The following is a 121768-nucleotide window of genomic DNA, read 5'->3' on the forward strand; positions in this document are numbered from 1 at the left end:
GGCAGGCCCGTGGGGCTCAGAGACTCACTCAACAGATAATCCAGCATCTGCATGGCACCTGATCATTTACAAAGCCTTCTTGCCACCACCATGAGGGCGCCACGTGGGCTCAGCTCTGCCCCTCAGTGAGCCTCAGTTCCTCATCTGTAAAATGGGGGTCCTCGTACCTACCTCATGGGGTTCCTGCAAGGACTAGATGAGGTGTCAGTAATAATAACAATTGTATGCATCACATTCCTATTGTGGGCCCGGCTCTGGGCTAAATGCTCTGAACTTTACCCTGTGTATTTGTCAGGAATGGAGCGAGCCTCTGGCAAGTGGCAACTCTTTTCATCGTGATCACACAACCTTCCACACACACGTGTGCACACACCTGTCATGGGTACCTTTAGGAACAGTCCCAGGTACCTCATGCTTACTCACAGGTCTGCCCCTGGAAACCATCTGTCCCCCTGCATCACTGGGGTGTGCCCACCCAGGTCGGCGTCCCCCAGCTGTGCACAGCTCAGAGATGGGCATAGGGGTGAGCTCACCACTTCCACTGTCTGCCCCCAAGCTCCTAGGCACCTGTGCTCCAGCCCCCACTTCGCCGAGTCATTCAACTGCACCTCCGTCCCCAGCCCACCCAACTCCTCAGCCCCACACCTGACAAGAGCCTCATCATGCACGCCTCGAGGTGCTGCCTCTTGTGCCCAGCCCCCTGCATGCTTCTCTCCATGTACACAGAGACCTGCTCAGGGGGCCGCCATGTACACACTCAGGTTGCCCTCACTTCTACCGGTGCTGCTATGGGACTCCCTCTGGTCTTTAGACCTTCTCCCACCTTCCTAGGCAGGAGGAGGTGCCCAGCAGAATCGGGGAGGGCCCGGGGGGCAAAATTTGAGTCCCAGCTCTGCAACCTCCAAGCTCTGTGACCTTGGGGGGGCCCCTTTTCCTCTCTGACTGTGTTTCCCCATCTGCAAAAGGGGGCAGTGATAAGACCTGCCTTGATTGCTTCTCCCACCGGGCCCTGGTGGAATCAAAGGAAACATGGGACACGTGGAATTCTGCAAATTGCAAGATGCTGAGATGAGGAGTTTTAAATGTAATCATTAACACAACACATACTTTAGGCTATGCCAGGCACTGTTATAAAGTGCTTTACATATATTAACTCTTAATTTTGACGACGCCAGTATTACCTCTATTTTACACGTAAGGGAACTGAGGCCCAGAGGGGCTAAGTGACTTGCCCAAAGTCACACAGCCAGAAAGGGGTAGCTCTGGTATTTGAACCCAGGCTCTGGAGTTAGTGCCTCTGATCACTGCTTTGTTTTTGCCCACTGCTGAGGGGTGGCCAGATGCTCTAGGTCTCCCCAAAAAAGTCATCAGGGCTGGAAGGAGGGAGCAGAGGAGGGAGGTCAGAACTGTTTGTGGCCCACCAAGCCTGCCTGTGGTTTCACGGAGGAGAGGGGACCCTCCAAAAAAACACATTGGGACTGAAAGGGGCCTTAGGGCGCAAGTAGTGTGATGTCCCCTCCCATGGGATTCAAGGGCCCCCTCCTGAGCTACTCTGAGCAGTAGTCATCCTGCTTCAGCTCACACACCTCCACAGAAGGGGAACTCACCCCCCTCCCCCGCCCGGAGGCAGCCTACTCCACTGTTGGAGGCTTTAAATTGCCAGCAAGCCTCTCTTTAGCTCAAGCCAAAATCTCCCTCCCCCTAACACGCACTTCTCCCACCTGTCCATGGGCTGCCTTCTGGGGCCACCAGAATGTGTGTAAACCCAGCTCTTCCTCGCCGGCGCCTGGGGGAGGCCCCTGCTGTCACACTCCCAGCTGGCGTGAGGCGAAGAGAGCCAGAGGGAGGCTGGCGTTCCCATGGCTGGAGGTGTGTGTGTGTGCACGCGCGCGTGTGGTATCAAGGTGGCCCGAGATGGGGGTGGGTGGATGTGGGGAGAAGGCCCCTGGCCAGGGGCTCTGCCGGAGTGGGCATGGACTAGCTCTCCTTCCGGAATTTGCATCTGTTCGCTCAGGTTGCCCCGAGGGTGTGGGGGTGCTGAGCCTTTTGGTCAGGCAGAAGGCCCAGGTCTGGAACGGTGGGTACAGGGGGAAGCATCTAGAATGGAAGGCCAGTGACCTTTGTTTGAGTCTTGCTCTGCCGTGTGGCCCTGGGTCAGTCACTGTCCCTCTCTGGGACTCAGCTTCCACCTCAGAAAAAGCAAGAGGGTTGAACTCCATGAGCTCTGAGTTCTGTGGTTTTCAGTTCCAGGGGCCGACTAAGTCTGGGTTGTCTGTAGAGGGCAGTGACCCCCTGTGATGGCCAGATCAGAGAAAGGTGGGCTCTGAGCTTGACACCTCCCTGTGGCCCGTGGCCTGGGCAAGGTGGCAGGAAGGCCATAGGTGTTGGAGCCAGCAGACCCCTTACCTGCACTCGTGCTTGGGCAAATGGGTTTATCATGCTAAGCTCAGGTTGCTTGTCTGTAAGCCTGGGGTGATGAGTGGGCTCATCAAACTCCTGAAACTGAGAGAGTGTGTGTGGTGGTCCAGCCAGGCGCTGGGTGCGCACTGGGGAGCCCAGAAGTTTCAGTCCATGTGCCGCCGTGGCACTGTCCTGGCCTGGCCGTGGGAGACGAGAAGGCGGCTGTCAGCCTAGGAAGACCTAGAAAGAGTCTGTGGGAGAGGGCTCAGTGGGCGAGAGAGTAGGCCAGATCCTCAGAGTAGACGAGTCACCCCACACCCCCTCCCCATGCGGCTCCCCTCCCCATTGGCTCCAAGTTACAGAGGCCATCTGCGGGTAGGAGGCGCTAGGAGGCTGACTGGGTGCAGAGTCCTGGGGAACATGGGAGAGGTCAGGTCCCCCAGGAACAGTGGTCGGGGGACCAGGAGTGGCTGTCAGTCAGCAGACAGGATATCCCGAGGCTGCTCTGGCCAGTGTCCCTGCACTGACAGTGGGCACTGGAGAAGAAGAGTGGGTCTTGGGAAGCAGTGCCTGGACGGTGGGGGTAGGGGGCTTCCAGTGTACAACTCCAGGGGAACCATTTACTTGATGTAGTTGTGCAAGGCAATGGGCCTGGCCCATGGCAAGGAGATTGAGCCCGGAGAGCTGTGTGCCAGGAGTAGAGGAAGGTTAGTGGGTCCTAGGTTCGCAGGAACCCCCTGCGTCCTGGGAGGAAGGGTGGGCTGGAGGCTGGGTCAGCAGAAGCTTAGTCCTGGGGAGGGGAAGAGCAGCAGGTTTCCCGGGGAACTGTGGGGTGGGGTGGGGTGGGGTGGAAGGGACCCAGGTGTCCACTTAGCACACAGTCTTCTTGAGGCCATCTCTGTCTCACAAGCCTGCAGCTGCCCCAAGGGTCTCTGGGTCCCTGGAGAGAGGACTGGGGGAGGGTTGGGGCTTCCTCCTGGCCAGGCCGGCAGCCCCTGTGCTCGGCACCGAGCCAGGCTGGCCTGGGCTGCGGAGCTGTGGGCTGTGGGGAGAATGAGTAATGAGCCTTGAGGGGCCCTGGTTCCCAGACCCTGCCCTCGCCCCTCCCCCGAGACACCGCACAAGCCCAGTCTCTGCCCCCACAGCTGCCTCCCAGCCTAGTACCCGTTCCCTTCCCACACTCTCCCTCCACAGCTTGGCACACACACCGCCCTGTGGAGTCATCCGCTCCTGGACTCTCACGCACTTTGCCTCCCCCACGCCCACTGGCCTCCAGGTAAATTCCTTCTGGCTCCTAGGACCCAGGCATCTACCTCCCAGCCTCTGGAGGCCTCCTCACCAACCTTCACTTGATCTGTGCTCTGCCAGCCTCCCGAACAAGGGAGACCCAGCCCCGAGGCTTTTTCAGTAAGAAGCCCTCTGCCGGCTCCCTCCAGGGTGGGGGATGTGAGTATGACAGAGGGATTGGGTTCGGGGTGGGGCAGGAGAACTAATCCCCTCCCTCTCCTGAGCTGAGGGGTGAGTGGACAGCAGCACAAAATCCTATTCCCTCTGCTAGTGGAAATCGATAGCTAATTAATTCCCTCCCCAAAATGTGTCCAGAGGTGGGGGTGGGGTTTGGGAGAGAGGCAAAGAGAGGCTGGGCCAGTCGGAGACTGAGACCCCAGTCGGGGAGGGAGGAAGGACGTCACTTTTCTGGTCTTCCGGCCTGTGCCTCCACTGGGGGTCTCCCTGCCCCTTCTGGAGAAGAGGGGGCTTGGCCTTTCCCTCCCCCAAGCCTGAGGGTCCCCCTCCCCTGCCCTGGGCTGGGGTGGGGGTGCATGTGTGTGGGGGTAAGGGCGTCAATCAGCCTGGGAGCAGGTGCTGCATTTAATTTGATTGGCTAATTAGCCCGCGCATGTTAATTATCTCCATTACCCAATGAGGAGAGGCAGTGGTAAAGCTATATATAACCCGGACAGTGTTTGGAGGGAGAGGGGGCTGTCTGCCTGCTCTGTCCCCTGTTCAGGAAGGGGCAGCCCTTGGAGGGGCAGTGAGGCAGGACACTTGAGTCCCCATTGATGCCTGTGGGCCTGGGAGGGGGGGGTTGGGGGGGGGGGGGCAACAGTCAGAAGAAGCCAGATGGAAGGACCTGAGAACTGGGCTTTGAGGGTCTCTTGGAGATGGCTCCCCAAACTCTCCCGCTGTTCTCCTGGGACCTTCTCTGGCCCTTCTTCCTTCGGCACACATGTCACCCTAACCATCCCTGCCTTCCTTCAACTCTTCTCACTCCCCTGCTGTGTTTTTTTTAGGGGGCCCCTAGCTTTCTCTCTCTCCCTTCATACCCCAGCTTTCTCCCACGTAGAAAGGAACTGTACCCCTCCGACCTCTCTCGCCTCTTCTCTCCTTTTGGTTCCCACTGCCCTGAGCTACACCTGTGTCTGCCCTACCCTTTGTATCCTTTGTGGAGAGACTGGAGTCTGACACCTGTGGATCTAAGTCCCAGTTCCCTGCTGATGGGCTGTGTGACCTTGGGCAAGTCCCTAGACTTTCTATGAGGGCTTCCCCAGTGCTTAATGGGAACAGCAGGACTTCTCAGAGTGATTAAGTAAAATGCCATTTGTAAAAATGCCCAGCATCCAGGGCTTTGACAAATGCCGTTTGGATTAATTTTCTCTATCGTCTCTTTCCTCTTCTCCCCGCCAGGCCACCTTTCTCCTCCATTACTCTTCTGTCTCTGTCACTTTTCCTGTGCTCCACCTCCCCCCCCAACAACTTCAATCTTTCCCTGTCTCTTCCTAAACTTTGGCCCCTCCCTGCTTCTCTCCAGGGTTCTCCCCACCTCCTTCCCTTCCTCCCTCCCCAAAATAAAATCAATGCAATATTCAGGAGGGTTGTTGGATATAAATAATTACGACTCGGAGTTTAACGAGATGCAAATTCCCCTCCCCGGTGTGGGGTATAAATTGCTCTCTGACAGCCCGTTACAAGGGTAATCATTTCAGAAAGGCAATTTTATGTAAATAAGCCTGCCTGCCTCCTGGTGGCTCCCCCAGCCCTGGATGGGGAGGGGGTGGAACTGAAGGGTGAAGAGAACCCAGGTATTGGGCCAGGACTGAGGGTGAGGACTGGGAATTGGAGGTTGAGGGTAACAGACATTTAAGTTTAGGAAGGATCTGGCCTTCCAGTGAGCAGTGGGGTTGGGGCCCAGGGAGGGGTGAGTGTTGTTTAGGGGGACTTGGAGATGAGTGTCCTTGCATGGATGGAGAGGGTTTGGGGCCTGAATGCCTGGGTCCTAGCTGGCTTCTCTCCCTTGCCCCCTTCTCAGCCAGGCTGCCCAGTGATCCCATTGACGAATTGGCATTTAATTAATCCCAATGAATTATTTAGCAACTTCATTATCCAGCATCAGGAGCTGATGAGAGAGCGGCGACTAGCTGGCTGGTGGCGGGAGCATCACACACAGGTTGCGTGGCTCAGAGAGGAAGGGGCTGGGTCACCAGCTGGTGGAGAGTCTCCAGGCCTCACCCACAGGAGCTGGCCCTGGTCCTGACGCGGGGGGGGGGGAGGCACGAGGGTGAGGGCGCCCCGGTTGGGCTCCTACCGAACTTTAAGATGCTACTCCCACCCGCCCACATCTCAAATTAATAACTACCCTAATGAGTGCTATCTCTCTGCAAGTGCTGGGCCCCCAGTCCTACCGTCCGTGCTGGTGTCTCTTGCTCTGGGACCCTCTCCGGGTCAGGGCCGGCTCCTCAAGTCCTAAAGGGGAACAACTGGGTGCCTCCTGGTGTGACGGGGGAGTCAGCACCGATGATCCCCTCCTTAACCCTCTCCCCTCCTCCGAATCCCTCATTAACCCTTTCCTCTCTGTTTCCCCGCAGGCATCCCTCCCCCATCTTTCGTCGGAGCCCGCAGCGGGGGAGGGGCGCCTCCGCCGCCGCCGCCGCCCGGGGAAGCCGGTACCTGGGCCTCTGCGCCTCGCCCCACGGCCGGGCCCATGGCACTGTGAGCCGGCGAGGGAGCCCCGCTCGGCGCGGGGGGCGCCCGGCCCCCTCCCCGCCCCATGCGCCCGCGGCTCTGAAGCCTGAGCGGGGCCGGGGGCCGGGCGGGGCCGGGGCCGCCGGAGGCATGGCGGCCGGGAGCCCGTGGCGGCCGCCGTCGCCGTCGCCGCGGTTGCTGCTGCTGCTGCTGCTGGCGCTGGCGGCGGGCGCGGGCAGCCTGGAGTTCGGCGGCGGCCCCGGGCAGTGGGCTCGCTACGCGCGCTGGGCGGGCGCGGCGAGCAGCGGCGAGCTCAGCTTCAGCCTGCGCACCAACGCCACGCGCGCGCTGCTGCTCTACCTGGACGACGGTGGCGACTGCGACTTCCTGGAGCTGCTGCTGGTGGACGGGCGCCTGCGGCTGCGCTTCACGCTCTCGTGCGCCGAGCCGGCCACGCTGCAGCTGGACACGCCGGTGGCCGACGACCGCTGGCACATGGTGCTGCTGACCCGCGATGCGCGCCGCACGGCGCTGGCGGTGGACGGCGAGGCCCGCGCGGCCGAGGTGCGCTCGAAGCGGCGTGAGATGCAAGTGGCCAGCGACCTGTTCGTGGGCGGCATCCCGCCCGACGTGCGACTCTCGGCGCTCACACTCAGCACCGTCAAGTACGAGCCGCCCTTCCGCGGCCTTCTGGCCAACCTGAAGCTGGGCGAGCGGCCCCCGGCGCTCCTGGGCAGCCAGGGCCTGCGCGGCGCCGCCGCCGACCCACTGTGCGCGCCCGCGCGCAACCCCTGTGCCAACGGCGGCCTCTGCACCGTGCTGGCCCCCGGCGAGGTGGGCTGCGACTGCAGCCACACGGGCTTCGGCGGCAAGTTCTGCAGCGAAGGTGAGCCCGGGGTGGCGGGGGTGGGTGGGTGGGGGTGGGGAGCCGCCGCTGGGCGCCTGGGCTCGGGAGTGAGGGGCTGCCTGCGCCGGGTCCCGGGGTCGCGGCCTGAGGGGGAGCCGGTGGCCCGCGGGCTCGGGCGCGAGGCCGTGTGAGAGCGTGCACCAGCACGCGAGGGTCGTGAGGCGTGTCCTTGCGAGGGGCGGGTGAGGACGCCTGTCCCGAGGAGAGGGGGCGCGTGGCTAGCCAGTGACCTGTGTGGACTTGGCCTGTGCGGGGCGACCTGAGGGTAGTACTGTATCGTCTGGTCCGGCGAGGGGCTGGCGGGAGGACGAGGGTCCCGGCGCTTGAGGGCCTGTGGGTCGGGCGTGTGAGGGGGTGTGTGAGGGAGTGTGCGGACTCGATCTGTGCGGGGTCGGCTCATGTGGGCGGGGACTATGCGGGCGCCAAGTCTGGGGCCTGGGAGGAGTCCTGACGGTGTGTGCGGCCTGGAAGGCCAGGCGGTGTGCAGGGCCGGGAGTGGGAGGGGTCTGCCCAGGGGGCGGGGGCTGCGGGTGGGGCCGGGGTGGGCGGGGCCTGCGAGGCGGGCGCGCAGCGGGCGGAGGCGGGCGGAGCAGGTGCTCCCAGCTGCGGGAGGCGATCTGAGAGTTTGTGAGAGGGAAGCGCGGGAAGTATGGCTGGTGAGACCGGGGCACGACGGGAGGAAGGGGCCCTGCCCTGGGCGTGAGGAGAAGGGCACGCAGCGAGGGCAGGGGAAGGAAAGTGGGGATGGCAAGGTTGTGCCTGGAAAGGGAGGTTTCAGGGAGGGAGAGCTTCCACCAGCTCCCCAGCTTCCAGAGGCGGAGCTGAGTGAAACGAGGGGAGAGGTCGCGCGGGTGGCGCCAGACCCCGGTCCCTGCGGGCTGTGGTTCAGGGGGACGGGAAAGGAGGGGCTTGAAGGCACCTTGGTCTGGCGGGGGGCGGGGAGACGTTCCCCGTCAGTTTGGGGGCGAGGGTGGGCATCTCCTTCGACCCTGGTCTGTGGCGGCAGGCGTGCTTTCCTCTGCCCCAGACCCCTAGAAGCTGTGGGCCACCCAGCTGCTGTGTGTGTGCCTGCCCCCTCCCCCGAGAGGTAGAGTCTCTTGGGGAGTGTGTGCGTGTGCATGTGTGTGCCCTCAGACTAGTGCGGCCCTAGGACCGCTTTGGGGATGGGTGTCCTCCCGGCTGCCAGCATGTGGACAGCCATGGGAGGAGCCGAGTCTGCAGTTGTGGCCCTGGGTTTGGGATGCACGGTATTTTGACTGTGTATCTGCAGTTGTGGTAGAGGAATCCTTAAGGAACGTGTTTGGATTGCTTTTGTGGGGTTATTTGTACAAGGTTGTGGGACATATCTTCAGGAACTGGGTGTATTAAGTTAACCTGACACCTTCTCACCTTTTCTCCAAGGAGTTCAGGTGCTCCCTAAACTGTGAAAGTGTGTGTCTGTGTGTGTTTGCCTGCACGCAGAGGCTGTGAGTCTGGCACTGTGTGCATTATGTGTGAATGGTCTGCTTGAATAGAGTCGTGTTTACAGATGGGAGTGCAGTGCTTAAGGGAGTGAATAGTATACAAGTGTAAGGGCGTGTGCTCATATGTAGGTACCCGCGTGCATGTGTCTTAATGTGAGACCTCAGTAAGACACTGGAACTCCATAAGGAATTTTTCTTCCCATGACTTTGAACTTGATTCTCTGATCTCTATGACCTTTCCCCTCCAAGCCTTTCTAAGAAAATAGGATGAACCACCCTTCTAACTTGATGGAAAGGGAATCTGAGCTTCGGAGAGGTTATAGTAGCTGGTCCATGGGCTTACTGGCAGAATTGGGCCTGAGTGTATGAAAAATGCAGCCAGCAGCACATTGGTCAACCAGACCCTTGTGTCCATTCCCTGAAAGGATTTATTGGCCAGAGGCTCCCAGTGAGCCACATAAGGTGTATGCTTCTGAATACGGGTTGTGTGGTTGTGTGTCTGAGATGTGTTGGAGTACCTGTGTGTGGGAGGGACAGTTTGTGTATCATATGCGTGTGTTGGATGTGTGAGGTGAAAGTTTATGTTAGCTCTGTTGGAGCTAGGAGAGACGGTTCCTTATCTGACCCATTGTGCGTGTGTGTGTGTGTGTGTGTGTGTGTGTGTATGATTCATGAAGAAGAGGGAAAGGGGCTATTAGGTGGGTGTCAGACAGTTGTTGGGGCAGGATTGCCTCTGTGTGTATGTGTGTGTTTGTGTTGGTAGCTGTTGAGGGAGAGGTGGTGCTTTGTCTGATAAAAGGGCAGAGATGGGGGCACCTGGGTGGCTCAGTTGTTAAGCGTCTGCCTTCGGCTCAGGTCATGATCTCAGGGTCCTGGGATCGAGTCCCGCATCGGGCTTCCTGCTCGGTGGGAAGCCTGCTTCTCCCTCTCCCACTCCCCCTGCTTGTGTTCCCTCTCTCGCGGTGTCTCTCTGTCAAATAAATAAACAAAATCTTTTAAAAAAAAAAGGGCAGAGATATTCCTTTCTGTATTCCTTGTACCTAATATAGTACCAGGCACTTAGTGGGTGTTTGATAAAATTTGTAGAATGAATTAAGAGATGTTAATAAGTATTTGGGAGAATAGAGGCTTGGGTAAGGCTGTGTGTGTATATGAAAATATGCGTATATTTTCAGATATGTGCTGTGGGTGGGCACGGGGTTGTAAACACTGATCGTATCTGGAGGTGACAGGCACAGTGACAGCCCTACTCATTTGCCTCCCTCTCCCCACCCCATGACCTCATTCCCTCTCCTTATATTTGTTCCTATTTCCTGGGCAGCTTTGGTAGTATCCTATGCTCATTACACTTCTCATACATTCTCTGCAGCCGAGGAGGAGAGGAATGCAGCCCCACCCTTGGGTGTGTGGGTTGAGGAGGAAAACTTTAAGGGGAATAGGCCTGGCTCCTCATCCCTGAGACAGATCTGAGGGCCAGAGTCCGCAGGTTTCCCCCCGAAGTTACTGTCATTTCATTATTATCTGCTTTGAGTGAGCCTCAACTTTTTTTGAGATTGTGGGCATTTAAAAAAGTCAGTAATTCATAGTACCCTTTCCAAATAGGAGTTATTTTTATATCTGTCCGTTGTGAAAAGGGACAACACAAAGCTACTATGAATTCAGGAAAGCTTTTAGATGACTTCGATGTTACCTTTGCCATTGTGGCTAGTCAAATATACATTAGAAAAAAGTTTTTTAGCCTTATAGGCAAGACATATCAATGTGCCTTCAGTATCTGGTGTGCATATGGATTTGTGGATGCTTTGGAATCCCCCCCAGGCCTTCCTGGGTCTGGGCCTACCCATTGACTGAGAACCTCCCTGTTAGGAAATATGCTTCTTTTTCCTCTGGGACGGCGGTGGGCGAGGGTGTGGAGAGTCTGGCCACAGGTAACTGAAGAGAGAGCTAAGTATGAGTAACTGAGTGGGTGTACCCAGTGCTGATTATCTGCCCAAGCGGGGATGGAGTCCACAGTGACTTGCATGGGAACTCATCCTGTCCCTCACGTGTGAGGATAAAGGGCTGAAAAGTGATCAGGGGAGAGGGTGTGCAGGTGTGTGTAGGAGACCTTGAGTGGAATGGGGGCACAGATGTATAGGATGGAGTGGTAGGGGTACACCTAGCTTGGGAGAGGAGTATGAAGCTAGTAGGCAGGGAGTTAGATGCATGTTATTCATACGTATGTTTCTTAGGTTCGTTGGTGATTGAATTCAGTAAGTAGTTTTCAAGGCCTCCTTTGTGCGAGGCCTCGTGTTGAGGGCTGAAGAGGGGTCAGAAATGAATAAGATGCTGCTCTGGGCATTGACTGTTTAATCGGGGAAGCAGATAAAAAAGCAGTCCAGTCCATGGTAAAGAGCACAGATTCTGCAGACGGGCTGCCTGGGCAGTGACCTTGGACTTCAGCTCTCTCCATCCTGGTTTCCTTTTCTGGAAAATGGGGGCAATAATAGTACCTACCTTACGGAGTTGTTATGGGAGCTAAATCAGCTAATTTGTGTCAAATGCTTAGAATAGCGTCTGGCACATAGACAATGCTCAATAAACACCAGCAAAAGAACAAGACACAAAATCGTATGGTACAGGGACACCTGGGTGGCTCAGTCGGTTAAGCATCTGCCTTCAGACCAGTTCATGATCTCAGGGTCCTGGGATTGAACCCCACATTGGGCTCCCTGCTCAGCGGGGAGCCTGCTTCTCCCTCTCCCTCTGCTGCTCCCCCAGCTTGTGCGTGCTCTCTCTCTCTCTCTCGGACAAGTAAATAAATAAAATCTTTTTTAAAAATGGTGTGGTATATACCCAGAGATGTAGCAAGGCAGTGCAGCTTAGTGATCAGACCCCAGACTCCAGAGTCTCAGGTCTGTGTTTCAATCTGACTTCTGCACTCACTAGGCCCGTGCCATCAGGTGGGTGCCTAAGCTTCAGACGAATTTTTCCTTACCTGTAAATGGGGATAAGCATGCTTGTCTCACAGGTCTGTTGTGGGAATTAAATGAATGTCTGGTACATAATAAGTGGTGAGTAGATGGTAGTTACTATTACCAGCAGAGTGCTATTGGTGTTTTGAGGAAGGGATAGTTTTACAAGTTGAGGGGGGATTGATAATAAAAGGCATGCTATTGAAGATTGACCCTGCCCATGGATGAATAAGCATGGTCTGAGGAGGCCACTGCACAGGCACTGGTAAGAGCAAAGGCATGGGAGGGAGGGACATGTATGTCCTGTCCATAGGGGACGCCAAGAATATAAGGCAACTAGTGGAATCTAATGCAGGAGAAGTAGGTTGAAGCCAGCTCTTGGAGTTTTGACTTAAATCATTCAACCAACATTTATTGGATGCTCTGTCCTGAGTATTGGCAAATGTAGCCACAGAGGAATTTTGAGCAGATATATGAATAATAAGAGCTATGTATCAGAAGCCAGGTGTCTGGTGTAGAAGGATTATGGGCAGCAGAGTTATGCAGTGGAGAAACCACTTAGGAGATAGTTCACAAGAGAGATTTTGAGGCCCTGAATCTTGCTGGTCTTTGGGAGTGGCGAGGAAGGGTGGTGTCCTTTGTCACAGCAGGAGAAGCAGCTACTCGGGAGCTGATGCTGGAATGGAAGCCCTAGGACTCTGCCTGTTGCGTAGGGGAGAGGTGGGCAGCGAGGAGGCAGAGGTGATGAGGTTTCAGGTTGGTGTGGAAGGACGGTGGTGGCGGGCCATGGCAGCAGAGGGGTGAAGGGAAATGGAGGGCGGTGGGAGGGGAGCAGTATTGGGCCACAGATCATGCATGTGTTGAAATGTGGTGTCCCTTGGTGTTCTTAGACAGAGGCGCCCAGGCTGTTGGAAATGCAAGACCAGAGCTTTGCACTGAAGGCGAGGCTGGGGATGGAGACCTGGGTGCTCCAGGGGGCGTGTGTGGAGAGAGAATATTTGAAGCTCTGGAATTGGATGAAGTGGCCAAGGAGAAGGTGAAGAGACTTCAGAGGAGCCCACAGTTGGAGAGGAGTGGCCTCAGACATAGCGAAGGAGCAGTGAGAACAAAAAGAGACCAGATCACACAGTCAAGGGCGGAGAGCCTGGGGCCTCCCAGCTAGTGAGCGTTTGCTGTGCCTTGGACGTTTTCTCTCATTTCATCCTCATGCCACCACCTGAGGTGGAAGAGCTGGGATCTGAACCCCGAGCTGACTCCGGGGCCGGTTGTCCCCCACCTTTGTCCATGCTGCCTCCCAAAGCTCAGGCAGTCGGTCAGCTGTGTCCGTGCATTACTTGCATGTGGTTTATTGGGGTGTTTAGGGACAGCGTTTCATCAGAAGCCAGTAGCCAGCCCCAGTTCTTCGGGTCACAACCTCTCCCTTCAGCCAGTGTGCCATGAGGGTGTTCCTTTGTCTGCCAGCCAGCTGTCCCAGCACCGGGAGAGGGCAGTGGAAATTGGTCAGTAAAATCTCTGTCTTCCAGAGCCCTTGGGGAGAAACTCGCCCTGGAAAGTGGAGCGTTATCCCATTAAAATACACAGCTCACCAACACTGAAAGCATTTCAGATGGAAATCTTTCTGAGATATGTTGCACACCTCTCTGCCTCCCTAAGCATAATATTTTGAAAGTGATTTAACCTTTTCTGGATGACTCAGGATGTCGTGATTCCCCTTAGGTATTGGACTGCTGTCACACAGTGGTTCCTTCACTGAGATTTGTCCCTGCCTGAAATGATGCCTGACTGCTGTATTTGGAGTTCTTCTATTAGCTTTTCATGAGTTTTTCCACCTCTGTCCTTAGGACGAGTTGTTAGGTGGCAGCCCACATCTCTCCCCCCGGCCTCTCCTCTCTGTTGGCGAACTTGGAAATCAGCATTCCCAAGCGTGTTGGGTTGTGGGTCGCCACCAGTATGTGGGTTCTGGGTAAGGTCTGAGAGGTTCTCCTATGAGGAGATAACAGTTTTTATTTTATTTTTTTTTAAGATTTTATTTATTTATTTGACAGAGAGAGACACAGCGAGAGAGGGAACACAAGCAGGGGGAGTGGGAGAGGGAGAAGCAGGCTTCCCGCGGAGCAGGGAGCCTGATGTGGGGCCCCGCTGGTGGGGCAGATAAGACCTCTGTGTGTGAAAGTTGAGTAAATGAGGTCATGTATGTGGCACCACTCTGTCAGCTGTAACATCCGATACCTGTGGTCCTGACAAAAATTCTGCTGCGAGAGAGGTGGCTCTGGGCTCAAGAGAGCAGTTCAGGGAGTGGCTGGTGTGAGAACCCAGAGATGAGACAGATACTCACAAGGAAAGCCTCAAACGGCAGCGTGGTTAAGAGCAAGGGCTGCCCGGGGTCCAATCTGAGTTTGTGACTTGCTGTGTGTCAACTTGGGCAATTTACTTAATCATTTTGTTCTTCAATGTCCTACTCTGCAACATGGAGTTTAAAATGTTGTTGCAAGGACTCAATGAGTTATGTGGAAATCCTTTACAATGGGCCAGGCACTATTCTAAATGATCAATAAAGGCGACTATGATCATTAACCCTGGTGGTCAGAGAAGGCTGCAAGGAGGACGTGGGACTTGGCTAGATCTTGAATGAGGGCTAAGTGAGATTTGTGGAAGGAACAGGCGGGGCTTTCCCTCCAGGAAAACAGCCTAAACTCGCTGTCTAGGAGATGTGAGTCGGGTGTGTGTGTGTGTTGCGGGGGGCGGACGGGTGAGGAGACCAACATGGTTGTGCTTTGGGGGAGATAAGATCAGAACTATAGAGTCAGGTCAGCTTCTAAAATTCTTGACTTCTGGCCAAGAATGCAGGCCATGGGACGTTTTAAAGCCAGACAGATTTGGGTTCAGATTTTGACTCTGTCCCTCACCGGCAGTGTGACACAGGACAAGTTTCTCCCACTTTATGAGGCTTAGTTTCCCCATCTCTACAAGAGAGTGATGGCAGCATCCATTGACAAGGTAGTAGTTGCAAGGGATGGAAACAATGCATGGAAAGAGCCAGGCACCCTCGAAGTACTCAGTATGTGAGAAGTGTTTTTGATTATTCATTCAACAAACATAGGCATGCCTTTTTCTGAGCCAGGAACTGTGCAGGCAGCTGGAGGTAGAGATGAATGAGACATTGTCCTTGCTCTTGGATATCACACAGTCCAGCCAGGAAGCAGACATGGAAATGCAATTCGCGTTGGAGATACAATAAAGCGAAATGAGGATACAATGTGCATATTGAGAGCGGGCACAGAGGAGGGGCGGCTAGCCCTGCCTGGGAGGCCAGTTGGGAACACAAACAGAGGTATACTGGCCTGATCTTAAAACAAGAGCTGGCTTTCTTAGGGAGCTGAGGGTGGGAGGAGTGGAAATAGGGAAAGGTGTTTCAAGCCAAGGGAACGGTATTTGCAGAAATGTGGGTCATTAGGGAAATGGACAGCAGTTGGGTGTGGCTGGAGCCTGGATTGTTGCAGGAAAGGAGGTTGGAGGGAGGCATGGCCAAATTTGTGTGAGTGCGTGTGTGTTGATCACAGTAGTATTTTGTCACGTATATCTGGCACCTGTGCCAAGAGAGCTTGGTTGGGGATGGGCAGGGAGAACAACCAGGAGGAGGCTGTTGCAGAAAAACCAGAGGTGAAGGGTGGGGGCGTGGTCAAAGTCTAGTGGTGATTTTGTGCTGCTGGGCAAGTTTCCTTCCCTGCCCACAGGAAGTAGGTAATACCACCAAGCTCATGATGTTGCTGGGAGGGGTCATGCGTGAGACGCCTATTGAGGGTCGGTAGGGTGCTGGCCACTTGGCTAACCAAAGGCATCTCGAGCCTGGCAGAGTGGGGGGTACCTCGTGGGTGCTCAAGAAGTGTGGGTTGAAAGCAGTGCCCTTGCCCAATGCAGGGCAATGGGCCCTTGGTTGCGGGGGTTGAGATTAGCATGGCTTTAGTGGTGGAGTTTGGATGTCAGGGAAGCTGTCCGAGTAATTGCTGAGCAGCCAGATGGGGATACACAACTGGTACCCGGGGAAGGGAAGAGGTTCAGTCTACAAACACAGGTCGGGGAGTCCTTTTTTTTTTTTAAGATTTTATTTATTTATTTGACACAGAGAGACACAGCGAGAGAGGGAACACAAGCAGGGGGAGTGGGAGAGGGAGAAGCAGGCTTCTTGCTGAGCAGGGAGCCCGATGCGGGGCTCGATCCCAGGACCCTGGGATCATGACCTGAGCCCAAGGCAGACGCTCAACGACTGAGCCACCCAGGTGCCCCACGGTCGGGGAGTCCTTAAGCCACGGAAGTGAGCTATCACCAAAGGAGGGCACGGAGAAGGAAGGAGTGTGGAGGGCATAGGACCGAGCCTGGAGGGGTCCGTGATGGCAGGTTTGGGACACAGGTGAATCAGCAGAAAGCAAAGAGCAGCAGAGAAGGAGAGGTCAATGAGTCTCTAGGAGCTGTGTCTCGGAAGCCAGGAGAGGGAAGGCTCATGCAGCCAGCAAATCAAGCTTGCTTGTTGCACCTTCCTGAGTATAGATAGCGTGGCCCGCGTTTGTGGCAGGTGGGAATACTTTTTGAAATACCAGCCATGTTGGATTATTTAGAAATCACCATGCCTGTTTGTTTGTACAGGTGCTGGAGAGATGATTGTGCTGACTGACCAGGGCCTTTGCACACTGGGGCCAAAGAGGTCCTGACGTGAGGCTCCTCGAGAGAGCCCAGGGGTTTTCCTGAGGGCCCCTTTCTAGTCCGCATAGCAACCCCTGCCCTAAATGCAATGCGATTCAGTTTATTTAAGAACATCCTTGTAGACACAGCTTTGGGGGATGCAGCTGATAGGTAAAGGCTTGCGTGAAATGCAGATAGATGGTCGACAGACAGAAAGAAAGGGGGCTATGTTCATCACAGGGCAGGAGTCTTCAGCCACCCGAGGGAGAGTGGGGTGTGGTGGTGGTGTATGCATCTAATATTAGGTATTAGATCACTGTGTGGGTATTGATTCTGCATTCAGCCTGTGTGTGTGTATGAAGGAGGTGGGATAAGGTCTGATAAATGACAGTGTGTGTGTTTCTGGAGTAGAGCTAACCCCCTAAGAGCCCCTGAGTAAATAACACAAAATGATGCTGGAGGTAGAGACAGTGCGTGCATGCGGGCATGAGTGTGTGCCGAACGGCTGTTTGTGTGTATATGTGTGTATCCTGGGGCCTGCAGGCCCATGTGCGTGTGCATGCGTGTGCGTGTTTCCCCATTGGGTCTGTGCGTTTGTAGGTTGCGCTGTTTCTCTGCCCCCCTTGTTTGCTTCCTCTAAAGTCTCCCAGTAGGTGGGCGTGTGAGAAATGTTTGGGGAAGGGGGTGACCCGGTCCTCTCCCAGGGCAGACCAGAGTCTGGCCTGCTTGGGTTGTTGTAGCTTCTTTGAAGGAACTGTCTCCATTCTCTCTTGACCCACTGGGGTCAAGACCCACTGAGGTCAAGACCGAGGCCCAGGCCGAGCCCCGCCTAGGGGAGGGCTGGCTACCGAAAGGCTGTGGCGGGACTTAGGGGTGGCCCCAGTGTGGCCCCTGCAGCTGGGGGGGCGGTGCTCCACCTCCCCCAACTGCTTGTCCTAGAACCACAGAACCAGAGCCACAGGGGCCTGGGAAACATTCGAGTCTGCCTGTCTCATTTTTACAGAGGAGGGACTGGTGGCTCAGAAAGGTCAAGTGACTGGGATGGGATGCGAGTCACATGGCACTTTGAGGCAGAACTGTGCTTTCTGACCTGACCGCATTTGGACGGCTTTTCTCCCCTGGGGCCGGGAGGGGGCGGTGGTTGCGTCTGTGTGTGCAAAAGCTTCGAGTGTGGGTTGCGTGAGAGATGACATGTGTCTCCGGATCGCTGAGTGCCTATGTGTGTCAGTGTGTCACCGAGTGTGAGTGTGTCTCGGGTAAGCCCTGTGTGAGCGTGTCCCCATCTGTCTCCGAGGCACCGTGGAACGCAGGGGAGGAGCGTGCCTGGGAGAGGCAACCCTGCCTGCCTGCCACTCCGGGCTTTGCCTCCCATTCTCCATGTGACCTTGAGGGTCACTTCCCTGCCCCGGGCCTCAGTTTCCTGAAATGTAACATGAGACGGGGCGGGGGGGCTCCTGGACTGTGTGACCCTGTGCGTGTGGCCTTGCCTCAGGTGGCCGCCCGGCCTGGGTGGGCTCAGGGACCTTGAACTCCTCACCCCCCTGGGAACCTGTCCTTGGTACGTGCACTAACCAGCCCTCCTTTCTTCTCTCTCTCTGCCTTGCCCTTTCCTGAACTTGCTGGCCTGCAGAGGAGCACCCCATGGAAGGTGAGTGATGCTTTTTTGTCATTGGGGTGGTAGATCAATCGCCACAGGGTCCTGTGTGAGGGGGTGTCGTTGGCCACCTAAGGGCTCCCTCTCCTGCCCGTGCTTGGGGGCCCCCTAGGGGAAGGATGTCTGGGGGTCCTCTTGGCTCTCTTGGCCTCACCTCTCGCCTGTTCCCTCCTTATTGGTTTGCTGGAGAGAACTGGCGGGCAGAGGGCAGGCCTTTCCACGGGCCAGTCTGCCGCCCAGCACGTCTTCTTCTTTAGGGAGGAGACCGGAGTGAGGGCGAAGGGATGGGGTTGGAGGATCTGAAGTGCCCAGAAGTGCGTGAGGAGACACCCTTTGGCCCAGCCCAGTGGAGGGAGCTTAAGAGGGCCATGCAGCCGGGGGCTGGGGGCTGCTTGGGTGACTCTGCTCTGGGTCTGAAGGATACAGGCAGAGGGTGGGGGGGCCGTGTCCCCGGGTCCTTGGGTGTAGGTGGGTGGCAACTTCTCTGCTCTGACTGACACGTGCGCTGGGAGGTAGGGGCCGTCTGCTTCTTCTTTGGGCCCTGGCCGAGGGCCAGCACTAGGGCAGGAACCTGCCTCTCTTTGGAGTCCCTCTGTCCATTCCTTCCCTGTCTTCTGTTTCGTCTGCCTTTTCTCTCTCTCTCTCGTTTCTGTCTTTACCTTTCTTTTTCTCCAGGGCTCTGTCTCTGGACCTTTTTCTGTCTCTGTCTTTCCCCAGGCTCTCTCTGGGCTCCTGTCATTCTCTGAACCTTCCCCTCTTGCTTTGGTGTGCCCTGCTCCTTTTCCTTCTCTGGGGCTGGACGAGATGGGGGAGATGGGAAAGCTGGGAAGACTCGGTGGGCTGGTCCAGGCATGGAGGCTGGGCTGCAGGGGAGCTCATGCGGCCACCGGGCAGAAGGCAGGCAGCAAGGTGGGTGGGAGGTGGGATACCATCCCCAAACCTGTCCCGTGTTCTTTTCCTGGAGAAGCAAGAAGAGGGTAGGAGTGGGAGGGATGCAGCAAGTCTAGGCTGGCTGCTCCCCGGGCCCGGGCCTGAGAGGGGCAGGGGACAGCACCCAGGGTGGGGGAGTCCTGGATGAGAAAGAAGGGGAGGGCTTTTGGCTGGAATCCAATTTTCCTTGTGGTGTCCATGGTTTGGCTTGTCTCTTACTGATGTCTCTTCTCCTTGGGTGCCTTCAGTGTGTGAGAGAGAGAGAGAGAGAGAGAGTGTGTATCTGTGTGCACACGTGTTCCTCAGGCTCTGCTGCTCGGTTGTGTCCGTGTGCCTTTGTGCACGTCTGTACCTCCAAGCTTGTGGGCTTGTGCCTGAGCGCGTGTGGCGGTGTGTGCACGTCTGTCCTCATGTCTTCTGTGGCGTGGCCCACATCTCGGTGTGCCTCTGTAGGAGCGCCTACATCTGTGTCTGCATCTCTGTATGTCAGTGTTTACCTCTGTGTGCGTGAGAGAGTCTGTGTGTCTGCATGGACGCAGCCTTCTGAGGGCTGGAGATAAGATTTAGTGCTGATGTGACTTTTACTTGCTCTTGATGTCATGTCTCCTCTGGAGCAAAGGGAGAGATGGAGGGAGGGGGAGGGGAGGGGAATGGGCCTGAAGGGAGAGAGGCTTGTGGCGAGGCAGAAGGGAGCAGAGAGATGGGAGGAAGGAGGGGGGTAAGTAGAGGCAGGAAGAAGAAGTGGAGGGAAGGACAGAAAGGAGAGAACTCAGGGAGGGGAAAGAGCCAGGCCACAGAAGAAAGCAGGAGGGCTGTCGGGGAGAGGTGGCTGAGCCAGGAGGGGAGAGGAGAGGGTCCATCAGTGCCTTCCCAAGCAAGCAGGGTAGCCGGGGACAAGAAGGGAAGCCGGGCTTGGGGACACGTGGGGAATGAGCCCCTCTGGACGCCGCTGAGCCATTTCTTGGGGGTGGCGCGGTAGCCTGCTGGTTTGGAGGGGGCAGTGCCTGTGCCTGTATGTTGGTGCGTGTGTGTAACACACCCAGGGGTGTGACGCATCTGTGCGTCTCTCTCTGTGACGTGTCTGCTTGTGTGCCTGTCAATCTTGTCTCCTGTCACCAACTTCCTTCTTTCGGTGCTGGTCCTTTTGGGCTTCTGGTAGAAGGGCAGGGACTGAGACTGGGGGTGGTTTCGGGGCGGGTGGGGCTGGGGCCTCCTCTGTGGCACAATGCTCTGGACTCTGCAGTTGAGGTCTTGGAGTCCTCTGTGCCGCCTTCACCCTCTTTGCCCGACCCTCAACGCTGTGCCTCAGGCCTAGCTTTCTCCCAGGAACCCGGCCATCCTGCTCCCTAGCCCCTGACAACATCTCCTTTTGGGGATTCTGGTTGCACCTCCTCCTTTCTCCCTAGCCTCTTGTAGCAGGGAGAGAAGACCCAGAAGCAGCCAGATAAAGTGCCCGAGGAAAGGACCCTTGGTAATGCCATCCGTCACTGCCAACCTCTTCTCCAGGGGGTGGGAAGGAGGGGCCGATGCCACAGGTGGACGTGCGGAGGGCTTCCCCAGGCTGGTTGGGCACAAGGAAGGAGCAGAGATTTCAGGCCCGGGGGATGGGGGTGGGGCGTGGGGGGGGCGTAGGCTTTAGGGGGTACACCGCAGGCCAGGCTGGCCTGAGCCATGGGTAGACAGGGCAGGGAATGGACCTCCCTGTCACCAAGATGGCTGGTGCTGTCACGCCTGAGGGCGCTGAGCAGCTGGTTGCCGTGGTGACAGAGGGAGAGTGCCGCATGCTAATGAGGCTGCCTGGGAGCTGGGCAGTGGAAGGGTCTGCGAGGGGAGAGATTTGGCTCCGTCCCTACCCCACGCAGCTGCACAGGCCTGTGGGGGACAGAGCGCCAGTCCTAGGGCCGCCAGCTCCTGGGCCTGGATTTCCAAGGCTGGAGACTACAGGCGAGGCTATTTCTGCCTGGAAGAGTTAGGTGAAGGTTTAGGGCTCTAGGTCTGCCTCCTGGATTTAGGGGGTTTGGAAGAAGATGCTGGTAGTAGACCTTGGGGGAAAGTTTGTGGGGGGCATTCAGAGCAAAGAGTAAGATTCAGTCCAAATGCTTGGTCCTCCCCTGTTTTGTGGATAAAACCTTTGTCTTCCCAAGAGCTGTTCGATCCTGATGCAGCTGCCGTCCCCTCCCCCAACCGGCCTGAGACACAGAGGTGGGGGGAGACGCATGCCTTTCCCCCAGGAGAGGAGTAGGGGGCGAGGTGAACCGCTGCCCCACATCTTGCACAGGGTCCAGGCCTTTGGCCCCTGGCCACTCCCTTCCTGACCTCCCGGAGCACAGGCATCCTGGCCTCTGCTTTGTCTCAGAGGCACCTGGAGTCCTTTACCTTGATAATCCCACTCTGGCCTGGTCTTTTGTCCCTAGGGCCACCCTCTCATTGCCACGGCACTGGGATGGTTTCCAGGGGCTGTTCCTTGCCCACCCCTTTGGCTAGAGACCTGGGATGCAGGGTGGCGGGGGAGGGAGGGCCTGGCTGGTCATTGTCAGGGAGCCCTGGGGGCCTCAGCTTTGCTGGGGACCTGGTGCTGCCAGCCTCTCTGGGGGAAGGCTTTCTGTGGCTGGTGTTCTCTGGGAACTAGGGTGCTGGTCCATTGGGCCAGAGTCTTTCCCCCTAAGGTTTAGGAAGGCCCGGCTCAGGGCTGACGAGGCTTTTTCAAGGGGCCGAGGTAACCCTGGAAAAAAAATCTCAGCCCATCATGCCCTGAGTCTTGGAGATAGGACTTCTGTTCTCCATTTTCAAAATTCAGCTTTTGGCTCATCTCAGAGAGGGCCAGACCAGAGAAAGGGGGTCCGTAGAGAACCTCTGACCTCTCAGAGAGCCAGACCTCCTGCCCACGGGCCTTGGCCGTCCTCTTTGGTTCTTGCTCTCCCAGAGTGTGGGCCCTAGTCTCCTCGTCCTCCCTCTGGAAGGATCCAAGCTCAGGATCTCTGCTCCAGCATTTCCCGGCCTCCTTTCTGCTTCTGCTCTAACTTTGTCCTCCCGAGAGCCCCGCTTTCCTCATAGAATCCAGGAGCTCGGCAATCCGAATGGAGGTTGTTGGGGAGGTGGGCAGCTGGAAGGACTGGGGCTGGACAGATGCCTTTCCAAAGCCCACTTTGGTGGGAGATTCCTTCTAGGCCCAGGCCCCGCACACCCCCCTCCACCTTCTCTGCCAGCCTCACAGGGGTGAGGGCGAGGGGTGGGGAGTGGGGTCGGAGGTCCCCCCTGCCACTTACTCCTGCGCTAACAGGACACTCTCTCTCTCTCCAGGTGGCTTTGATTTTTGTGTCGTGTTTTATTTTTCTCCTCCATCCGAACCGTTTTTTCTCGTTGACTGTTTTTTTTTTTCTCTCCGCCTCCCGGAAGAAAAAAAAAAAAAGAAAAAAAGAAAAAGGAAAAAGCAGCCCTCCCAGCCTCATGCTTCTCCTCCTTTTCCTTTTTTTTTTTCCGGCAAGAAGAAAAAAAAAGAAACCAAAATCTCCTCTCCCCCCTTGCAGTGACTCCCCGCCCCCACCCTTCCTCTGGTTCTGCCTGTACCCCTCACCGCCCTGGTCCTCCCTTTCTCACTCTCTCTCTCTCTCTTTCTCTCTGTCCCCCCCTCGCGCCCTCCTCCCTGTTTCTGGCATCGGGGGCCCCTCTCCTCAGCTTCCGGGGCTGGGGGCTTTCCCCTCGATGCCTGTCACAAGTTAAAAAGGGTTTTTAAATTGTGGCAGCAAAAGCTTTTTTCTCCCCTCTCTCTGGCTGATTTTGATGACTCGTGTTTTCTTTGTTTCTTTCCCCTTTTCTTTCTCTTTTCTCCTTTTTTTTTTTTTTTTCCCCTTTCTTTCTTTCTCCCCTTCCCCTTTCCAAGGTCCGGCTCACCTGACGTTAAACAGCGAAGGTATGGTGTGAAGTGCTGGTTTGGACTGGATTGGATTGGATTGCCCCCAACCTGCGACTGGATTTTCTGTTCCTCTCCCTGCCCCCTCTCCCTGCCTCCACCTGTCCCACTGCCTTCCTGCCCTTCCTGCCCTTCCTGCCCGCTGCCTCTGTCGTCTCTCCGTGTTCTGGGACTGGGGTGCTGGGGCGGGGGCGGGGCCGGCCCCCCCATCTGTGCTCTCCCTCCCCCGCCCTCCCTGCCGCGCTCCATCCGCGCTCATGTCACCTTGGTTTCTGACATCAAGAGATGTTGCAACTCCTGCCGCTGTCTCCAAGTCACCCTTTTGCGTTTTCCTGGTAGTGTATCTTCTTTTCCCCTTCTCATGGTGGTGTTTTATTTCCTTCCACTCATTCTGATCATTCTTTCTTTTCTGTGGACCCAAGTACAAAGAGGAAAGCATGGGCTGGAGGAAGAGGCTTCTAGGCAGCCTCGCCACCCTCCCCCTGCTGCTGCGGGGTGTCCCCTCTGTCCACAGCGGCAGCGAAGCAGGGAGAGGCAGGGGATTGGGGTGCAGGATGCCCCCTTTGCACAGCTGTCCCACCGTCCGCCCTCACCAACATCTCTTGACCCTGTTTGACAGATGAGGACATTCAGGCCCAGAGAGATGAGGTGACTCGTTAGTGATTATATGGCCTTTAGTCGGTGGTACCATTGGGGCTGCTTCTCTATTTTTAGCCTCCCTTCAACCAAGTCCCTACCATCTTTAAAAGCCCGGTGTTGAGCAGACCTGACAGCCCAGGGATCCTGACTGTGATCCCACCCCAGCGCTGAGCTCTCCCTGGCCTCCCCATCCCTGACTCTTGAGCTCAGCTATTCTGGACCCTTAGGCACTGCTCCCCAAGCCCAGGGCAGTCCTCTGTCGGGGCTCATTGTCAGTAGAGGGGGGGTCTTTAGCCTGTAGGCAGGAGAGGCCTAGGGGACGAAGACTGGGCTGTGGGGAGAGACGCAGACCTGGAATTTGGGATGGATTTAGGTCTGGGAAGGTAGGGCCCTGGGCTTCTTCCAGGGATGTGAAATCATGGCAAAAACTGGGGGGAAAGGAGGCGTTCTGAGGGGGTGCAGGACAGGGTTGGTTCACTCACCTCCTTCTTGCCTCTCAATGCCTGGTTCTGGGGGTGTTGGTGGTGGCACACCTTTGTCATAGATGAAGACCCAAAGGACCCAGAGCCCCGCTTCCCCCTCCCCTGAAAGGTCCACAGCTCAGGTGTGATTCTAGCTGTACTGGTGGGGATTTGGGATTGAGGTGGAATAAGGGCCCAGGCATGGACGTTTAAACTCCATTCTCAAGCCATCCTGTGGGGTCTAGCAATAGGTGTGGGGGCCCGGGAGCCAGGCGCTGGGTGCACGAGTCACTGTCGGGGGTGGGGGGTGTGGAGAGCTCAAGCCAGCCTGGAAGCCAGTGCGATAACATGTGTCTGTGGGGGCTTTGGAGAGGAGGCCGGAGGGTTGATGAGCTGTGTGTGGGGGGTGGGGTGGGGGGAGGTGGGAAGTGGGAAGTCAGCCCTGAGAAAGGCCTTCCCCACATACATGACGAGCTCCAGTCAGGCAGAACCTCTCTCTTGGTATGCACAGCCCTGCTGAAGGCGCAAAGAACAGACACAAACCATGGCCCTGGCCCTGGGAAGCCCCATGATCTGATCTAACTGGCAAAGCAGGGAACAGAGGTGACAGTAAGAACACTCACTACTGAGTGAACCAGGTGTAGATGGAGAATCAGGTTTGCCTTGGGGACAGGCCAAGAACACAAGAGGAGGCCTTTGGTGTGTGAATCAGGAAGGTCTGGGAGGAGGGGTGCCTGTGTCAGGCTTTTGGAGAAGTTGAAAAGCATGAACTCCCGCCCTGCAGAGAAGGTGCGAGAAGATGCAGAGTGGGGAGGAGAGTGAGCTGAGAATCTGGAAGTAGAAGCTTAGGGGCCTGCAGGTCCCCAGGGCTGGCCTATTTGCATGTTCTTGGGAAGAAGGAGCTCCTGAACCAGCAGGGAGCCCCCTGCTCCTCCCCGCAGTCTCCCCACCCCTGGGCTGAGGGCAGAAGTTGGTGGCTTGAGTCTCACGGGGTCTGTAGGCCTGTTGGGTTTGTCATCTGGCTCCTTCCCCAGAGGCCCCGAAGCAAGTGAGCCCCCGGAAGAGCGCCCCTGTGCCCCACCTGTACCTCCAAGCAGGACCTCTACCCTGGAGAGGGCCTTCCATCACCTCAAGGCTGGGGTGGGACTGGCTGGGTAGCCCCCTGTGCCTGACTCCCCAATTCTGCTTCTCCAGTAGGGTCCTTACTGTTCTCCGAGGGGGGGGCCGGGAGAGGAGGAGCCGGCGATGTGCACCAGCCAACAAAAGGTCAGTGACCCCACAGTCCCCAGAGAGCCCAGCCCTCACCCCTTGCAGGCTAAATGCACTTCCTTGGGGGGGGCAGCTGAGTCAACAGAGGTGTGCCCCTTTGTCCCCCCTCCGAGGTCCATGGAGACTGCCGGGCCTGCATCCCTGGGACCTACCCTGGTGTGAAGGGCCACAAACCTCCATTTCTTTCCCAAATCCCAGTTGTCCTAATGACCTTTTTCTAGAACACAGATGACTTTTGGTGGCAGATGTTCAGGCCTGTCCTTAGAAAGTATCTGGGAAGCAGGGTACCTTCCCCATTTAACCATCAAATTCTGGAAGCCTGCTATGCCGGGTACCAGCAGCCCCGGGGGATTCTGGGTAGGAGATGAGGCCTTTATGATAGGTATGCCTCCCCTAAATGAGTCTTCACCACCCTTTGTGGAAGGCCTCGTTGCCCTGGGTTTACAGATGGGGAAACTGACACTTGCCTGAGCCCCCGCAGCTGGCTTTCGGTCTGTCTCAGGCCTCTGTAGGTTCTCAGTGACTTTTTCTGCACTCAGGCTGCTTCTCTTAAGAGAATCTCTTTCCGGGGCGCCTGGGTGGCTCAGTCGGTTAAGCGTCTGCCTTCGGCTCAGGTCATGATCCCAGGGTCCTGGGATCGAGCCCCGCATCGGGCTGCCTGCTCCGCGGGAAGCCTGCTTCTCCCTCTCCCGTTCCCCCTGCTTGTGTGCCCTCTCTTGATGTCTCCCTCTCTGTCGAATAAATAAATAAAATCTTAAAAAAAAAATAAAAAAACAAAAAACAAAACAAAAAGAGAATCTCTTTCCTAAGGAGTTCAGGGGGGCAGTTTGGCAACCCTCAAGGAGCTCAGTGGGTGCCAAGCTCTGGGGCTACTGCGTCCCGAGTCCCGTCTTTGCTCCCTCGTACGTGCTGGGCTGTTGGCTTGGCCTTCCGCCGTCCCTGCCTTCTTCCCAACTATTCGGTGTCTCTCTCAGCCCACTCTTGAGAAAGCGGCCAGGCCCTCTACCCTGGAAGTCTCCCCTGAACTCTGCAAGCAAACCCATACGCTGCTCACTGTCGCCTTTGTCTACGCGTCGATTTTATCCCTCACCGCCGTTATCCTGCATCGTTACTGTCACTCCCCTGTTTGCCTCCTCCTCCCCCAAGACCGAGCTCCCTGAGGGCAGGGGTGGGGTGTTGTCATTTGTACACCCCCAGTGCTTTACACAGCTCCTGGCACCAATGTGGGCATGTGCTTGGCAACTTTATTTTAAAGATTTTATTTATTTATTTGACAGAGAGAGACACAGCGAGAGAGGGAACACAAGCAGGGGGAGTGGGAGAGGGAGAAGGAGGCTTCCCGCCGAGCAGGGAGCCCGACACGGGGCTCGATCCCAGGACCCTGGGATCATGACCTGAGCCGAAGGCAGACACTTAATGACTGAGCCACCCAGGCGCCCTTGGCAACTTTATTTTATATGGGTGAATGGTCTCTGTTCTCAAGGGGCTCATTGACATTCTAACAAATAACTACAAGAAAGCGTGGTCCGTGCAAAGTGTATGAAAAGTGCAGACTTGGTCCAAGAGGAGTTAATTTATTCATTCATTTAGAGAGAGAGGCCACACGTACACACACACACACACACACACACACACAGTTACACACCAGTGCGAGAGTCATTTATTAGTGGCATGGTTTACAGTTTACAAAGCTCCATCCCATCTGTTCTCCTTCCAGATGGCACAGCAACCTGTGAGGTAGGTCAACGGTCAGCCCCTTTGTCCAGCGGAGAAAGCTGGGGCTTAGAGATTTGCCTCTTGGTCAAGGTCAGGTCTTCTTTCTCACACCACACTTCCTCTCCAGGGAGCAGTACAAGATGTTACTAGGCAGTAAGTGCCAAATGAGCAGAACAGACAGCTGGAGTGCTTGAGAGTAGGGAGGGGCGACGGAGGGCTGGAGACCTTCCCAGTGGAGGGCTTTGAGCTGGGCCCAGAAAGGAGGCCACTGCTCTGTCCCTCACGGCTCTGTGACAACTGGTCTCTAGCCACATTCAGCTTGACTGGGGACACTTGTGGGGCTCCCCACTCCCTGACCACGGGAGGTGAACAAGAATCAGCCCTGACCCCCTTTCCTGTGCGGGGGTGGGGTGGGGGGTGGGCACCAGGAGCTGAGATTGTTGCTCAAGCCCTGCGGGGAGTTGTAGTCCCGGGGGGTCTGTGCGCAATGGTGGGTGGCAGCGCCCCTTGGTGCTTTGGGTCTGGCTCCTCCCAGGTCTGGTTTGCGGCCCCCTGAACACCCTGGGTGGGCATCCTTATGGCCACAGAGGCCCCCATCAATCCCTTGAGGTCCTGCTGCCCTCGTCCCCATTCGGGGTCTGTCTCTGTCCTTCCCACCATCTTTGGGTTGTCTTGTTCACATTTGCTCACCTCCATTCTGTTCCTCTCTTCCAATTCTTTCCCACCCTGTCTGGCTGCTCCAAGCCCCTGTCCATCTCTGGGCCTATCCGGGTCGCTGGTGCAATTGGAGAACGCGTAGACTCCTCCGACTCCATGGCTGGCTTTGCCTCCTCTCCTAGGAGATCCGAGGCAGGGCCTAGAGGAATCGAGGAATGGCCGTGTTTCTTCATTTCACCTTGGCAGCTGTGGTCCAGCCCCTGGCCCTCCTCTCTGGTCTCTTTTGTTCTGGCCCCATCGCTTCTTCACGTGATTGCTTTATTCTTTCTTTCTGTTTGACTGTGCCTTTAATGATAGTTCCTTTGACTGCAGTGAAGGTGAGGGAACGGGAGGGGAGGCCTGGCTTCTGGGAAGGACTAGTACGTGTGGCAAACCCAAGGTCAAACGCGTCCCCTTCCCTGGTCCTTGAGCCCCCTTGGCTCTGCCAGGACTTGGGCAGCAGGCCTAGTTGCTATGGAAACGGCCAGGCCCCGAGAAAGCCTTGGCTTCCATTCCCTAGAGGCCCCTGTCCCCCTTTCCTTGCTGGCCCCGTTCCGTCCCCCCTCTCCTGTCCCCCCTCGGCTCGCTGCTTGTCTTTAACCAGACTGCTTCGCTCTGTCACCTCTTGCTCCATCCGTGCTCTGAGCCGGCTCCATGTCCCTTCTGCCTCTGATGGCCATCTTTCCCCCTCTCTGTGGCCCCCCTCTGCGTGGCCCTTCTTCCTCACGTCCCCTTCCCATCTCAGCCTCTCTCCCCTATGTTTTCTGGCCCTTCTCGCTGGAGCCCGAGGGTAGGCAGAGTAGGGTTCCGACTGCCCCCTTGTTGCTCCTGCCCCCACCAGCCTCACGGCCCCGTGGCCTCAGGAAACCGGGCCTTGCCAGCTGCAGTGGGTGCGGTGCCAGGCTCTGGGGCAGCAGCTGGTGCCTTGGCACCCGGAGGCAGTGAGGATGGAGTCTACGGGCAGCGTGCCCGGAGGGAGAGAAGCAGGGCTGTTGTGTGCCGGGGAGGGGCATCTGCGGGAAGCGCACCTGGGTCGCGGCCGCTCCCACACATGGTGCTTGCTACTGTGGCTGGGCTCACAGGGGCACAGGTGTCTTCAGAGGGCTGTGCGTGTGCCCCGGCATTGCGCCCTGCTCCTTCCTGGGCCTGGTGGCCTAGACCGAGAACCCCTGCGCTCCATGAGGGCCTGAGGCCGGCCATCCCTGCCCTCATCCACCCTGTGAGGTGGGCGGGATGAGCCATTGCAGCGCTGTGTGCTGGGGAGAAGTGAGTCCCTGTCATCGTCCACGTCCTCTGCTGTGCCCTGACTCTGTGTCCCGTTCTCTTCCTCCTGTGTGTGCTCTAGCTTGTGGAGGTGTGGGGCTGGGACCCCAACGTCCCTCCGCACAGCTGTTGTCCTGTCACTTGTCACCCACTTACAGACGCTACAAATCCCTAGGGTCTCCCAGTCTTTTTTTGCTTCTGCTTGAGAAGTGCCCTTGGAGGGAGCCCTGTGCCAGGTGCTTACACACACACACGTATGCACGTGCGCACAAGACCCACAGCCGTCTGCTGGCACTCAGGGGTCCTACCCCTGCCCTCTGGGGCCCTTGAGAGGCTCTCCGCCTAGGGCCCGTCTGCACTCGCCTCTCAGGTTGGAGTAGCAGATGGGGCTGGGGATGGTAGCTGGCCTGCGGTCATCTGTATAAGCCTCACCCGGTGGCCCACAGCTCCCCAGTGCATATCGCTGTCACCTGCATTGTCCTCCCGTGTGTCTTCCCAATGCCTTACCCCACCCCACCGCTCCCCATCCTCCTCTACTGCTCCCTGCCGCCTAACAGGCCTGCTCCCATCCCCCCACAAGAGGCCTGAAACTGCCCCGGGCACTGAGAATGACCATCACCAGAGAAGGGGCAGGGGTGGAAGGCGGGCTGCGCTCAGGAGACCCTCGGTGCCCCAGCCTTAGGGGAGGCACTCCAGGGAGAAGGCAGGTGGAGGCTCTTCCGCATCCCTTTGTTCAGGGGAGTGGCCGATGGAGGGTTGGCCGGGGAGGAGAGAGTGCAAACGTCCTCTTTTCCTGGTCCCGTGGCAGCTAAATTGTCAGTTGTCAGTGTGAGAGCCACTTAACAGCCTCCTGCTTTGGAAATGGACACGGGCGGAGTGGACTTCTGACAGTCAAGACGTCCGGGTCCAGAGAGGAGGGTGGACGGGCGGGGGAATGGAAGAAGGCCTGAAGCTTGCAGAGGGGGCTGTGGGGCTCCCGCCGGTGCCCAGGACCCACGCCCCGGGCCGTTGGAGGGGCCGCGGGAAGTCTGGCGTGCCCAGCCCCACTCAGCCTCTCCTGTTTCCCCACACCGCGGCATCCAGGCAAGGAGGAGTTCGTGGCGACCTTCAAAGGCAACGAGTTCTTCTGCTACGACCTGTCGCACAACCCGATCCAGAGCAGCACGGACGAGATCACGCTGGCTTTCCGCACGCTGCAGCGCAACGGGCTGATGCTGCACACGGGCAAGTCGGCCGACTATGTCAACCTGTCCCTCAAGTCTGGGGCTGTCTGGCTGGTCATCAACCTGGGCTCAGGAGCCTTCGAGGCCCTCGTGGAACCCGTCAACGGCAAGTTCAACGACAACGCCTGGCACGACGTCCGGGTCACCCGAAACCTGCGCCAGGTAGGGGGAGCAAGAAAGAGGTGGGGGGGGGGGGGGGGGGGGGGCAGCTGTACTGGGGTGGATGGGAGCGCTGCGAGGGGGCAGCCTGCGCTGTGGGTGTGAGGACTCAGGGCCTGGCCCATGAGGTGTGGTTCTGGAGAAGTTCCAGGCTTGGGGTGTGAGGGCCCAGGAGCGCGGGGCCGCGGGCAGGCTGCAAGCAACAGGAAGCCCAGTGGAGAGGAGACTGTAGAGCGGCCCGGGGCGGGGGCCTGAGGGAAGGGAAAGGGCCTGGCTCACACTGGTGGCCGCTGCTAGGCTTTCAAGGGCCCCAGGCTAAGAAGTCAGGTGACCTGGCAGGAGGGCAATTTGGGAGACGGGAGGAGGGCGGTAGAGCCTGGGTGGGTGGGCCCTGGGAGCCTGTGGAAAGGCTCTGGCCTGGCATAGTAGCTGTGGGTACCCTGATTCTAGGGCGGAAGGGCGCAGATGTACACGTGGGGACAGAGTGCGGCCTGCCCTCAGGCGGGGCCTTTCCAGAGCAGAAGCAGGGATGGGGTCCGGGCAGGGTCGAGGTCCTGCAGGTGTGAGGGAGAGCAGGACTGCAGGGTGTGCTCGGCCCCGCCTCTCCTCAGGGCGGCACACTTCCTTCTCCTTGCTCTTCCCAGAGGGCCCAGCAGCCCATGGCGATCTTTCCGTGGCCCTTGGGCCCCTTGCAGGAGCCCAGAGGAGGCCCTTGGGCCAGCCCCTGCAGGAAGGACGAGATTCTCTGCAGTGGCTCCTCAGCTCTGGCTCCCAGATGGACCACCTGGAGAGGGTATCAGCTCTACCATCTTCGTGGTGGCCTCCGTGCCACTTATAAGGACCAGGGTGGCTACGGTGGGTGAGGCCATCTCTCTGGCCAGGCTTCTGCTTGACACCACCCCCCCCAACCTCCCGGTTCCGATCCTGCAAGCTCCTGCCTCAAGCAGAGTCCCAGCCAGACCCTTCTTCAAACCAGCGCGGCCACTGTGCATCCAGTGATGCTTGTCTCCACCTCCTGACTCCTTTTTCTGTTCACTCAGGCAGGAGCCAGGGGCCTGGGCTTCTGCTGGTCCTTTTCTCTTGGATGCACTGCTCTCTCTTGCAGCGAGTGGCCGGGAAGCTCATCCAGCTCCATTTCCAGCGGGCTGAGTGCCGCCAGGAACGCGGACCGTCTCTGTCCCAGGAGGCACTTAACCGCTGCTGGGTTAGGCCTCCTCTTGCTAGTTCCCTTCCCTGTACTTCCGAGTTCTAGCTGTGCGGCAGCTAGCCTTCCGCTGCCTCTCCTCCTCATAGTCCTTGCCATGCTCCTTCTCCGCCCCCCCCCCCGGGTCCTCCCTGACGGGCTCCTCCGTGGGAGTGGGGATCCCGGCTGACCTCACACTCTTCCTCCCTGTTCTTCACCACCACTGGGGGATGATCGAATGGGGAATCCACCTCCTTTGGCGCCTTCCCCCTTGCTGGGAGGCCTCCGTGACGAATCCTGCTGCTCTTTCCTGAGCCTGCTACTTGCCGTGGTTGTGGGGCTCCTACCTCTGGGCCTGTTCTCTGTGCTCCCCGTCCTCCACGGGGTACCAAGCCCGGTGCCCTGCCTTGCTTCCCGTCACATCGTTCTCTGACCAGAGGTCGGTTCTGTGTTGTCTCTATTGTCTGAGTGCACCTGAGTGTGTCCCATACATTCGTTCCACTCGTAGGTGCCATGCACACGGTGCCCGCTGGGGGCCGGAGGGCTTGTTTTGGTACTTCTTGCTGGTTTTCCCTCCGCAGGACCGGTGCTGTCACCCGGTACCGACCTCTGGCAACACGCTGCAAGCCCAGGGTCCCCATCCACGTGTTGTTGGTCAACAAACGTATTGTGCATCCACACTGGGTACAGAGGGAAAAAAGGCAGTCCACGCCCTCCCAGCCCTTTGGCCCCCGAGGAGACAGGAGGAGTCTGTTAAAAGTGAGCAGAGCAAAACTACACAAGTGCCAAGGGAGCAGCAGGGACCCTAAAAGTCCTAGGAGCTTGAGAGTCACCAAGAGGAGACTAGGGGAGGCGGATGAGGTCTGGCCTCAGCAGTACTGAGTGTAGACAGTGACCCACGGTGGCCTCTTCCTCAGCTCCCAGAGTCGGGGGTTCAGGCTGGTAACTGCTGAAAATCACTTCCCCCTGGCCTTTTTTTTTTTTTTAAGATTTATTTATTTATTTGAGAGAGAGAGCGCACGCCTGAGTGGGAGGAGTGGGCAGAGGGAGAGGGAGAGAAATCTCAAGCAGACTCCCAGCTGAGCACAGATCCCAACATGGGGCTCGATCTCAGGATCATGACCTGAGCTGAAATCAAGAGTCGGACGCTTAACCGACTGAGCCACCCAGGCGCCCCCTCCCCCCGCCCCGGTCTCTTACGACGGGTCAGAGCAGAGTCCGGTCATGGTGACCCCAACACAGGCCTTCAGGGCCAAAGAGGGTGTCTGCCCAAAGACTTTGATTGAGAGTGCAGTTTAGGAAGGGTTTCTGGAGGGATCCACATCCATACATGCGAGGTGCAGTCCTGTTTTTGTCACTGTGACGATCCCCGAGAAGGTCAGCCTCGGGCTTGTGCTCTGGACTCACTGTCCCCACTCAAGGCCCAGCCTGTGGCTGAGTCCATCCTTACCAGGCCCTTCGAGTCTCTGCCTTTTTTTGGGGGTGCTCCTGTCATCCCTAGAGCTGTGGTTCTCAACCAAGGACAACGTGTCCCCTCAGGCCCCCTGGGGAGACACTGCCGATGAGACAATGCATTCCAGCCCTGTCATCACATTCCTTCTGCGTGGTCGATATTCGTGTTCATTTCTTCTCTTTACCAGGTGGTCCCATTCTTGAGGGCTTAAAACCAGCAGCTAGTGCGCATTTGTAGCTGTTTTTCAAGTGTTTTTTCTGGTTCGTTTAGGTGCTTTCTTGAAGCTGGTTGGTGAGATTTTGGACATGAAGACCCAGCCGATCTGTTTCACCCCAATATCACACTGTCTCTGATGCCCTGGGAACAACTCCTCTTCCCTTACAAACCAGAGGAAAGCAAGCCTCTCCCTCCACCCCTCTGAAGTGTCTCAGGACTGTGTTCTTTCTTTTTACAGCGTTTCTCGGAAGACACTGACAATCTCTTTTCTTTTTGTATCTCACCTAATTTTCATGAACCATCCTGTGCAGTGGGACATACTCCCATTTTATCAATGAGCAAATTGAGACTTCACAGGTTAGAGAGCTTGCCCCCCCAACCCCCCCTCCCCATCCGCTTAGGAAAGGGTAGGACTGGAAGTCAGAAGTCGGTCCGACTTCAAAGCTACGCCCATTTTCCTGCCTCCCAGGGAGAGCCTGGTTGTTGTCGCTGGTGCAAAGTGCAAAGGCTGCTCGAATTCGTAATTTGTCTTGTGGATCTGCCATTCTTGGATGTTCCCGAATCTCGAAACCATCTGAGCGTTCTGAATATCTCTCTGAAAAATGGGTCCCTGTGATCCCTGAGTAGAGTGAGCACCTCTTCTCTGTCCCGAGCTGCTCTTCCTCAAGCTCTGCGAAGGTTGCCTTCATCCAGAGTTCTGTGATTTATGATTTGTGTGTAGAGTCCCCGTCTTGACTTTCTTGAGGGGTTAGAGCTACAGCCAGAGTTCAAGGTAGGGAGGGGGCTAAGTTGCCCCCGGATATAATGGCTGCGCCCCACCCCCACCCCCATGACTTGATGCCTTCTTCCTTCCTCCTCCGCCATCATTCTTGTGCTCTTGGACTCCAGGAGTCCTCTGTTCCTAGAGTGCGGAAGAGCCTTTACCACTCATGTGCTAGTGGGAAGCCTTAGTCTTCCACATCCTGACATTCGGGAAGGCACGGGCTGCTCCGTGGACCCCTTCCTTGTGCTGTGTCACAGGCCACCAGGAATGGCTTCCAGTACCCTCTCCACTCTAGTTAATTTGGCCACAGTCGCCCCGGGTTTTGGGTTCTGGACCTGCCACTGCCTCACCTACTCCAAACTTGCTATTTTTCAGAGGAGGCCGGGATGTCCTGACATAAGTGGCAGGCCCAGGCTTTGAACTCACATCTCTTTCCTCTCAGTCCTGCTTCTGAATTTGCTGTTCTACTTGTTAAAAATTAAAGTTGTCCAAGAAAGTTGAAAACGTTTTTTTTTTTTTTTAATTTTAGTCTCTGCAACCAGTTCTAGTTCAAAATTTTTTTTTTTTTTTTTTTTTTTTTTTTTTTTTTTTTTTTTTTTTTTGCCACGCCTTTTTTTTCTGCATTGCTAAACTAGTCGGGGATATCAGACAACTCTTACCTTTTGGGGTGCAATTGATTTAGCTGCCCTGGAACTAATTGTCCCTTGTCCTGACTGGTTGGCCTCTTCACTTCGCAACAGTCCCACCGGCAGTACTAATTCTCGAATCCTGGGTTAGCGCCTCGCACTGGTCACTGCATCTGACATTCGACTCTTGCCTTCCCGTTATGTAAACTGCTTCTGCATCACTAATAATTGATATTGGTTATCTGGCACTTCTTCTAGCTGCTATATGTAGAATTCTGTTATTTTTCATTATACGAGGCCCTTATTAATTGTCTTTCTGAGTTAGTCCTGTGCCCACCGGTGATAATAATGCTGTAACTAATGGATCTGTCCCTAGAATACTTCTTGAGATCACGCTCTCGGGTGTGCAGTTTAGTGTTTAATGGATATCGAGCAATAGTATCCCACCATTTCTGATACCCTCTGTGAAGCTGCCTCAGTCCCTTTGATTTCTCCTCCACAAGGACAGGGTTATTGGGAAGGTGATTGTGGCCTCTGCCTTTGGCCTTGAGAAGAGAAAATAAACAGGGCCACATGGGGGTGCGGACTCTAGAGACTGGGAAAGAAGCAGCTGGCTTATGGCTTAGGGAGGAGTGAGGGGTTTTAGAGATGGGTGGGCCTCTGCGTTCCTTTTTATGGTGTGGTGGGTGGGGGATATGGATTTCTGGTGCTGGCTGGGGGGAGTGGAGGCTCAGGGGTCTGTGGGTGTGCATGGAAGGAGGCTGGGCTGCTGGGAAAGCCTTACCGATTCCAGGGACTTGCAGGGGTGGTGGTGGGGGCCCTTTATTCCAGGATGGGTGGCTGCCCAGAGGAGCATAAGGGACCGAGGGTGGGGTGTTTGAAGAACCTGGGGAACTTTAGGGGGAAGGGAATGGGCTCTGGAAAGTCAAGTTAGGCAGGAAGGAGGGATCAGTGATGAGTGGGAGAGTGGAAGGAGAGGAATGAGATATGCCGTGAACATGAACCCTCTGCCAGCCCACGGGGGGCAAAGTTTCCCTTTCCCTGTTCTGGTGGCGACTCTCTCTCCTTTTCTCAAGGAAGAGAAACAATAAAAGAGAAGGTGCCCCCTTCCTTCCAATACTCCCTGGATCGATTTGCCCATCCTCCATGCCCAGGAAAAGCAGACCCCTATATCCCTTCCTATGCTCCTTGGGAACCTCTTCCCTTTGCCTCCAAACGAAACTGCCTCTCATTCTAGCCAGTCCTGTGATTCTCTAGGGCCGTTGGGCACCCTTCTCCCGGCCTGACAGCCAGCTGGCCCATCACCAACCAGTTAACCCATTAACTCAATATGGTCACTGGTCAGCCAGTTGGCCAGTTCTCTAGAAGGCCATCTGGTTGACCAGTTAGCCAACAGCCCATTGTCCATTACCCGAGTCAATAGCCCATCCCTTCTCACATCCCTTGTTCCCCCCCTTCCTTCCCCTCAACTCCCTAACATTTCAGCTGAAAGGACTTACTAATACTGCATAACTGGGTCTGCTTCTTAACCCCCTGCCTTCCCTCTCTCACCCTCTGTTGGAAAACCCCGTTGCCGACTCTGTGTGTGTTACTAACACGCTTATAACCCAGGGGACCAAGGGATGGCAGGGACAGGTGGGGTGAGGTATGAGTGAAAAACCGAACTAACCTTTCTGTCTCATTGCGGAATGTCGGCCATCTTTAAGTCTTTGCTTTCCTGGTCCAGTTCTTTTGTTGTTTTCTTCTCTACTAACCAAGGTCTTTAACTGTTCCCCTTCTCTGCAGCCGGCTCTTCCGGGAGGGGGTTGCGGGGGTAGAGGAATCCAGAGGAGGGGTTGGGAGGGGGGATGGGGAGAAGAAGGGATTTAATTTTTTTGTGTGTTTTATTTCTCCCTCCCATTATAATTTAATTTTCTTTAAACAGAATGCTTTAGCTGAGCCTAAGGTGGGAGGGTCCGAACCACCAACCAAATATATATGGATATATATTTTTCCTCCTTCCTTGAGTTTCACAGTTGGTCATTTTATTTTTCTTTTCTTTTCGTTCTGTTCTTTCGTTGTTGTCTTTGTTGTTGTTGTTTTTTTTTTGACCCCCTCCACCCCTCCCCCATATCTCCGGTGAAGCACGCAGGGATTGGACACGCTATGGTAAACAAACTGCATTATCTGGTAGATATCACTCTAATTGTCTTACCGTTTGGTTTGCCGTGGGTTTTTTTAACTGTTCGATTCTCCCTCTTTTGTTGGTTCCTTTCCCCGTTTGGTTTTGGTTGTTTTGCTCTTCCGATTGTTTTTGGCGTCCTGGACAATCTTTAGATTTTGCTTCTCTCTTTTAGTTTTCCTCTTTCCCTTTTCTTTCTTTTTTGGCCCAAACTCAAATCCAAAAGACAAATGGAAATCGAGGAATTTGGCCTGTCCTTGCTCTAACCCTGAGTCCTGAATTCAGATTCCTGGCCAGAGAGACTTGGGGGCAGGCCCCATGTTCATCGGCTCTGGTTAGACCAGCCCCAATGCCAGGCTGCTGATTTCTATTGCTTTATTTTGTTCCTTTTCCCCCACACCCCCCACTCCCTCGTTTTTTCTCTTTGATTTAGTTTCTTTCTTGGTCTCCTGAAAATCCATGGAAAACACCATCCCATGACATGCTACGCTCTGGTCACTGTCAGCTCCTGGACAGGCCCCTCCAGTTGGGAGTCGGGGGCTGGGGCTGAGCCTCCAGTGGCAGCCAGCTGGGCAGGTTCTGTAGGGGGGGGCGGGGATGGCCCTGGGAGATGTGGAGCGGCCCGGGACCAGTTCACACCAGTTTGGGTGCTGTTCTATGCTGGCTGCCAGGGAAGAGGTGACATCCCCTCCCTCCCTCCTCAGCCTTGAGGGTTCGTGGTTCCGTCTCCCCCAACATTTGCATGGCATGAATGGTCTTTTCCCCCCAGGAGGGATAGCGGCCAGTTCCCCCCACCGCTCTGCTGTTCGGACTAACACTGTGTTTCACACTGTCTTCCTTCCCCCCACCCCCCGCCCCATCTCCCCTGACCTCCGTCCCCCTGCCTGTCCCGCATGGCCTCTGACGGGGTGGTTACCTTCCCTCGTGAGGGGACGAGAGGAGGAGGTGCAGGAGGGGTGAAGTGGGGCCCCCTGTTGCCAAACTCCTCTGTTTGGGTTGGGCTCGGTCCCGGTGAGTGTTGGTGTGGGTGTCTGTGTAAACGCAGCTGGTGTGTGTTGGTGTGTGGGTGCGACTGTGGGTAAATGTTGGTGTGACATTTAGGGGGTGTTAGTGGGAGACTGTGCTGTGTGTCTGTGGGCTTCTGCTGGTGACTCCACACGTGTGAACGCTGGTGTGAGCTGCGGGCTGTGGGATGGTGCGGAGGTTTGACCCTGGGCAGGGCTCTGGGGGGAGGCGAGCAGTGGGGGCCGGCCCTCAAGTCTTGGGCTGTGATGGGCAGGAGCAGGGCAGGAGCAGGGCAGGAGCTGGGGCTGGCCCTTTGCTCCTCGCCTCGTCTCAGCGCGTGTGCCTGCTGGCTGTGCTGGTGCCATCCCCTGGGATTCCCTCATGCCTGCCTGTCCCGGCTCTGCAGCGCCAGGCAGTTAGTCATCGCCTATTAATAATGCAGAGTGATTGAGCACCAGGCTGGGGACCCCGCAGATGGACGTGTCTGCTCCCGTGGGGCCCATGCTGCTTGGGGCAGCTGCCTGGCCTTCCCAGCCTCCCTGATCTGTGAGGCTGCCTGGCTGGCCACGAAGGACGCTTGCTGGCTGGAGCTCCCAGGCAGAGCAGCTCCTCGGCCTCCCCAGGGGCTTGACCTGTGAGGCTATGTCTGGCCTGTCCTGATGTTTTCACAGGCTGTGTTTCCCTTTTACCCACAGACCTGTGGTGGCCCTGTCCTCTGCCCGGTCCCCGAGGCAGTGCCCAGAGCCACAGTCATCATCCTAGCCCTTCCCCATCCGAGACCTCTTCTGGTCACTCCAGGCATCCTGGCGTTCCAGTAGAGCCAGGTGGTGGTCCCGGCGCCATGCCACCCGCAGGCTCTGCTCTCCAGCGGCTGCTTCTAGAAGTTAGCTTCGGTCCACCCCTCCAGCCAGGCCAGGAGCTGGGCATTTGGAACTCTTTCTTTGCAGAGCTCCCCCTGGACAGCCAAGCTGTGACTTTGGGGGCAGAAAGGAGGCAAGATAAACCCATGTGGCACACCCCAAACACCAGGGCAAAACCATCTGAGCATAAGGACTCCGTAGACCTTCCTTCTGGTCTTGGCTCAGTTAAAAATTGACCACATGGGCTTGGGCCAAAGCTCAGTTTCCTCATCTACTGCACAGCTGATGATATACATTGGCTGTTTCATGGGGTCAGTGTGAAGATCAAGCAGGGCAATGGAAGGGAAAGCATCTGTACTCTGTAAAGGAAATTATAATTTTATTCATCTTTATAACATATTAACTGATTATCTAGCTCAGTGTTTCCAGGGTGAGGGTGTGTTGTAAAGAAGTGATTCCCTTCCCATAGCAAACCCTGGAGAATACAGCATCTCGGGCCCCACAGGAGATCCTGTTACCATCCCTTCTTAGGAATCAGTCTCAAAATAACTGCATGAAACCCCAGGATGCCTCAGGAATTGGCCTGGGGAGGAGGAGGAAAGATGGAGGAATGTGGTTAAGTTGGTTAAGAGGCAAACAGCCTTGTGCGGTTTCGGCCCTGGCAAGGAACGTTCCTGCTAAATTCTACGTTTTTAAAGTCTACGGTGTGAGCATCACTGCTTGATGATCAGGGCTGATTGCCTCCTGGTGGCCTGAGGAGCCTCATAAACCTGTCCCTGGGATCAGCCTTTTCAGGGCAAGACTAGACTCAGAGCATGGGGCCCCAAAAGAGATGGGGTTCACCCTGTTGTTACTCCCGGGCATTCCTCAGCCCCAGTTCCAGTTGGCTTTGAATTTATTTTTACTAACTCATTTTTATAAGGTCTCTTTTCTTGTTATTGGAGGGCTTCTCGTTGGGGGAGGGGGTGGATACAGACCAAAAAGGCCAGTACGTTGAGAGGTTTGGGTCAGGTGTGGTCAGGATGATGGACGTTTTCTTGTAAAAATAGTAATAGTTTTCTTGTAATGATAATCAAAGACACACACTGGGGTCTCTGATTCTTTTAAATAGCTCTCACATCCTGCATATAATTTAAACTTGACAAATGCCTAGGTTGAGGCATCAGGCAGAGACTGTTGTCAGTTAACCGAAGGGGAAACTGAGGCCCAGAGACATATGCGGGGGACACATAGCAGTTATGGAGGGTCCGGTGCCTTCACTTCTGTTATCTCAGTCGAGCCACATCATCAGCCTGGAGTACGAGTGATGGAGGTAGATACACCCCTTTTACAGTTGAGAGGCAGAGATTGTTCTGGAAAATGGGAAAGGCGAGAGGAACTCAAGGTTTCTGACCTGAAGTCTTTCCCCTCTAGCCCCAAACTTTATCAAATCCAGATGTCAGGAGTTGCTGTAGGGCTATAACTGCTGGCCAAAGCATTTTCCTGGGAGTCTTTTCAACCTGATTCTCCTTTTAGCTTCTCCCTGCCCCAAACAGATCGCTGAACTTGAGCAGGTAGCAGGCCTGCACGACCTCCCTCAGCCATCCTGTCTTCGTGCCCTACTCCACCCACTTAATCTTTTTTTTTTTAAAGATTTTATTTATATATTTGACAGAGAGAGAGACACAGCGAGAGAGGGAACACAAGCAGGGGGAGTGGGAGAGGGAGAAGCAGGCTTCCCGCGGAGCCAGGAGCCCGATGCGGGGCCCGATCCCAGGACCCTGGGATCATGACCTGAGCCGAAGGCAGACGCTTAACGACTGAGCCACCCAGGCGCCCCCACCCCACTTAATCTTAAGGGGAGGCCTGGGCCTTCTTCCTAAACTAGTTGTTCTTAACCACCTTTGGCTGCTGGAACCCTTTGAGGATTTGATGACAGTAATGGACAAATGAGACAATTTTGCATACAAGGTCGATGGCCTTCAAAATCCCAGAAACCCTTCTAGCCCATCCACAAGTCAAAAACATCAGCCCTCCATCTTATTCTCCCCTGAATAGTCCCCCTCCCAAGGAGGTCAGTGACCCTGTGATCCTAGTAGGCAGCTGGGAAAGGCGCTGGATGGTGCCAGAGGGGCTTTCCCTCTTCCTCAGCCTTTCTTCCTGGGTCAGGACAGGCATGGAGTGTGCCTGTGGGGACAGGTATGGCCAGGACCCGGTTTCACATCCCACCAGCCTGCCTACGAGCAGACAGGCAGAGCAGAGCGGAAGAGAGGGGGGCCCAGCAGGGAGGGTTGAGACCCCGCCCAGGTCAGAGGCTGCCTCTTGCAGCCACCTCCAGCCACACTCCATGCTCCTGGGACGTGGAGGGAGGCTGGGCTCCCGTGTCTTCGGTGCGTCACCCCTTCTTCCCCGGCTGCGCATGGCTGTTCCAGGGCAGAGCTATGGCTCATTCCCGTTGGCGTCCTCAGTCCTCACTCAGGGCCCTGGCGGTCCGGGTTGATGTGTTGGTGTGGGTTGGGTGCTGAGTGTCTGCTGTGTCTCGGGTGCTAGCCGTGGTCCTGGTGACCGAAAGGAGGATGCTTGGAAATGAGCCGGTCAGGACTTCCTCCCACTGCCTCCAGCAGGATGTGGTGTGTGAGCAGGTGTGTCTGGGTCAGTGATCAGTAGTGAATGGGTGGTGGGAATGAGCGTCTGAGTCACCCTCTGGTGAGGAAGATCTGAGCCTCGTGTCCCTTCTGTTTCTTTCTCAACCCATAAATGTCTCTGTCCTAGCGGTGGCTCCTCTCTCCTCCTCCGTTGGAAGGAAGCTTCTCCTTCCTGCACCCACAGCTTCCTCGCCTCCATCTCTGCTCTTCCCCATCTCCCCTGACCCTGCATGCCCTCTCACCTGTGGCTGCCTCTCTCTCCTCTCCTGCTGGGCCTGGCTCCCAACCCTGGCCCTCTAACCTGCATGTGTCCCAGCTGCAAAGGCTGTTCAGTCGCACGGCCCCCCTGCCCTCCTCCCCCGCCGGCCCCACCCCTTCCAGAAGCTGCGCGGGGAGAGGGGGTTGGGGGGCAGGGGCATCACGAACCCCTGGGGTGGAGGGGGACGGGGGAATTATGCCCCTGTTTCCTGCTTTTACTAACGAACCTGCCATTTTTGTGTCTGGACTTTGATTTGTCTGAGGGAACAGTCGGGTTTTACTAATCTCTGTCATCTCCCTCCTTGCCTTCCCCAGAGACTGTCCTCCATTCCCCCTACTCTTGGCTTCCTTTCCACCCAGTGCCCGTCTCCCCCTTTCTCCCTCTACTTCCTCCACCCCCAGGCTGACCCCCCCCTTCCTCCGTGCACCTCCGTATGTCACCCTGTCTCCTGCGACCCTCTCCCTCAGCCCCTGGGCCAGGGCTGCTCTAAAAAATAGTTGTGAATTTGGGGGACAGATAGGAGGGTGATTAAGGCGGCCCTTTTCCAAAAGGGGCACCACATGGCAGGGATTTGCATAAAGCCGTAGAGGGCAAGGTCAGATTCACGCCCAGTCTGAAGGGGAATCGAGGAGGGTGCTGCCCACAGGTCAGGTCCTTCTAACTGTAGAATGGCAAAGGCAGGTGAGCTCACTGCATGGACTGGGCCAAAGAGAACCCATAGGGTGAGGAACGTGTCTATAGCTGGTGCCCTGGCTGCTGGGGCCGAGGGGGGAGGACACAGCTGAGTGGCTCAGGGGGGCTGGAAGCCTGAGGAGGCCAGGGAAGCCTCTTCCTGAGGAACTTGGGGGCCAGCGGGGCCCTCCGGCTGCACAGAAGCAAGGGCACCTGATTAGAGCAGTCTCAGAGGATGGAGGCTCTGTCCGCTCAAGGCTCCTGAGGTGCTGGGCTTATAGATGGGACATAGGCAGTGAGAGCCCGGTGTCTCTCCGGGTCGCGAGGTGACTTGATGTTCGCCTTTAATGACCATGATGTGTCCCTGGATTGTGCTGGGATTAATGTGGTTACAGGGACATGTCAGGCCAGATACCTGCCCTTCAGGAGCTCACCGTCTAGGTGGGGTGGCCAGTCACAGGCTCAGGAACTAATTAGTGGCCCATTTCCAGGTCTTGGTGTGGGATCAAGAGTGGAGCTGCAGGGTGGGACGGAACTGAATTTGCCCTAGGGAGACCCCTTCACCTACCACCCCTGCCTGTCTTATCCCACCCCCTCACCCCAGCCCCCTTCTTCCCTTTCCCCAGCCTCTTTCTGCCCACATCCTAATCTCGTATGCATGTTTTTGTGACTAATACTTTGACCCTTCCCTTTTCCACCCCGATCCCTACTTCCCAGCCTCAGGTGGGTTGAGGGAAGAAGAAATAAACAATAATGACCAGCCCTCCCCTCAAAATAAGACTCAAAAGCCTTCAAACTGCCCCCTCCCACATAGACCTTCTGTCCTTGAACCTGATCCCCCCAGCACAAGGTTTGATGGTTCCCAGGAGGGGGCCCCTTCAGCCCTCACTCTGCTCAGCTGTACCCCCACTCACTGTGAGTGAGGAGGACTCGAGGGCCCTGTGGGGGAAGCTCCCCTTGCCTCGTTGTGCCCACGTTCTTTCGGAGTTCCTAACATCCTCCTCCCTCCCCATGACAATGGAGCCCTGGAGACCAGGCTCAGGAAGATGGCTGGTGGCATGTGCGTATGGGCTGGTGTGGGTGGGGACATCACAGGATGTGACTGGAAGGCCCAAATCTCCAGACGGTACCTGAAAAGAGGGTCCTGAAGCATCTTTGGGGACTGGGAAGTGGGGGTGAGCTGTGGTCTGCGGAAGCACAGTGTTGGGTTCACTGCGAGCCAGCTTCCTGATGGCTCCCGTAGGAGCCTGCCTGCTCTTCCCAGGTGACCATCCTAAGCCACAGCTTCCCTACAGTGGGGCGCTCATGGTCCCGAAGCCCTTGGTTCTTCCCCCACAGTCTTGTTGGGTCTCTGGAGCCCTTGCGGGCTGCTCCTATGGCTAAACTTTTCAGGGGCCAAGTGGGCATTTGTCTGGGGAGGGCGTAGACAGAGAGTTCCTTGCATCTGTCACTCCTCCCCAAGGTCACTTCTGCCTTCCCCAGGTCACGGCTGAGCCCCTGTCCTCTCCTTGGAACATCGGGTACTCCCCTGCTCCTTACCCACGTTGCTTTCTTAGCTGACTTTTCAGCCCAGGGTTAAGGTGTTGTGAAATTAACCCACACCCCCTGTCCCCTAACCTGAATAATGATGGCGGTGTTAGTAGGGAAGACAACGAAGAAAAGAAGGCAGGCTGACAAATAAAGGGCTGCCCTCTCCTTGGGAGACAAGAGAACCGCCGGCATACAGGGGGACCTGGGGAACAAAGAGACAGACTCAGGAAGAAGGCAAGGACCAGTGGGAACCCTTGATGTTAGGGTGGTAGTGGTGGGAATCAGCCCCGAGGGCGCTCTGTGTCCCCCAGGAAGTTCCAGTGCTCCCCAGTGGTATCTGAGTTCCTGTTCCGCATGCCCTCGTTATCTCCCATTTCCCTGTTGGTCTGAGACTGTGGGGACTCCTCAGTGCCCTGAGGGGACAGCCTCAGGTGAGGCAAAGCCACCAAGATCCAAGGAGAACTGGTATTCTCTACCTCCTTTATGAAAGACGCTCTGAAATCACATGAGGGTCCAGAAAGCACCTCAAGAGGAGGGAAGTGAGGATGCCATTTCCATCCCCCCATAATGGGGCCTTGTCCTGAGGTCGCTACTCCTGTTTGGAGCCATTTCCAGGAACTGCTTCTTGCTGTTCTTCATGGTGGGCCCTCCAAGTACCCTTCAGGCCTCTGCCTGCTGAGTTGGGGGCTGTGGGGCAGGCCTTAGCCCACCCTGAAACCATCAAATCTTGTGCTACCTCCTTTCCTGCCTTCCCTCTCTCCCCCCACTGTTCCTCTTCCAAGACAAGCAGACATAAAAATGGGGGTCCCCCTCCCCCGCAGCCCCCTGGCCCCTCCCTTGCCCAGCCCATGGCTTTTCCCAGGGAGTTGATGCCGGTTGTCTCCTTGTCTCTCTCCCTCCCTCCCTGGGCTGGGCAGGTGACCATCTCAGTGGACGGGATCCTGACCACCACAGGCTACACGCAGGAGGATTACACCATGCTGGGCTCGGATGACTTCTTCTACATTGGGGGCAGTCCCAACACGGCTGACCTGCCGGGCTCACCCGTCAGCAACAACTTTATGGGCTGCCTCAAGGACGTGAGTAAGGCTAGGAAGGGTCTGGGGTCAGCCAGGAAACCCTTTGGTCCCTGTCTTCAGTGTGATTTAGTCGGAGCTGGCCAACGGCCTGGTTCCTCTGTTCCTTCCAAGGTGCAGGGAGACTTCCCCTCTTCAAAACCTAAGCCCCATTGATTTCATCAAGAAGCTTCTCCTCTCTCATTTCCTTGAGCCCCCAAAGTCCCCCATCCTCTCTAGGACCCTTGAGGACCCTTGAGGGTGGCAGTGGTGCAGAGGAAAGAATGTTGGATGTGAAGACTAAAGACCTGTGTTTGGTCCTGGCTCTTCCACCCACTAGCTCTGTGACCCTAAGGTCAAGTCCGTCGGCCTGTCTAATTCTTAGTTTCCTCAGCTGGAAAATGAGTAGTCAGTACCTACTTCTCAAGGTGGGTGTGAGGGGCAGATGAGAGGGTAAATAAAAATACTTTGTCAGTTGGAAGATGTCCACTAGATGTGAGCAGTGATTCTCTTGTCATTATTTTATCAACCCGATTCAGCAGGTACTGAGGGCCGCCCGGCTAGGCTGGGCCAGAGGACAGAGCACAGACCCTAAGTGGGGCAAGGGAGGTGTTCGCTCACAGCCTCTGTGCATGAAGTTCTAGAACAGAGGTCCAAGCCAGTGATCCAGTGGCACTGAGCAGGCCCCCCCGACCCCCCTTGGCAGGGTCCCATCGTGGCTTCTGCTGCTGCTGAGCAGGAGTGGCCAGGCCCTGAGCTGCTTTTGCTTCTTCATCCCTGACCCCACCCCTTCCTGCAGGTGGTCTATAAGAATAATGACTTCAAGCTGGAACTATCCCGCCTGGCAAAGGAAGGGGACCCCAAGATGAAGCTGCAGGGGGACCTATCATTCCGCTGCGAGGATGTGGCTGCCCTCGACCCCGTGACCTTTGAGAGTCCTGAGGCTTTCGTGGCACTGCCCCGCTGGAGTGCCAAACGCACTGGCTCCATCTCCCTGGACTTCCGCACCACTGAGCCCAACGGGCTCCTGCTCTTCAGCCAGGGCCGGCGGGCTGGGGCCGGGGTCGGCAGCCATAGCTCTGCCCAGCGGGCTGACTACTTTGCCATGGAGCTGTTGGACGGCTACCTCTACCTCCTGCTGGACATGGGCTCTGGGGGCATCAAGCTGCGGGCGTCTAGCCGCAAGGTCAATGACGGAGAGTGGTGCCATGTGGACTTCCAAAGGGACGGGCGCAAAGGTCAGGAGGCCTGGGGGTTGGGGGTCTCCTTCCACCCTCCCCCTGCCTGACTTCCTTTCCAGGCCCCTCCCACTCTCCTCCTGGCCTCTCCCCCATCTGTTCTAGGCCCCTCCCACTCTCCTCCTGGCCCCTCCCCATCCTTTCCAGGCCCCTCCCATGGCTGTCCTTCCCTTCCTCCCATCCGGTCAGCCCCTTCGTTGCCCCTCCTGTCATGGTACATTGACAAGAGGAGTGTAGTGTTTCGAGTCAGCAGAGCTGGCTTCACACCTCAGCTCTCCCACTTACCATGTGTGTGACTTTAGGCCCTTACTCAGCCCCCTGAAGCCCAGTTTCATTATCTATAAAAGGAACCATTGCACTGGGGTCCTTGAGAGGAAAAAATAAGAGAATATCTGTAAAAGCATAGCACAGTGCCTAACACAGAGTACATATCCCATTCTCCTTTAAACAAACAAACAAAAATCTTCCCAATCCTGCCTTCCTTCTAGCTAGGTCCACGCAACTTTCTTTTATTAACTCACTTAACAAGTACTTACGGAGTACCTACCGTGTGCCAGGTGCTGTCCAAGGTGCTGGGTTAGGGTTGGTGGTGGACGAAACAGTCTTCGCTGTATGGAGCTCGTGCTCTGGTTGGGGGGGGCGGGACACAGGAGCACCCGACACTCTCACCGGGTGAGGTTTCTAGCACAATAAAACAGCAGGGCAGAGAGTGCTCGGGCCAGGCAGGTGCTATTTCTTGAAACTTCTGTTGCTTCCAACCACCCTTTCCTCTACTCTTCCTTTTTGGTCTTCTTTTCTGCCCAGTTCTCTCTTTGCTCTTCTCCATTTGTTGACCACAAGAGAATGGATTGATGTAAAGGAGAACTGACACAATGTCCAACGTAAGCACTTACCAACATCAGCTAAATTGTTGTGCCCCCCCCCTGCCCGCAGTTGTCACTGCACCAGGCCTTTGAGACTGGGTGGAGGGGCTGTTTCCCCCCACACACAGGGAGCAAGGAGGCGCTGTGGCTCCCGGAAACATCCGCCTCTCGTGGCTGGCTGTTTCTTCCCTTCTCTTCCCCAGAGAAGTGTCGCCTTCCCCAGGCTTTATAGTACATGGGTTCATCCCTCGGTTTTGTCTCATGGTGGCACCTGGGGGTCTTCACAGAGCACTCGCTGCCTCCCAGGGTTTCCCCGTAGGTGACTAGTGACTCTCTAGGTTGGAAGTCTGCTCAGGCCTTGCAGAGAACCCCAGGGCCTTCTCTTCTCTCCCTTCATGCAGTGGTCTCATTAGCCTCCCACAGATCTGCAGAGCCCACACACCAGGTCTGGCTGGTCCTTGGGTCACTGTTTGACCAGCTCTGGCCATTTCTGATGTCCCAAGTTCATTTGTGCACTTAATCCCACACTTGGGGCAGTCATCCCAACAAAGCTCTCCTTGACCTTTTCCGTGTTTTTTTTTTTTTTAGTTGTGTTAAATTACACATAACATTACCATTTTAACCATTTTTAAAGTGCACAGTTCGGTGGCATTAAGGATCTTCACACTGTTGTACAACTGTTACCACCATCCACCTCCAGAACTTTTCTTCTTCCCAAGCTGAAACTCTGTCCCCATGAAACACTAACTCCCTGTTCCCCTCCCTCAGCCTCTGGCAGCCACCATCCTACTTTCTGTTTCTAGGGATTGACTACCCTAGGGACCGCCTGTAAATGGAATCATATAGTAATTGTCCTTTTGTGTCTGGCTGACTTCACTGAATGTGTTTTCAGGTTCATCCCCAATGTTGTAGCGGGTGTCAGCCTTTCCTTCCTTTTCATGGCCGAATAATATTCCATTGTATGTAAATACCACCACCTTTTGTTTGTCCATTTATCTGTCATTGGACACTTGGTTTGTTCCATTTCCATGTTTTGGGGCAAGGATCTGGAGCAAGGCCTGTACTCACTTTAATTTCCTTTTGTTGACTCTCCATTATACATTCTTTCCCCACCTCTTCCTTCTCCCCCATTTGGTTCATTTACTGAGAGTCCAGCTGGGCAGCGTCCATGTGCAGGAGGCCCCACAGCAGGTGGGTAGAGCAGGCATCTGGGGACTCTGCTACCAACAGGGATATGGGTGATCAGAGGGCCATATATGGGGGCCTGGTCGGGGAGTGGGTTTTAGCAGCGAGACCCTGGAGCATCTGACACCTTGTCAGGAGAGACAAGCTAGGGCCATGTTATTAAAATGGGACACAGGGGAGTGACTTCTCTGGCTTAGGAGAGGCTTTGAGCAGAGGAGAACGTGCTCCAGATTAGGAGTCCCATCCATAGAAGAGGCCCTAATTCTGCTTCTTGAATTTGACACCCTGTACTCAGGCTTTGATCTCCTACTGCACCCCCTCCCCTATCCAAGATCTCTGCCCAGTCAGGCCTAATGTAGACCAGACCCTCCTTACCTCTCTTTAACCCCGTGGAGATAGGCAGACTTTTTAAAAAAATTTTATTTATTGGGGCGCCTGGGTGGCTCAGTCGTTAAGCGTCTGCCTTCGGCTCAGGTCATGATCCCAGGGTTCCTGGGATTGAGCCCCGCATTGGGCTCCCTGCTCAGCGGGAAGCCTGCTTCTTCCTCTACCACTGCCCCCTGCCTGTGTTCCCTCTCTTGGTGTCTCTGTCTCTGTCAAAAAATAAATAAAATCTTTAAAAAAATTTATTTATTTATGAGAGAGAGAGAGAGAGAAAGCAAGTGCACTAGTGGATGGGTTGGGGGGGTGGGAGGGAGGGGCAGAGGCAGAGGGAGAAGCAGACTCCTCGCTGAGCAGGGAGCCTGATGCAGGGCTTGATCCCAGGATGCTGGGATCATGACCTGAGCTGAAGGCAGACACTTAACTGACTGAGCCACCCAGGTGCCCAAAGACTTTTTTTTTCCTTAAGAATTCTTGAGAAAGGACAGAAGAAGGAAAAAGTATAGAAAAAACTGTAAACAGAATAGTTTCTAATTTATAGGCTTCTGCTTCTTAAAGATCTCAGTAAAGGTTTTGAAGCTCCCACTTGATCCCAAATCTTTTTTCTAAGGTAACCAGCCTTTCCTTCCAAAGAAGTCTTACGACTCAGGAGCTCTGTGCCTGGCCATCCCTCTCCTGACTGTCATCCTGTGTCGGGCTCTGGGAGCGGATCTGCCTGCCCATTTTGTCCACCAGGCAGAGGGTTGGACCAGCAGGCTCTGGATGGCACTCTGCCTCTGCTCCTTACCCTCTGGGGTGCTTTGGGCAGGTTCCCCAATCTCCCTAAGCCTCACCTGCCGCTTCAGAATGGGATCATAAAGGGCTATTTTCATAGGGTTACCTCGAGACTCTGACATAAGAGAAGTGCCGAGTGCCTGACATAAAAGTTCAATAAATGTTAGTAGGAAGAAAACACTTTGGATTCAAACTTTTCAGCCTCCTTAGGGTTCTCTGCCTCTGGTTTCTGGTCTAAGGCACTGGCCGGGGGGATGACCCATGAGTGATCCAGCCCTTTGGGGCATGTCCAACTGCTGTGCATGCCCCGAGGACTCACTCGGGTGCAGAGGGAGGCGTGTGGACAGAGGCCCACCGCACACCACAGCTGGGCTGGGGCTGGCTCACCTGAGCTCCTGAACTTGAAATCTTTGTCAAGTAGTATCTGCAGCTGCAAATTAAGACTGAGTTTCCGGCCCAGGGCTGCTGTAGGGTACGGGGTGGGAGGCCAGGGGTCCCTTTCTGGCCCGTGTTGACTCTCAGGCCTGCCTTCGTCCCTGAGGCCCACTCTCCCTTGATTCTTAGGCTCCATCTCAGTGAACAGCCGCAGCACACCGTTCTTGGCCACCGGGGAGAGTGAGGTTCTGGACCTGGAGAGTGAGCTGTACCTGGGTGGTCTCCCTGAGGGAGGACGGGTGGACCTGCCTCTGCCCCCGGAGGTGTGGACGGCGGCGCTCCGGGCTGGCTACGTGGGCTGTGTGCGAGACCTCTTCATCGACGGGCGCAGCCGAGACCTTCGGGGCCTGGCCGAGGCTCAGGGGGCGGTGGGCATCGCCCCCTTCTGCTCCCGGGAGACACTGAAGCAGTGTACCTCTGCCCCCTGTCGCAACGGGGGCATCTGTCGAGAGGGCTGGAACCGCTTCGTCTGTGACTGCATCGGGACCGGCTTTCTGGGGCGGGTCTGTGAGAGAGGTGAGGCTGGTTTTCATTCCCGGTGTCCCCGCTGCCCACCCCTGGGCCCCTGCCTCCTCAGGGTGCCCCTCCCAGCCCAGCCCTGGGCCTGTCATCCTTGTAACGATCCTCTTGGTCTCTCTCCCTCCGCTGGCCTTCACCTGTACCTCGATTCCCTCTCCCCCCACTTCTGGGGCAGAGGCCACGGTCCTGAGCTATGATGGCTCCATGTACATGAAGATCATGCTGCCGAATGCCATGCACACGGAGGCGGAGGATGTGTCTCTGCGCTTCATGTCCCAGCGGGCCTACGGGCTAATGATGGCTACCACCTCCAGGGAGTCCGCCGACACCCTGCGCCTCGAGCTGGATGGGGGCCAGATGAAGCTCACGGTCAACCTCGGTAACCACCCCACCCTGTGTTCTGGTCCCTTCCCTGTCCTTGCCTCTGACCACACCCCCTCTGTCTGGAGAAGCTGGTGGTGGCGCCACCGAGAGTGGGAAACGGGGAGGTGCCAACCCTGGGTCAGTGCCTCTGAGAGCTCCGTCTCTAGCAAGGATGCACAGGGTAGGGGATGCTCCATGTTTGGCAGCACCGGGTATGGGGTACCCCCAGCATGGCTGTGCCATCCATCCAAGTGTGTCTCGGTGTCGCAGCTGCTCTCCCGGGACACTCATTTGGGTTTGGTGGCTTCTGTCCTGTATCCACACCTAACAACATAGCTCCTTCTTGGTTGTCGGCTCATCCACTTACTCTTTCACTGGTTCATTCATTTCGGAAGGACTCACGGATGCCTATAGTGGTGCTAAGCCTGAGCTCAGCGCAGCTCATCTGGAGATGAGGAGGACCTGGCCATGTACATAGCCACTCTCACCTGCTCTGAGTTTAAAAAGCCATGTCTGTCTGTGTCATAGGTGCGCAGGTGACGCTGGACAACTCGGGACATGTCTTCCCTTGTCTGCTTTCACGTTTGAGTCCCTTGGCTGCCCTGTGAAGCCACAAGATCACCTGCTGGGCTTTGCTTTGCCTGCTTTATAGATTGTGAAATTCACATACTGACTCATCCAACATCACAAAGCCAGCAGTGGTTGGGGAAGGAGCCCAGACTCAAACCCAGGTCATTTGCCCTAAAGTACAGTGTTTTCCCATTGCCTCTAACAGACTGGGGAGTGGAGGGCATCAGGGACCCTCACCATCAGATGGCTTGCCATCTCGGCTCCTGCCCAGAACATACCTCACCGGGCCATCCCCAGGGTGTCTGTTTGGATGGGACCATCAGTCCTGTTGGGGCAGGAAGAAAGCAGCAGGTGCACTCATTTAGCTCATATTTATGGGACACTTTGTAAGCGCCAGTGTCTTCTGCCCCTGGCCTACAACAGTAGGGAAGACGCGGATCCCGCCTTGGTGGGGCTTTCAGTCAGGGGAACACTGGAAGTTGGAGGTCCTCAGCCATCCAGGCTGGGCTCATGACTGTCCATTTCATACTAGACTCGCTAAGCACATAGAAGTATAGCACCCAAGGGCCTGCCATATAGGAAGATTCAGGCCACGAGGCTCACTTGTTGTGTCCTGGGCAGGAAGAGAGGTAGGATTCTTCTGAGCAGATTAGGAGTCTCAACTGGAAAGAACACAGAGCTTTGAGCTTTTAAATCTTGATCTGGAGTTTCACCCTAACTTTGGTCTCTAGGCCACTTGTGGGACAGACTGTGGCCTTTTGGGGATCCATTGCCTCATTAATAAATTTATACGATGTCTTTCCCTTTCCCCTTTTGGCCACTTGGTCTTCGTCCTCCTAGGACAAGGATTTGCCGAGCAGGGCAGGGGCTGGAGGCAGGGAGATGTGTAGGCGGCTGGGGCCACAGAGTTGGGGAACATGAGGGCTCTGTGAAGCTCTGCTTTGGGCCATCATCACAGCCCACAGAGTGGGTGCTGGGTGTCAGTGCTGCAGGGGGGAAAGTGGGAAGGGAGGCTCCCTTTGGCCAATGTCTCATGGTCTGTACAACATCCCTGGCCCCTCTGAAATGGTCACGGGAGGAAGGCACCAGCCCAGGACCCCATGGGTGGCCCCGTGCTTCCTCAGACATTCCTGGTCTGTGTACCCAGACCCAGTGTGACAGACGCCTTCGCCCTGGGAGGCGTGTGTTCTCTGCACAGTAGCACATGGTTCTGTGTGCTGGGGAGTGAGACGGTAGGGAACATCTCTGGCCTTCTGTTTGCAGGGAAGGCAGATGCTGTTTCCTCGCCTGGGCTGTCTTAGGTGCCTGGGGAAGAAGCTTGGGTTCCTTTTAGATTAGACAGGAGGCAGTGTCCTCAGCCAGGAAAATGCTCTCTGGTGGGTCCTCAGGACCTTTCACCCTTAGGATCGACCCTCTCCTTCCCGTCGGTATGCTTTTCTGTCTGTGCCTCATAAGTACTTAGAAGGCAGAGAAGAAGGTGGCCCTCAGGATGCCAGCCAGCAAGACAGTCCTCCTACCTCTCACCTGTCCCTGCCTCTCACCCCTGCCTGTGCCGGGCCCCATGTCCCTGCCTCTCACCCCTGCCTGTGCCGGGCCCCATGCAGAGGTGCCATCTCTGATATGGCTCAGGACAAGCCGTGACCAAATGCTTGGTGCAGATGCATCTGTCCACAATACCAAGGGACATGTGTACAGGGAGGCGTGTGGTTGCTGTGTGATCTGCACCCAGCCATGCAGCCTCAGGCTCTGATGGGAAGAGCACTGGGCCTAGGGCCAGGAGATCTGGGTTTCAGACCCGGTCTCTTTGACTGCTGGGTAGGTCATTCCCCTCTGCTGGGCCTCTGTTTTATCTGTAAAATGAAGTTAAGGATCCTCGCTCTGTTTACCTTCTATGGTGGTTTTGAGGCTCAGATGGAATAACGGGAATGAAGGCATTACACAGATGCAGGACACATATGTAGGGACTCACCCAGGCTTCTCAAAGGAAAATCTTACTGGGGTAGGGACGTAAGCTTCGAGCCAGGCCTGGAGGCTTGCTTCCACACTACATGACCCAGTCTGACTCCTGCTTCCCCAATCTGCTTGCTACCCAGGGCCTGTGGGGCCTCACAGGCGGGGAACACCACCAAGGCTGGTCCTGGGCTGGACTTACTGCTGGGGACCAGAGAGAAGCCTGAGAAGCCTTGCTCTCTGGCCTCGAGGTCTCATCTTGTAGGGAAGGAAGGCAGCTCTGCAACCTGTCAGATGCTCGGTGGAAGGACGCAGACTTGGTGCTGGGTCCTAAAGAGGAAAGTGAGGCTGCCGGTGGCCACTTGGTGGGGCAGCTGGGAGGAGGTCCTCAGTGCCAGCTTCAGGAGGCGGGGCGTTTGCTGGGCCACGAAGGGCCAACCAGGAGCCGCTACGTCCTTCTGGGCAGAGGACGCTAGAGACACTGGACTGTGCCTCCTGGCTGTCCCTTGGCCTGCAGACACTGAGCAAGTACCCAAAGCTCTGCTGTCTGCAGCCTCTGAGCAGGTGGTTGATTTCTGTCCCCAGAGAACATTAGAGTCCCCTGGATTCTTCACCCTGTTCCACTGTGACCTGTGTTCCTGGGTCCTTTTGCCCTTGGTATGGCCTCTTGGGCCATTGCCCAGCCTGGCCTGTCCCTGTTGCCCTCCACCAGGCGTGCCCCTGAAGATCCAGCTGTCCGTGAGGCTGACGTGAAGGGCATATTGTAATAGGAGAATCTCCAAGCTGGAGCTACCCTTAGAAGTTATCTCCTCCAGCCAGCATGCCCCGTCCCCTCCCCGGCCCATGTGTGAATTACCATTAGCTCCTCCATCTCTGCTCAGACGCCCATGTCAGGAGCTCCCCGCCTCTGATGGCCACTCTAATCATTGGGTCATTTCTCCTTCATGTCAACCGCCCCTTCTGAAGTTCCCACTTGTGGACCTAGTTCTGCCCTCTCAGGCCATACAGAGTAAGCCTGACTCGTTCTTGTCGTAAATGAGGCTGAATACACATTACGTTCCAAAGCCTGTTAATCCCCGAGGCCATGGAAGGGTGCTTCGTTCCCATGGTTGGGGGGAGCTGTCAGTGGTTCTCAAACTCCTCCCATAGCCTGGGCTGCCGGGGAGATTGCTCTGAACAAGAACTGCAGGCTGCCGCTCTTTGATGTCACTTCTGAGATGAGCTTCTGGCCAGTGGGCTCCTGAGGCTCCTTGCCTAGGAGCCTTGGGCCCACCATCTACAATCTGTGGGATCTGTGTGGTCTGGGTGGGGCAGGGGATCAGGTGGGGTGCGGATGGAAAGCCTAGGTTCTTTACCCTGGGTTCCTTAACATGCAGGTGACCTTTCCCACCTGTTTCCTCACACGCTCATCCCCTCATCCTGGTCTCTATGTCCAGCCAGGACCTTGGTGGGTCTGCACAGACCTGTCACTTCCATTCCTTCCCAGCACCTGAGGCACAGGTCACTAGCTAACAAGTCGCTCGCTAGTGCTGCCTGAGCTGGGCTCCGGGCGGGTGGGCGCACAGAAGGCTGGTGCCCTCTCTCACCCCCACTTTCTGCCTGCCTCTGGGATGGCGCTGGCTCCTTCCCGCAGTACCCATCTTCACAGGGTGTTTGCTGTCCTCAGAGCCCGCTGGAGCGGGGCTTCTGAGGGTGGGGTCCTTGCAGGGGGTGGACCTGGAGCCAACACCTCTTCTCTGGACAGATGGACCCCCATTCCTGGCACTCCCCTGCTGGGGAGGGGAAGAACTGAGCTTTTCCCAACAGGGGATCGGCCTGCCCTTCCAGCCCCTTTTTTCTTTTTTGGACCCTTCATTGGTGAAGGCTCTGCTGGCCCGAAGAGAGCCCCCGTGACCCGACTCCAGGCCTGGCACCCTCCCACCCTCACCCCGACGTTCTTCCCCTCCCTCCACCTAGCTTCTCCTTCCCTCAGCTCCCCCTTCCTTCCTCTTTTCTCTCTGCAGCCTCTCGACCTCCTTCTCACTGGGCCTCTGACTTTCCCCTGAATCTGCTCCTTGGCCTCCCTCTGCTTCCTCTTCCCTCCCTTGGTGCCAGGCAGTGGCTCAGGGTCCCGGCTGCTCCCCCCACTCTTCTGTCGCGGTTGACAACGCGTGTGGAGCTCAGCCGTACTGCCCGAGGGGCCCATGCCCCCAGAGCCACAGGGGAATCCGTTCACCTCCACTGCAGGAACCTTCAGGGGTCCAAGGGATGCCAGCTGCCCCCGCCTTTGTTTCCTGGGTGTAGGGCTGTGGGCAGAGCCTGCTCTGGGAGGAGCCATAGGATGCCAGGATATTGCTGGAAACTGCCCCTTTTCTGAAAGACAAGGGCCCGCCCCGCTGAGCCCCTCTTTCTTGTTCTCAGCTCACAGGGAGGAAAACTGAGGCTCAGAGAAAGGAGATTTGCCCACAGCCACATAATGAGATTAGGACCCAGCTCCTCTGCCTCAGGGTGTAGGGCTTCTGCAGCCCTAGGCTGTCTGGGTCCGATGGTGTGGTGCAGGTGTCCAAAGGGCCCTAATTCCCGACTTCGTAAGACCCTAGTGTTCCATTCCCTCTGTAAGGCTGGCTGACTGACGGTGTGGATAATGTGTCCCATCGAGGGGGGGTGGGGGTTGGCCCAAGGCCCTGGGGCCCTGGGCTGCAATTCTGTGTAGATAGCGTGCTTTCTGGCCACATGGGGCCCGCTGACCCTGGAGTCATAGGATAGCAATGCTGGGGCTGGAGCAGGGGCAGGAGACTTAGCCTATGGTGCCTGCCTGTCCCTGACTCGCTGGGTGTCCTCTGGAATCATACTGTGGGGGCCTTGGTATCCCCACCTGTGAGGCCCTGGCCCCTCCTTTGGAGAACAGATTGATGCTAGTTGCTCTTCAGGGTGAGAGATCACTCCAGTCCCCAGTGGCAGCCTGGCATCCTCCGTGTTAGGAAGGGTAGAAGGAAGGTTCCTGGAGGGGTGGTGCTGGCCCCCTGAGACTTTGGGAGGTGGATGGCCTCGGGAAGGGAGCCCTGGGGCAGACCCCTCCATTTAGCTCAGAGCCCAGGGGGCATGGGGAGTGACGTGTCACAACTTGGGCTCTGAGCCAGGGAGTCGTCCCAGAGCAGGGGATGCAGAGATTCTGGCCTTCCCCATCCAACTCCCGGAGATGTGGAGCTATGGGGTTGGTCAAGCCTGCAGCCCCACTATGATCCCCTGTACGACTGGGATCCCCAAGGTGCCCATCTCCCTCAGACATGAGAGGCCTGGGCCCCTCTGAGGGAGACGCAAGCCCTCTTCCCATCACCTGACTGCCCTGCCTCCCAGCTCTGGGGAGGGTTGGAGCCCTCTTGGGGGCAGGAGGGACAGGGGTCCAACTGAGGAAGGGGAGAGAGCACCTGGGCACGCGTGGTCCCCGGAAAGTGGTCCTGGGGGGAACCCCCGCCCGCAGACACCCCTGCCTGTGAAGGATGTAAAAAAAAAAAAAAACAAAAAAACAAAAAACTTGTTCTGCCTTTTTGTCTTCCCTCCCCCTCTGCCCGCCCCATGGCCCCCCCAGACTGCCTGCGCGTCGGCTGCGCACCCAGTAAGTGGCTTCCCTCTTCTTCTGCAGAGCCCCCAGGGGCCTGGGATGCTGGACGCTGGGATCTGGGGAGGGATAGCGGGGAGCTAGCTTGTGTGGGGGCTGGGTAGTGGGTGTGGGGAGGGGAGCAGGCATGAGGGTGGGTGGGGATGGAGTGGCTGTGGAGGGCAGAACGGGCCCAGTGACGCTGAACCAGGAAGAGTTGGTGGAGGACCGTGGGTCAGCATGCTCCCTAGGTCTGGGCAAAGGAAGGCCAGGAAGCCTCGTCATCTCAAGTCCTCAGGAGGGTGGGGCAAAGCCTTGGTGGCACCTCCCGCAGGAAGGCCCACGGCCCGCAGGAAGTTCCCACCGCCCTACCCTACGGCCAGAAGAAGCCGTCGAGGAGCGGGGACATTCCACTGCAGCTCCAGAGGTGGCCACAAGGGGGAGGGCGAGGCACACAAGAAATAAGATGAGGCTAGGGGAACAGGGTCAGGGCTTCAAAGTTCAGCCCTCCACAGCTCCTGTGGCGGGTGGGGGCTGAGCTCCTGCCAAGCTTGGGGTGCATTCAGAGGGGACGGGGAAGCTCTCGGCTGGGGTGAGATGGAGAGCAGGTGTGGACATTCTGAGCATTCCAGCGTGCTGGGCTCAATGTTCCGTCTCCAAGAGAGTGTTTCTGCATGGTGTGCCCTGATGTCACGCAAGAGAGCCCGGGGGCACGGCAGATGCCGGCAGAGGGGCTGTGTGTGCTCAGCATGTCTCTGTGGGTGTTTGGTCTCTGTGTGCGCATGCCTGGTGAGCCTGGTCCCCGCTGGCCTGAGCCCTGGGGGGGCCCGGTGGTGATCTGGGTGTGCAGCGCGGTGTAGCATCATTCTACAGAAACATATTTCATCCTAGACTTGGGACCGGATAATCCTGGTCTTGAAGAAATGGTCATGATTCCTAAGAAAGGTTCCCCTCTCTGGCCATGTTGGCTGCGCTGTGTGTGTGGTCGCATGTCCAGGTGTGTGGAGTTAACCAGTTGTATACAGAAGGGTCCCACGGGGTCCCTCCGGAGATGGGGGAGCTGCGTGTCTGTACGAAGGTTTCACTGCCAGCAATGGAGCTGTGGGTGCAGACTCACACGTGGGGGCATGGTAATGCTCTGTATTTTTGAAAATTATAGGTCTATGCCTATATGCTGGGAATCTCACTGCTGGCTACACACACTGACATTGAAGTTCCTTAGAAGACTTGGAAGGAAAATATTGGTTGTAGGTATGAGTGTCTGTGTGCAGGGCCTCAGGGCACCAGTCTAGAGGCACCTTTCCCATCAGACTCTATTCCAATGACGCCCTTGGAAGTCGCACAAAGTGGCAGTACTGCTATCTGGATTTATGACGGGGTGTGGAACCACCGTGCGAGCCTGTGTCCTTGTGTGTGTGGGTGCGTGGCACGGCTGAAGAGGTGCCGCAAGCTGTGTGTGTGCACCTGTGTGCACGGGGGCGAGACTGTGTGCGCTTGGGGCGGCACAGGAAGCCATATGCGGGCGTGTGGGAGTGCCGTGCTCACTCCCCCCTTGGTGCCGCAGGTAAAGGCCCCGAGACGCTCTTTGCGGGCCACAAGCTCAACGACAACGAGTGGCACACGGTGAGGGTGGTGCGGCGTGGCAAGAGCTTGCAGCTGTCTGTGGACAATGTCACCGTCGAGGGTAAGTGCTCTGAGACCAGGGAGTGGCTACATCTCCAGTGGCCTGTGGATGGCTCTCTTCTTGGTGAAAACTGCCTGGGCCTCCCTCCCCGGGGCAGCATTCTGGCAAGCTACGGCTGCCATTTCTCCCTGAGGAGTGGTATATTAGGGGGGGCTCCTTGCAGGCAGCACAGCCCCGGATGCCCGTGAGTGCTGGATCAGAGGGTCGGCCAGCTTCTCCAAGGCCCAGCTGCCGGCATCCCTCCCCCCGAGGCCCTTGTGTGGAGGGGAGGCTCCTGGGGGACCCGAGGCCCAGCCCCGGAAATGCTCCCCATCTGCCCACCTCATCTCTGTGTCTGGCCCCGAGCAGGACAGATGGCAGGAGCCCATACGCGGCTGGAGTTCCACAACATCGAGACGGGCATCATGACGGAGCGACGCTTCATCTCCGTGGTGCCCTCCAACTTCATCGGGCACCTGAGCGGGCTGGTGTTCAACGGCCAACCCTACATGGACCAGTGTAAGGATGGTGACATCACCTACTGCGAGCTCAACGCTCGCTTCGGCCTACGGGCCATTGTGGCCGATCCGGTCACCTTCAAGAGTCGCAGCAGCTACCTGGCGCTCGCCACGCTCCAAGCCTACGCTTCCATGCACCTCTTCTTCCAGTTCAAGACCACAGCCCCTGACGGGCTTCTCCTGTTCAACTCGGGCAACGGCAATGACTTCATTGTCATCGAGCTGGTCAAGGGGTGAGGTGCTGGGCCCGGCACCGCTGGCGAGGAAGGGATCCCCTTCCCCTACTGACCACGATCTGGCCCCCAGCCGCTGGCTGAGATATCCAGTCCCCTTGAACCACAGCTCAAGGTTCAGGTCCCCAGCCGCCAGCCAAGGTGGAAAAGCAGCACCCCCTTCTTCCACCCTGGTGACTCCCCAGTTACAGGCTCGCCAGGATTCTCCCAGTTACAGCTGTCCTCCATTCACTGTCTGGGCTCAGGCAGGCCCTTTCTACAGGCAGAAGGCAGGGCCCGGCCCCTGCGGCCTCTCTTGCCTGAGAGGACCCCATCCTAGAGCAGCTCTGTCCTGCCCCCGCCCCCAGAGGGCCCTGCTGTCCCCACAGACCTCTCCCCAGACCAGCTCCTCTTCTGAGCCTGTCTCAGGAGCCGGCTCCTCTGTGGCCCTCCAACCCCACGTTCCCTCCGTGATGGGACTTCACACCAGAGTCCTCTTGCCATTGGGCTGGTCCCTCCACTCTGGGGTCTCCCTCTCTATCCCTTTGTCCTGTGGTACCTGGGACCCCTTGTGAGCCATTGCTCCTCCTTACCCTGCCCTCCCAACTTTGCCCCCGCCTTGACCCAGTGTCTCCTCCCTACTGTGGGGCAGGTACATCCACTACGTGTTTGACCTGGGGAATGGCCCGTCCTTGATGAAGGGGAACTCAGACAAACCAGTCAATGACAACCAGTGGCACAACGTGGTGGTGTCCAGGGACCCGGGCAATGTGCACACGCTCAAGATTGACTCCCGCACGGTCACGCAGCACTCCAATGGCGCCCGAAACCTCGATCTCAAAGGTGGGGCCTGGGGCCTGTGGAGAAGGCCTGGCCTAACCCAGACACCGCCCCCCCCCCCCGCCCCCGGCCGCAGCTAGCTCTCCCCCGGCCCTGGGATCCTCTCTCTCCACCGCCACCGTGGTTTCCACCTCATTCCCATTCTCTGCTGTGTCCAGCCTGATGTTTTCTCTTCAGCTCTCCTCTGAGGCTGCCCTCAACAGGGGAAGCCTGGCCACAAGATGTGCCTTGCGGGGAGCTTGGCGGCCTCGCTCTGGAGCTAGGAGTAGGCAGCCCAGGGCTGCTGAAGGCCTCTTGGGCCTCCAAGCCGGAGAAGCCTGCCTTGGCTGAGGGCTTGAAAGAGAATGGGGAGCTCAGCGTCCTGGCAGGTGCCTCCCCAGGTGGGGTGGGAGGGGGCAGTTGATAAGGGGAGGAGGGAGTAGCAGTCGTGGACTCCCTGTCTGCTGCCCTAGTTTGGGCATTGGCTAGGCTGACTTGGGGGGTTCTTTTGGACCCGGGCTCCCCTGTAGGCTCTGTGTCACACCAGGGTCACGCATTCCCCAGGGCCTCTGGGAAGCTCTCAAAGTCACCAACGCCTGCCCTCAGAATGGGTGCTTGAGAGAGCAGGGAAGGAGCCTAGAGCCCGGGTGTTGGACCAGGAGTGAAGATGAGCCCTGCAGCTTCTCCAGAGCCCACCGGGGCAGCATGAGCGGCCTCCACTCGCCCCAGGCAGGCCTCAGGCCCATGGGGACCCCTGCGTGTCAGTGTGACTCAGACTGTGTGGACTTGGGGAGGGTCCTCAGAGACCCTCTTGAATTCACCCCCCTCTTGGAGAGGAGAAAATGGGAGCTTCAGAGGCCAGTGAGCTGGAGGCAGAGTTGGAGCTAGAAGCTGGGTCTGGTGCCGTCAGAGTGCTGCCAGTCCCCCCAGCTCCCAGAAGGGGGCAGTGTGTCACAGGGAATCCGGGGCGGCAAACCCGAGGGTGGGGGTCTGGGCTCCTCTGTGTTTTGAGGAGCCAGTGGCCAAGACTGTGTCTTGCCGAAGCTCTGCGATGGGCTGGCCAAGATTTCCAGGGAGTTGGGTGTGATGTGGCCAGGCAGCGGGGCGTGGGGTCAAGTGTCCCTGAGGAGAACTGCTTTCTGGAGTCACTCACAGTCCCCAGGTCCAGCCCCAGCTGTTGGGGAAAGGGAGCTGGGTTAGAGCACCCGGGAGGGAAGTGAGAACTGGCTGGGGGAGGCCTGAAGAAGCCCTGGGAACAGGGAGAAGGGAGGGAGTGGGAGGGGCCCAGGGAGGGCATCACGTCTCTGAAAGGCCCTGATTACAGGCCGGAACTGGAATCAGATGTGTGGGAGAGCTCACGGAACCCGTTCTTCCAGCTGCTCCCCACCCCCCCCCCCCCAAGCAAGCCCGCCCTGGGCATCTGGGCTTCTCTGGGAGGGGAGCAGACAGATGGCAAAGTGGAGAAAGAAGGAGGAAGAGGTGGGGTGGGTCGTGGGATCTCTGTATGGAAACTGGAGCCTGGGAGGGGATGCTGCAGGCTAGGAGGACTTGTCAACCAGAGGCTGGTGTCCTGGGAAGGGACCGGGGGCCAGGATGCTGAGGTTTTGACCCTCCCCCCTTTACAGGGGAGCTGTACATTGGTGGTCTGAGCAAGAACATGTTCAGCAACCTGCCCAAGCTGGTGGCCTCCCGGGATGGCTTTCAGGGCTGCCTGGCCTCAGTGGACCTCAACGGACGCCTCCCAGACCTCATCGCTGACGCCCTGCACCGCATCGGGCAGGTGGAGAGGGGCTGCGATGGTGAGTGGAGGGTGGAGGAGTTAGGGGTGATTCTGCAGGCTGCAGGAGGGCCAAGCTGCAAGGGGTGCATCGGGGCGGCTCTGGGGCAGGGGTGCAGGGGGTGAAGGGTTGTTTGCCCTTCCTGTTGCCTCTCACCCTGGCCCCTTATCATAGTTCGAGGCCCAGCCTAGCAGTTCCTGAGCACCCGTCCGCTCCCTGCCCCCCATGCCCCTGTCAGGATTTGTCCCTTCCAATCTGGCAGGGTTGAGAGCAGGACCTCCCGCCTGGCTCTGAAGCTTCCACACCTCCTGGGGAGGGAAGGGGCTTGGCTGAACGGGGGGTGTTCCTTCCTCCTGCCTCTTCCAGGCCCCAGCACCACCTGCACCGAAGAGTCCTGTGCCAACCAGGGCGTTTGCCTGCAGCAGTGGGACGGCTTCACCTGTGACTGCACCATGACTTCCTATGGAGGCCCTGTCTGCAACGACCGTGAGTGCCCGGGGAGGGGGGGTTATGCCCAGCTATGGGGACTTTCTGGGAGCGGGGGGGAGTCTCCGAGAGCCACGCCACTTCTTTCTTATCCCTTCCTGCCACGAGAGCCAGGGGTGCTGCTGGCTACGGTCCACTCTGGAGTCTTTTCTTTTGGGCCTGTGCAGGATTGCTGCTGCTGAGTCCCTGGGGCGATCTGTTGACAGATGGCCTCCTCTCCTCGGTCGGAGCTGGTTGGACACTGCTCCCTTCACCTATAACCAAAGGCATCAGCCTCTGTTGCTATTCCCGTGAGATTTGGGTGATAGTCTTCCGTGTCTTATTTGTAGCTCCACATACACGCTATGGTGCAGGATAGGGGGCAGGCATTGACCTGCACCCCCTTTCCTCTGGTGCCCTCCAAAGCATGCAGTGGAAGTCTCTTATTTCTTGCCCAGAGTGGGCCCACTCCCAAGGGGCAGGCTCAGGCTCAGTTCCCGGGAGGCCAGGCCCAGCTGGCTTCCCTAGACCCCGGCTGTGCAGGTCCCTTGTCCCCCCTGCCCCCCGGAAAATCTCTGCAGGTTGTCCCTTGGGGCCACAAGGACACTCCTCCGTGTTCTTGTCTGGTTCTTCTCCTCCCCGTCTGGGCATCTGTCTGCCAACTTGCATGTCGTTTAAGGCCCCTCCCTGGAGAGGGCAGGGTGAGCAGCAGTCTCCACTCCCTCGTGGTTGGTGGCCAGCAGCTGGGGAGAGCTTGGGGCAGGCAGTGGAGAGAGGTGACCTCCTGTCTGAGGGGGGCTGTGGCGTTTCTCTTGGTTGATTGGGCTGGGACAGCAGCTGGGGAGAGGGCAGCCTTCTCAGGCATCACCTGAATGGTCTTCCTTGGCGTAGCCCTGCTGAGAGACCAGGGATGTGACAAGTCAGAGGCCTGCAGAAAGATACACACACACACACACACACACACACACACACAAACACACACACACACACACACACACCACAATGCAGCACTGGGCTTCTTCATTTTACAAAGATGGAAACCGAGGCCCGGAGGGGTGGGTGGATTTCTGGGGGGTAGTTAATAGTAGATCTGTGCTAAGAACTGGGGTTGCTGCCTTGCCTCCGTGACAGACCTTGGAGCCTTCGTCGTCTGGGCTTGAGTCCTGAGTCCAGGATAAACCTGCCTGTTTGGGGGCTTGGGCTCTTGGGCAGGCCTTGGTTTTTTCCTTCTCCTCTGGAAGTGTGTCTCGCCCGTCTCCCTCAGCGTTGTCCTGGTGCTCTCAGGCATGGCCCAGCCTTGAGAACCTCCACATCCCCCTCTTATCTCCAGGATTTTCTCGTCTGACCTGCTACCCTCTGTTCCTTCCAAAGCCCCCAGACGAGGGCCACCTCAGGGACACTCGAGCCCTGGCTGCTGGGGAATAAAGACAGGGCTGGGCCTCTTTCTACCCAGCTTGGTTGCTATACACAGGAGATCTGGAGATGGTGGTAACTTTGCTGCTTAATAGTAGCAATGTTCGCTGCTTGTTTAGTGTTTGGCAGCTTACAGGGCCCTTTGAATTTGTTCCTCAATGAAGTCAGGGGATGGAGACCAACCGTCCTGTTTAACTGATGAAGACCACGAGGCCGCATGCCCTAAGTCCTAGGGTGCTGGGGGCAGAGTGCAGCTAGGCCCTAGGAGCTGCTGCCTCTGTTACCTCCTGCTGCTCATTTAGGCCCGGGTGCTGGGGTTGCTAATAGTGGGCATTTCTTGCCTGCGGTGCAAGGGATCACAGTCAAGAAATGCCACTGCCCATTGTCACTACTACAGCCCCACACACTGGAGCCTTCTGGAAGCCAGCATAGTGATTGGTGGGGGTTTAGGGAGTCACGCCATCTTTTAGCAAGGGTGGGAAGAGAGGCTGGAACAGCTTTTCCAGGTTCCAGGCAGGTGGGAGGCAGGGGTAATCGGGGCTGGGGAGCAGGGCACGTCTCGGGAAGAATCACCATCCCCTAGCATTGGTCTGTGTGTCTGGTGGCAGAGCCTGAGCAAAACCATGCAGGTAAAGACAAGGTGGGTGCAGCCTGGCAGCCGGCGGGATTCTGCCTGCTGTTTCTCCAAATGCCAGCCCTGGGGGACCTTCTGAGAAGGGCAGGGCGGGAACCTGGGGCTGGGGGCTCTGCCGTTGCTCCCCAAACCATACTTCCCTCTTCTCTGGGGGTTGTGTCTCCTAAGTCTCCACACTCGGCTATTTCTTGTTCATGCTGCCTCTCTATGGCTGGTCTTGTCGGGGCCCGATTGAGGCACAAGGCCAAGCAGGAACCTGGCCGAGAGGCCTGTTCAGTTCACTCTACCCATGGGCACCAAGGAGCTCTGTGCCTGAAGACAGGGAGGAGGGTGGGCCTGGCCAGGGTGTCTTCAGAGGGTTGGGGTTGTCTCGTGGGGGAGAGACCGGGATGAGGAGAGGTCTGACCTTCATTCAGGACAGCCTTTCCCAACTTGTGGCCTCAGTTTCTCCATCTGTGACATGGGGTGTGAAGGACCTCTGTGTCCCTTTAAGGCTCATTAGTCTGCTCTGAGAAGGCAGGAGATTTAACAGGAGGGAGCCCATCTCTGCCCTGAGAGAGAGGAAAGTGGAGAGAGAATGAAAAAGAGAATATGAAGCGAGAGAGGAAGGGAAGAGAGAAGGAGGGACACTCCCTGCCATGGGGCTGGGGTTCAGGACCCAGGCACTCTGGTTCGGGACGCAGGCGCTCCCATCAGTTCTGCTCCGGGGTTCTGTCTTCCAGAGCCCGCCCCTCGCAGGCAGGCAGGTCTGCCCCTGTCTCTGTTTCTCAGCTCATCCTCTTGCTCTGTCCCTCTCTGCAGCCTCTATTGATCTCTTGCACACCTCTCTTCTTTTGTACCCTCTGTCTCTCCCCTCGCTCCCCAGCGTCACCCCCTCCAACTCTCTCCACTTCCCACTCACTGATATTGATTGGCCTCTAGGCGGTTTCCCTTCCTCTCCTCTCGCTGCCACAGGCCCCTCCCTCCCTCCCTCGGGGACCATACATTTTCTGCCTGCTCAGAGCTTTGTCAGTCTCTATTCCGGAGCCAGGGGCCTAAGAATGGGATGGAGAGGGCCGGAGGACAAGGCTTTGGCGGACCCCAGCCCTGCTTCGCAGGCTGCCGTCTCTCCTCCCTTCTGAAGCCCTGTAGCACCTTGTAGCCTTCTCTTCTGAGGAACCCCTTCTTCACTTCTGGAGGGCCTGAGGCCAAATGGGAGCCCCTGTCAGCTCAAGAGGTTGGGGAGGTGGCAGTGGCAACAGAGGAGCTGTCCCGGGTGCTGACTGCATTCGGGAGCCGCTTGAAGCACGTGCGCGGCTCTTGGTGACAGTTTTTGCTCCAAGATGGAATTCAGAATGGATAAGCAGGAGCCAGCCCTCCCTCCCTGGGCGCCCCCATTCTCTCTCCCCTTTCTCACATCACCTCCCCCTTCCTTTTGCCCTTTCTTCACCACCTCTCCTCCCCACTCTACCCCACTATTTCTTTGGCTCCTTCCAGGTCCGTGTCCACCTCCCTCCCTTTTCCTTTCTCTACCCTCTGGCTCCCCCCCACATACCTCCCCCTTCCCTGGTCCTAACCCAACCCAGATTGATGTGGGTGCAGAGGTCACATCCAGATGAGGGGAAGGGAGACTCTCTGCACTTACCTCTTGGGCTATGGTAAGTGGGGAGGGAGCAGATCCCAGTGGAGGGGCACCTAGATTAAGTGGCTTCCTCAGCTGAACATAAGTGACCCAGGAAGGGTTTTGTCCTATGTGGGACACTCAGGGGACAGGTGTCCTCAAAACTCCGTGGAGGGAGAGGTTGAGGCTGGTGGAGGGGCAGGGGGAGTTGAGAGGAAGGACTGGAGGAGTCCAGCAGGGGTGTCCAGGGGGTAGGGGAGCATCCTTTGGGGGAGATGGTGAGAAGACTGTATGCGTGTGTGACATGTCTTACTCTTGAGTACCTTTGAGGCTCTGGGTCATTGTTTTTGGAGGGTAAGCTGGGAGGAGGTGTCTCTGTGTATGTTGGCCGTTCATCACTTGTGGCCAAACATGTCTGTGTGCGCGGATGTGTGCCTCTGTCCATGTGTATACCCCGTGCCCCTCCCCCGCGCTGAGTGTGAGTCTGTGTGCCAGTGTCTATGAGCACATGTATGCATGTATGTGTCTGAGCCTGTGTGTGTCTGCGCGCTCACTGGTGCCTGTATGGGCACGTGGGTGTCTCCACACCCGTCCACATCCTAGCGTGCACGTGTGTTCCGAGGGGTGCGTGCAGAGGTGGCCGTGGCCACATCTCTGCGTGCTGGACCAGAGAGCCCTACTGGGGTTCGTCCAGGTGCGGGGGAAGGGAAGGAGGAGGAAGAGAGCTGCTTCTCTTGCTAGCCTCAGTCCTGTTCAATTATTCAGCAGGGCCTCTTCTCTGAGGCCGGCGGGAGGGGTGCGCGCGCCCGGAGCGGGGGAGGGGCGGGGCGCGCGCAGAGGAGAGGCGAGCGCCTAGCGGGCTAGCCAGGTGCCGTGCGGCGGAGCTGCCCAGCGCCGCCCGCAGATCGGGAGCCGCTCGGGTCCCTCTGCCCTGCCCCCTCCTCCTCCCGCGCTCCTTCTCCCCTCCCCTCTCCACTCCTCTCCTTTCCTCCCTCCCTGTCTCCCTCCCTCCCTCTCTCTTCCAGCCCTCAGCCTCTGCAGCAACACTCCGCTGCCTCCATCTCTCCGCCGGAATCTCGCAGGCTCGCGCCTTTCCTCTGCTCAGCCCCGCTCCCCTCCTCTCCTCTCCCCTCCTCTCCTGCCTTCATTCCCCCCTCACCCGGATTTGCTTCCCTCCTCCCTTCTCCCGCCCCCCCCCCACCTCGGCCGCTCCCTCCTTTCCCCGGGCTTCCGTCGGGCGGCAGCGGCAGCAGCGGCGCGGCCGGCCCTAGTCTCCGTCGATCTCCCTCTTCTCCCCTCCAGTCCCCCTCCCCCCTAGCTCGGTTTTTCCGCAGGATTTCCCCCGCTCTCCCATCCCTGCTTGGCCCCCGCGCCTCCCCTGCCTCCCCACCCAGCACCATGCCCCCTCCCCCGGGCGCTCCCCCGGGTTTCTGACGGCCCCCCTGCGCCGCTCCGACCCCGCCGGGATGCGGGCAGCCCCTTAGCTCCTCGGGATGGACCCAGGCGTCTTGGACCTTGGCGTTGCCGCTCGGCGGACCTCGGATTCCCCGGCGGGATCCAGTTGATTTCGTTGGCTCCGGACCGAGGCTTGGGCTCTGGTTTTCCTTCTCTTCACCCCCTTACCCCCCCCTCCCGGGGCTCGGAGCCGGAGGGGGGCTTCGCGGGGCTGCGCAGCCCCGCGTCCCCGCCCCCGGCCATGGGGCTGTGAGGCGGCCGCCCCCGGGCCGAAATGCCCCCCGGGGGGAGCGGGCCGGGGGGGTGCCCGCGCCGCCCCCCCGCCCTGGCCGGGCCCCTGACGCCGCCGCCGCCGCTGCTGCTGCTGCTGCTGCTGTTGCTGGGGGCGGCCGAGGGGGCCCGGGTCTCCTCCAGCCTCAGCACCACCCACCACGTCCACCACTTCCACAGCAAGCACGGCACCGTGCCCATCGCCATCAACCGCATGCCCTTCCTCACCCGCGGCGGGCACGGTAAGTGGCGCTGCCGTGGCCGGCCGCCCCCCCCCACGCCCCCTCCCCGGGCCTCCCGTGCGCGCGGCCCTGGCCCCGCGGGCCGCACCCCGGCTTGTGCGCGCCGGGCTCGGCGCCCTCCGCTTCGAGGGCCCGCGCTCCCTCACCGGCCAGCTCCGGCTCCCATCTTCTCAGCCCCGCCCTCGCCTCTCCAACAGCCCCTTCCTGCCTCGCCCTCAGCTCTGCCTCCATCACTCATCTCTTGCCTCACCTTCACCTCCTTCTCCCCGTCTGGGGTTTGTCATCACCTTCCTGTTTCCGCTCCGTCCCCTCCCGGTCTCTGTCCTTTCATCCTCCGTCCGGCTCGCCCCTACCCGATCTCTCTCCCTCATCGTCTCCTCCATCTCTGCCCCTTACCATCTCCCCAGCCGCCTTACCTCCACCTCTGTCTCTCCCTACCTTCCCATGGCTGCTCTAGCATCTCTGTGCCTGGGTTCTTATCTGTGTCCCCCCACCTGTGCTCCCCTCTGTCCCATCTGTCATCTCGGCCTCTGACATGTGCCATCCTTTCCTCTTTCACCTCTCCATGTCCGTCTGTTTCCCCTCTGTCCCTCCAGCAACCTTCCTTTCTGTTCCCCCTACTGTCCTTCCATCACCTCCCAAACAGGCGGCTCCCTCCACTGTCCCAGCCCTCTCCCAGCTTCCTTTCTCCTTTGCATGCCCCTTCTTCTCTGCCCTACCTCCACCTCTGACCCCCAGCATCTCTCACCTCTGCAGCCCAGTTGCTTAGAGATTACATTCCCCCATCCTGGGCTCTCCATCACCTTCCAACCCAGGCTCCCTGTAATCTCCCAGCCCATCTCCCCATCACCCCTCCGCCCAGTCTCTCCCTCATCCCCATTCCAGCCTCCCTATCACCCCGTCACCCCCACGGCAGGCTCCCCATCACCTCCCCACCCAGTCTCCCCATCGCCTCTTGTGGCAGGCCTTTCTTACTTCCCACTGTCACCTCTTATCTCAGCCCCTCATAACCTTCCATCTCAAAACCTACTTCATCTTCCCTCTCAGACCTCATCACCTTCCAGTTCCAACCTCTATCACTTGTTTCCGGCCTGTGTCACCTCCCGTCTCAGGTCCCTCATCACTTCATAGCTTCAACCCCAAGGTTCTCTGGATGCCATTTCTGACTCTGTACCTGTCACCTTCCATCTCTGTCCTTTCTGGTCTTGTGGACTCTCACTTCCCATCACCGCACCCCACACCTTCTGTCTGTGCACTATCCATCACCTCCGCGTCCGGCCACCTTCCCATTTCACCTCGTTTCCATGCCAGACCCCATCACTTCCCACCTCAGTCCCTCCACATTCCACCTCAGACCCCCTGTCACCTCCCATCCCAGAGGCTCCATCACCTCCCATTTTAGTCCACTCATCACTTCCCTTCCCTGTATACTGCCATCAGTTTCCATAGGGGGCCCCCCAACTCTGTACCTCTCTTACTTCCTGCTTCTGCACTTACATCACCTCCCATCTCTGTACCTCCTTCGCCTCCTAGACCCGTCCCCCATCACCTCCCATCTCTGGACCTCTTTCGCCTCCTAGACCTGTCCCCTATCACCTCCCATCTCTGTACCTCCTTCACCTCCTAGACCTTTGCCCCATCACCTCCCATCTCTGTACCTCCTTCACCTCCTACACCTGTGCCCCCATCACCTCCCATCTTGACTCCCATGGTGTCCTGACATCTCCAAGCTCCCATCATCTTTTATCTTGACTCTCCTGGGCTCTCATCACTGTACTGTCACCAGGTCTCACTCTGTACCTTTGTTGCCTCCCATTTCTGTGCTTCCATCACTTCCCATTTCTGCCCATCCATCACCTCTCTCTCTCTCTCTCTCTTTTTTTTTTACTCCACTTTTGTTCCCCCCTCATCTTCCACGCTTATGTCTTCCTCCCTTCCCGGCCATGCCTCTCAGGCCTACCGGGTCTGCGCTCACCTCTGCCTCCCTAGTCCCGCTCCGCATCTGTCCATCCTTGCTTCCCAACCTTTGCCCCATGTCCCTTCCAATCTTTTCACCCCGTTTCTGCTCTCCTCTGCTCTCTTACTTCGTCTTTAGCTCATTTTTCATGCCTCTATGCCGTCTTTGTCCACTTCCCAAGAATGGCCCCTTCCCAGCCCCCTCGCCATTGCTTTCTTCTCTCTTACCCAGCTCAGCGTCCCTCTGCTCATGTCTGTCCCTGCCCCAGCTAGGGTCCTCTCCATGCAGCACTCTCTCTCGGCTCCCTCTTCCTCCACTTTCCCAGCCTGCACCTTCTCCGACTCTTGACTCTCTTCTTCTCCCCACGAGCTCTCTGGCCCTCTGTGCCTTCCTCCCTCCTCTTCATCGCTCCTCTGGCTCCCCAGAGGCCCAGTGTTGCTCCCAAAGGGGCCCAGATAGGACACAGTCTTTCTGCGCACTGAGGCGAGACATGGAGGGGTGAGACACAGAAGGGGAGGCAGGGATGTTGGGGGAGAGTGTGTGCAGGGAGGGCCAGAGGACCAGAGGTGAAAGAGGAAGGGATCGAGAAAGGAGTTGGCTCAGGGGAGGTGAGCAGATTGGAAGGAGGGGCCTTCCTTGGAGTTGAGTGGCACAGGGAGGCTCAGTGAAGGAGCTGGAGTCAGGATGCAAAGAGCTGGGAAACCAGGAGAGAAAATGGAGGAGAGAGTATGGGTGGGAGTGTGTGTGTGTGTGTGTGTGTGTGTGTGTGTGTGTGTGTGTGTGTGTGATGTTGGTGTGGGGGTTGCCTGAGAGATGGCCACCCCCTTGCTGTGCAGAGGAGAAGAACAGCCCCAAGAGGGCTAATGGCTGCCCAGTGCCACATGGCAGCAGAGGGGAGCAGGAGGGTGCTGCAGGACAGGGATGGAAGGTGGTAGGAGCCTGAAGGGAGGAGCCAGAAAAGGTCAGGCAGGTGAGAGCAGGGAAGCGGGTCAAAGGGCAGCTAGAAGAGTAGGGAGGAGGCCACCTGTTATGGCTGACCCCCACCTCTGCTGACCTTAGTCATGAGAAGAGGTGAAGGGAAGGCTTCTCTTGGGACCCCATGCTTGGCTAGAGGAAGAGGCCAGCTTGGGAGAGCTTTCTAGGAGAGGGGGAGATCCTTCCTCTCTGCCCCAACATCTCCCTAGCATCCCCCAGTGTGAGGGAGCCTCTCCTTCTGCACTCGCTTTTCCATGTCCCTTCTCTTGGCTTCTCCCTATATTTCTCTTTGCCTTCCTTCCCTCCTCTTCACTCTTTCCTCCATTTACCTTCCATCCCTCAACCCCTCCTGTTACACAATATCCCTACCGACCTGCCAGACACCCATTGACACCCCTGCACCAGATGTCAGTCTGGGCATGGAGGGACCAGTACACCTGGCTCCTAAAAGTGCCCCGAGGGGGTGACACTCTCCTGGTTCTTGACCCCGATTTTGGTTTCAGAGCCTTTCAGCCCCTCCGATCTTCATTTCTGCTACTCCCTGAAGCGGGGGTGGTGGGGGTAGGGGGGTGGAGGGGTCAGTTCCAGCCTCAGTTCTGAGTCAGTAGCTTCCAGGGTTCTGGATTCATCACTCTAGCTTGCTTCTAAAGGGGGCTGGCATTGATCTTGATTCTGAAAAGGGGTGTGTTAACTTGGGTTTCTGACTGGGTGGTTATGGCCAAGAAAGGGCACAAGAATTGAAGGAATATTGTTCTGGGATTCTAGATCAAGAGAGCTGAGCCCAGGGATGTGGACCTGTGGAGGTCCCCCTGTGTTGTGGAGGTCCATATACAAAGAGCTGGTACGGGCTATGGGCACCCAGGACCGTGGCTTTTCGGGATTGTACAGGCGTTTTAGCTTCTCAGATTCTAGGTCTACCAGAAGGTTTTTGTCATGGCTTCTGATGCTGCACAGAGGCAGGCAGATGGAGGGTCTGCACATGTAGTTTTAACCACAGGGGCATCGCTTTGTGGGTGTTTTTTTTTTTTTTTTTTTTTACAAGAAATGAGTTTATTGTTTGGGTCTGCATTAGCTAACCATTATTAATGGCTGGCTGTTGTGTTTTTCTAGAATGCAGGTGTGTGGGAACTCTAGGGAAGATTCTTGATCATTTAGTGTTTTACTGGGGTCAGTGAATTTTGGGGTCCAGGAGGCCCAGACGATGTTGGGTGTAGACAGAAGGTGCCAGCCCTGGGCCGTTGGTGGTGGGTACCTGGGTCCGTGGCACCTTGTGTGTGGCCAGAGGCTCTCTTGCCTTGGGCTTCAGGGTTGTGTGCCCCCCTCCCCCCTGCTAGGCACTATGTAGCTCACTAGCTAGATGGGGAGGTCAAAGACAGTGGGTCTGGGCCATCCTAGAGTAACATTCTGGGCCTTGGCTTAGGCCCCTCCCCCGGAGCTCTTTCTGGAAACTTTCAGAGGTTCTGGATGCTGTGTGGTGTCCTGGCCTCCTTGTCTGCGTGCCCCCGGGGAGTCTGGTGGCCAGGGGCATGGAGGACAGCTTGCAGGGGGTGGGGTGGGGGGAGAGACGGGAGTTACCTTCAGGGCCCTGCCCTCCTGCCTGCCATCCACCCCCCCTGCTGGAGGGAGAAATGTCTCCCCAGGGTAATTACTGCTGCCCCAGTCCAACAAGCCATTCAGCCTTTTCAAGAGATGCGTCTCTCCACCCGATTCCCCCACAGTGTAATAAACGCCCTTAGGCTTTAACAGGCCTGCCCCGTGTAATAAACTGGCTGCAGGGTTAGAACAGCTGGGTCGTAAACCCCGGGGGAAGCCGGGCTAGCAGGGCCTGGGCTGGGGACTGGGAACCGGGGTGGGGGGGGTGGGGCGGGGCGGTGGGGGCTGGAGGGCTGGGGCGGGGCAGCCTTTGGCCTCGGGGGCGGGGACATGTGGCCGTCTTGTCCCGCGTCCAGCCGGCCCCTGCCCTCGCTGCCTGCCAAGGCCCGTCTTTGTGCGCTCCCCGCCATGCTGCCTCGTGCCTCCTCCCGGAGCCTGCCTCCCCACACTGGGTCTTTGTGTGCAGCTGGGTGTGTCCTCGCCTGTGTGTGGGTGTGGGGTCTGTGGGTGCCTCCCTGGGGACGGGTCTGCTGTGGGGCCTGGGGCTTGAGTGCCGGCAGGAGGCCTCAGTGCCCTGTGGGCCGTGGGGCCTGCCTGCTCCTCAGACTCTCTCTGGGCTCAGGCAGGGTTCTCTCCAAGGCGATGTGCTGTCTGGGTTCCTGGGGTGTGGAAGTGAGGAGGAAGGGCTTCCTTTCCCTTAGACCTGGGAGGTTTGGAAGCAGGTCCCACGGACATAGGGTTTGGCGGGTCTGAGGTACCAAGGAACCCAATGAGCCCCTCCTGCGTCTGACTTGGGGGACCCTGAAGCCCATGAGGTGAAGAGGCAGCAGTCTCTGGTCAGGGAGGCTGGGAGAGGGGCTGTGTGGAGGAAGGTCAGCAATCTCAGTGCCCCTGGCCCTCCCCACGCCCCAAATTGGGACTTACAGCTTGTGAGTGGCGGGGGGGGGGAAGGGAGGACCCTGGGTATTATGGTTGCCATGGAAACAGCCGGTTTTCCAGAGTGCTGCAGTGTTGGGAGTGGAGAGGCTGCTCCTGGCTGAGGCCTACCCTGCTCCCAGCTTGCAGGCCCAGCCCCTTCCGGGCAAGTGACCCGCCTGGGGTGGGGGTGTGGCTCACTGTGTACCCTACCACCGGCCAGCTCTCCTCCCTAATCCTGGGTCCCCCATCCTGAGGGTTCTGCCCTCACCATGGGGCCTCCAGGGCCCCCAGGTATAAAGGATACCTGGTCTGGGGGGCAGGGGGCAGAGCCAAGCTCCCTCTGTCTGCCAGTTATTAGGCATCAGGGTGGTTCTTTCCTGCCTGCCCTGCCCTGCTCTGGGGCCGGGGTCATCTCTCCTCTCTGGCCACATCTGGGGAGTTAGAAGGCATTGATGACAAGTGCTCTGGAGAACAGCTCCTGCCACCGCCCCCCCCCCCCCCAAGCCCTGCTGGCCTCACTGCCTCTCTGGGACCCAGGCAGCAGCCTTCCCTTCTCAGCTCTGTCCTGGGCCTGCAGGTGGTGCAGATGGCGCCTCCCTCCTTCAGGGGCCTGGGAGCTTCCTGGGGTAGAGCCCCCTCATCCCTGCTGGTCCAAACTGCACTGGGGCTCCTAGTCCCTGAGGTGAGAGATGCCCCAAGGTGCTTGAGGGGCCTTAGCGTTACCAGCTGGGCTGCCCTCTTGATGGAGCAAACATGGAGCGGGTTTGCACGCCTCCGAAGTGTCTCATGCCTCAGGCCCTCCTCTGACCTCGCCTTACCGGCTCCTAGCTCCCTGACCCCAGGGCTTTCCTTCCTACCTGGAGGCCCCACTTTCCTCCCAGGCTACTTCAGGCTTTTGCCCTCAGGCCCCACCTGCCTTTCTCTCTCTGGGTAAGTCCTCCCCTGAACCCCTCTCCCCCAAGAAGTGCTTTGAGAGGAGTTGTTAGTGGCTAATTATTTAATTAAGCATTTGATGAATCTCATCTGCTCCATTTATGTTCTAAAGAATGCAAGATTGTTCTCTTCCTTCTCTGAAGGCCCCGGAGTACTAGTCCTCTAAGGCTTCCCAGACAAGGCTCCCGTCCCGGAAACTGGGTGACCAGCCCCCAGCTCCCACCCCAGCCATCCGTCTGCCCCCCACCCCCCCCCCCCGGGAGCCCAGTCAGCCACAGGAGGGAACATGGCGACTAATGGGGTTTATTTTGGGGCTGAGATCGTTAGGGACCTCACACCCGCCCCCGGCAGGCAGCCGGATGGAGGAGACTAAGAGGGGGAGGGAGGGTGGGGTGGGGGAGGGCGGGGAGAGGGAGCCTTCATCTCTGGCTCCCATTCTCCCACTTTCCCTCACCTACACCCCTCTCTGTCCCTCTCTGTCCATCTGTCTCTCTGCCTCCTTCCTCCTCTGTCAGTCTCTATTCCATACCACCACACCCCCAGCCCCAATACCTGTTTCTTCTTTGCCGGGTAAGGCTCCAGGCACCCCCTCTTTTGGGACCCAGGCAGCCCCCTAATTGGGAGTGGAAGCAAGGAGTCCTAGGCAAACTGGGACCAGGATTTCCAGGGGTTTGGGAGGGGCTGGGGGCAGGTGGTGGAAGGATGCCAGGCTGTGGGCTATGAGTCAGAGCTGAACACAGCCCCTGCGCCTCTCGCCATCGCCTGGGGCTCCTTTCGCCTTGGTGCCTGCTCAGCTTGGCCCCACGGAAGCCCACACCTCTAATCTGTCACCTCCGCCAGCGCCGAGAGAAGTTGAGTTGGTGGGGCCCAGGCCCCCCGGGGCCCACCTGCCCTCCGTACACTTCTCGATCCCCTTGCAGCCTCTCTCTGGCTTCTCTCTGTGTGTCACTCTCTCTGTTGCCTCTCTGTGTTGCTGTAATTACAGCTAGAATTCTTGATGAGGTAGCTACATCTGTCTGTGCGCGTGCACAGGCTCTCACCGGGCACCCGCCCGCCAACTGTTCCCGAGGACTGCAGGGCTGGCGGCTGCTGTGGGCATCACAGCCCAAGCCCGGTGGCCCTGTGCTCTGGTTGCAGCCCCTAGGGCCTGCCAATTTCGCTCGCCTGAAGTCATATCTCCCTTTCTCCCTTCTCTTTGCAGCCGGGACCACATACATCTTTGGGAAGGGGGGAGCGCTCATCACCTACACGTGGCCCCCCAATGACCGGCCCAGCACGAGGATGGACCGCCTGGCCGTGGGCTTCAGCACGCACCAGCGGAGTGCTGTACTGGTGCGGGTGGACAGTGCCTCCGGCCTCGGAGACTACTTACAGCTGCACATCGTAAGGATCTAGGGCCCTGGCCCCTGCCCCCAGCCCCCCGCCACCCCCGGTCTTCCTACCCCAAATCTACTCAGTCCTCTCATTACCATGGGATCAGCACCTCGAATCTTCCCTCATGTGTTCCCCAATTCCTGGAGGTCCCTCTGCGTGGCTCTGCCTCTGAGGCCCACTCCCTTCCTGTCATGCATTCCCACAGCCACCCTAGCTGATTGGAAGCTCTGCACTCCCCACTCCCTGACTCCATCTGTGTCTTCTGACCTTCCTGAACACAGGGCCTCCTTGAGCCTTCTGGGCCTTCTTGCAGCCCATGAAGTGTCCCCACATGGTGACTGGCCTGGGCCACCATCTGCTCACTGCTAGACCACCCAGGGCAGCCCGCTGTGTCCTGCCCAGATTCTCGCTCTGCTTCTTTTTTTTTTTAAAAGATTTTATTTATTTATTCAACAGAGAGAGACAGCGAGAGAGGGAACACAAGCAGGGGGAGTGGGAGAGGGAGAAGCAGGCTCTTCACTGAGCAGGGAGCCTGATGCAGGGCTCGATCCCAGGACCCTGGGACCATGACCAGAGCCGAAGGCAGACGCTTAACGACTGAGCCGCCCAGGCATCCCTATCTCGCTCTGCATCTTCACATCTCCTGGCCCCGGCGCAGTCCGTGCCTGCTCCTCACCTTGATTGTAGATCTGCGGCTGCCTCTGCTCTGCCCTTAACCGCCGCTCCCATGACCTTTGCCCTCCCAGTGGCCCCTTTACCCTGCCTCCCCTGTACCCTCTCTGTCAAGCTCCCTCCTCTCTAACTTCTTGGTCCAGCACCACATCCCCACCTGGACCTCCTGGCCCACTTGGCTCTGCCCTTTTTTGCCCATCCTCCCGCCTCAACCTCTGCCGCTTTCCAGTGCCTCCCTCTGGGCCTCCTGCCAGACCTACCCCTATCTGCCCTCCCCGCCACACCCCTGCCCCCTTACACTTCATACCCCCCCTTCCACACTACCTGCCATATCCACCGTTATTGCATATCCCCCTGCTCACCATACCCTCCACCCGCCATACCCCCTACCCCCCATACCCCCTACCCTCCATAGCCCCTACCCGCCATACCCCCTACCTTCCATACCCCCTACCTCCATACCCCCTACCTCCATACCCCCTACCCCCCATGCCCCCTATCTCCATACCCCCTACCCTCCATACGCCCTACCCTCCATACCTCCTACCCGCCATACCCCCTACTCTCCATACCCCCTACCCTCCATACCCCCTACCTCCATACCCCCTACCCTCCATACCCCCTACCCGCCATATGCCCTACCCATCATACCCCCTGCCCACCATATGTCCTACCTGCCATACCCCCCTGTCATACCATGCCGCAACCCCCTCACCACCATATTCACAGCTCCTCTCAGTTTTCATCTTAACTCTGGTCTTCAGGTAGCCCCTTTCCTTCCTTGACCCTTTCTCCATCTCTAGTCCTACCCCATACCCTTCCCAGTGGCCTCTGGCCTTGCTCTGTTTCATTTCTGCACTTAGCCTCTTCCCTGTCCCCTTCTCATGGTTTTAACCCCTGGGCCTCTGACCTCAATCTCCACTTCCACCTGTAAGTCCCCTGCTGCCCACATCCCAGGTGCTGACCATGACCAGGACCCCCTGAGCCGGGGGATCGAGCAAGGTGGCCAGGCTCTCTGTGCTGGAAAGATCTGGGTGAGGGGGTCCTGGGCTTTAGGGGGACCAAGGAAGTATGTTTGAGCTCTGGCCTCTCCCCATCTGACTGGACTATGGCAACTGGCCCCTCCATGCACATCAACTTTTCAGGGTCCCCTGGCTGCACACACCTCCCCCAACACCAGGGAGCAAAGGCAGGAGGTGTGAGATGTCCCGTGGGCGGAGTGGAGCTGGAGTGGGAGCCGCAGCTGCTGGGTGCTGGACGGGGGAGGCCAGGCAGAGAAGTGTGTTGGAAAGGGGTGCGGAGGGGCGAGTCGCCGGGGGAGAAGGCCTGGAAGGTTCGTGCCTGTGTGAGTGGGACAGTGTCTCCGGCTGGAGGTGAGAGACTGTGGCTGTGGACGGCACACATGAGTGTGTGTGGCGTGTGGGGCTGGGAGCATACTCTGTTGGTGTCAGGACTGACAGTGGGACCTCGAGGGACTGTGGTGGAGAGGCTCGCGGCCCCTGATCACGTGTGCTGCTCCCCACGTGCCTTCCCCAGCAGAGTGGTATGTGCTGTTACTCCAGTCTCCTGGCCTTGTGGCAGGTGTGGCTGTGTCCCCGTGGCCCTGTCTGGGAATGAGGGCTGTGCTCTGTCTCCACACACTCGCGAGAGGCCAGCCATGGCTTCGGAGCTGACGGCCTGGGTTTGAGTCTCAGCTCTGTCACTTCCTTGCTCTGGCCTCGTGCATTCACCCCATGAGCCTCAGCGTCCTCATCTGTGGAGTGGCCCGATAACAGGACGGTAAAAGGACAAAGGGAGTCTGTGAGGTTCCAGTGAGACTGTGTGTGTCAAGCCCTCAGAACACGGCCCAGCCTGCAGGAAGCGCTCAGTATCTGCTCCCACCCCGAGCGTCTGGGATTCCAGATCTGCCTGTGCTCTGCGTCTGCCTGGTTGACCACTCCTGCGGGTCTTTGTGTCTGTGGGTTTAGGAAACAGGGCTCCCCAGCGCTGAAGAGATAGTGTAGGGGCTCGGGGTGCAGGGAGAAGGGACCCCCTCTTCTCTCCCAGCATTCCCCCAGGCCTCACCTGGCTCAGGGTTATGGAGGGATGAGGCCTGGTGCCTGGTGCTGCAGAGGGCAGGGGTGGGGCGCCAGGTGAGGGCTGGGGCCCCGGAGGAAGGGTGGGAGCCCTGGGAGAGGCAAGCTCTGAGGGGAGCACCGGGCGGGCCAGCCGGGCTGAAGCCCCTGGGGGACAGCCCCCAAGCCACCCCTCTCCTGGGAACACACCAGCTCCTGCTGCCGTGCGTCACTAGCAGCTCTCGGAGAGTGGGGAGGCGGCAGCAAAATAAGAGAAAAGCAATTTGACGTTTCTAATAAAGCGTCGCTCCACTTTGCCAAATTAATTTTGACTCCCATAATTATTTGCTGTAGGAGCGGCCGCGTTCTCCCCACTGCCGCCTAATGAGGTAATTGGGGAATTAGGAATTAATGACTTTAACAGAAGTGACAACTGACTTCACGTCGGGAGCAGCTCTGGGAGCTGCCTCTCCCCCGGAGTGTATGGCTCTGAGCTCGGTTGCCTCCTAGGAAACCCGGGTGTCCTGCCTTCCAGTCACCCCCGCAGGCCTCCCTGGCACCCCAGCTCCCAGGTGGCCTCTACTCCTTGACCACCATCACCGTCTGGCCTGAGCCTCACAGGGAGAAAGCCCCTGAGGCGTCCAAGGGGCTGATGCTATTCCGGGCGATGTTATCGCTAATAATAGTACTGAGGAGCATCGGCTGTTTCCCTCATGTGTGTGGGGAGCATGTGATCATCCAGTCTCCCTGGGATGTTGTCAGTCTGTGGGTGGTGGGTGCGTGGGGCTTGTGAATACTCTTTGTTAGGCGAGCCCGGCCTCAGTTTCCCTGCTTTACTGCACCTGAGGAGAGATGCTGCATGCGTGTATGACTCTGTGTGTGCATGTGTGCGTGCGTGTGTGTGTGTGTGTGTGTGTGTGTGTGTGTGTGGCGGGGGCTTTCCCAGGTTCTAGGAGGGGGAGAACTGGGCCCACAAGGTGGGAAGGGATCAGGCCTGGATCTCCCAAGTGAGCCACAGCTGCCCACCCTGTGCCCTGCTCTCTGCAAAACCCCAGTCTCCGCCCCATCTGTGAGCCCCACATCCCATCCTCAGTGCCACCAAGCTGCTTGGCTCTGTTGGACGAGGAGTTGGCAGGTGATTGGCCCCCATGCCCAGGCTGGACTGGGGTAGTCTTTCAGGAAGACCTGTGTGAGTGTGTATATTCTCTGATGATCTGGGTCCTATGACTGTGTGTGATTCAGGGGGCCTAAGTGAGCCTGTGTGGGTGTCTGTCCTGTGCAGGAGGAGGGCTGTGGGGGACTCAGGAGGCTGAGCTCAAGTGCTGCTGGCAAGTGCATGGGAATGGAATGGGAGCTCAGGTTTAGGGCCTCCTGGGCCTTCCGCTGGCTTCTTTAGGTAGGTGTCTTTGGTCTCTCAGGGGGATTGGCCTTAGTAGCTGCTCAGATCATCCCCCTGCAGTTTGAGTCAGTGTCTCCCTAGACCAGTGGGAGGGAGAGCGCACTGGCTTTGGAGTCAGGCCAACTGGGGTTCAAATCTGGGGTTCTTTTCCTGTGATGTGGATTTGGGGGTGTTACTCAACCTCCCTGAGCCTCAGTTTTCTCCTTGGTGAGCTGGGAATGCCATCAGCTTCCTGAGAGGGTTGCTGTGGGGATGAAGAGAACAGAGGGCCCGGCACATTTTAGGGGTTTGGTGAAGTGCTCCCTCTCACACCAGTGCCATCAACAGAACTCTTCTGGGGCTGGATCCTGGGTGGCCTCTGCAGGGGTCCCCAGGCCCTGCCGTGTCCAGAGCCTGGGACCCTAGGTCCCAGAGGTTGCTGAGACTGACTCTTTGCTGCCCTTCTCCAGGCCTGGGTCTCTCACTTTCTTCTTGTGTCCTTCCTCAGCTCCCAGCCCCATTGTCTACCCCTTATACCCACACACTCATCTTTCCTTAATAAGTCTACTTTGGTTTGTCTCCCTGATCTCTTTCCATACTCATCACCCCCCAAAATACAGAGTTCAGACCCCCACCTCCACTCCTATGATTTCACACTCAGGCCTGACCAACATGGGGCCTGATGAGATGCCAGGAGAGGCATGTTGATGCCCTAGTGCAGGGGCCCCGGGGGACCTGCTCCGTGCTGAGCATGCAGAGAAGGGGAGGCTCGAGGCTGGGGGTGGTAGGGAGCAGGGAGGCCAGTCTTTCCTCTGGCACGGAGGAAAGTGTTGGTCATGCCCTAGGCAATCCCCCACCCTCTGAGCTTCCATTGGCCCCCAGCTTGGTCCTGGCCACCATGTCTGGGGCCTGGACTCAGTGGCCCTTGCACAGAATGGGTGCCCTGTAAACATTTGTGAATATTCTGAACGAACCAAAAGGCAAGAGGCAGGTGTGGGTAGTGGAAGTGCTCCCGGGCCAGGTTCTGCGCCCCACTGTGGTCTGTACCCCTCTGAATCTCAGGTCACTCCCATGCCTGCGAGTGAGAGAGAGGCAAGCCTGCCCACCTCTTTGGGCCGGTGAGAAGGTCAGCAAAGGCATGATGAGGAGATGTGCATTTTAAAGCTGTGAAGTGCCACAGATTTGGGCCAGTGGTCACAGGTGGAGTTCTAGAAAGAGTGAACTCTTATTCCCTCCCGGTTGCTGACCTCTACCTCCTTGTCCCCAGGACCAGGGCACCGTGGGGGTGATCTTTAACGTGGGCACGGACGACATTACCATCGATGAGCCCAACGCCATCGTGAGCGACGGCAAATACCACGTGGTGCGCTTCACTCGAAGTGGCGGCAACGCCACCCTGCAGGTGGACAGCTGGCCGGTCAATGAGCGGTACCCGGCAGGTAGGCGGCGCCGGCGCGCGGAGGAGGTGCTGCGGGCGGGGCGGGGCGGGCAAGGCGGCCTCTGATAGGATCGCTGCCTGCGCCGGGGGCGGGGCTAAGCGGGGAGGTTTCCGGCCGTGCTGGGGCTGGGGTGAGGCCGCGCGAAAGGCAAGGCTAGTGGGGACGTGGCTAAAGAGAAACGTGGGCATTCGCAAGGCGGAGCTAGACCTCGGTGGTGGGAGTCTGTGGGCTAGGGAGGGGGCGGAGCTGAGCTGGGAAGGCTGCAAGGCCAGGGTCCAGGTGGCGGTGGGGGAGAAGAGAAGAGGAAGAGGGGTAGAAGTAGGGAGAGTCTGACGCGACCGAGCAAAGGATGGGCTTAGAATTGAGGGACAGGCCGAAATGAGGCAGATGCAGAAACCAAAGAGAGATCCATCAGTAACCCAAAATATATCTCTGCGAGGAGGCAGGCCTGATCCCAAGGACGGAACCAAGGAATGAACCAAAGTCTTTACAAAGAGCAAATCTGATCCATATCAGGAGGTCTAGATAAAGGAAGAGAAGTGACCACAGAGGCTCAGAGAAAAGGAACCCCAATGTCTCAGGGAATAAGGGACATGGTGAAAGGGAGAGAATGCCAAGTGACAGGGGTGCAAGCGCATTCCACAGACCTTTACAGGGAGCCTCCCAGGTGTCAGGCTCGGGCGACACGGGGGAACAGGACACAGCCTCTGCTTGCAGGGAGCTCGCAGTCTGGGGGGGGGGGGGAACGGGGATGCAAACGGACCCCGTTCGATAGCGTCACACAGTGTGATGGCTGTGGTGGCCCAGGACAAACCAAGGTCTGAGGAGCAAGGGGAGGGAGGGGGTGAGGACATAGGAGAGATGAGGAGGCAGAGAAAGAGCCTCAGAGTGCGGGGGAGCCAGGGGAGGGGCGTTGGAGAGATATAGGAACAGTCACTGGGACAGTAGCAGAGACGGAGGCAGCCCCGGAATGATGCAGAGAGATATATGGAGATGCTGTGGCACGGACCCAGCCAGTGGGAGAAGAGGTGGACAGAGCCTTGGGAAGGAGAGGAGGAGAGCCCAGCGCGGGAGACCAAGGGGGAGGGGAAGGGAGCCACTGCAGGGGAGAACTGCAGAAATGCAGACTTGCGGAGGTATGATCTGGCTGAGCGACCCCGCACAGTCACACATGGGGGCGACTGAGGAGAAGGGAGAGCATCTGCAGCCTCAGTCCCTCTCTGAGGCAGAAGTTATAGCCAAGGCGGGGGCAGAGAGGCTGCCCCACGCTGGCTGAGAAGGGTGTGGGCAGAAGGACAGGGAAAGGTGCAGGTGTGCAAACCCTCATGGGCCCACTTACACTGGCAGAAAGATGCCAGTGTAGGTTCCCAGCTCCCCATCGTGCAGGCTTGTGCCCAACCCTCTCTGGAGCTAAAGAGAACCACATTCCCCCCCCCCCCCCCCACGCCCCCGCCAAGAAATACAGAGGCTAACAGACATACAGGCCAACCACAGACACATGGATGACAGCAAAGACTTGTGAGGTCAGACTGACATAGGAGAAACACGAGCCCTGCCGAGGGACGCCAGCCTACACCCAGGTTCTGGGCCTGTGTGGGGTCGCTGAAGCACACAAATACTCCTGTGTGAAGTGTTGCAGGTGCACAGGCTAGGCTGCGCGGGTGTGATTACCCTACGGCCATCAGTCTTCTCTCTCTCTCAGCCACACACATGTGAGGGCAACAGTGTGGTAAGAGTGAGGACTCCAGCCTGGGCTGAACAGGGTTGTACTGGGAGGACATGAAGGCTTCACCACATCAAGCCATGACTTGGGTCCAGAGCTTCTTCCCTTGGGGCCCCTCAGGCCAGGGGCCAGGTTGGAGGGTTCATGCCTGCTCTCTTCTGCTCAGGGACCCCTGGCGGGGGGTGGGGAAGACTGGTGGGTGCCCCCTCTCTCACAAACCAGGGTAACCTGGTGCCTGCCTGTGTGCAGTGTGAGGGCAGATGGTCGACGAAAGCCAAGTGTCATCCTGAGCCCCACTGGCGGGCTGGGTTGGCAGGCTGCACTGGCCCAGACCCTGGGACTCCAGACTTTTCAGGAGCACAGAGACTCAGCTCTTAGGCTCCGAGTCCTTTTAATCCTGGACCTCCTACTGACAAGTCATGTGGCCTTGGGTGAGTCATCCGGCCTCTGTGAATCTGTCTCCACCTCTGAAAGATAGGGATAATAGGCACCTCGTAGTAATAACCCAAGAAAGCACTAGAAAGGCATGGCATAGAGGAAGTGCTCAACAAACAGAACTTTGGTTAGAACTGTTATGTGCTCCAATGAGGCAGATGTGCATTCTTCCCTTCCTCTTGGGACACACACAGGGACCTCTACACAGACACACACGGGAGGTCTCTGAGAGCCTACTGCCCTCCTGAGTCTCTGGCTCTGCATATGTGCTCCCCCCCTCCTTGCTGTGCCTGACTCCCTTCTGGCCCCTTCACCTCTCCTCCAGTGTCTTCTTGGTCCCTCTCACTCCCATCCCCAGGCTGGGATGCCCTGTGCCACCTCTAGCAGAACAAAGAACACTACTGGTCACTTGCCAGTCTCCCCTGCTTGGCTGGGGCACTCTGCGTGTAAGGGCCAAGCCTTCGTCTTTGCATCTCCAAAACCCAGCACGAGGAGTAGAGCAGGCACTTAAGAAATGTTTGCTGAGTGACTAAACGAGTGAACAATCCATTTTTACTGAAACACTAGTGACCTAAATCCATAGGGAAGGCAAGGTCTTGTTGTGTCAGAAGCACCTAGGGAGGCAGCAGCCATGCACACACATGGACACGTTGTGTGCTCGTTCACAGGAGATGTCCACGGCAGGCCCGGGCCCAGGCCTCACTGGGGGCACACACAGCCATGCAGTGTGAGAGGAGCAGGAAAGCCGCCCCCCCCGGCCCCCGCCAACACGTTATTGAACACTGTACATGGTTTCAATGGGAAGAGTGGCCAGATTCCCCCAAAGGAAATCATTTCCATTTCCACTGCTACAGACTAGGGTAATCCACAGCCTGTAGGTGTGGGGAGGAGCACACCGAACTCCTAGGCACACTGACAAACCCCTTTCCAAAGTCTGTTTCTCTCATATAGGCGCGCGCGTGCACGCGCGCGCGCACACACACACACACACACAATCTTTGCTCCCCATCTCCAGGGCCTGGACAATGATGAGTGGAGAGAGGGACAGGCAGGGTGGAGAAGGGATGGGGTTAGGGATCAGGGGGAGGAGCCTGAAGGAGAAAGGCTAGTGAGTGACGGGGGTCAGGAGCTGGGCTGGGTCCCCAGGGCAGAGACAAAAGGGGACCAGAGCAGAACTGAGTCTGAGGGTCTTGGAATGGGGCTGAGATGTGGGGAGAGAGCCGCCAGGCAGAGGGGCTTGGGAGGGCCTGTGGGGAGGGAACCAGGGCAGGCTTAGAGGCATGGAAGAGATGGCTGCAGGAGAGGTGGAGAAGGCCAGAGGGGTGGGTGGGGTGGCGGGGTGGCAGGGTGACCTGTAGGGATGGTGGGCAGGGTGGCAAGGCTGCAGCAGTGGGCCCTTTGGGGAGGGCGGGATGGGGGTGGAAGCCGGTGGGGTAGGGGTGTGGGGTGAGCTGGCAAAGAAGGCGCCTCGGGGAGCTGAGCACGGAAGGGAAAGGGAGCTGAGTGCCTGCAGAAGTGGTTTAAATGTCACTGTTAAGTGTGAGTGCCGGGCCACCCCCTAAATGCCGCATAAACCCCACTTAACCCACCCCTCCCAGTTCTAAACCACCCTCTAAACTCAGTAACCAGCTGGGCCACTGAGGCCCCCCCACCCCTAACTTAAACCCGCTAAATGCCCCTCCCTGCCCTCACTGCCCCGCTCTGGGATGGGGAAGGAAGGTGGGCACAGCAGCTTTGAGCACAGATAAACCTGTTTAACCTCTGACCTTTGACCTTCCAGCTGCCTTTTCTTTTCCATCCCCTTTCCTTTTCTTCTATGTCCCTGTCTTTTTCTTTGGGTCACTCGTGCCCCTCGGGTGGGGCTGGCTCTGGACGGGAGCCTAGGGAGGGGACGGGAGGATGAGGGACCCAGTGCTTCTTCTCCCGCCTTGGGTGGACCTTCCCCCCTTTCCGGTGGATGTTGCTGCTTTACTCTGAATCTCCTGAGAAACGCGTAATTACTTTGCTAACTCCTTTGGACTTCGCCGCCTGAGAAACCTACTGTCTTTCTAAACTTTTCCAAGGAAACTTTGATAACGAGCGCCTGGCGATTGCTAGACAGAGAATCCCCTACCGGCTTGGTCGAGTAGTAGATGAGTGGCTGCTCGACAAAGGTAATTAACCAGAATTAATTAATTAATTAATTAATTAACTTTAAAAACACTATCTTAAAGGTGCAGAGCTCTCTCTTTCCCCACCGTGCCTTCCCCGTCGCCCGCCCCTTAGCGGAGGCCTGATGATCCCCCCCCCCCCGGGATGCCCTCCCCTTTCCTCTCTGGAGTCAATCATCTGTGTCTTTAGAAGTAGAGTGGTGGTTCTGGACAGGGCTGGGTTTTGCTCAGAAGAGGGAGAGTCCTTGGGCTCTTTCCAAAGCTGGGATGGGCTAGGATAATCCACGAGCTGAGCCTCCCGAACCTGGTAAAGCAGGCTGGAGTGTAGATCGGGAGCAGGGTTTGGTGAAGGGCCGGCCAGAGGGCCACAGGGCGCTGAAAAGCAGGAAGTGCTGATCCTAGGATCCAAAAGGAGGGTGGGAAGGCTTCACCGGGGTCATCCTAGGAGGAAAGGGAAGCAGCCGGGGGGGGGGGGCTCACATCCTACAGGAAAGACCCCCACCCACCCACCCAAGGGAGTGGCTGTGGGACACTGTCTCCGGAATGGGCCCACGTTGGTCTGGAAGGCCTCTCAGAAGTAAACAGAGGCGGGGGTAGGGAGAAACTAGGAGGTAGGGGCAGGGGCAGCCGTCCCACAGGGCTTTCTGTGCTGGCTGAGCGGATGAGGAAGACAACAGGCTAGCTGAGTGGCGAGGCACTGCTGGGTGTGAGGGAGAAGGCCACTTGTCACCAAGGGAAGTTGGGGCCAAGGGCAAAGCCATCCCATTCCCTTCGGAGAGGGGGCGAGCTCTGTACCTCTAAGGCTAAACTCTAGGGGGGAAGTAGCACTGTTAAATCCCCACCTAACCAGCTGATAACTGTGCTTTTAAATGTCCACTGGGGCCTGCCCCAGCTAAAACCCCCAAATGTCACCTCCAGCCCCCCACACAGCCAGCGGGGACTAAACATGTTGATAACCAGATGTGATAAATCCATAACAGGACAAAAAGTTAAAGGGACTGTAACAGACATCGCTAAAACCTACAGCCCCCAGCCGCACTGGGCTGCTCTCTCCAGCGGGGCGAACTTTAACCCTTTGAGGAGTTCATTGCGGGCGGGGCTGCAGGGGCCAAGTTCGCTAACCTGTGTAGCTTCCTCTCCATTACCCAACTCCCTCTCCCAGAATTAGAGAGGCCAAGGGAGCAGCTTGGGCTGAGGCTGGGACAACTTGTGACCCCAGGTAGGCAGAGCTGGACAGGCCCTTGGTGGGGGAGGGGTGGTGGGGCTTTGCATTCAGGTGAGGGTGAACCCCAGTGCTCCTTCCCTAGCTGCGGAGCCATTCCCTCTCTTTAGACCTCTACTTCCGCTTCTGGAAAGTGAAAGATGGGGCAAAATGCTCTGGTATTTCCCAGGGTGTGGGAGGAGGAGCTCACTTCCCCTTTCTCATGAGGGGTCAGCCTCCTCAGCCTGTCTCCTGGGGGCTGCTGGGAGACTGAGATGAAGTAAAGAGCAGGAAAGTTTTTAAGAATGAGATCTGGGCCCTCTTGGAGGGATTATTTTACTGTCAGCATCTGGCATGTGGTAGGTGCTCAATAAATATTTATCGAATGAGTCCGTTTCCCGTTCCAAAACATGGCCGGTGAAGCGCAAGTCCCATGAGAGGCTTCCCAAGAAAGAGACTGTGGTAAAAGGAGCTTGGGAAACGCCAAATCCCATTTCTTCCTCTTGGAGATGCACGTGGACGTTGGTTTAATAAAGACACTGAGAAGTCCTGTGAGAAGGAAACCTGTCGTTTAATTGTGAAGCATTTGCTTACCCAACGTGTTCAACGACTGGATGAGCCTTCTCCTCTTGACCGTCTCCTAATTCTTGTGCCTGGGAGTAATCTCTGGACGTGGTCGTCCTCAGGCACCTCTCTGGGTCTGGCATTCCAGTTGCTACTAACTAGTGCTCAGCTTTTGTGGGCTCCGGGTCCCCCATTTGGAAGAGGGTGCCACTGCTCCAGGGCAGAGTAAGGAGTTGGGCAGCGAGAGGGCACCGGGGGGTGGGGAGAGGCTGAGCAGAGGGCTGAGCAGATTCCTCGCCGTGGACGGTCGGACAGATGGTTGGGTGGCCCAGGGAACCTGTGTTTCCAAAGAGGGTGTGGGTTTCACAAGCTGGACTATCCTCAGCCCAGGTTTTGGGGGCAGGGAGTACAGACACCTAACTCTAAACCAGATCTTTAACGAGGCACTAACCAGAGGCTAACGAGGGCTAAGCCAGGTCTTAAACCCCCCAGCGCCCGCAGGGAAGGTCCAGGGGAGCGGGGGGGCAATGGAGTAGCTCCCCTGCCCCTCCTCCTCCCCAAATAAGCAACACCAAAAACCAAAGTTAAATCTAAACTTAAACATAATAAATATCTTTTCTAAAAACCAAACCAAAGCAACAAACTCAGAGGGTTAAACCGACCCCCAGATCCACTAAAACCAAAAAGAACAGCCGAACCCCACCCAGGTGGGAATGCTCAGGTGTCACTGCTGAATGGGGAGCGAGATTGGAGCTGGAGCGGGTTTTTTTTTTGGCTGTCAGCGAGCGAAGCAAGGTCCCTTTAACGTTTTCCATCTCTGTGCTTGCACATCCTGGCGGGGAGGAAGGCCTCTGCTCTCCAGGGTCAGGTCCCCCCCTGGGCCTTGGAGGGGGGAGGCGAGAGGGGAGCCTGGCCAGAGGTCAGAGGGCTTGGTGGTGGCTGGCAGGGCAGAGTGGGGTCTGCGTGGCTGCTCCCACCCTCACGCACGCCAGCCCTCCTCCCGCGCACCGTCCTTACCTCCGGCACGTGGGTGTCGCCTCCCTCTCTGCTTTGACATGCACTGACCACTCAGCCTGCCAGTCCCTTTCTCTGTCTCCGCCTCTTTGTCTCCTCTGTCTGCTGCTTCTGAGGGCTCCATGGCTCGGGGCGGGGGGGACGACACCGGGCGTGGGACGTTTGGGGAAGCAGAGGGAGAAGATGGGGATCAAATTGAGGGACGGGAAAGAAGGGGGAGCGATGCCCCTGGAGCAGGAGAGGGGGATGGGAGGGTCAGAGGCACGAGCATGGCGGGGAGAGGGGGGAGCTGGGCTCCCTTTCCCAGCCCATGTGTGCCTCAGGGCCCCTCCCCCTCTGGGGTCCCCACCTGGCTGGGCTGGGGGCTGTGGCTGACGAGGACTTTCCCTTTGGTGTCCGCCCCCCCCCGTTTCTCCAACCCCCCGCCCCCTTGCTGGTTTCCCTCTCCACCCTCTTTCCTTCCCTCGGCTTCCCTCTGTTCTCCCCACCCCTCTCTGATCTCTCCCCACTGCCTGCCCCTCCTCTGTCCGCCGCCCCCACCAACTCCCCTCCCCACCAGGCCGCCAGCTGACCATCTTCAACAGCCAGGCTGCCATCAAGATCGGGGGCCGGGACCAGGGCCGCCCTTTCCAGGGCCAGGTGTCCGGCCTCTACTACAATGGGCTCAAGGTGCTGGCGCTGGCCGCCGAGAGCGACCCCAATGTGCGGACTGAGGGCCACCTGCGCCTGGTGGGGGAGGGGCCGTCCGTGCTGCTCAGTGCGGAGACCACGGCCACCACCCTGCTGGCCGACATGGCCACCACCATCATGGAGACCACCACCACCATGGCTACTACGACCACACGCCGGGGCCGCTCCCCCACGCTGAGGGACAGCACCACGCAGGTGAGGACCCTTGGGGCTGATGGACGAGGAGCGAGGCCTCGGGTGGGGGAAAGGGCTGATGTCTACGTAGCAACTGTGGCACCCAGGGGAGGGTCTGAGGGGACTGGAGGGGTCCTGGAGGCTCCTTTGCATCCTTGTCATGGCGATGGTTCAGGTGAGGTGGGAAAGGCCTCGCTCACGAAGTGGCCTTTGCCCTGGTGACCAGGGATGTTGTACGTGGGAAGGTGGTCACTGTTTCTACGGGTCAGGCCCAGTGGTAAGGGGGAGTTTGGTACTCCAGCTAGACCAGGGAAGACTGCCCAAGAGGGAGGAAGTCTGGACTGGAGTGAAGGTGGAATGGCCCGTCTGCCTGCCACATACCGGAGGCCAGGCCCCGTGGGGTGTGGGCAGCGAGTGAGAGATGGGTACAACCAGGATGGCGTTGCTCCGGCTGGGCACCTAGGAGACAGCCCTGGAGGGGCCAGAGGCTCAGCTGGGGGTGGCCGCCGCTCTCTGGAGGCTGGCTGAGGCCCGGAACAGTGTCTCCTGGATTGCCGGTGTCCTCAGAGTGGGACTCCAAGCCCACTGCCTTCTCGCATCCTCTCTTTGTGACCTTGAGCAGATGTTCCCCCCCCAGCGGGCCTCAGGGTTCCCTATGCCTGTGGGCTGGAGGGGTGTTGGTGCAGACGGTTCCCTGGCGCTTTACCCTCCCCGCACTGCCTGCCCACCTGCTCAGGTGCTCTCTCTGGATCAGGTCAAGCCCAAGTGATTTGAGTTGATCTTCTCTTGTACACGGAGGGGGGTCGAACCTGGGGAATGAGGCTCTCACGAGGCAGGATAGGCCTGGCTCTCCGGGTGCCAAAAGCCAACTGGGCGTGTGTGACTTACGGAGGCAACTCGGGAGCCCGGCTGAGTTTTCTGGTTGTTGCCGTCAATGATTGTGGCCCAGGGAGGGCTCACACCTGGCATGGTAGACCTTACTCAGTCACCCCAGGCCCCTGCCCGAGCTACTGCTGTCCCTCATCACCCATGGTTGTTGAGCCTCTATGTCTGGAGAGAAATCTATGCTGCTGGGGTGGGGGAGAAGTCTGGGGGCAGCCTGGGGGGTGGGCCTCAACTCCGCCGGCCTTCACTGTAAGTGAGGGCATGACTCCCTGAGCCTGAAGTCCCCTCAACCCTGCCAGTCTGTGCTGTAGGGGGCCTGGCGCTGGCTGACAGCCTCATGCAGGCGGGAGAGAGAAGTCTGAACCCCCTTCCCCTCTGCCTTCACGGGCAAGAAAAGCTAGGGCCCCCAAAGGCCAGGCCTTGCCCCAGGGAGCAGGGAGCCCCAAGGTTGGGCACCGACTATGCCCAGTGCCCAGAGGCCAGAAGGGCCCCCCAGTCTCAGTGAGAGGGCGATGGACTGACCATCCAGGTGGAAGAGGCAGGTGGGGGCCTTCGGGGTCACAGCTGTGCTGGAGAAGCCCCCACAGGATGGGGTTGCTGGAGGGGCAAGGATGCCCAAGGGAAACCAGTCTTCGAAGACAGGGGGTGGGGTGGGGGTGCGGGAGTGAAGAAGAGGCACCGTGTGACCCTTTCACCCCTCCCCACCCCTCCCCACCCCAGACTCCTCCCACCTCTGGCCTTCAGGAGTCCTCTCCCCACACCCTGCAGTCTCTTGGGCACCATTCCTGCCCGGACTCTGGGTTTCCCTCCCTGGGTCTCTTCCCTAACACACTCTGAGCACGCTCCCCTCCCCGCCCCCTTACATTCACTCATCTTGGGGATTCTCTTTCTTTGCAATCAGGAGGAAAGAAAATGCTGACAAAGTCGACTCCCATTGCCATGGCAACCACAGCCCTAATTATTGTGTGCAGCCTGGTTCCGGGCTCTGGGAAGGGGGTTGGGAGACAGATGAGGGTGGTGGGGTAGTGGGGTTGGAGCCAAGAGCCACCCCCCAACCCCAGGTCCTGTTTCCCTTCTCTGCCTGTGCTGGTCTCCAGAGGCCCCCATGCCTCATCTCCCCGATGCCCTGGGCCCCTTGCTCCAGCCCTGCACCCCCAGGGCTAGTGTCCAGTCTCCCCGGCTTCCTGGAAATAAAAGACACAGCATGTGCCGTCTCACTGATCCCTGGGAGCTGTGGGAGCTCCCGCAGGGTGGGCGCTGGCCAGTCTGTCTTTGCACAGCGGGGAACAGGAGGCTCTCGGTCACCCAGCCAGCAATGGGAGAACTGGGGGACAGACCAGGGTGTGTGTCTTGGCCCAGGACCCATCTCCCGTGTGGTGCCACACCTCAAGAGGTGGCTTTGGGGCCTACTGACCCACCACTGGACCCTCTTCCCCACCCCCCCCTCCTCTCGCCCACAGAACACGGATGACCTCTTGGTGGCCTCTGCCGAGTGTCCAAGTGATGACGAGGACCTGGAAGAGTGTGAGCCCAGTACTGGTGAGTGCCTTTCCCCCCTCCCCTGCCCCGGGCCCGGGTGACGCTGATGGGAGGGGGGCGACTGTCCCTGCCACCTGGCCCGAGCCCAAGGGGCCTGCTGCCAGGTCTTACCTTTCCCCGATAGTTTCCTCTGCCTTCCTGCCACCCCCCTCCAGGTCCCTCAAATTGTCCCTCTGGCAAGGCAGTTTCTGGCCCTTTGGTGCCCCAGCCCTCCGAGGTAGTGAGGTCCTTAGCTTGGGATCCTGGGGTTCAGGGCCAAGGAATGCTGGGAAGGAAAGAGGGAGACTTTTCCCTAGCGAGATGAGTAACTGCAGCTCCCATGAGTCTTTATTGGGTCTGGGGTGGGGAGGGGGTGGTTAGGTGGGAGATCGCAAGCTTAGGAACTACAAATCCCATCAGCTCTTGGGTCCAGAACTGCAACTTCCATCAGTCCCTGAGGCCTGATTTTCGCTGGGTCAGCAGTAGAGATCTCTGCTCATTCCCGGTCTCAGGGAAGTGGCCACTCTGCCAGGGCTGCCAGGCCAAGCTGGGGCAGTTCTACCACACGGCAGCTCTGTGCCAGGCAGTGCGTGGCTGGGAGGTGTGGTCCCTTGGGGAGATTGGGACCTGAGGTCTGGTCTAGATTTCTAGTGGAGCACCTGCCATTGAAGGAGAGCAGGGCTGGGAGGGAAGGCTTCCTAGGGGTGGCATTCCAGGCCTCTGCTGGATCCTTTCAGCTGGAGAGAAGTGTGCGGCCCCAGAGAGAGACCTGATTGGCAAAGGAAGGGTGGGCCTCGAGTGCCAACTGAGAAGTGTGGGGTGTGGAATGGCGCAGTGGATGCAAGGGCTGCTCACCTGAGCAGGTTGGGGGTGGCTGAGAGGAGCTGGGGGGAGGGAGGGCCTGAGGAGCTGAGGTCCTGGTGCTTACAACTGGCAGCGGGAAGGGAGGAAGGACTGAATATGGCCAGATTTCTCAGTGAGGGATCATGGGACTCCCTGGATGAGCCTGTGGGAGCCTCATCCCTGGCTTGGGTTTCCAGAGACTTCTCCTGGTTACCTTGCAATGTGTGGCACCTGGGCTCTTGCTACTGGAAGGCTGGAGGTTGGGGCGGATGCCTGCAGGTTTGGGGGAGGTGATCAGTCAGGTGAGGTGGGCAGTGTGACTGGGGCATATCTTGTGAATCTGGCCTGGGGTAGGGGGGAATGGGGGGGGTCTGCCAGTCCCAGAGGAGATGCTCAAGCTGAGCCTAGGCTGCAACCATGGAAGGAGTGTGGGGAGAGCAAGAAAAACCATGGAGCCTTGGGGCAGAGGCTCAGGTTCCAGAGACCAAAGGCAGAGGCAGTTCTGGGGCCCAGGCCACCCCGAAACTGTAGGCCAGAGCTGAGGAGGGTTGTTTGGTGGTCCTGGGCCCTGAGGCACTTGGAGGAGCTGTAGGCTGTTGGGTTGGAAAGGCCTCCCCATCCATAGCCAAGAGCTGGTGCTTTCTGGAACAGACGCCCTCCACTGTGGGGAGGCCCCTCTGCTGGGGGGCCATCTGGCTCCATCTCACTAGGCCCTCTCAGCTCAGGGATGCACCCTCATGCTCTGCCATGGCTCTGGGACGTTCTGGGCATCTGGCAGCTTCAATATGGCATTCCCCCCCCTCGACCCTGCTTCACCCCTCTGACTCGTCAGGACTAGGCTTTCCTGGAGGTGGAAGCAGTGCCTTGAGCCCGGGCCTGCCGAAAGTGGCTGTGATGAATGGCCCCATGAGAGCCCTGGGGTTGGACTCTGGGGACATAGGGCTGGCGGGTCCTGAGAGAAGGGCACTTGGCCCCATCCCATGTGTTTGCACACATGTGCTTACTCTGGGGGGGGCTCCTGTGGGGTGAGAGGAGGGGTCTGCTCTCCTTGGACCCCACGGAAAGGAGTGTTGGGCCAGACGGCCACTGTGCAGGGACCTGCAGCACATCCCGGGCCATACGAGGGCCACACGTTATCTACCAAGGTTCTAGCTTCCCAGCTGTGGCACCGAGTGTGTGCGCTGGGGGCCGAGCTCCCTTAGGCTGTGTGGGGACAAGGGAGCAAGGAGAAGCTGAAGTAGGCAGGTCAGCTGCCCTCCCCCAGTCAAAGGGCCAGGCCTATGAGGCGAGGATGGAGGGTGGAGGAGGAATGGAAGCTGGGGGATAGGGAGAGGCCGGCGGGCAGCCCAGCACCCGGCTTCAGATTAAGGGCAGAGTGTGTGCTTAAGCCTCCAGAGGAAGCCGTCGGAAGCCCCCGGCTCTCGCCGAGATGTGCATGGCACACGCCTGCATTTCCCTACTCGCGCCACTCTGAAATGCTTGAAGTTGGATTTTTATCTTGATGGGAGGCAAGGCGAAGATCAAGATGACTCCAGAGCCCCTCAGGCTGATCTAGGCCATGCCACCCCCCTACTTAGAGGGAAAGGGGACTCCAGCCAGAGGCCCTCTTGTGCCCCCGGTACAGGGAGGCTTTTTCCTCTAGCCGAGGGCCAGGCCTCCTTGGGCTCCAAGGTCAGTGTTAGAGGTGAAGGCAGCCTGCCTGGAGACTGTGGCTACCCAGGGGCTAACCCCAGGGACCCCAGGGCATTTGCATCCTTCCCACCTGCCAGATCCTCCTCCCTGCATCCAGATGCCAAGCCTGGGATCATCCCTACTTGCTTTCCATCCTTTCCCTTGACTTGGGCCCCTTCATAGACCCCAGGCCCCACTCCTTCTCCTCCCATCTTGGTGAGATCATCCTCTAGCGTGGGTATTTCACTTGAGGTTGGCAATCTAGTCAAAGAAGGGTATTGTTTGCCGGACACAGTGTTTAGATTCTTTTGAATGGGAGTGCCTTTAGTGGGGACGCGCTCTGCATCGTGGGTAATGTCTCACCGTCTTAGCCAGCCTGACCCAAGCATTACGTTGTGGGCCTGGCCCCTGCAGGGATTAGAGTGTGCACCCCTTGAGGCACAAAGGAAGTGCACACCCAGACTCAGATCCACAGAGGCACACATCTATAAGCACACACAGAGGCACACACACATATATCCATGCACATACATTTATGGATCTCCCAGCAAGCTCACACCTGCCCACTTGCTCACAGGCACCCACCTGCTCAGACCCACAGTGTTTCACACTTACATGTGCTCGTCACACCAAGGTATGCACATGGGGTGTCTTCAGCACACGGAGGCACGCTCACACACACTCATACCTGTTGAGGCACAGACCAAATGTTTAGGATCACATGCACATGGTCAGAGGCACCCACATATTTCAGACACTCGCGATGGGCGTGTGTGTTCAGCGTGAGCTTGTTCACACACGTCCTCGGATTGCCAGAGTTCCACACCTGCAGTCAGCTCACAGAGGTACATACATGTATACAAATCCACCTGCATAGCTCCGACCACGTCCTCCGTGCATGCTCAGGCTTACAGATGCTCACAGATGGTTCAGAGGGACCGTGTATGCATGTTCAGAACAGTGTGCTCAGACCTCCGAGGCGTGGGCGCACATATTTGCATGAGTTCAGGGAAGCATGCATCTGTGCCCGGGCTCAGAGGTGTGTGCGGCACAGCTCCACCCAAGTTTGCACTCACGCTCGGACCTACAGTGTCCCACGAATAAGTTCACAGGCACTGGGATGCACAAACATCCTCAAAGGGATGTCATGTCCCAAGCACATGTGGCTCATTCCCACAGAGGTGCGCCCACGTGCACCCTGAAGGCACCTGTGTGCCGAGATCCCCAGGGTACGTGTGCACAGGTCCTCAGAGATGGGCTGTGTGTCGCCAGAGCCCAGGGGCCATGCTCGTTCAGACGTTTGTTTAGACCCATGCCTGTTCCCCTCCCGTGGCCCCATGAGAGGGGATACTCTGAGGCTCCCCGTAGCTCAGACCTGCAGAGGCCCATTCTTACGTTCACGCCCATGTGTTCAGAGACACGCACATGCTCAGACACACACACACACACACACACACACACTCAGAGGCACATACTTTCAGACTCACACACATGCTGGGAGCCACACCAGTGCTCAGCCCTCTCAAGGCACACAGACTCGTACTAGGGTCCTACAGCAGTGCACATGCACACACACACACACGCACACACACTGGTGTCTACACTGGCCCACATGGGCTCTCACAGGTACTGACACACTTACTCCTGTGCTCAGATGCACACCTGAGCTGCGCGGGGAAGGCCTCCTATTCTCAGGCCCTCAGGCCATACAGACATGTTCAGACCCAGTAAAGTGCCCGCCTCCGAGTGAGCACACTCAGCTGTTCAGACCTGCACACAGCTGTTCAGGTGCCCGCGGACACGTGTACTCAGATCCCCAGATGCCCACATGTGCTCAGACCACGGAAGCAGCTCATGCACGCACCCTATAGGCGCGCATCCCTCCTGAGGCTTGGCCCCCATGCACACATACACGAGACCCTCTGAGGCGTTCACAGGCTCAAGTCCACAGACACACAGACACACTCACTCAGACCTACACCTTTAGCTGAGAATCACAGAGGTGCAGATGTGCTCACATTCTAGTGTTTCTTAAGGTAACAGCAGTTGCAGTAATGGATAACCTCCACAACACCTGTGGTTTGTTACATAGAAATGGATTTGTCCCTCACTTAAGGTTACAAACCAGTGTTCCTGGTGGGTGGGCAGCTCCTCGGGCTACTCCAGGGCCTCGTCCGCTTCCCCAGGTGACTTCCTCAGTTGTGGTGGAAGGTGACCAACAGGCGGAGTCACGGAGGGGTGGGTTCTGTGGGTCAGGCCCAGGAGGAGACGCACATTACACCTGCTGCTTCTGCTCAGTCACGTGGCCACAGCTCCGTGTCCAGGAAGGCGGGGAGGTGTGGCCTTGCTGTGCCCCTAGGAGGAAGCAGAAACAGATTTGGGGACCAGCTAGCAATTTATCTGCTCAGTGTGGCTTTGGGTCACCAACAATCCCTTTCACTCTTCCTGACATCCTGAAGCCCTACCCACTCAGGGCCGTCACGGCAAAGGGGAGGGTGTCTGGCAGGTGGCGGCCCACTTGTTGGGTCCAGACTTGCTCCTGAGGACTCTTATGTGGTCCGGATCCCTGTGTACTAAAAGGATAATTGATCTCACTGTCTACAGAGCTCAGCACACACCCCAAATCCAGTGGTGGGCCAGATGCAGCCACCACAGTAAAAACTAAGTGAAAAAAGAGAAGGATGAAAATAAACAAACAAACAAACAAACACAAATAAAAAGAGAGAGAAAGATGGAAGGAGACACACAGAGGCCCCAAGTTCTAAGCTTTAGGAAATCCAGCCAGCACGCAGTACGTCAGACTCCACCCCTGCAGTGAGACTCCACCCCTGCAGCGGGGAAGTTTCTTCCTTAAACCCTCCGTCTCTGGTCTTTGAGAAACGCCCTCTCCTTTGTGGCCCTGGCACTGCCCTGTGTGAGGTTCTAACCAGTTCTTATCCTCCGTGGCCATCTCTGAAGTGGGTGTTGGGGGAAATGTCCTTCTTGGGGGCCCTATGGTGTTGACAGCCCACTTCCTGCTCCTGCATATTTGGGGGCCAGAGGCTCAAGCAGTCAAGGTAACTCACTCAGCGTTCTTTCCTGGACATACTTGTCAAGAGCTTTATTTCCTTGTTTCTCTGAATCCTTTCCTGTCTCTTAATTTAGTCATGACTATTTTGAGGGCATTTGAAACAGTAGGTGGGAAGGCCACATCCTTAGGTTGATCTGTGGGGCACGGCTGAGCCCTCCTTATTCAGGTGGAGGTTTCACTTTGTCCCTTAAAGCCATTCCTGACCTCTCTTGTGACTTGCAGGTTGGAAGCAGGGGCTTTTTTGACACTTGGCAAGCCCCACATTTTTGGGCTCTCTCTGTTCCCTTCTCTGCTTGCAAACCCACCCACTCTTGCCTAACTTTGTCTTCTTGTAATATGTGACTGAAAGCAGACAGTAAAAGCCAGCCTTGTCATCCCGACTTTCTGGCACGTTCCTTTTGTGCCTCAGCCTCAACAGGCACATGGCCTTCCCTGTAGGTCATCACAAGCAGGGTTGGAACCGGATGTCCTGCCACTGCATTTTATGGTTCTGCATCTTTCTAGCCGTTTCCTTGGATTGTTGCAGGAAGGCCACCGGTTTTTGTGACGTACATTTCTGGTTCAGTGTCTGTATCAGTTCAGGTAACATTTGTTTCTGGAACAGATGACCCCCAAATCTCAGGGGGAATTCGAGGGAGGTTTCTCGCTCAGGTGAAGCCCCGCCAGGATGCTCCTGCTCAGCAGCAGTTCTGCCCCAAGGGGTGCTTTTGGGAATCCAGACTCCTTTCATCCTATGGCTCCTCCTCGATATTCAGCACGTGGTTTGCAAGGTCACCGGAAGGAGGAGAAAGAGCACGGAGGATCGCACACAGGAGACTTCTGTGGGCCAGTACTAGTAGTGCCCACTGCTCAGTCATGGGGCCACACCTAATTGCAAGGGATGCTGGGAAATGTAGTCTCGGTGCCCAGGAGAGGGAGAAAATGAGTTTGGGAAAAGGGTCACTCCCAGAGGCCTACCTCACGCCACAGGTGGCATGCTCACAGGTTCTCAGCGGTACAGGCATGAATTCACACACAAACACACGGGTTCTGACCCGGGCTCAGAGGCGGGTGAGAGGCTCACTTACATGCAGATTCCCTGACACCTGCGTCCATGCGCTCAGATCCATCGAGGTTCGTGTACATACGCACACAGAGGCTTAGAGACGTGTGCCCAGGTGCACAGAAACAAACTCTGGGCGCACGCACACACACACACACACACACACACACACACGCGCACACATGCACGCACGCCTGACCTCGCGTCCACCTTGATGTTTGCTGTTGCTGTGCTGGGGTGTCCGAGTGGGGTGGGACTCCATCCTTCGGGCCACCGCACCCAGTTGCACAGGTGGTCCCCTGCTGGAACAGGTGAGTAAGGGCTGAAATCTAGCCGGTATTCTCTCCTCACCAAGCTGCGTGTCCTGGTCCTGGGAGCAGGGCTGTGTCCACCAGGAAGACAGAATACCTTTTTTTGATTGTGTACAGAGAGACCGTTTGCCAAGTCATGCACCTGAAGGGCCGTGGCCACAGAGGGGCTGCCTTTTTTCTACCCCACACGACATGCCCTGTGGGCTAATGGCTTTGCCAGGGCAGGTACCCAAGCGCTGGTGGGTGGGGCCTCAGCCAGCTGACTGCTGAGCCTCTGACACTCAGCCTCAGTTCTCCGTGCTCCTTTGGGGGTGGGCATACCCTGCTTGGGTGGCAATGGGGTTCTTGGGTAGACTTCCAGTCAGGAGCCTCTGTGCCCTAAAGGCAGAAAGAGCTCAGCTTGCTGGTACAGCAGTCCCTAGAGGTAGGGGAGCTGGGGGAGGAGGGGTGCTCAGGAATGGCCACTGGTCTCCTTGGCCAGATGGAATTCTCTCTAGCAAGTGGGACTGACGTGCCCTGACATTCAACTTAAAAAGAGTGGAGGGGGGTGGTGTCTGTGATAAATGCCCCTGTGAGTACTTCCAAGCGCTGTAGCTGCCTGACATGGGGGAGGGGAGGGAAGCGGCCTTGGCTCTTTATCAGGCTCCCAGGGGCACCCCATCCCTGGGTGCACCCTTGTAGAGCTGAACCCGGGGTTCCAGGCACCACAAGTCTTTGCGAGTCTGCTCCCTCCAAGGCCCAGTGAGAAGGGCAGCCCAGGGAGCCACTGGTTGGACTTTCACAGTGCGGAGTCTCTGAGGGGTCCTCCCTTCCTCCAGACCCTCACCAGGACAAGCTTGCCTGACCCCTCCCGGGCCAGTGTATGACCCCAGGAAAACCCAGTACCCTATGTTGCATATGACTTACTGGCCACAGAGCCCACATCGGCTTGAGTGAGTGTGGGGGAAGGAAGACAGTGTGGGGTCTTTGTAGCATGCTATCTTTTGGAGAGAGCGGGAGCTGTGGGGGCGGGCAGAGATGGAGGCTCATGTGGAGGATGTGGGTGAGTGCAGGACACCCTCAGGAGATGCTGTCAAAGCCGTGGACAGAGCAGCGCCCAGGAAAAGCTCCTAGAGAAGCTGGGGGCATGGAGACAGGGCTGAGACCCAGATATGGAGGCCAGGACACAGTTGGGGTTGAAGGGCAGGGGCAAGAGTCAATGTAACCAGGCCCGGGAGGGCTCTGGAGCCTGGAGGAGACTGCACAGGGGGAACTTGGTGGCGGGGGGGGCCTGTGTGCCCCAAGGACCTAAAGAACCAGTGAGTTGGGATAAATGGTTGCAGAGGGCTCAGGCTAGGCAGGATTTGCCTGTGGCCCAAGGCCTGAAGCCCCCCCACCCCTTTCCCCAGTATATCTGGGGGTGAGAAAGAGAGTAGAGAGACAAGGTCTGTGCCCTGACTGTGACCTGATCAGCCCCTTTAGGGCGTGACATGCCCCCCAGCAAGGGACTCCTCCCTGGGCCCTAGCTATGGGCAGCTGGTTGAGGGCCACAAGCCTGCCCAGGACAAGCCTGATCCTGAAGTTTCCGGGAGCAGCTGGTGACCCCATGTAAGATCGAAGGTAGAGATGGCTGTGGGTGAGCGCTGGGCCATGGAGCAAGGCGCCTGTCAGGCTGAACTCAGCAGTGCCTGAGAACCCAGTTGCTCTGGCCCATGAGAGGGGCTCCCACCCCATCCCAGATGCCAGGCCCAGTGCTGGGTGCTAGGGAGACAGACAGATGGGCCTCAAGCCGTCCTGGAAGAGGAGGTATTTGGCTGGACTTGAAGGATGAGTGAAATATCCTCAGGGGCAAGGTGCTCTAAACAGAAGGCAAAGGTCAGGGAGAGGGCAGGGGTGTATGGTCCAGCAGGGAGGGGAACCCTGCCATGATTGGACACAGGCACCAGCCTCTCCCCAAGAGCTGAGAGCTGAGTGTGGCCCTTACCCAGGGACCAGGGTGCTGGGCCGTCCCTAGTGGGTCCAGGGCTCAGGAGGTGGTAGAGGGACAAATTATTCATCCATAGGCTGGAGGTCCGTGGGAGCCAGGCCTTGGCCTTACCCTGGGCCTGGAGCCCAATACCTCAATTTTATAGATGAGGAAGCTGAGGTCCAGAGAATGAGAGAAGATTGTCTGCAGTCACACAGGGTGGCCTCCCAGGTTAACAATCAAGCTAAGAGTCAAGCAGATTACCACAGGCATGGGGAGGATGAATCAGGCCTTTCCAGGCTCCTTGTGAGATTTGGCCCTAGTGAGCTTGGGAAGTCCTGCCCACCCCAGGCCTCGGCATCCTCCTCCATAAAAGGCCAACGTTGGAGGGTCCCAGCTCCACAGAACATGCTTGTCTGCTTTTGGCTCAGTCTCTCAGTGTGGCTGAGCCCCAGGAGGGCCAGGTGCCCTGGGGCTTCACAGTCTGGGGTGCAGGTGAGCCCTGGCCCAGCGGGAGAGTGGAGCCTGGTGGGAGGAACAGCCCGAGAAGCTCGGCAAGGCTACAAGTTCAATGGCAAGATCTTGGCTGTGGCTGGCTAGTGTGACCAAGGACAGCTCTGCCAGGTTGCTGGAGCTTGGGATGTGAAGATCAGCAGTGTTTGAACAGTAAGCACAGAGACTGGAGGGCTTAGGGAGCAGGGAGCTGGAGAAGGGACACAAAGATGTGGCAGCGGCACATGGTTGGCTTGGCTGCAGTGGGGCCCTGGGATGCTTCCAATGGAGGGGGTAGGGGATTGTGGAGTCATGAAAACCAGACCCTGCAGAGACCAGGGAGAGGCACTCAGATGGGGGCAGGGCTTGGGTGGAGGGAGAGCTAGAGAGGAAATCTCCAGCCCCAGTCAGACCCAGAGGTGCCCATCTAAGAGGAGGAAACCCTCCCAGCAGCCCCCTAGGGCCAGACTCCAGCTATCTCTACCCCACACCGGTGGGTAGCAGTATTTGGGGACGGGATAGTGGGCTGATGGGAGTTGTAGTTGTCCTGGGCGGCTGATGGGAATTGTAGTCCACACCCCTCCAAGGGCTAATGGGAGTTGTAGTTCCCATCCTTTGGGGCTGATGGGAATTGCAGTTTATGCCCAGGGTACCTCAGTTATCAGACCTAGGGAGAGAGACCTAATCACCCCCCACCAAACCTTCCCCACTAGCTTCCCCCCCGCCCCGGGCCCTGTATTAGCAAGTGCTTCCTTCCCAGATGGCTGTGTATGTATTTTCTTTTCTTTTTTTGCTTTCTTCTTCTTTCCGTTGTTTTATTATTGTTTTAACAATAATAAGAGGGCCAGAGGCTGTCAAGCCCTGGTCAGGTCCTGGCGGCCCATGGGGGTTCTGGGGAGGGGGAGGGGGGAAGCCAGTGGGGGTCAGAGGTGGAGGGTGAAGAAAGAGAAAGTTGGGGAATTAGGGTTAGCTCAGGACTCATGTCCCTGTCCACTTCCCTCCCTCACTCCCATCCCTTCCCCACCTCCCTGCCTCTACATGGCTTGTCACCAACTCACCCAAAGTCCTATGGGACAGGACCCTTCTCCAATGTCTCTGTCTCCTCCTTGCCCACTCTTTCTCATGGACCTTGTCACCTCCCACCTTCAACTTCTTGTCTTCCCATGGCCAGCCTGCAATTAGCCTTCAAAGCTCCTTCCCATGATCATCCTCTCTCAAGTCCTCTCACCCATGTAACAATTCCTACACAGCTGCCGGTCATGTACCTCTTCCCTCAGCCCTCCTCCCACTGCTCCCCACTTCCCCCCGCACGCTGACACCAAGTGGTGGTAACAGTTTCTCAATGCCAGCCTGCACTGTGCAGATTTTAGCTTTGTGTTTAATGAGGGGGAGAGGGCACAAGTGAGGGAGGAGAGAGAGTATTCAGGAGGAAGCAAGATGTCCAGGGAGAGAAGAGTGAGGGAGGGAGATACCAAACAGATAGAAAACGTTGTACGGAAAAGTTGTTTTTTCTTATTTTTTCCGGGAGAACCCGCTTACACAGCTCTGTTTGTAATTTTTTTCTTCATGCTAAAATCACACGGCCTATTTGTTGATGTAAGTTGCCTGAATTCCGTGGTATGCTATCTTCTTTTTTAAAAACAAAAGAAAAAAAAACAAAAGCAAAAAAAGAGAAAAATCTAGAAAAAAAAAACCCTAAAAGATACTGTTGTTAGGTTTGTTTAAATGCTGCTCTTGTATCTGTTTTTAAGCCTTAAACCAGTAGAATTTTTTTTTTTCCGTTTCTTTTCGATTTCGTTTCCTTTCTGTTCCTTTTGGTTTCTTAAGACAAACAAAAGACCAAAACCCAGTGAGCCACAGAGCCCGTGCGTGGGGTGCCCAGGGCATCTGAGCCGCTGCCCGCTTAAAGCGCAGTGCTCCGGCAGGCTGGCGGGCGGGCCCGGCCCGCTCTAGTCTCCGCCAAAGCCAATTGGAACCGATTTGGGTGTGTGAGGCTGTTGTTTCTCTCTCTGTGCCGGCCGCCTGCACCCTGGGCCCTCGCTGACACCCTGTCTTTTCTCTTCTCTCTCTTGTTCTAGGAGGAGAGTTAATATTGCCCATTATCACGGAGGACTCCTTAGACCCCCCTCCCGTGGCCACCCGATCCCCCTTCGTGCCCCCACCCCCCACCTTCTATCCCTTCCTCACGGGCGTGGGCGCCACCCAAGACACCCTGCCCCCACCCGCGGCCCGCCGCCCGCCCGCCGGGGGCCCGTGCCAGGCCGAGCAGGACGACAGCGACTGCGAGGAGCCCATCGAGGCCTCCGGCTTTGCGTCCGGGGAGGTCTTTGACTCCAGCCTCCCCCCGACGGACGACGAGGACTTTTACACCACCTTCCCCCTGGTCACGGACCGCACCACCCTCCTGTCACCCCGCAAACCCGCTCCCCGGCCCAACCTCAGGACAGATGGGGCCACGGGTGCCCCCGGGGTGCTGCTAGCCCCCTCCGCCCCGGCCCCCAACCTGCCTGCGGGCAAAATGAACCACCGAGACCCGCTGCAGCCCTTGCTGGAGAACCCCCCCCTGGGGCCCGGGGCCCCCACGTCTTTCGAGCCGCGGAGGCCCCCTCCCCTGCGCCCCGGCGTGACCTCCGCCCCCGGCTTCCCCCGTCTGCCCACAGCCAACCCCACGGGGCCCGGGGAGCGGGGCCCGCCGGGCGCCGTGGAGGTGATCCGGGAGTCCAGCAGCACCACCGGCATGGTGGTGGGCATCGTGGCGGCCGCAGCGCTCTGCATCCTGATCCTTCTCTACGCCATGTACAAGTACCGCAACCGTGACGAGGGCTCCTACCAGGTGGACCAGAGCCGGAACTACATCAGTAACTCGGCCCAGAGCAACGGGGCGGTGGTGAAAGAGAAGGCCCCGGCTGCTCCCAAGACGCCCAGCAAGGCCAAGAAGAACAAAGACAAGGAGTACTACGTCTGAGCCCCGGCTCGGCGCCCCACTGCCAACTGCCCCTCCCCGGACGGCCCGGGAGCGGGGTGCGGCCCTCTCCCTGCCGGGGCCATGGGGACCTGCTCCCTGGCTGCCTCAGACTTCTCTCACGAAGAGGAAACGCAAAAAAAAAAAAAGAAAAGAAAAAAGAAAAGAAAGAAAGAAAGAAAAGAAAAGGGAAAAAAGAACGAAGGAAAGAAAAAAAATGAAAAGAAAGAAAGAAAAAAAATAGCAAAGGAAACCCCGCGCTCGTCCCCTTCCTCCTGCCGTCCAGTGGGGCGGCGCCATCCGGGGCTCTCCGTCCCTCTCAGCTCTGCGCCCGCCCTGGGCAGGGCACGTGCTCACAGCCCTGGGTTGATTTATTTTTTTAAGGGGGGGTAGTTTTATTTTGGTGGGGTTGGGCGGGAAGGAAGGCTGGGGGTTTTGTAAAGTGTCCACTACTCGTCCTGTTCATTTCCTCCATTTTTCTTCTTCCCTCCGTCCCTCCTGCCTTCCTTCTCTTCCCAAGCCCTCCGGCCCCCATCCCAGGCTTGCTGTGTCTCTCTGTCCCCACCCTCCCTCTCCATTTCTTTTTTGTGTCTCCCTTTCCTACCTTTGGGTTTGCAGAGTCGGTGGGAGAACGGCGGGCGGGTGGGCCGAGCGGCCCAGCGTGGGGGGGGGCGGGGGCGGGGCAGGGCAGTGGGGTGCCCACCCCAAGCGCCCCGACTCTGCCCACCAGGAGGAGGCGCTGGCCTGGAGCCGCCCAGGGAAGGGGCTGGGGCCGGGGAAAGTCCTGTTCTATTGTGTGCCGCCGGGCGACGTGCATTGATGGGGAAGCTGCTGGAGGAGCAGGGGTGGGGGGGCGGGTGGGAGGGGAAAGGCAAATGCAGATATATATTAAAGACAAATTATCTAGATACCCGAGCAGCAGCCTGTGGCACCCGTTGGGCGCGGGCACCAGGGAAGAGAGCCGGGCGTTGCCCGCTGACTGCTGGGGTCACTTCTCTGCCCACGGGCTCCCTGCTCCCCCAGTTTTTTTTCTCTCTTTGTTAACAAATGTGTCTGAGTCTTGGAAAACACCCCAACCCCGGAAATGTGTGGGAAAAGAAAACAAAAACTTTCCAAATCCAACGGTCCTGTGCAGTTTTTTCGGGGTGGGTACTGTTGGGACATCCGTCCTGGCTCTGGGCTCGGGTTTGGGCTCAAATTGCGGCCTGTGAGAGCTGGTAAGTAGCATCCAGAGTTTTGGGCTGAGCAAGGTTTTGGGCTCCTGGGGGCACCCTGTCTTTGTCTCACCCCCATGTACCTCCTGGCCGGAGGATGGGGCCGGAGAACCGCTAGGTGGCCTGGTGGAGCCCACCCACCCCCGCGTGTCAGGACAAATCCCCAGAGGCAAGAGCGTCATGGTGCCCCCTAGTGGCTAAGGTGGGTCTATGCCTCTGGGGGCTGCTTGTGCGCGGGTCTTGCAAGGGCACTGGCCTTGCTACAGCCCCGGGGAAAGGTGTTGTTATTCCTGGGCAACAAGCGCTTCAGAGGCTGAGTCCACGTTTGCCCCCAGTTCTGCCTAACTTGAGTCTCTGCTTTTTCTGCATCTCTAAGGATTTGGACTCTATGGTCTGCAGCCCCCACCCCCCACCCCCCAGTCCATGCCGGCTGACCGTGGGTAGCTCCTGGGCCTGCAGAACCTCATCCCCTGGTGTTTGTTCCTTCCTGGAGACACTGAACAGGCCCACGGTCCCAAACACGCTGAGAAGCTGGTCTGTATTTGCTAAGCTCGGTGGCAAGGAGTAGAAACTCTTGAGGCGAAGGTTGTAGTGAGGACCCGAATGTGCGGACGTTCTCAGGGGTGCAGAGTGTGGATGGTCTTCATCTCTCAGCTGGCCGTGGTAGATCGCCACGCCACTGGACACATGAGCCGTGACTCGGCCACGCTTCTGCCACTCAGGTCTCCTCCACTTTGTGCTGGATGGATCTCGCCTCCCTCTGCTGGCTCTGCTTTCTCGTGCCGTTGGCTCGCCATCACCCTTCACCACTCGGATCTCTTCGCGAGCTTCCATCCACATGGGGCTGTGTTGCCGGCCAGCTCAATCTTGCGGCATTTTCCAGCTTACAAGCCTGGTCCATGTTTAGGCCTGGACACCTCTCAGGGTCCCTGGGCTGCATGTCCACAGGAGACCCTCCCCCTCCTTCCTTCCATCCTGGAATGAAGCTTTTGTTTGAAGATCCTCCTTACCCTGGGGTGTTTCCCCAGGGACCTTTGAGAGCTCTTCCCCAGACTCTTGTCACTGGTGGGAGAGCGGGTCCTCTTGCAGCCGCCCCCAGGTGTGGATTTCCATAGACTTGGCCTCACCTTGCCCTCCTGAACCAGCCGTTTGGGGGAGGCATGGGCTCTGCTCGCCCCCCCCGGCTCACGGGGTTGGAACCTGGGGCCAGCCCTAACCCCCTGGGGAAGCCTGGGGGGGGGGGGGGGGGGGGGGAAGGCCCTGCCTCGGGACAGTCTTGCCAGGACATCCTGTCCGGGTACCAGTGACGACCTTGCTCCTGGGCCTTCTGCGGCTGCTCTCTCTGTCCAAGGGATGGAATCATCTCAGGTTCCCCTGCCCCATCACCACTAGCCAAAGAAAACAAATAGAGGCAGGCAGGAGTTCTGTGGTGCCAAGAAGGGAACATTCTTTTCTAGAAATTTCTAGAATGGTCCTGAGCAGTCTGTCAGAGTAGGGGACCGGAAATAGGGACAGTGCAGGAGTTGGAAGGAGAGGCCCCAGTCCTGCTCACTGCCATGTGGCTGTAGGACTGGGGACTTTCCTCTCTGTGTCGGGAGGCTAAGAGCTCCTATCACTCGAGGGCTTGGTTGCAAGAGGAAAGATTTCTGGACTCTACCATTGACTCAGTTTACCCATCTGTGAGATTGGTCACCTCAGTCTCAGCTCCTTCGTCTGGGTATCTGATGTTGAACTTAACACGGCCTGAGCTGCGCTTCTTGAGGTCTGGCTGGCCTGGCAGTGACCCCCAGGAGTGTGCAAATGGCATCTGGGTGTGACTGAAGTTCCAGGAACCTTGCTCTTTGACGCTCGGCACTTGCAGGGATATGTCAGGAGATTCCACCCGGGGAGGATCAAGGACAGAGTTGGCGCGGAAGCTCAAAGTGGAGTCTGGCTGATACCTTGGCCTTGAAGACCACACAGCCACCCCAGGGGAGAGAACACAAGCTCAGCCAGGGCTGGGATTACTCTGGGAGGACATCCCTTTCCTGGAGGTGGATATGGAGCTGAAGGAGCCGGCATTGCCCTCCCCACATACCCTTCTGGGAGAGCTGCACGTCTGGCTGGAGACAGGAGGATGGCTAGAGAGGGTCCTGAGCCACCTTCCTGTCCCCACTGCCCCTCTCCCGCCATGGGAGGGAATGAGACTATAGGGTAATTGATGGCTTCTTCCTCCCCACACCCAGTTCCCTTGGCTCTTCCATTTGCAGGGTGCCCCTGCTGCCTCTGGGATGAGGAGCTCCCTGTGGTATCCCGAGTGAAGGCCTGCCATTTGGGTGGTGGCGCCCAGCTGGAAAGTGGGCTTTTGACTGCTGCCAAGAGAGCCCCCTCTCCCTTTGCAGGGCACCCACTCAGCCTCGCTGCCCGAGAGGGGTAGGGCCCTGGACCCTCCCAGCTTCCAGGTCCCGTTGAGTTCAGTGAGTTCATGGTGGAAGCAGGTAGTTCCTGGGTTCTAGAAGACGGGGACCCCCTGGAAGGGCCAGGAGCCAGGCTGCTCTGAATGTGGGCAAAGGGATAGCTCTGACCACATGGCGAACTGGTGAGCACTCTAGGGGAGAGGAGGAGCCATCTCTCACCGGCCCTGGGTTCTCTCTTCTGGAAGCTTCTGGACACCAGAAGGGGGCCCTGAGAATGCTGAGCAAGGGTAAGAAAGTAGCTGGGGCTCAGCTGGGCAGCAGGCAGACAGGACCAAAAGTTCAGGGCAGGCTGAGACAAACTTGCCTTTGGGCAGCTTTACAAACGTGATCCCCACCCCCACCCCCCTCTTCCTGGGGTCTTCACTGAGAGGTGGCCACAGGCAGGTGCCTGAAAGACATGATCCCACCCGCCCCCCAAGAGGCCCAGGGGCTGTGGTGGGTAAAACCAGGCCAGTGAGTGATCCTGTCTCCCAGGGGCAAGGAGCAGCCTTCTGTTTTCCCGTTCATCTTCTCCTGTGTGTACCCACCACTGATGTGTGTGTGTGTGTGTGTGTGTGTGTGCGCGCGCACACACACGTGTGTAGGGGCACAGCCCTTTGCGGAGGTTCCCGGAAGCAGTGACACAGGCAGAAGCAGAGACCACCTGAGCACAGCTTTGGGGCGACTCAGCAGATCAGCAGCTGGTGGGGACCCTGATGGCCTGCAAATGGCTTCTGCCTGCACCCGCATTTGTGTTAGGGGAGCTCGGGCTTCTGTCCCTTTCCATCTGAGCCCTTGTCCGGGGTTTTCCTGTAAAGGGTGCTGGTGGACTCCGCAGGGTCCCGGCTGGTTCTGAGAGCGAGACGCCTGACTCGAGAGGCATCACTGGCTGCCCAGTTGTGCGGCCGGAAGCTGGGGGGGCGGGCAGGGGGTGTCATAGCCAGGGCTGGGCTCTGGAGACCGGGGCTGGGCTCTGGATTCTGCCCCTCTGAGCTGCAGGTCATGGGCAGTTGGTTTCTCCAAGCCTTACTTTCCCATCTGTAAAATGGGCTGTCTTCCTTGAAGGGTTTGGGAGAAGATAAGATGATGACTTGAGGCATCCAGGGTGGTGCCTGGCCCACAACAGAGGCAGGAGAGGGCAGACACTCTGGCCCCGGCCTTCAGGGAAGGAAAACCAGCCTGGGAAAGGGCCAGCCGCTTGAGGGGTTCCCCAGAGCTCTCCCTGCCCCCACTCCCACCCATGGCTCATCCCTGGAGTCAGCGAGGGGCCGTCATGTGTTCCTTTATTCACTCTTTTGTCTCCCCCGCACTAGTGCCCCTCCTGCCAGGCTCTGTGTGGGAGCTGGGGTCAAGGGGTAAGCGGCCACTCCAACCCTCTGGGAACTCTGAGGCTGGAGTATGGGTGTCAGGTGCCAGGCCGCGGCTGTGGGTAAGGGTTTTACTATGGCCCCGGGCCGGGCCCTGGGCCCTGGGTCTGGGAGGCACCTTGTCAGGTAGAGAAGGGGTGTGGAGGATTGGTCCTGTGGCTGGAATGTGGAGAGAAGGGGGCCTGGGGGCCTTTTGGGAACAGCTGAGGAGCTGAGACTTGTGTGGGGCCCTCGGGGCAGTGCGAGGAGCTGGGGAAGATTTGACCGTGGGTGACGGTAGCCTCCAAGCTCGGGTGGGGGGGGGGGTGGGCAGCTGGGGGCCGTGAGCAGTGGGGAGGGGAGCAGGGGGTGGACAGGTTCCTGCAGGTCCCTGCTCCTTCTCGCAGTCATGAGGGAGGGTCCCATGAGGGTGCTCGGGGCAGCCCCCAGCCAGTGAAGCCATTCTCTTGGCCCTTTCTTTGTTGAAGGCGGCTCCTCAGGCAGAGAGGGGCAGCCCCGGGGCCCTCTTCTAGAGATGGGGGCCTTTGCCGTCCTGCCTTCTCCAAAGGAGAGAAGGGGCTCCTCCCAGCTTCGCCTCGCAGAATTCCTGGGAGGCTTAAAAGTGTGTGGATTCCAGGACAGTGGGCCCCGGGGTGTTGTGTGTCGCCTTCTTTACCGCCCTGTTCAGACACAAAGATAAGAGCGTTGTGTCTCGTGGGTGCAGCGTGACCTCTGACCCCTGCACTGTGTCTCTCCTGAGGATTCAGGAGATACTGCCCAGGAGCCCAGGAATGCGCTCCCTGAGCACGTGCTGGGGAGGGGGTGGGCGGTGACAGCCCTGCGGTCATCCAGGGGCTTCATCGGGAAAGTCTGGGGCCTGTGAGCGCCCCAAAAATGCCCATCACAACCTTGGCCCTCCCCCTTCCGAAGGTCTACGCACTTCCTTCCTCTTGACTTCTCTTAAGGTGGAATGGAGCTGGGGTCAAGGGGTAAGCGGCCAGCTCTCTGGGCCTCAAATGGTGGCATGAAGGGCAGGAGACCAAGTCCACACGGTCAGCCAGGAGACCCAGCTTTTGGTCTCCCCTCTCCCACAGATATACGGTGTGACTCCGAGCCAGGCCTGTCCCTCTCTGCACCCCTGTTCTCCCTCTGCCCAGCGGCAGCGGGGGGGACCAGGCCCGCCCTACTCCAGGCTTCCCTGGAGGGACAGAGAGGGGGATCCCGGGGCGGAGTTCACTCACTGGTTCTGCACATCTTGAATGGTGTCAGGCAGCGGCAGGCTCTGAGTCTCTGGGAGCAGGAGGGCAGCCAGGCCACTAACGACTGGCACCCCCCCGTATACCAGCAGGGGCAGCCAGCGGCCGTGGACAGCCAGCAGCCGGACCAGAGGCCCCAGGATCGCTCCCACTCGGGCTGCCATCTGGCCCAGGCCCACCGAGGTCATCCTGTCATCGCAGACACACCGGTGAGGGGCCCCTCTGCCTGCCCACCGTGGCTTTGACCGCCCAGCCCCCACTCTGTCCAGGGTGGCCCAGGGGCTCAGGCTGAGCCGTGACGCTCCTGGGCGGCCCTGAGACCACAGGGAAGGGAGAGGGCGGTGGGGACATCCGAGGCTGGGAAAGGCCGCCCCCGCCCTGCCCTCCCAGCTCTGGGCGACCCCTCACCTGAGCACGGTGGGGAAGAGCTCACCGGTGTAGATGCTGAAGCAGGTGAAGGCGGCCCCCAGGCCCCCGAGCCCCAGCACGGCCAGGGCTGAACGCAGGGCCCCCATCTCTGTGGACAGAGATGGGGTTATCGAAGTTGGTGGCAGGGGCCCCGAGGTCAGATGGGGGCTCTCTCCAGCCTAGACCTCTCCCTGACCTCCCAATGTCTGTGACTCAGCTCCACTTGGGTGTCCCCAGAGCACATCCCGAGTGACTTCATGGCTACATTCACTGCCCCCAAACTGCTGCCCAGCCTGACACCTGGAGCCAGACCCTGGGAGACCTCCTTGACCCCCTGCTCCCCACCTTCCCCCTGCGCTCCGGCTCTGAGCCTTATTTTATCTCCACAGTTTGTCACGAAGCCACCCCTCCACACCATCCCTGCTCACTGCCTTCTGCAGGCCACCACCATCTCTCCTGGAGGCTCCACAGCCTCCTTCCTAACTGGGCCCCTGCTCTGGTCCAGCGCCCTCTGAGGAGGGGGCAAGGGCCTCTGTTCCTGGCTCAGCACCCCCAGGTAGGGAAGCCTCAGGCCACAGCTGTGCGCACCCAGGCCTGCGCACTCACCGTAGGGCACCAGCGTGTTGGCCAGGATGCAGAGCCCTGACAGCACCAGGGACCCCACCTGGGTGGGCCGGCGGCCCAGACGGCTCAGCAGCAGCAGGGAGCCTATCTTGGCCGGAATGTCCACGACCCCAATGAGGACCTGGAGCAGGAAGATGTTGCTGTCTAGGGCCTGCAGGTCCAGGGCCAGGCCGTAGAAGGTGAAGCCAAAGGCGAACCTGCGGGGCCAGGGGAGTCAGGCCGGGGGATGGGCTGCTCATTGGCTCCTTTGTTCTCAGACCCATTTCCACCCTCCCCTTGCAAGCTCTGTGTAGTGGAGGGGTGGTCTCTGCAGACCACCTTTCCCTGGGCTCCCTGCCAATGCTGCCCGTCGAGAGGTTTGGCCAATGGGAGGCACTGGTGAGAGGCGCAGGTGCACCAGCGGGGTGTGTGTGGGGGGGGCAAGGCCGGGATGTTCCCTCCTCCCTCCCTCTGGGTGCCGCCTCCCCTCCATGGCTACGGCTTCTACTGAGCGTGTCCTTCCTCCGTGGCCTCAGTGGTTCCAGTCCTTGCTGGGCTCTGATAATCCCCCTCCCTCCTCCCTGGCCCCTCTGGACGGGGTGGCAGGCACTCTCCTCCTCAGCCGGCTGGGCACTTCAACTCTCCCAGAGCCTTTGCTGTGACTCCTCCCATCTCTCCTGCTCCCCGCCCCCCGCCCCCAGCCTGGGCTCCTTCCTCTGGGAGCCTGACTGCTACTAGAGGGGAGGTGACCATGCTGCACACCCTGTCCTGGAGGTGCTGTCAGGACCGTGGGTTTGACAGGGGAGTCATTAGAGGCCCCTTGACTGGATGCCAGCCAGAACCCTGATTCCAGGGTCCCTGGGGGCCCGGGCGACAGCCCAAGGCAGGCCAGAGGCAGAGGCTGGGGCCCCGGGCAGGGTTCAAGGGGTGTCTACCAGCACAAAGTGGAGATGCCAGTCCGGAGGGGCAGCCCAGGCGTGCAGAACAGGGCACCCAGGCTGGCAGGGGCCTGGCCCACACTCAGCTCCTCCTGCATGGCTGAGAGCAGGACCTGCGGGGGCGCGGGGGGGGCCTGTCAGCACTGGGAGCACTAGACCCGCCCTCCTCCCTCTGACCCTCCTCCTCCCAGGGGCCCAGTGCGGGGGCAGGGAGAGGGTCTGAGGGTTGGCCTCACCTCGGTGGTCAGCGTGCCCTCCACCACCCTCTTCCTGTTGATGGCAGCCACCCTCCGCAGCTCCTGCAGGCCCCGCTCCAGCCTGCCTGTGATGAGGAGCCATCGGGCCGACTCTGCCAGCCACCTGCCGGGGTTCAGGGGGAGAAATGGAAGGGGGCACTGCCTGTGGCCCCCAGGGCCTGGCCTGCACGAGCCTCACTGCCCTTCTGTCTCCTGCCCCGGGCGGTGGCCTCACTGGTACCCACAGGCCCCCGGCTCAGGGAGGCCACGCTGTTTGACACACTCCTTCCCCAATAGGCCACCCTTTCTGCCTTTTTCCTTCTCCCTCTCGGGTTGTGCTTGGGAGGCCCAGTCCTTCCCTTCCTGCCTCCCTCCCGACCTGGTGGCCTTTCCCTTCACTTGGAAGCCAGGCCCAGGTGACATCGTGTGCAGTAAGGACCCCCCAGTGGTTACGGGATGGCAGGCCTGTGAGCCCAGCACGGGCTGCAAGCCCCCCAGGGCCCCCTCCTGTCTGGTGCCTCCCTGCTGTCACACTGTCTTCCTGCTCACCCTCAAGGCTGCACCTTCCTGCTTGAGCTGGCTCCTCCCCCAGGGCCCCTCCTTGCAAACAGCTTCACACCCAGCAGGGTCTTTGGTCCTGACATCACCACCCCCCTCCACCTGCGCCCAGTCAACCACCAATTCCTGTCACCTCCGGTATCCCTTGCATCTGACCCGCCCCACTGCCCTGGCCTCACTTTTGGCCCTGTTGCCCATGCCGGGATGCTCGTTGGCCCAGTGCATCTCCGTTCCCCCTTCTCATTGCCGGGACCCAGCCTGTAACACTAACCTGGCCCCCGCCGCCCTCCACATCAGCCCAGACCCCTTGCACCGGCCCAGCGCACTAAGTCCCCTGCCGTGCCCACTACCCTACACAGGCTCCTGCCTCCAGCCAGGCACCCCCCCCCCAGCCAGGCCCCCTCTCTCCTGCGAGCAGCAGCTAGGGGTGGGGCTGCCTGCTCCTCGTGCGTGGGGTCCTGAGGTCCTTCAAGGTTAGCAGAACCAGGGAGAGAAGGGAGACTCAAGGCACATGTTAGAGGTAGAGTTGACAAGACCCAGTGACCTGCTGGACTTGGGGTGGGGGGACGGGGAGGGTTGGGGAGGAGGTGTCATGGCAACTCGGACTCTGCGACCTAGTGGGTGGGGGCTGCTACCCATGCTGGGGAAGGCTTGGGAAAGAGCAAGGGCAGGAGATGTTACATTTGGGATGCCAAGACCCCAGTCGTGGAGATGTCACACAGCGGATGGGAAATGGGAGGCTGGAGGCTGGGCAGAGGCAGGACCCAGGAGGGGACTCAGGGTCTGTAGCACGTGGGGGGAGTCAGAGCCGGGGGACAGGTTAGGTGGCCTGGGAGAGAGCACTGGCAGTGACCGGCAGGCCAGCATCGGCCTCAGGCAGCCAGGAGGGGGGCCCTGGACTCCACATCGTTGACCTTTGCCCTCCACCCTCCCGCCTCCACTCTGTTGGTACGGGGGTCGGTCGGCAGAAGACCACCTGTCAGGCAGGACTGTCTCCTCTCTGAGCCAGTGCACCAGGTGTCACTGTCTCCTGCTCTGGAGAGTGACTGCAAGTTGGTTGCTCAAGGCTCCATTTTAAGAGCTTTCGGCTCTAACCTGTTGGGCTCGGGGAGGTCTGTGAGTCAGCCCTCCTCCCAGTGCAGGAGTCCCGTCCTCCCCTGGGCTTCTGCTGGGCTTCCCTCTGCAGTGACCACAATGGCCAAGCAACTCCTAAGTTGCTGGGTCTGTAGGTGAATGAGCCAGGTTCAGCTCTGTCCTGAAGTGCATCCATCCATCCATCCATCCATCCGTCCATCCATCCATCCATCTACCCATCCATCCATCCATCCATCCATTCATCCAGGTAGCCATCCAACAAATATTTACTCTGCACCTACTATGTCCCAGGAGTTTGGCAAGAGCCAGGCCTGAGGGCTGTGTATTTGAGGGCAGTGCAAATGCTCCCTAACCTCCCACATATGTCAGCCCTGTGGGGAGGCCAGGAGTCCCCTCTGACCACTGGGTCTTGGTCCCTGTTCTTTAGTAATGACGTCAGTATGGAAGGCTAGCCGGGGCTGTGTGTGTGTGCGTGTGCGCGCTGTATCTTTGCATCTCACCCCACACGCTCCGAAGCAAGCAGGGCCTCGAGAGGGAAAAGGGCCAAGAGGAGATGGGAAGGAAGGGGTGGGACAAGGGTGAGCAGAGGAGGAGGCCCCTGGGAGGAGCAGGGAGGGGAGTGGCCCCGCGGGCACTTGGGGGAGCCTTGTGGGCCTGTGGCGGCCAGCTGTGCCAGGGCCCTGGGCCTCCCCTCCGGCTGTGCTCCCCGCCTCCTGCACCCCTCACGCCCTGCTCCCAGGGTGGAGGGTAGGCAGGTCTTCTCCAAGGCGGGGGCATGGCACCCACCAGGAGTACACAAAGCAGAGGAAGAAGGGGGCAGAGACCACCAGCTGCAACAGGGCCCAGTCCCGCACACCGTAGGCCACGGCAGCCATCAGGACCTGGCCGAAGCTAAAGCCCAGGGAGTTCAAGGTCATCGCCAAGGCTCGGGCGCGCGCCGACGTCCACTCCATCACTGCAAGGAGACCGCAAGGGTCAGCCGGGAGCCTGCGCCAGCCTCCCTCGCAGGGCCTGAGTCAGGTGACCTACGGAGCGTGCTGGTGTTCATCATGACGCCCGCCACGCCGAAGGCCGCCAGGAAGCGGAACAGGCAGTACACGGAGAAGGTGGGGGCGAAGGCGGCAGCCGTGCCCGACATGGCCATCTGAAGGTAGTTCCAGGTCAGCACCAGCCTGCGCCCAAACCTGCGGGCACACGGACACACAGACGGGGTGGCTGGGAGCGTGGCGTGCCATGGCCCCAGCCACAGGGCTCTGGACCTCCCTGGCCTTGCCCGTTGAGCAGAGGCAAGAGTGACACCTGCGTCCAGCCCTGAGTTATCCACCAACGGAAGGCTTGGACACCCAGGCAGTGTCCCCAAGGTCCAGGCCGCTGGAAGGCACGCTGGGCAGAGGAGTGCCCTGTCAGCGGGAGCCCTCGAGCAGCATCTGAAAGCAGGCCTGGGGCTGAGCAGATTTTAGCAGTGAACGCTGGATGGGAAGGATGACCCTCTCCAAACCCAGAGGAGGCTTGAGGGAAGCCAAAGCCCAGAGTGGGTCTGAGGCTTGCTCAGCGGCAGAGTTGGACGGTGTCAGGAGCGAGGGCAGCAAGAAGCCAGGGCTGTAGGAGGACGGGGCGCAAGGGAAAGGGAGCTGCCAGAGCCGGGGGCACTCACCTGTCGGAGATGTGGCCGCACACCGCAGCTCCCACCAGGATCCCAGACAGGTAGATGGACTGGGCCATGGGCTTTAGGGCGTGGGAGTCACACACCAGGTCCCACTGGTGGGAGAGGAGTGGGAGCTGAGCCCAGAGGTGAGGGGGCAGAGGCGCTGGATGGGAAGGCCCGTGGAAGCTAGGCGAGGGTGGATGGCCTGGTGACCTCTAGGGTGGTAGGGCCGGGCTGTCATCCTGTTGCCCTCTGGTCCTCAAGCCCTCTCTAGACTCATTCGATCTCCCCTGCCTCACCCACTCTGCAGCGCCACCCTGAGCTGGTGCTTGGTCACCACTCCCCCAGGCCTCTCTGGTTCTACAAAGAGGCCCCTTCCCCTTGCTGGGATGGGCTGCCCCTCCCTATTGCCCAGATTTGCCTGATTGGCCCCCAGGGGTGGCCTGCCCCCTGAGACAGGCGGTGGAACTGGGCTCTGCGCTTGGGCGGGGGGAAGGGGAGCTGCCTGAGTCAAAGGGGCAGCTGGGCCGACTTGGCTGTCCCGGGGCCCCAGCTCTCGGTACTTCCCACCCTTCCACAAGCCCGGGTCCCGCTGCCGACTCCCCACCCCCACCCTTCCCGGGGGCGATGTGCTGGAGGAGGGGCAGGCAGCCCACCTGCGCTGAGTGAGGGGGCCTGTTGAGGCCGGTCCCTCCCAGGACTGGGCCATTCTGAGTCCAGTCTAATGTGAGTTCTGACCCTGGCCTCTAATGCGACAGGACTTGGGGAAGGTGTCAGGAGAGGCTTTTACCTCTGACACGATGGTGGAGGTGAAGGTGCTGTGGTCGTAGACCCAGCCGTCCATGCACGGCTCTGTGGCAGCCTCGCTCCAGTTGGTGGCCGTGGCGTTGGGGTCCAGGAGCTGCCACTGTGGTTGGCGGAAGCGGCGACACTGGTGGGGCTCATGGTTGGGGCCCGGGGGGATGGAGACGGTCAGGAGGTCCTTGGGGCCCAGGGCCCCGGGGACACTGGCCTGGCCAGTGCTGTTGTCCAGGAGGGGCACCCAGCATCGGTGGCTGGGCACGGCGGCCGAGAAGTTCTCCAGCATGCCCTGAGTGGTGAGCCACACGATGGGAACCACCAGAGCCACCATCTGGAGAACCTGGAACCTGCCCAGGCCACCCACTTGGTCCAGGAGTTCAGAAAATGCCATGGAGCCTGCCCGGGGCGGGGGGGGGCCCAGTGGAGGTGCCCACTTCACAGAAGCTGGCCCCGGGCAAAGGGGCCAACGCGGGGGACCTGCTTCCCCCACAGCAGCACCTGCTTCCCCAGCTGAGAAGCCTGGAGCATGGCAGAGGCTGCCCCCCTCGCCGACACTGGGCTCTCCAGGTGTCTGTCCAGAAAGGTCACTAAGGGTGGCTCCAACCGGGACCAGGAGCTGTGAGGCGTGACCCTGAAGCCACCAACATTCTTCCAGAGACGCAGCTGGCCCTGGACCTCCAGGAGAATCTGGTTACTGGAGCTGGGGGAAGTGGAGACTGAAGACACCCAGACTGGAATTAAACTGTGACCAGGTGACCTTTATGGAACAGGGGTTAGGAATCAGTCAAAGTTTAACCCAGCTCTGAGGGAGGCCCAGAGGCCAGAGCACAGCCGTTCCTGCCCAGCGGGGAGGCCTGGCCAGGGGCACCTGGTCTCTGATGGGTGTTGGGGGGCTTTGGCAGGGCTGCCACCCCCCTCGACACCCCTGCCCACCTCACAGGGGGGGACTCTCCAGTGCTCATGCAGGAGACTGCTGGCCGGGGTCCTTACTGATTCTGGGACTGGTGTGAGCCAGGAGTGACATCTGTAGGCTGCGAGGGCCTCCGTGTGTGCATGCGTGTGCGTGTGTATGTGTGTGTGTGTGTGGCCTGGGCCTGAGTCCTTGGCGGCAGCCATCTGCACCCCCACCTCCCCGCCGGTGTGGCCCTGCCCCCCCCAGCCTCCCGCCCTCTGTTGTCTGCTGCCACTGATCCCCAGCAGGCACAAGTGCCGCCGCCTCTTCCAGGGGTCTCTGCTGGCTTATTCTTGCCTCCCTGCTGGGCTCTAAGTCAGGAGTGGAGCCCCATCTTCGCACTGGCCTGCACCCTTCTATTATTGTCTGGCTGGTCTCATTCCCAGCCAGGTCCTGGAGGGCAGGGACCCTTCCCTAGAGCATCTTTGGGACCAGCACGGATGTGGACAGCAGGTACAGGTGCTGTAAAAATTTGCTCCAGCTGGTTTTAACAGCAGCTTCTATTTTTTTTTTCCGGAGTATAAAATTAACGTTCACACTTTCCAGAAATTTCAGAAAATATGGAAAGGTACAGAGAAAACAAAGATCAGTCCTAAACTCACCAACCAGTGACTGCCACTGTTGACACTTGGGTGTAAATACTTCTAGGGTCTGCTCTGCTCATTGGCACGTTCAGCTTCCTCATTCTGGGTTGCAAACCAAGCTTAACATCTCCTTTTGTAAAACCCAAACAAAAAGGCTCTGACTTTAGCTAGCGATTCCAGCCTGTTCACATTTATTGGAATTACCGTCATGCGCGGACTTCCGGTATGTTTTCTTCTTTGCTGTATTTTCCCTTTACATCTTTGTTTCCTTGTTCCTATTTTCTACAGAACCCACTGCATTTTCTTGCTCTGTTTTTCTTCTGTCCTGGTTTGGCAATGGCGCATTGCATTTCTGTTAGCCTTCTAAGGGAGCACACCCTTCCAGAGCTATTTTATGTCCCCTCCTCCTTCATCCTCTCTCAAAAGATGTCCTTTCTCCTCATTTCACTAAGGAAATAGAAGTCATCAGAAGCCAACAGTCTCGTTCTGACTTGCCTCAGGCCCCCCCCCATTCTGCCTTCGCTCCTGCCACCTCCATGGCCCACATGCTCCTCCTCATCATGGCCTCCTCACCGTGTGCCCTGCAGCCCACCTCTCCACCTCAAGCCTCTTTGGCATCTGTCTTTCCCTCCCTACTGGATAGTTCCCACCAATGTACACATATGCCAGTTTCCGGGGCGCCTGGCTGGCTCAGCTGGAAGAGCATTTGACTCTTGATTTCGGGGTCGTGAGTTCGAGCCCCACGTTGGGGATAGCGGTTACTTAAAAAAATAAATTAATTAAATTAAATTTAAAAAACCCAAATATGCCATTTCCATCCCAATCCTCAGAAAAGTCCCCTCCCTTTTAATGCCTCTCTTCAGCACCCACCTCTTTTCCTGCTACTATTTCTAGTACAATCCCACAAAAGCGTTACCGGCATTCGCCTCCAATTTCTCTCTTCCCATTCTTTTTTGGATTGATTCCCATGAGGTTTTTGTCCCTGTCGCACCCCTGTCCCCAGTGACCTCACTGCCACTGCATTCAGTGACTTTTTCAGGGCTCCCCTTACTTGAGCCAGCACAGCCTCTGGCCCTCCTCCTTCTGGAAGTCACTTCCCTGGGCCCGTGCCCTCCACACCTGCTTCTGTCTTCTTCACTGGTTCCTTCTCTTCCCTGCACACTCCCGGTCCTTGCTCCTTTTCTCTGTTGTTGGCACAATTCACATCTTCAAGGATCTCTCCTTGCGAAGCTCAGCTTTAATCCAACTGCCTAAGCTTGGGGGTCTTTTGGAATAACTTTCTAGGCCCCAGGTGGAGCCCCGCTCCTGCCCCGGGGACACTGTGTCAGCAGACTGCAGGTGGGGCCCTGGGAAACCTGGCAGAAGCTGGCAAAGGGTGAGAATTCTTTTTTTTCCTCTCTTTTTAAGCTTAAATTCCATTAACTAACAGATAATGTGTTACTGGTTTCAGAGGTAGAGGTCAGTGATTCATCAGTTGCACGTAACACCCAGGGCTCATTACATCACGTGCCCTCCTTAATGCCCATCACCCAGTGACCCCATTCCCCCACCACCTCCCCTCCAGCAACCCTCAGTTTGTCTCCTATGATTAAGAGTCTCTTATGGTTTGTCTCCCTCTCTGATTTTGTCCTGTTTTATTTCTTCCTCTCTTCCCCTATGATCCTCTGTTTAGTTTCTTAAATTCCACATTATGAGTGAGATCATATGATAATTGTCTTTCTCTGATTGACTTGTTTCACTTCGCATAACACCCTCTAGTTCTAGCCACGTCGTTGCATCTGTTGATGGACATCTAGGCTCTTTCCATAGTTTGGCTACTATGGACATTGCTGCTTTAAACATTGGGGTGCAGGTGCCAAGGGTGGGAATTCTTACCAGAGTCAGCTCTCCTGGATCTCTGTAGAGCCCTGTCAAAAAGGAAGGTCAAACTTCACATTGTCCCTTCCTTTCCAAATCCAGACTCTCGTGAATTCAGGTTCCCAGTGGTTGTCAATCTTTTCTCTCCCGGGCACGGCTGTAGCCTCCTTGTCTGTCTGATTTCACGTCCCGAGGACTTGCCTGACTTCCTGTCTACAAGGGGCCTGCAGGTTATCAGTTCTTACATATGCAGGCAGCTCAACATTGGGTTGGGGGCCCCAAAACATGACCGGACAGAAGTGTGGGTTGCTCCCCATTTGCAGCTAGGGTCGTCCGGCCTGTTGCCAGCTCTCAGGGGATCCGCCTCAGTCTTCTTTCTTTCGGCCACCTTTGGGAGTGGCTCTGGGTCTTGGGAGGGTGTTATCTTTTGCACCCTCTCTGGGGACAGCTCTTGCATCCCCGGAGCCCGTCCATACTGCCAGGAATCTTCACCCTTTGCTCCCACTGCAGCTTAACAAGATATCTGAAAGGATTAAAATGTAGCTCTACGGTCAGAAGCTGGTCACACTGGAAGCTGATATTCAGAGCCGGATAGGAACTTTTTGGAAGGCCTTCTCCCCTAAGCTAAAATCAAACTATGTACCCAGAGAGAAAGAAGCCTCTCCAAAGACAAACAGCTCTAAATTTAGAACGTAGGAATCTTTTGATTTCCATCTCAGCTGAGGACCTTCTCCCTGATGAAAAGAGGCAAATTGAAGATAATGTAGCTGGATGGGGGGGTCATCCCCTTGATATCCTTTGGACTGAAAGGCATTTCGAGTCCTGGACTGGTGAGCTCACCTAGGGAGCAAAGAGATGAGGTCTGAAATGAAGCCCTTGGTCTCCAATTTTTAGAGGTCAGAAGGAGGAGGATCCAGCAAAAGCGAGTGGTTTAGATGATGACGGGGGGTGAAGGGAGGGACGAGGAGCAGAGGGTGAGGCAGATGGGCAGAAGGCAGAGGGGAGATGGAGTCGTGGAAAGGCTTCGCGTCCCCCGCCCAGAACCAGCCTTGGAGAGTATCAGGTGTTCTCAGGAGATTGCACACCCCTCGGAAATGGGCACAGGTGCAGTGTTCGTCAACGTGAGTTTTTCTTGGACCTGGGGATGCACCGTGGACATCTTTCTGGCTGGATCGTGCAGCAGGTTTTTTGCGATTCCTCCCAACCCCCGATGTCCTGCGGTGACAGCAGCTGCCTTTGGTCCCAGGCCTGGCAGGCAAAAGGGCAAGCAGGAGTGCTCACTGTCTGTGACTCAGCAAATTCCCCGGGCGGCTAGCTGGGCTGGCAGAATCCAGGCGGGTGGCTGGAGGAGGCGGCAGTCAGAGCCAGCTGGGTTTGCTCCTGCCTCCAGGGTCCCCAGAACTCAGGCCACAGTAGGAACGCGGCATCTGAGCCTCGGCTCTCCTTCCCCCTTCCCTCATCTCCATGGGCTGGATTCTTTAAGACAGGATGGCTATCCTGGGAGAGCGCTCTGGGTTGGTCCCTTTGAGGGTGTCAGCCAGCCTCCAGCTTGTCACCTTTGCGCAAAGCCTTCGATGACACCCCAGTGCTTCAGAGGCAAGACCAAGCCGCCTGGAGCCTTCTGCTCCCCAGTCCACCCTCAGAGCTTTTGCTGTGCTGCGTCTTTCACGTGGCCTGGGCCCAGCCCCCGCAGAACACGGTTCGTTCCTGAAATGCCCTGCCTGCTGTCTCCTCTTGTTTGTTCTTTCTTCTGTCCGAGGGCCACTGCCACCAGCCCAGCAGCCCAAGCCCACCCCGCTCTCCCGGCTTCTCCCCTGCTGCCCCTGCACGCCTCCCTGACAGCTCAGTCCCTGCTGTGGCCTTGAGCTCTTCTCTCTGTCAGATAAGGGCAGCATGTGTCCTAAGGGCCGGGTCGGAGTCTCTGTGCCCCGGACAGTGCCCAGGGCAGGACCCGGTGTGCAGACCAGGCCCCGGGCAGGGCAGGGCAGGGCAGGGCAGGGCAGGGCAGGGCTTGACGGACCTCCAATTCCTCATCTGTGGGAAGAGCATCATAGACCCCAGTTCACAGGGTGGTTTCCAGGACAAGAAGTCACGGTTCTCAGAGGGTCTTCACCTTCTCCAGACACCCCCAACACACACGGGGGGTGCCTGGAGTTCCGACGTCTCCAGAACCTCTGAAGATCTGGTCTCCTGAGTGTTCCTGGTTTCTTTTTTTTTTTTTTTTAAGATTTTATTTATTTATTTG

General features: G+C 58.0%; 2 protein-coding genes and 1 long non-coding RNA gene across 19 annotated transcripts; 1 reads left to right on the forward strand and 2 right to left on the reverse strand.

Annotated features, from left to right (window-relative positions):
• The first annotated feature begins 6510 nt into the window (after positions 1 to 6510).
• Positions 6511 to 104712, forward strand: NRXN2 (neurexin 2). 17 transcript variants are annotated; one of them, XM_073883518.1, is made up of 22 exons: positions 6511 to 7246; positions 17992 to 18009; positions 22826 to 22855; positions 25150 to 25221; positions 29983 to 30284; positions 36647 to 36691; positions 44551 to 44712; positions 45488 to 45926; positions 49694 to 50080; positions 50259 to 50462; positions 56535 to 56561; positions 58099 to 58227; positions 58576 to 58957; positions 59589 to 59779; positions 61381 to 61554; positions 61900 to 62019; positions 75190 to 75371; positions 80734 to 80905; positions 85127 to 85216; positions 88552 to 88877; positions 91202 to 91280; positions 102712 to 104712. In XM_073883518.1, exons 1-22 carry the CDS (start codon positions 6511 to 6513, stop codon positions 103596 to 103598), a joined length of 5154 nt encoding a protein of 1717 aa, XP_073739619.1. In that variant the 3' UTR covers positions 103599 to 104712. The 17 variants fall into 17 exon arrangements, with proteins under 17 accessions (XP_073739619.1, XP_025735070.1, XP_073739621.1 ...); XM_025879285.2 differs by having other exon boundaries at positions 58108 to 58227; XM_073883520.1 differs by having other exon boundaries at positions 58108 to 58227; positions 103294 to 104712.
• Positions 86762 to 96746, reverse strand: LOC141370953 (uncharacterized). The gene is made up of 3 exons (XR_012375476.1): positions 95899 to 96746; positions 87996 to 88220; positions 86762 to 86963 (listed from the first exon to the last, which is right to left on the reverse strand). It is a non-coding gene; the product is annotated as an uncharacterized lncRNA (long non-coding RNA).
• A 3805-nt stretch (positions 104713 to 108517) lies between the features above and the next one.
• On the reverse strand, positions 108518 to 116521 carry SLC22A12 (solute carrier family 22 member 12). Its single transcript, XM_025879020.2, has 10 exons — positions 116120 to 116521; positions 115339 to 115442; positions 114714 to 114868; positions 114471 to 114639; positions 112032 to 112155; positions 111793 to 111908; positions 110861 to 111075; positions 110255 to 110363; positions 109832 to 110035; positions 108518 to 109270 (listed from the first exon to the last, which is right to left on the reverse strand). The coding sequence occupies exons 1-10, from the start codon at positions 116519 to 116521 to the stop codon at positions 109207 to 109209; spliced, it is 1662 nt and encodes a 553-aa protein (XP_025734805.1). The 3' UTR covers positions 108518 to 109206.
• Positions 116522 to 121768: the final 5247 nt, after the last annotated feature.

This window comes from Callorhinus ursinus, unplaced genomic scaffold (genome assembly GCF_003265705.2).
Source record: "Callorhinus ursinus isolate GAN/ISIS: 27379988/994484 unplaced genomic scaffold, GSC_fseal_2.0 scaffold51, whole genome shotgun sequence".
Taxonomy (NCBI): Eukaryota; Metazoa; Chordata; class Mammalia; order Carnivora; family Otariidae; genus Callorhinus; species Callorhinus ursinus.

What these genes read in the sequence shown, in the direction of transcription:
- SLC22A12 (XM_025879020.2), bottom strand. Translation starts at nt 116,521, where the DNA reads ATGGCATTTTCTGAACTCCTGGACCAAGTGGGTGGCCTGGGCAGGTTC. An exon ending in CAACACGCTGGTGCCCTACG is followed by an intron (nt 110,364 to 110,860) that starts GTGAGTGCGCAG and finishes CTCTGTCCACAG; the next exon opens with AGATGGGGGCCCTGCGTTCA. An exon ending in ATTCAAGATGTGCAGAACCA is followed by an intron (nt 109,271 to 109,831) that starts GTGAGTGAACTC and finishes GTGTCTGAACAG; the next exon opens with GGCGGTAAAGAAGGCGACAC.
- NRXN2 (XM_073883518.1), top strand. Translation starts at nt 6,511, where the DNA reads ATGGCGGCCGGGAGCCCGTGGCGGCCGCCGTCGCCGTCGCCGCGGTTG. An exon ending in GTCATCGAGCTGGTCAAGGG is followed by an intron (nt 58,958 to 59,588) that starts GTGAGGTGCTGG and finishes ACTGTGGGGCAG; the next exon opens with GTACATCCACTACGTGTTTG. An exon ending in TGAGTGGCTGCTCGACAAAG is followed by an intron (nt 85,217 to 88,551) that starts GTAATTAACCAG and finishes CCTCCCCACCAG; the next exon opens with GCCGCCAGCTGACCATCTTC.